The sequence below is a fragment of the Oncorhynchus kisutch genome, linkage group LG18, assembly GCF_002021735.2.
Source record: "Oncorhynchus kisutch isolate 150728-3 linkage group LG18, Okis_V2, whole genome shotgun sequence".
In the NCBI taxonomy this organism is placed as follows: Eukaryota; Metazoa; Chordata; class Actinopteri; order Salmoniformes; family Salmonidae; genus Oncorhynchus; species Oncorhynchus kisutch.
The window spans coordinates 218,569-362,747 of record NC_034191.2 but is presented as its reverse complement, the minus strand read 5'-3'; positions in this window follow the sequence as shown (position 1 = coordinate 362,747).

Below are 144,179 nucleotides of genomic sequence, written 5' to 3'. Positions count from 1 at the left end.
ATATGATTATCTTAGTGTGCTTCAATTGGGAGAGGTGAGTCTAGTGGTGAACAGAACCTAACATTTAAACTACTGGTACTTTTATGATAATCCAGACAATCCCAATTGATTGGATATCATTGTCTCATTCAATTTAATAAATTAAATAGTTGAACATACTTTTTTAGGTTCTTCCAATTAAATGAGACATTTTAAACTTTGCAATGGTAACCTAGATGAACCAACTTCCTAGGTTAAGTCAAGTTTAATTCCCAGATAGCCTATCCAGGTATGATTAATCATTATCATTGATTAATTAATAAAATTTGCTTTTGCAAATTCATTCACGTCCAACTCCCACAGTACTGGTACAGTACTGATGGCTCATTAACGTCTATAAATAGATGAAAATTGTCTTTGCAGCTTCCAACATATCCCGAAACCAAACTTTGGAAAATTAGGGGGAAAATGTTTTCTAATAATGTGCAAGCTATCAGACGGGGTTAGTCCCCACTCGCCGCTAATTAGTGAACCTCCACCCATAAATGGATTGATCTCTGACCTCAGCAGCGATACCAACCCTAATTATGCCATTAGCAGAAAAACAGCAGACATGGTGAACAACGCTCTCCAATATCAACCATCGGGCACCTCTGATGTCCTCTTCATAACAAAAAAACATTTAAACCTGACCTACAGTATATAACATCATAGCTAACATCCAATGCTGAATCCTGAACCTTTACAACATCAAAACATAAACCGCAAAAAAGAATCACTGGAGGTCAATGACAGGCCAATTGAGGCATGTAGTGTGCCATTAAGGCCTACAGTCACCTCCTATTAATTCTAGAGTGCTGCTGCGTTACAGCATCACCTGGGGCAGATCATGACAACACAGAGATCTAACTAAAGTTTGGCGTGAAACACTACTGTAGGCTTCAGAGTGTGTGTGTGTGTGTGTGTGTGTGTGTGTCTGCGTGCATGTGTGCTACCTACAGGGGAATGTTAATGGCTTCCAGCTTAGTGTTCGTGTCTCTAGTAATTAGCTTGATGCTTGTATTGCCGAGGCCACATGTAAACAAGGTGCTGAATACAACGGGTGTAGACTTAATCGTGAAATGCTTGCTTAGGAGCCCTTCTCAACGATGCAGAGTTAAAAAATAAGAAAAAAGAAAAAATAAGAAAAAGTTAAATAGTAACACAAGGACAAGAATGAAGCTATATAGAGAGAGTACCAGAGGTATTTGACACATGTAAATGAAGGCAGGGTAAAGTGACTAGGCAATCAGGATAGATAATAATAAGGTATGAGGTAGATATGTACATGAAGGCAGGCTAAAGTGATTAGGATATCAGGATAGATAATTGTAAGAGTAACATTAAGAACAGAGTAGCAGCAGCAAATGATGAGTGTAAAAGTGTGTGTACAGTGCATTTGGAAAGTATTCAGACCCCTTGATCTTTTTCCACATTTTGTTATGTTACAGCCTTATTCTAAAATGTATTAAATTGCTTTTTGCTTCATCAATGTACCAACAATACCGATAATGACAAAACAAAAGCAGGTTGAGACATTTTTGCTCATTTATAAATAAATAAAAAATCACATTTACATAAGTATTCAGACCCTTTACTCAGTACTTTGGTAAGTGATTACAGCCTAGAGTCTTCTTGGGTAGGACGCTACAAGCTTGGCACACCTGTATTTGGGGAATTTATCCCATTCTTCTCTGCAGTTCCTCTCAAGCTCTATCAGGTTGGATGGGGAGCATCGCTGCAGGGCTATTTTCAGGTCTCTTCAGATATGTTAGATTGGGTTCAAGTCCGGGCTCTGGTTGGGCCACTCAAGGACATTCAGAGACTTGTCCCGAAGCCACTCCTGCGTTGTCTTGGCTGTGTGATTAGGGTCATTGTCCTGTTGGAACGTGAACCTTCACCCCAGTCTGAGGTCCTGAGAGCTCTGGAGCTTTTACTGAGGAGTGGCTTCCATCTGGCCTGATTGGTAGAGTGCTGCAGAGGTGGTTGTCCTTCTGGAAGGTTCTTCCATCTCCACAGAGGAACACTGGAGCTCTGTCAGAGTGACGATCGGGTTCTTGGTCACTTGTCAGAGTGACGATCAGGGACCAAGGCCCTTCTCCCCAGATTACTAAGTTTGGCCGGGCTGCCAGCTCTAGAAAGAGTCTTGGTGGTTCCAAAGTTCTTCCATTTAAGAATGATGGAGGCCACTGTGTTCTTGGGGCCCTTCAATGCTGCAGACATTTTTTGGTACCCTTTTTCCATATCCATGCCTCGACAAAATCCTCTCTCGGAGCTCTACGGACAATTTTTGACATCATGGCTTAGTTTTCGCTCTGACATGCACTATCAACTCTGGGACCTTATATAGACAGCCTTTCCAAATCATGTCCAGTCAATTGAATTTACGACAGGTTGACTCCAATCAAGATGTAGAATAATCTCAAGGATGATCAATGGAAACAGGATGCACCTGAGCTCAATTTTGAGTCTCATAGCAAAGGGTCTGAATACCTATTTAAATAAGGGATCTGTGTTTTTTAATTTTAAGAAATTTGTCAAAAGTTTTAAAAGCCTGTTTTTGCTTTGTCTATATGGGGTACTGTGTGTGCATTGATGAGGGAAAAAAAGATTGAATCGATTTTAATATTAATCAAATCAAATGTATTTATAAAAGAGACAGTAGATCAAATCAAATCAAATGTATTTATAAAGCCCTTCGTACATCAGCTGATACTACTGCCTACTACTGATACTACTGTCAACTACTGATACTACTGATACTACCGTCTAAATCAAATCAAATGTATTTATAAAGCCCTTCGTACATCAGCTGATATCTCAAAGTGCTGTACAGTACAATGCAGGTGTAGAAGCACGGTGGCTAGGAAAAACTCCCTAGAAAGGCCAAAACCTAGGAAGAAACCTAGAGAGGAACCAGGCTGTGGGGTGGCCAGTCCTCTTCTGGCTGTGCCGGGTGGAGATTATAATAGAACATGGCCAAGATGTTCAAATGTTAGAAATATTAGAAAGTAACATAATAAAATGTGGAAAAAGGTAATGGGTCTGAATACATTCTGAATGCGTGTGTGCCTTTTAAATTATTTTTTATTTAACCTTAATTTAACTGTGTCCCAAATGGCAACCTATTCCCTATGGGCCGTGGTCAAAAGTAGTGCCCTACAGTCCTATGGGCCCTGGTCAAAAGTAGTGCACTAGAGTCCAATGGGCAGTGGTCAAAAGTAGTGCACTACATAGGGTTGGGGCTCCCTTGGGAATTATCCCTGGCAGCTTGTAGAGACAACTATTCATTTTCTTATTCTAAGAAATTTTAATTTTTTTTACCAAACCACCCCTTTGTCATGGTTTTAGCCTGCTGATGTGCTTCTGCTAGTCTTAAAGGATAATATATTAACGGTGTGAAAATCAAAACAGCGGAACAGAATGATGTAAAACAAGACCCTGAAATCAAGTCAGAAGTAAACATAAATGGCTTCAGTACTGTAGATCGAGACGTTACTGCGACATGAATCATTCAAAGACCTGTCTTTGGAATACATACAGAACAAAAAATATAAACCAACATGTAAAGTGTTGGTCCCTTGTTTTATGAGCTGAAATAAAAAGTTCCATAAATGTTCCATACACACAAAAAGCTTATTTCTGTCAAATGTTGTGAACAATGAGCATTTCTACTTTGCCAAGATAATCCATCTACCTGACATCTGTGGCATATCAAAAAGCTGATTAAACAGAATTATCATTACACAGGTGTACCTTGTGCTGGGGGCAATAAAAGGCCATTCTAAAATGTGCAGTTTCGTCACACAACACAATGCCAAAGATGTCTCAAGTTTTGAGAGAACATGCATTTGGCATGCTGACAACAAGAATGTCCAGTAGCGCTGCTATCCAAGAATTTAATGTGAATTTCTCTACCATAAGCTGCCTCCAACTTTGTTTTAGATAATTTGGCAGTACGTCCAATCCGCCTCACAACCGTAGACAACGTGTAACCACGCCAGCCAAGCACCTCCACATCCGCTTCTTCACATGTGGGACCGTCTGAGACCAGCCACCCAGACAGCTGATGAAACTGAGGAGTTTTTCTGTCTGTAATATAGTAATTTTGTGGGGAAAAAACATATTTTGATTGGCTGGGCCTGGCTCCCAAGTGGGTGGGCCTATGCCCTCCCAGGCGCTCCCAAAGCCTGCGCACCTGCCCAGTCGTGAAAATCATAGATTAGGGCCTACTGACATTATATAAATTGACTGATTTCCGTATATTTCCTATTACTGTAACTCATTGACATTTTTTGAAATTGTTGCATGTTGGGTTCATATTTTTGTTCAGTATAGAATTCCTAAAGATACCCAAATGTGGTTTTCACTGAATATCAAGCCAAGGGACAGATTCCCTGAAAACTGGCAAGTGTCACTAAGTGGACTATCCTGGCTAAATAAACTAAATTAAATGAAAACAGTGATATATAGTCACGCCCTGACCTTAGAGATCCTTTTACAAATAATAACAAATAATCTGCTCAGACCCCAACCAAGGAACATCAAAAGTCGTGCTATAAATTCACAGACTACACAAAGATTCCTTGATGTCCTTCCAGATTCCCTCTGTCTACCCAAGGACGTCAGAGGACAAAAATCTGTTAACCACCTAACTGAGGAACTCAATTTAACCTTGCGCAATACCCTAGATGCAGTCGCACCACTAAAAAACATTTCTCATAAGAAACTAGCTCCCTGGTACACAGAAAATACCCGAGCTCTGAAGCAAGCTTCCAGAAAATTGGAACGGAAATGGCGCCACACCAAACTGGAAGTCTTCCAACTAGCTTGGAAAGACAGTACCGTGCAGTACCGAAGAGCCCTTACTGCTGCTCGATCATCCTATTTTTCTAACTTAATTGAGGAAAATAAGAACAATCCGACATTCCTTTTTGATACTGTCGCAAAGCTAACTAAAAAGCAGCATTCCCCAAGAGAGGATGACTTTCACTTTAGCAGTGATAAATTCATGAACTTCTTTGAGGAAAAGATTATGATTATTAGAAAGCAAATTACGGACTCCTCTTTAAATCTGCGTATTCCTTCAAAGCTCAGTTGTCCTGAGTCTGCACAACTCTCCCAGGACCTAGGATCAAGAGAGACGCTCAATTGTTTTAGTAATATATCTCTTGACACAATGATGAAAATAATCATGGCCTCTAAACCTTCAAGCTGCATACTGGACCCTATTCCAACAAAACTACTGAAAGAGCTGCTTCCTGTGCTTGGCCCTCCTATGTTGAACATAATAAATGGCTCTCTATCCACCGGATGTGTACCAAACTCACTAAAAGTGGCAGTAATAGCCCAGAAAAAGCCCAACCTTGATCCAGAAAATATAAAAAACTATCGGCCTATATCGAATCTTCCATTCCTCTCCAAAATTTTTAGAAAAGGCTGTTGCGCAGCAACTTACTGCCTTCCTGAAGACAAAGAATGTATACGAAATGCTTCAGTCTGGTTGTAGACCCCATCATAGCTCTGAGACGGCACTTGTGAAGGTGGTAAATGACATTTTAATGGCATCGGACCGAGGCTCTGCATCCGTCCTCGTGCTCCTAGACCTTAGTGTTGCTTTTGATACCATCGATCACCGCATTCTTTTGGAGAGATTGGAAAACCAAATTGGTCTACACAGACAAGTTCTGGCCTGGTTTAGATCTTATCTGTCAGAAAGATATCAGTTTGTCTCTGTGAATGGTTTGTCCTCTGACAAATCAACTGTAAATTTCGGTGTTCCTCAAGGTTCCGTTTTAGGACCACTATTGTTTTCACTATATATTTTAACTCTTGGGGATGTTATTCGAAAACATAATGTTAACTTTCACTGCTATGCGGTTGACACACAGCTGTACATTTCAATGAAACATGGTGAAGCCCCAAAATTGCCCTTGCAAGAAGCATGTGTTTCAGACATAAGGAAGTGGATGGCTGCAAACTTTCTACTTTTAAACTCGGACAAAACAGAGATGCTTGTTCTACGTCCCAAGAAACAAAGAGATCTTCTGTTGAACCTGACAATTAATCTTAAAGGTTGAACAGTCGTCTCAAATAAAACTGTGAAGGACCTCAGCGTTACTATGGACCCTGATCTCTCTTTTGAAGAACATATCACATTTTTTTTCCCATCTACGTAACATTGCAAAAATCAGAAACTTTGTCCAAAAATGATGCAGAAAAATTAATCCATGCTTTTGTCACTTCTAGGTTAGACTACTGCAATGCTCTACTTTCCGGCTACCCGGATAAAGCACTAAATAAACTTCAGTTGGTTCTAAATACGGCTGCTAGAATCCTGACTAGAACCAAAACATTTGATCATATTACTCCAGTGCTAGCCTCTCTACACTGGCTTCCTGTCAAAGCAAGGGCTGATTTCAAGGTTTTACTGCTAACCTACAAAGCATTACATGGGCTTGCTCCTACCTATCTCTCTGATTTGGTCCTGCCGTACATACCTACACGTACGCTACGGTCACAAGACGCAGGCCTCCTAATTGTCCCTAGAATTTCTAAGCAAACAGCTGGAGGCAGTGCTTTCTCCTATAGAGCTCCATTTTTATGGAACGGTCTGCCTACCCATGTCAGAGACGCAAACTCGGTCTCAACCTTTAAGTCTTTACTGAAGACTCATCTCTTCAGTGGGTCATATGATTGAGTGTAGTCTGGCCCAGGAGTGGGAAGGTGAACGGAAAGGCTCTGGAGCAACGAACCGCCCTTGCTGTCTCTGCCTGGCCGGTTCCCCTCTTTCCACTGGGATTCTCTGCCTCTAACCCTATTACAGGGGCTGAGTCACTGGCTTGCTGGGGCTCTCTCATGCCGTCCCTGGAGGGGGTGCGTCACCTGAGTGGGTTGATTCACTGTTGTGGTCATCCTGTCTGGGTTGGCGCCCCCCCCCCTTGGGTTGTGCCGTGGCGGAGATCTTTGTGGGCTATACTCAGCCTTGTCTCAGGATGGTAAGTTGGTGGTTGAAGATATCCCTCTAGTGGTGTGGGGGCTGTGCTTTGGCAAAGTGGGTGGGGTTATATCCTTCCTGTTTGGCCCTGTCCGGGGGTGTCCTCAGATGGGGCCACAGTGTCTCCTGACCCCTCCTGTCTCAGCCTCCAGTATTTATGCTGCAGTAGTTTATGTGTCGGGGGGCTAGGGTCAGTCTTCTCCTTGTATGAGCTGAAAGTTTAGAGGGACGGCCAGGTCGTGGTAGATTTGCAGTGGTCTGATACTCCTTCCATTTCAATATTATCGCTTGCACAGTGCTCCTTGGGATGTTTAAAGCTTGGGAAATCTTTTTGTATCCAAATCCGGCTTTAAACTTCTTCACAACAGTATCTCGGACCTGCCTGGTGTGTTCCTTGTTCTTCATGATGTTCTCTGCGCTTTTAACGGACCTCTGAGACTATCACAGTGCAGGTGCATTTATACGGAGACTTGATTACACACAGGTGGATTGTATTTATCATCATTAGTCATTTAGGTCAACACTGGATCATTCAGAGATCCTCACTGAACTTCTGGAGAGAGTTTGCTGCACTGAAAGTAAAGGGGTTAAATAATTTTGCACGCCCAATCTTTCAGTTTTTTTTTGTTAAAAAAGTTTGAAATATCCAATAAATGTCGTTCCACTTCATGATTGTGTCCCACTTGTTGTTGATTCTTCACAAAAAAAATACAGTTTTATATCTTTATGTTTGAAGCCTGAAATGTGGTAAAAGGTCAAAGTTCAAGGGGGCCGAATACTTTCGCAAGGCACTGTATATACTGCACTCAATACCATCTACTGTATCTTGCCTATGCCGCTCTGTACCATCACTCATTCATATATCTTATGTACATATTCTTTATCCCCTTAGACTTGTGTCTATAAGGTAGTAGTTTTGGAATTGTTAGCTAGATTACTTGTTGGTTATTACTGCATTGTCGGAACTAGAAGCACAACATTTCGCTACACTCGCACTAACATCTGCTAACCATGTGTATGTGACAAATAAAATTAGATTTGATTTGAACTTTGTAGCAGGGCAGGGGAGAAAAAGGGAGAAGCATCGGGACTAGTCACATTTGAAGGGGTGGGAGATGAGGAAATGTTGGACGAACAAGGAGGCATGGCCGAGTCAAATAGGAATCCTGACTTAATGAAGTGGTTTTTAAAGAGTTCAGCCATATGCTTCTTGTCAGTAACAACCACATCATCAACATTAACGGACATGGGCAGCTGTGAGGAGGGTTTAATCTCCAGGTCTTTAACCGTTTACCAGAACCTTTTGGGGTTAGAACCAGAGGGAGAGATCTGCTCCTTAAAGTAACCAACTTTGGCCTCCTGGATAGCCTGAGTGCACTTAGTTCTCATTTGCCTAAACGAGAGCCAGTCAGCCTGAGTATGCGTGTCCCGAGCCTTTCGCCAAATGCAATTCTTGAGGTGGAGTAATTTACGGTCGAAATAGGGGCTGAACCTGTTTTTAATTCTCCTTTTCTTTATGGGGGCATGTTTGTTAACTATACCACTGAAAATATTTTCAATAAAAGGTCCAAGCATCTTCAACAAAGGGGATAAAGCTGATTCTATAACATTTTACAGAGGCCAGTTCATGAAGGAAGGCTTGGTCATGAAAGTTTTTTGCAAGCTTCTATGACAAATCAGGAGAGGTCGTTTCACTGAGCAGCCATTATGAACACAGGCTGTAAAACAGTGATCACTAAGGTCATACAGAAAACACCAGACTGATACCTATCAGGATTAGTTGTGAGGATAACATCGAGTAGAGTAGCCTTTTCAAGGTGAAGGGGAGTCATACCTTGTGTCCCATTGCCTTAGTTATTGGTCAGGTGGTTCAAGCATGTTCCCGTTTAGATCACCTAGCAGGACAAATTGATACTTAGTGTAACGGGCCAGGAGAGAGCTTAGGGCAGGTAGGGTACAGGCCGGTGCTGATGGAGGACGATAACACCCAGCAACAGTCAATAAAGTACTATTTGAAAGTTTAATGCTTAAAACCAGCAAATCAAATTGTTTGGGGACAGCACTGAAGGTGATCCTCGGTAAAGATAACCACTCTCGCACCTTTGGAAGATCTGTCTTTCCGAAAAAGGTTATATCCATAAAGGTTAACACTCTTCCTTAACCACGTCTCAGGAATGAACTTATTGGGCTCCCGAGTGGCGCAGTGGTCTAAAACACTGCATCTCAGTGCGTCACTGCAGTCCCTGGTTTGAATCCAGGCAGCATCACATCTGGTTGTGATTGGGAGTCCCATAGGGCGGCACACAATTGGCCCAGTGTCGTCCGGGTTTGGTCGAGGTAGGCCGTCATTGTAAATAATAATTTGTTATTAACTTCTTCGATATAGGGGGCGCTCTTTTAATTTTTGGATAAAAAAACGTTCCCGTTTTAAACAAGGTATTTTGTCACGAAAGATGCTCGACTATGCATATAATTGACAGCTTTGGAAAGAAAACACTGACGTTTCCAAAACTGCAAAGATATTGTCTGTGAGTGCCACAGAACTAATGCTACAGGCGAAACCAAGATGAAATTTCATACAGGAAGTGCCCCAGATTTTGAATGCACTGTGTTCCAATGTCTCCTTATATGGCTGTGAATGCGCCAGGAATGAGCCTACACTTTCTGTCGTTTCCCCAAGGTGTCTGCAGCATTGTGACGTATTTGTAGGCATATCATTGGAAGATTGACCATAAGAGACTACATTTACCAGGTGCCCGCTTGGTGTCCTCCGTCGAAATGATTGCGTAATCTCCAGCTGCGTGCATTTTTCCATTTGGTTCAGAGGAGAAACCAAACTGCCACGAATGATTTATCATCGAATAGATATGTGAAAAACACCCTGAGGATTGATTCTAAACAACGATTTCTCCTACACAAATAATATTTTTGGGAAAAATGAACATTTGCTATCTAACTGAGAGTCTCCTCAATGAAAACATCCGAAGTTCTTCAAAGGTAAATGATTTTATTTGAATGCTTTTCTTGTTTTTGCCTGCTGAATGCTAGGCTTAATGCTATGTTAGCTATCAATACTCTTACACAAATGCTTGTGTAGCTATGGTTGAAAAGCATATTTTGAACATCTGAGATGACAGTGTTGGCGATTGTTCCTACCCCCTACTTTTTCGAACATTCTGTTAAAAATCTCGCAACATTTCTGCGTCCTGCTACTCATGCCAGGAATATGCATATGATTAGTATGTGTGGATAGAAAACTCTCACGTTTCTAAAACTGGTTAAATCACGGCTGTGACTATAACAGAGCATCTTGTTTCATCGAAAAGCGCAAGAAAAACTGATCACTGAAAACTGGAAAAAATATCCATGCGCCACTTGCATGTATTGTTGAATGGAAACTAAATTAGATGGGGCCGAGATTGCAATTCCTACAGCTTCCACACGATGTCGCCAGTCTCGTCATTTCCGGTGCCTTTGTTTCTTGGTCAAACATACTAGAGAGATCACTTTCCATCCGGTCTCCGACAGGAAGGTTTGGAAGAGAGATTTTGGAAGATGATTTGAAATCGTGGAGCTATTGAATACACATCGCCCCGTGATCATTTTGATAGATTATTAACGTTTAGTGATACCTAAAGTTGGATTACAAAAGCATTTCGAAGTGTTTTGTGAAAGTTTATCATCGACTTTTTTAATTAAAAAAAATGACGTAGTGTTTTCAAACTGTGTTTTTTTCTGAATCACACAGTTTCCATAGATGGCTATTTTGGGTATATATGGACCGATTTAAATCGGAAAAAAAAGACCCAATAGTGATGTTTATGGGACATATAGGAGTGCCAACAAAGAAGCTCGTCAAAGGTAATGAAAGTTTTATATTTTATTTCTCGCATTCAGGTATTTCGGGGGTGTTGCATGCTATCAGATAATAGCTTCTCATGCTTTCGCCGAAAAGCATTTTAATAATCTGACTTCTTGGCTAGATTCACAACGAGTGTAGCTTTAATTCACTGCCCTGCATGTGTGTTTTAATGAACATTTGAGTTTTAACGAGTGCTATTAGCATTTGGCGTAGCGCATTTGCATTTGCTGATGGCTAGATGAGACGATTGCATCTCGGGTCGACGTAAGAGGTTAACAAAAGGCTAAGCTTGTGAGCCAATATATTTATTTCATTTCATTTGCTATTTTCATGAATAGTTAACGTTGCGTTATGGTAATGAGCTTGAGGCTATGATTACGCTCCCGGATACGGGATTGCTCGACGCAAGAAGTTAAATTACTTGTCTAGTTAAAAAAAGGTTAAATAAATAAATAAATAAATACGAAAAAAAATGACCAACACATCTGGATTGGAGCTATGAACCCACACTTTCAAATTATCCATTTTAGGTAATAAGCTTCTAGTGTTAACATGCAGAAAACCCAGGCTTTTACAAGAGCAGAAATCAGTGAAGCAGATATCAGAGCACAAGTCAGAATTAGGGCTAGCAACAGTAGATTGGCCAGGGTGTACATGCACAATTCCAGATATCATCAGTAGTAATACAATCAAGGCACAGCAGAAGACAGTGCTGATTTATGACATCTGAATGTGAATTAGATGGCAACAATATCATATTGTTTCATCAGGTAACATGAATTCAAAGCCTATGAGAGCTGGTTAGAATAGGATGGCAGGCCAACAGTCTGTGTAACCAATGGATGGTCAGAGTCCCGAGTGTGTGAACAAACATCGCTGTTCCACGGTTGGGTAAAGGGGGAAAAAAAATTCAATCAATTTTAATCAATTTTAGAATAATTTTAGTAACAAAATGTAAGCGTGTTAACCCTTGCTGGGGCTGCCGGCCCAGACGGCATCCCTAGCCATGTCCTCAGAGCATGCGCAGACCAGCTGGCTCGTGTGTTTCCTGACATATTCAATTGCTCCCTATCACAGTCTGCTGTCCCCACATGCTTCAAGATGGCCACCATTGTTCCTGTACCCAAGAAAGCAAAGGTAACTGAACTAAATGACTATCGCCTTGTAGCATTCACTTCTGTCATCATGGAGTGCTTTGACAGTTAGTTAAGGATCTACCTTACTGTCATACTAGACCCACTTTGCTTACCGCCCCAATAGATCTGCAAATGCTGCAATCGCCATCGCACTGCACACTGCCCTATCCCGTCTGGACAAGAGGAATACCTATGTAAGAATGCTGTTCTTTGACTACAGCTCAGTATAACACCATAGTACCCTCCAAACTCATCATTAAGCTTGGGGTCCTGAGTCTGTGCAACTGGGTCCTGGACTTCCTGAAGGGCTACCCCCAGATGGTGAAGGTAGGAAACAACATCTCCACTTCGCTGACCCTCAACCCTGGGGCCTCACAAGGGTGCATGCTCAGCCCTCTCCTGTACTCCCTGTTCACGCATGACTGTGTGGCCAAGCCTGCCTCCAACTCAGGTGTCAGGAAAATAACCTCTCACTCAACATCAACAAAACAAAGGAGATGATCGTGTACTTCAGGAAACAGCAGAGGGAGCACCCCCCTATCCACATCGACGGGACAGCATTGGAGAAGGTGGAAAGCTTCAAGTTCCCTCGACATACACATCACTGACAAACTGAAATGGTCCACCCACACAGACAGCGTGGTGAAGAAGGTTCAACAGTGCCTCTTCAACCTCAGGAGGCTGAAGAAATGTGGCTTGGCACCTAAAACCCTCACAACCTTAAACAGATGCACAATTGAGAGCATCCTGTTGGGCTGCATTACCGCCTGGTACGGCAACTGCACAGCCCGCAACCACAGGGCTCTCCAGAGGGTGGTGTGGTCTGCTCCATGCATCACTGGTGACAAACTACATGCCCTCCAGTACACCTACAGCACCTGATGTCACAGGAAGGCCAAAAAGATCATCAAAGACAACAAACAACCACCCGACCCACCGCCTGTTCACCCCGCTATCATCCAGAAGGCGAGGTCAGTACAGGTGCAACAAAGCTGGGACCGAGAGACTGAAAAACACCTTCTATCTCAAGGCCATCAGACTGTTAAACAGCCATCACTAGCACATTAGATGCTGCTACCTGTATACATAGACTATAAATCACTGGCTACTTTAATAAATGGAACACTAGTCACTTTAATAATGTTTACATATTTATATACTGTATTCTATTCTACTGTATCTCAGTCTATGCCACTGACGTTGCTCGTCCATATATTTCTATATTCTTAAATCCATTCCTTTACTTAGATGTGTGTGTTTTGGTTATATGTTGTGAAATTGTTAGATATTACTTGTTTGTAACGGTATTCGTCGTCGGAAGAAGAGGAATCATCGGACCAAAGCGCAGCAGGGTAAGTGTTCATGCTTGTTTTATTACAACTGAACACTATAACAAAAATAAACAAGAGAATACCCGAAACAATCATGTAAGGTGAAAACACTAAACAGAATGTAACTACCCACAAAAACCCTGTGGGAAAAAGCTATCTAAGTATGGTTCCCAATCAGAGACAACGATAGACAGCTTTCCCTGATTGAGAACCATACCTGGCCAAAACAAAGAAATGCAAAGACATAGAAAAAGGAACATAGAATGCCCACCCAAATCACACCCTGACCAAACCAAAATAGAGAAATAAAAAGCTCTAAGGTCAGGGCGTGACATTGTTAGATATTACTGCACTGTCGGAGCTAGAAACACAAGCATTTCGCTACACCCGCAATAACATCTGCTAAACACGTGAATGTGACCAATAAAATTTGATTTGAGAGACAGACAGAAAGCAAGGTTCATACAAATCTCTGCTGTTGAAAAGTACATGTTAGTCTTAAATGTGAGATGATGTCTATATGCTTTTTACAGTGGAGATCAAGTTTATAAATTGCCTGGCTGGGCTGATGAGAAAGTGGATTGCGCAGTCAGATGGAACAGAGTAAATAGGCATTTCAACATCATAGATTTAGCCGGTGGTAATTTGTGGAATAGACACTGGTTGAAATCTGTTTTAACCAATCAGGATTAGACCCACCCGTTGTATAATGTATGACAGAGAACATTTTCAGTCTTGTCTAATCGCAAGACAAAGTAGGGGCAGTGAAAAACTGCATGATATCCGAAGTAGACAGTATCCACCCTGGAAGGTGAAAACATCATGGTTTTGTTTTTACTTTTGTTATTACTTAAAAAGGCTCACATACAGAGACCATTACAGATCAATGTCAGCAGCGCCACAGCCAACTCAAAGGCTCTGACTCCTAACTTGAGAATCAAACTCAAGTTGAACTTTCACGTGAATCATGCATTGATGTCAATGGCAGACAGACTGAGATGCAGCAGGTTTCAGGGGATTTGGCCTTTCATTTCTTGAGTGGTTCCACTCATATCTGATGGTGAGGAAACAGACATCCTATCCATGCAAGCCCATACTAACTCTTTAGCCGGTCCATATCAGATGCTGAAAACCCCTATATGTGTGCATCTCTGTGCACGGTCCACAATAGTCTGATAAAATAGCTTCCTCTGACTCAGATGTAAAAAACATATTTGAGACCAACGCAAGCCAGACATCTGTCTTTTACCAGTGGGTATCAGTATAATCCAAAACCCAGTTTAGGAGGTCATAAGGAAACAATGGCATGCCAACAGCATTTCCCCAGACAGACTGTATCTGAAATAGATCCAGCGTTTCTCACTACAGAACAGCAGGCAACACTGAAGCAGAGGACTGCTCTGTTAGGCCCCATGACAGCTGCTGCAGGCAGGCAGGCAGGCAGGCCGAGACAGCGAGACATCCTCATGGGTATTAATTTACTGTGTTACTCATTAATTATTACCGTCAGGCCTGAGTATACAGGACAGGCTGGGAGAAACAGTTTTCAAGACCGTCTGTTCCTGGATGTACAAGTCTGCATGAGACAGGTTGGTCTGTTCCTGGTTGAAGTAGACAAGTCTGCATGAGACAGGTTGGTCTGTTCCTGGTTGAAGTAGACAAGTCTGTATGAGACAGAATATAGACTATATGAATGTTAAGACAAATAGGCCGCTGTTCCAGATAAATGGTAAGACAGAGAGAATAGACTAGAGGTCGACCGATTATGATTTTTCAACGCCGATACCGATTACTGGAGGACCAAAAAAAGCAGATACAGATTAAATCAGACGATTTTTTAAATTGTATTTATTTGTAATAATGACAATTACAACAATATTGAATGAACACTAATTTTAAATAAATATAATACATCAATAAAATCAATTTAGCCTCAAATAAATTATGAAACATGTTCAATTTGGTTTAACCTCTGCGCATGGAACACGGTAGCGGGCTGAAATTCCACAACATGCGGTGATCGCTACATAAATAGTCATATTAAACATTCATGAAAATACAAGTGTCTCACATGTATCGAAAGCCTAGAATCTTGCTAATCCAACTGCAGTCAGATTTAGTGCGAAAGAATACGATGCGATTATCTGAGGATAGAGCCCCATAAAAAAAAACTATTTCAACCAGCACAGGCTAACAAAAATCACAAACTGCATTAAATTAAATTGTTTACCTTTGACGATCTTCGTCTGTTTGCAATTCAAATGCTCGTTGTTACACAATGAATTATTTTTTGTTTGATAAAATCTGTTTTTTTATCACCTAACACAAAACATTTTGTGAACCGCTTGTGTCGTGAATTCCGTCTCATTCCATTTGACGACACATTCGAGGGTAAATATCCACACAGAACATGACTTTTCCAGTCATGTTTGGTTTCATTGCAATCAACTGGTTTGTTTGTAACACAACCAAACCTGATGGGCCATTTCGCAGGACGTATTGACTGAAAGAAACTGATTTGAAGACAACAAGTAATGACATCACTGTGCACCAATGATATGACCACTGTTTCGTTGATTGACTGTATTTTAATTCAATGACCACTGATCATCTTGAAATCTAGCTGGGTAGATAGCCAATGAGCTGAGGTAAATGGCAATATGCAATGGTTATGTGTTGGAAGACCAACCCATGTAGTAAACTCTGGCGCAAAGAGAGTCATTCGCTATTGAAGTTTTATACCGGAAGGAGCTACGCATATTACGCTGTTTATATATATCAATCAGTATGGCGACTAAGTCAGGGAAAGCTAAATCGAAGTCTAGATATACAGGTGTACACACAATTTTAGAAGAAAATGATCGGAAAAGTGAGACAGATTGTTGTAGGACGATTCATTTAGCAATTCCCAAGTGGATAAATATTTTTTGAACGGAGAGGACATGTTTTGGACTGGTAAGTTCTTCTCATGCTAATGCCCTTGTTTGAAATTAATAATATAAAATGTGATTTTTTTTTATTTTAGAAGCAATATATAAAAATGTAATGCAATGAAATGTGAGATGCGTGTGTCTGCCGCCCCACCCCAACCCACATGAAATAGCCTATTTGAGGCTGTTGAGGGGAGAGCAGGCCCACAACAATGGCCAAAGTGAAATGGAGACAGTAGATACAGCTGGTCTGTTGTAATATAATAAAGACAGTAGATCTAGCTGGTCTGTCATAATATAAAAGAGACAGTAGATCTAGCAGGTCAATAATAATATATTCAGCCTTATGTTCCCTGTACTCATATACATATATATCTGTTAATACTCACTTTTCAGCAGAAAGAGACTGCTATGGCACCTGGCATGAGCAGCACAATATTGTGTAGAGCTTTGGCAAAGTGGGTGGGGTTATATCCTTCCTGTTTGGCCTTGTCCGGGAGTCTCATGACTCCTTGCTGTCCCCTGGCCTTGCTGCTGTTCCAGTTTAAACTGTTCTGCCTTAACCCTAAACTGTGGTAAGACAGAATAGACAGCTGTTCCAGGTGAATGGTAAGACAGAGAATAGACAGCTGTTCCAGATGAATGGTAAGACAGAGAATAGACAGCTGTTCCAGATGAATGGTAAGACAGAGAATAGACAGCTGTTCCAGATGAATGGTAAGACAGAGAATAGACAGCTGTTCCAGATGAATGGTAAGACCGAATAGACAGCTGTTCCAAATGAATGGTAAGACAGAATAGACAGCTGTTTCAGGTGAATGGTAAGACAGAATAGACAGCTGTTTCAGGTGAATGGTAAGACAGAATAGACAGCTGTTTCAGATGAATGGTAAGACAGAATAGATAGCTGTTTCAGGTGAATGGTAAGACAGAATAGACAGCTGTTTCAGGTGAATGGTAAGACAGAATAGACAGCTGTTTCAGGTGAATGGTAAGACAGAATAGACAGCTGTTTCAGGTGAATGGTAAGACAGAATGTGACCATGATGGCGTAGCAGTAGGTCGTCCTGTCCCTGTATATATCGTTTTTTACATATTTTCTCCACATATTTCTTTGAAAACATTTTGCTAAACCCTAAGCTTCCAAATACTCTCCTGCAACCCGACTCACCCAATGTAGCTATTTTTCCTAAAGTATTTATATTTACTTCGGGACCCCTCAACTGAAGCTAGCCAGCTAACCAGCGGGTATGCTAGCGGTCTCCAGCTAACCGGTCATCAGCTAACCTGTAGTTCGGAAAGCTCTCGCCTGTTCGTACAACGCGACTTTAACCAGAGCACAACGGACCTATTTATTTTTCATCCCCGGATTCCCATCGCAAACGGAACATCTTTCAGTTGGATTTTTCAGCAACTAGCTATCTAGCTAAACCGCAACCTCGGATTACTCCTGGCTAGCGTTTCCACCCACTTAGCTTGAAGCTAGCCCGGCCGTAGCACTTGCGCTACCAACGTAGCATACTCCTGAGCTACAATACCCGGGCCCACGACCGGTCTACCGATGTCATCGCATGAAGAGGAATAAACAGACTCACCCCATCGCGACGTCCCCCAAAGGCTAACTCTCTAGCCCTCGCTATCTCCCTGCTTGCTAATTCGGCCTGCTAACTGCTAGCTTGTCCAGCTCCGGCCCGCTAACTGCTACCTTGTCTAGCCCGGGCCTACAAACTGTTAGCTTGTTAGCACAGGCCTGCTAACCGCGATACGGAATCGCTATTATTTATTTATTTATTTTTAGAACACACTCAAGAACCTCCAGAAGCTAACCAGCTAACTAGCTACAAGCTATTTAGTCATTGTTATTTTTTTAATATTTTTATTTTATTTTATTTTTTACCTGGATAACACTCGCCAGTCCAGCTTCCCTGCCCCATCCACCGCTGCCCCCTGGACACTGATCTCTTGGCTACATAGCTGATGCACGCTGGACTGTCCATGAATCACGGTACTCCATTCATTCTGCTTGTTTGTTCTATCTGTTGGCCCCGTTGCCTAGTCTACGCCATTTTACCTGCTGTTGTTGTGCTAGCTGATTAGCTGTTGTCTCACCTACTGTTTTAGCTAGCTTTCCCAATTCAACACCTGTGATTACTGTATGCCTCGCTGTATGTCTCCCTCAAATGTCAACATGCCTTGTATACTGTTGTTCAGGTTAGTTATCATTGTTTTAGTTCACAATGGAGCCCCTAGTTCCACTCTTCATACCCCTGATAACTCCTTTGTCCCACCTCCCACACATGCGGTGACCTCACCCATTACTACCAGCATGTCCAGAGATACAACCTCCCTCATCATCACCCAGTGCCTGGGCTTACCTCCGCTGTACCCGCACCCCACCATACCCCTGTCTGCGCATTATGCCCTGAATATATTCTACCATGCCCAGAAACCTGCTCCTCTTATTCTCTGTCCCCAACGCTCTAGGCGACCAGTTTTGATAGCCTTTAGCCGCACCCTCATACTACTCCTTCTCTGTTCCGCGGGTGATGTGGAGGTAAACCCAGGCCCTGCATGTCCCCAGGCACCCTCATTTGTTGACTTCTGTGATCGAAAAAGCCTTGGTTTCATGCATGTCAACATCAGAAGCCTCCTCCCTAAGTTTGTTTTACTCACTGCTTTAGCACACTCTGCTAACCCTGATGTCCTTGCTGTGTCTGAATCCTGGCTCAGGAAGGCCACCAAAAATTCAGAGATTTCCATACCCAACTATAACATCTTCCGTCAAGATAGAACTGCCAAAGGGGGCGGAGTTGCAGTTTACTGCAGAGATAGCCTGCAAAGTAATGTCATACTTTCCAGGTCCATACCCAAACAGTTCGAACTACTAATTTTGAAAATTACTCTCTCCAGAAATAAGTCTCTCACGGTTGCCGCCTGCTACCGACCCCCCTCAGCTCCCAGCTGTGCCCTGGACACCATTTGTGAATTGATCGCCCCCCATCTAGCTTCAGAGTTTGTTCTGTTAGGTGACCTAAACTGGGATATGCTTAACACCTCGCCAGTCCTACAATCTAAGCTAGATGCCCTCAATCTCACACAAATCATCAAGGAACCCACCAGGTACAACCCTAACTCTGTAAACAAGGGCACCCTCATAGACGTCATCCTGACCAACTGGCCCTCCAAATACACCTCCGCTGTCTTCAACCAGGATCTTAGCGATCACTGCCTCATTGCCTGTATCCGCTACGGAGCCGCAGTCAAACGACCACCCCTCATCACTGTCAAACGCTCCCTAAAACACTTCTGTGAGCAGGCCTTTCTAATCGACCTGGCCCGGGTATCCTGGAAGGACATTGACCTCATCCCGTCAGTTGAGGATGCCTGGTCATTCTTCAAAAGTAACTTCCTCACCATTTTAGATAAGCATGCTCCGTTCAAAAAATGCAGAACTAAGAACAGATACAGCCCTTGGTTCACCCCAGACCTGACTGCCCTCGACCAGCACAAAAACATCCTGTGGCGGACTGCAATAGCATCGAATAGTCCCCGTGATATGCAACTGTTCAGGGAAGTCCGGAACCAATACACGCAGTCAGTCAGGAAAGCTAAGGCCAGCTTCTTCAGGCAGAAGTTTGCATCCTGTAGCTCCAACTCCAAAAAGTTCTGGGACACAGTGAAGTCCATGGAGAACAAGAGCACCTCCTCCCAGCTGCCCACTGCACTGAGGCTAGGTAACACGGTCACCACTGATAAATCCATGATTATCGAAAACTTCAATAAGCATTTCTCAACGGCTGGCCATGCCTTCCGCCTGGCTACTTCAACCTCGGCCAACAGCTCCGCCCCCCCCGCAGCTCCTCGCCCAAGCCTCTCCAGGTTCTCCTTTAACCAAATCCAGATAGCAGATGTTCTGAAAGAGCTGCAAAACCTGGACCCGTACAAATCAGCTGGGCTTGACAATCTGGACCCTCTATTTCTGAAACTATCTGCCACCATTGTCGCAACCCCTATTACCAGCCTGTTCAACCTCTCTTTCATATCGTCTGAGATCCCCAAGGATTGGAAAGCTGCCGCAGTCATCCCCCTCTTCAAAGGGGGAGGCACCCTGGACCCAAACTGTTACAGACCTATATCCATCCTGCCCTGCCTATCTAAGGTCTTCGAAAGCCATGTCAACAAACAGGTCACTGACCATCTCGAATCCCACCGCACCTTCTCCGCTGTGCAATCTGGTTTCCGAGCCGGTCATGGGTGCACCTCAGCCACACTCAAGGTACTCAACGATATCATAACCGCCATCGATAAAAGACAGTACTGTGCAGCCGTCTTCATCGACCTTGCCAAGGCTTTCGACTCTGTCAATCACCATATTCTTATCGGCAGACTCAGGAGCCTCGGTTTTTCGGATGACTGCCTTGCCTGGTTCACCAATTACTTTGCAGACAGAATACAGTGCGTCAAATCGGAGGGCATGCTGTCTGGTCCTCTGGCAGTCTCTATGGGGGTGCCACAGGGTTCAATTCTCGGGCCGACTCTTTTCTCTGTGTATATCAATGATGTTGCTCTTGCTGCGGGCGATTCCCTGATCCACCTCTACGCAGACGACACCATTCTATATACCTTCGGCACGTCTTTGGACACTGTGCTATCTAACCTCCAAACAAGCTTCAATGCCATACAACACTCCTTCCGTGGCCTCCAACTGCTCTTAAACGCTAGTAAAACCAAATGCATGCTTTTCAACCGGTCGCTGCCTGCACCCGCATGCCCGACTAGCATCACCACCCTGGATGGTTCCGACCTAGAATATGTGGACGTCTATAAGTACCTAGGTGTCTGGCTAGACTGCAAACTCTCCTTCCAGACTCATATCAAACATCTCCAATCGAAAATCAAATCAAGAGTCGGCTTTCTATTCCGCAACAAAGCCTCCTTCACTCACGCCGCCAAGCTTACCCTAGTAAAACTGACTATCCTACCGATCCTAGACTTCGGCGATGTCATCTACAAAATGGCTTCCAACACTCTACTCAGCAAACTGGATGCAGTCTATCACAGTGCCATCCGTTTCGTCACTAAAGCACCTTATACCACCCACCACTGCGACTTGTATGCTCTAGTCGGCTGGCCCTCGCTACATATTCGTCGCCAGACCCACTGGCTCCAGGTCATCTACAAGTCCATGCTAGGTAAAGCTCCGCCTTATCTCAGCTCACTGGTCACGATGGCAACACCCATCCGTAGCACGCGCTCCAGCAGGTGTATCTCACTGATCATCCCTAAAGCCAACACCTCATTTGGCCGCCTTTCGTTCCAGTACTCTGCTGCCTGTGACTGGAACGAATTGCAAAAATCGCTGAAGTTGGAGACTTTTATCTCCCTCACCAACTTCAAACATCAGCTATCTGAGCAGCTAACCGATCGCTGCAGCTGTACATAGTCTATTGGTAAATAGCCCACCCTTTTTCACCTACCTCATCCCCATACTGTTTTTATTTATTTACTTTTCTGCTCTTTTGCACACCAATATCTCTACCTGTACATGACCATCTGATCATTCATCACTCCAGTGTTAATCTGCAAAATTGTAATTATTTGCCTACCTCCTCATGCCTTTTGCACACATTGTATATAGACTCCCCCTTGGTTTCTACTGTGTTATTGACTTGTTAATTGTTTACTCCATGTGTAACTCTTTGTTGTCTGCTCACACTGCTATGCTTTATCTTGGCCAGGTCGCAGTTGCAAATGAGAACTTGTTCTCAACTAGCCTACCTGGTTAAATAAAGGTGAAATAAAATGAAATTAAAAAAATTAAAAAAAGAATAGACAGCTGTTTCAGGTGAATGGTAAGACAGAATAGACAGCTGTTCTCTATTATTCATACAGTTTAGCTTGGCAGACTGCTGGCCAAGATGCTATGTTCTTGATCACTGAATTGCTTCTCAGTTGTATGTACAGTAACAGCTCAGGGACTTGTGTTCTGTACCATGCCAATAATTATATCCAACCAGTGTTACTCGTTTAAATGTTTTACATTGCTGTTATCATTTGTATTTCTCAGAGCAATTAAATAACAAAAACAGATGTTACTTTGACGGTTGTTTGTCTGTCTGCTTTAAGGGGATGAGTTTAGTTATTGTATATCTAACAACAAACTAACGAATCATGAAGAGATGAAACAACCCTCAGTCCTGACAAACAGATCAAACAAGAACGTTACGGAGAACTAATGCTGTTGTAGTAACAGACACGAGTGACGGAGGTGTTGTTGGAGTGACAGGGGTGTTGTTGTAGTAACAGACAGGCGTGAGAGAGGTGTTGTTGTAGTAACAGACAGGAGTGATGGAGGTGTTTCTGTAGTAACAGACAGGAGTGACGGAGGTGTTGTTGTAGTAACAGACAGGAGTGACAGAGGTGTTGTAGTAACAGACAGGAGTGACGGAGTTGTTGTAGTAACAGACAGGAGTGACGGAGGTGTTGTAGTAACAGACAGGAGTGATGGAGGTGGTGTAGTGACAGAGAGGAGTTTATTTATTTTGTATTTTTATTTCACCTTTATTTAACCAGGTAGGCAAGTTGAGAACAAATTCTCATTTACAATTGCGACCTGGCCAAGATAAAGCAAAGCAGTTCGACAGATACAACGACACAGAGTTACACATGGAGTAAAACAAACATACAGTCAATAATACAGTATAAACAAGTCTATATACAATGTGAGCAAAAAAGGTGAGGTGCAAAAAAGGTGAGAAGGGAGGTAAAGGCAAAAAAGGCCATGGTGGACTGGAATGGTAGTTTTGCAATGGAAGAATGTGCAAAGTAGAAATAAAAATAATGGGGTGCAAAGGGGCAAAATAAATAAATTAAAATTAAATACAGCTGGGAAAGAGGTAGTTGTTTGGGCTAAATTATAGGTGGGCTATGTACAGGTGCAGTAATCTGTGAGCTGCTCTGACAGTTGGTGCTTAAAGCTAGTGAGGGAGATAAGTGTTTCCAGTTTCAGAGATTTTTGTAGTTCGTTCCAGTCATTGGCAGCAGAGAACTGGAAGGAGAGGCGGCCAAAGAAAGAATTGGTTTTGGGGGTGACTAGAGAGATATACCTGCTGGAGCGTGTGCTACAGGTGGGAGATGCTATGGTGACCAGCGAGCTGAGATAAGGGGGGACTTTACCTATCAGGGTCTTGTAGATGACATGGAGCCAGTGGGTTTGGCGACGAGTATGAAGCGAGGGCCAGCCAACGAGAGCGTACAGGTCGCAATGGTGGGTAGTATATGGGGCTTTGGTGACAAAACGGATTGCACTGTGATAGACTGCATCCAATTTGTTGAGTAGGGTATTGGAGGCTATTTTGTAAATGACATCGCCAAAGTCGAGGATTGGTAGGATGGTCAGTTTTACAAGGGTATGTTTGGCAGCATGAGTGAAGGATGCTTTGTTGCGAAATAGGAAGCCAATTCTAGATTTAACTTTGGATTGGAGATGTTTGATATGGGTCTGGAAGGAGAGTTTACAGTCTAACCAGACACCTAAGTATTTGTAGTTGTCCACGTATTCTAAGTCAGAGCCGTCCAGAGTAGTGATGTTGGACAGGAGGGTAGGAGTGATGAGGTGGTGTTGTAGTAACAGACAGGAGTGATGAGGTGTTGTTGTAGTAACAGACAGGAGTCCTTAGCTAAGTGATGAGCTTTGAGGGCACTATGCTGTTGAACGTTGAGCTGGAGTCAATGAAAAGCATTCTCATATAGGTGGTATTTTTGCCCAGGTGGGAAATGGAAAGGGCAATGTGGAGTGCAATAGAGATTACATCATCTGTGTATCTGTTGGGGCGGTATGCAAATTGGAGTGGATCTAGGGTATCTGGGATAATGTGTTGATGTGTGTCATGACCTGCCTTTTGAAGCACTTCATGGCTACAGACGTGAGTGCTACGGATCGGTAGTCATTTAGGCAGGTTACCTTCTTGTTCTTGAGCACATGGACTATTGTGTTCTGCTTGAAATGTGGGTATTACAGACTCAGTGAGGGACAGGTTGAAAATGTCAGTGTAGACACTTGCCAGTTTGTCAGCGCATGCTTGGAGTACACGTCCTGGTAATCCATCTGGCCCTGCAGCCTTGGTAACATTCACAAGGTGGCATAGCAGTTCAGACGTCTTTTGTCCTCGTCTTGTCGTGTCCTGTATATATATTTACAACTTTTTCACATACATTTTATTTTTATTTTCCATCAACTCATCTTCAAAACACTCTCCTGCAACCCGCCTCACCAATGTATATTTATAAAAAAGTATTATTTACCTCAGATCTGTAATCCTCCAAGAAGCTAGCCAGAAACTCCAAGAAGCTAGCCTGAAACTAGCCAGAAGCTAATCCAGAAGCTAGTTTAGAAGCTAGTTAGCTCCTTTACTGGCAAATCGTTAGTATTCAGCTAACCACGGTTTGTGGTCATCAGCTATCCTTTAGCTCGAAAATCTATCGCCAGTTCTGTACGGCGAAGCGCGGCTCGGAACGGAACATACCGGACCAATTTTTCTCTCCATGTCCCTGGATTTCGACTGCTCTCTGGACATTCATACCCGGATCTCACAGCTAGCTAGCTGCTATCCGTGTGACTATCGGCCTTCGTCGATTCCGGAGCAAACATCAATTATTCCAGAGCTAGCAAGCTCCGTCAATCACTCCTGGGTTCCATCAATCACACCTGCCCCCAGCTGTGCTCTGGACACCATATGTGAACTGATTGCCCCCCATCTATCTTCAGAGTTCGTGCTGCTAGGCGACCTAAACTGGAACATGCTTAACACCCCAGCCATCCTACAATCTAAACTTGATGCCCTCAATCTCACACAAATGATCAATGAACCTACCAGGTACCTCCCCAAAGCCTTAAACACGGGCACCCTCATAGATATCATCCTAACCAACTTCCCCTCTAAATACACCTCTGCTGTCTTCAACCAAGATCTCAGCGATCACTGCCTCATTGCCTGCATCCGTAATGGGTCAGCGGTCAAACGACCTCCACTCATCACTGTAAAACGCTCCCTGAAACACTTCTGCGAGCAGGCCTTTCTAATCGACCTGGCCGGGGTATCCTGGAAGGATATTGATCTCATCCCGTCAGTAGAGGATGCCTGGATATTTTTTTTAAATGCCTTCCTAACCATCTTAAATAAACATGCCCCATTCAAGAAATTTGGAACCAGGAACAGATATAGCCCTTGGTTCTCCCCAGACCTGACTGCCCTTAACCAACACAAAAACATCCTATGGCGTTCTGCATTAGCATCGAACAGCCCCCGTGATATGCAGCTGTTCAGGGAAGCTAGAAACCATTATACACAGGCAGTTAGAAAATCCAAGGCTAGCTTTTTCAAGCAGAAATTTGCTTCCTGCAACACCAACTCAAAAAAGTTCTGGGACACTGTAAAGTCCATGGAGAATAAGAACACCTCCTCCCAGCTGACCACTGCACTGAAGATAGGAAACACTGTCACCACTGATAAATCCACCATAATTGAGAATTTCAATAAGCATTTTTCTACGGCTGGCCATGCTTTCCACCTGGCTACTCCTACCCCGGACAACAGCACTGCACCCCCAACAGCAACTCGCCCAAGCCTTCCCCATTTCTCCTTCTCCCAAATCCATTCAGCTGATGTTCTGAAAGAGCTGCAAAATCTGGACCCCTACAAATCAGCCGGGCTAGACAATCTGGACCCTTTCTTTCTAAAATTATCTGCCAAAATTGTTGCCACCCCTATTACTAGCCTGTTCAACCTCTTTCGTGTCGTCTGAGATTCCCAAAGATTGGAAAGCAGCTGCGGTCATCCCCCTCTTCAAAGGGGGGGACACTCTTGACCCAAACTGCTACAGACCTAGATCTATCCTACCGTGCCTTTCTAAGGTCTTCGAAAGCCAAGTCAACAAACAGATTACCGACCATTTCGAATCTCACCATACCTTCTCTGCTATGCAATCCGGTTTCAGAGCTGGTCATGGGTGCACCTCAGCCACGCTCAAGGTCCTAAACGATATCTTAACCGCCATCGATAAGAAACATTACTGTGCAGCCGTATTCATTGATCTGGCCAAGGCTTTCGACTCTGTCAATCACCATATCCCCATCGGCAGACTCGACAGCCTTGGTTTCTCAAATGATTGCCTCGCCTGGTTCACCAACTACTTCTCAGATAGAGTTCAGTGTGTCAAATCGGAGGGTCTGCTGTCCGGACCTCTGGCAGTCTATGGGGGTGCCACAGGGTTCAATTCTTGGACCGACTCTCTTCTCTGTATACATCAATGAGGTCGCTCTTGCTGCTGGTGAGTCCCTGATCCACCTCTACGCAGACACCATTCTGTATAATTCCGGCCCTTCTTTGGACACTGTGTTAACAACCCTCCAGGAAAGCTTCAATGCCATACAACTCTCCTTCCGTGGCCTCCAATTGCTCTTAAATACAAGTAAAACTAAATGCATGCTCTTCAACCGATCGCTACCTGCACCTACCCGCCTGTCCAACATCACTACTCTGGACGGCTCCGACTTAGAATACGTGGACAACTACAAATACTTAGGTGTCTGGTTAGACTAAACTCTCCTTCCAGACCCATATCAAACATCTCCAATCCAAAGTTAAATCTAGAATTGGCTTCCTATTTCGCAACAAAGCATCCTTCACTCATGCTGCCAAACATACCCTTGTAAAACTGACCATCCTACCAATCCTCGACTTTGGCGATGTCATTTACAAAATAGCCTCCAATACCCTACTCAACAAATTGGATGCAGTCTATCACAGTGCAATCCGTTTTGTCACCAAAGCCCCATATACTACCCACCATTGCGACCTGTACGCTCTCGTTGGCTGGCCCTCGCTTCATACTCGTCGCCAAACCCACTGGCTCCATGTCATCTACAAGACCCTGCTAGGTAAAGTCCCCCCTTATCTCAGCTCGCTGGTCACCATAGCATCTCCCACCTGTAGCACACGCTCCAGCAGGTATATCTCTAGTCACCCCCAAAACCAATTCTTTCTTTGGCCGCCTCTCCTTCCAGTTCTCTGCTGCCAATGACTGGAACGAACTACAAAAATCTCTGAAACTGGAAACACTTATCTCCCTCACTAGCTTTAAGCACCAACTGTCAGAGCAGCTCACAGATTACTGCACCTGTACATAGCCCACCTATAATTTAGCCCAAACAACTACCTCTTTCCCAGCTGTATTTAATTTTTATTTATTTATTTAGCTCCTTTGCACCCCATTATTTTTTTATTTCTACTTTGCACATTCTTCCATTGCAAAACTACCATTCCAGTATTTTACTTGCTATATTGTATTTACTTTGCCATCATGGCCTTTTTTGCCTTTACCTCCCTTCTCACCTCATTTGCTCACATTGTATATAGACTTGTTTATACTGCATTATTGACTGTATGTTTGTTTTTACTCCATGTGTAACTCTGTGTCGTTTTATCTGTCGAACTGCTTTGCTTTATCTTGGCCAGGTCGCAATTGTAAATGAGAACTTGTTCTCAACTTGCCTACCTGGTTAAATAAAGGTAAAATAAAATAAAAAAATAAAATGTTGACCTGTTTAAAGGTCTTACTCACATCGGCTAAGGAGAGCATGATCAAACCGTCATCTGGAACAGCTGATGCTCTCATGAATGCTTCAGTGCTACTTGCCTCGAAGCGAGCATAGAAGTAATTTAGCTTGTCAGGTAGGCTTGTGTCATTGGGCAGCTCGCGGCTGTGCTTCCCTTTGTAGTCTGTACTGGTTTTCAAGCCGTGCCACGTCCGACGAGGATCGAAGCCTGTGTAGTACGATTCAATCTTAGTCCTGTATTGATGCTTTGCCTGTTTGATGGTTCATCGTGGGGCATAGCAGGATTTTTAAGAGTCCGGGTTAGAGTCCTGCTCCTTGAAAACGGCAGCTCTAACCTTTAGCTCAGTGCGGATGTTGCCTATAATCCATGGCTTCTGGTTGGGATATGTATGTCCGGTCACTGAGGACGACGTCATCAATGCACTTATTGATGGAGTTGGAGACTTATCTCCCTCACCAACTTTAAACATCTGCTATCTGAGCAGCTAACCGATCGCTGCAGCTGTACATAGTCCATCGGTATATAGCCCACCCAATTTACCTACCTCACCCCAATACTGTTTTTATTTAGTTACTTTTCTGCTCTTTTGCACACCTGTATCTCTACCTGCACATGACCATCTGATCATTTATCACTCCAGTTGTAGAAAAGGCCCATGCAGTTGGTAGAATAATCCTTTAATTCATTGCCATTTACTCATCTGGGCCAGGGGCTCTTTAATTAGGTCAGGTGGAAATGTCTGACAGATCTCAACTCCATAAAAGGAGGAAATTGCCATCGCCTGATCTCGCTGCTTTCTCTTCCTTAACTCCATCTGATCCAGAAGTTCTGTGCGTCCATGAATCCACCACAGACTACTCAGTAAATACACAACTTTATGGTTAAAGGAATTCCTGCCTCAGTCTCATCCATTCCTTTGACACCTGAAACGTGACCACCTGTTCACCTTCACTGTCAGTCATCCTACCTGTCCAGCTACACACAGATTCCACTAATCTTTCACCAGTGTTAATCTGCTAAATTGTAATTATTCACTCCTATGGCCTATTTATTGCCCACCTCCTCATGCCTTTTGCACACAATGTATATAGATTATTTTTTTCTACAATGTTATTGACTTGTTAATTGTTTACTCCATGTGTAACTGTGTTGCTGTCTGTTCACACTGCTATGCTTTATATTGGCCAGGTCGCAGTTGCAAATGAGAACTTGTTCTCAACTAGCCTACCTGGTTAAATAAAGGTGAAATAAATAAAAAATTGATGTTTCCAGTGACTGAAGTGGTATACTCCTCAATGCCATCAGAAGAACATATTCCAGTCTGTGATAGCAAAACAGTCCTGTAGCTTAGCATCTGCTTCATCTGACCACTTTTTTATTGACCGAGTCACTGGTGCTTCCTGCTTTAGTTTTTGCTTGTAAGCAGGAATCAGGAGGATAGAATTATGGTCAGATTTGCCAAATGGAGGGTGATGGAGAGCTTTGTATGCATCTCTGTGTGTGGAGTAAAGGTGGTCTAGAGTTTTTTTCCCCCTCTGGTTGAGCATTTAACATGCTGGTAGAAATGAGGTATAACGGATATAAGTTTCCCTCCATTAAAGTCCCCGGCCACTAGGATGAGTGTTTCTCTGTTTGCTTTTGGTCGTATACAGCTCATTGAGTGCAGTCTTAGTGCCAGCAGCGGATTGTGGTGGTAAATAGACAGCTACGAAGAATATAGATGAAAAGTCTCTTGGTAAATAGTGTGGTCTACAGCTTATCATGAGATACTCTATCTTGGGCAAAAAAAAACTTGACTTCCTTAGATTTTGTGCACCAGCTGTTGTTTACAAATCTACATAGAGCCCTACCCCTTGTCTTACCAGAGGCCGCTGTTCTATCCTGCCGAAAAAGCGTAAAACCCGCCAGCTGTATGTTATTCATGTCGTCGTTCAGCCACGACTTGGTGAAACATAAGATATTACAGTTTTTAATGTCCCATTTGGTAGGATATATGTGCTCGTAGTTCATCTATTTTATTATCTAATTATTATACATTGGCTAATAGGACCGATGGTAAAGGAAGATTACCCACTCGCTGAAGATTACCCACAAGGCACCCAGACCTACGTTCCCGATATCTTCGTCCCTTTCTGCTGCGAATAATGGGAATAAGGGCCTTGTCGGGTGTCTCATTGAAGAAAAAGTTTTCCTCCAGTATGGGGTGAGTAATCGCTGTCCTGATATCAAGAAGCTCTTTTCAGTCATAAGAGACGGTGGCAGAAACATTCTGTAGAAAATAAGTAGCACAAAAACAATAGCACAACTGGTTAATCAGCCATCTCCTCTGGTGCCATTATCATACTGTGGTATTTATTTATGTATTTTTCCCCGTTATTTTACCAGGTAAGTTGACTGAGGACACGTTCTCATTTGCAGCAACGACCTGGGGAATAGTTACAGGGGAGAGGAGGGAGATGAATGAGTCAATTGTAAACTGGGGATTATTAGGTGACCGTTTGAGGGCCAGATTGGGAATTTAGCCAGGACAGCGGGGTTAACACCCCTACTCTTACGATAAGTGCCATGGGATCTTTAATGACCTCAGAGTCAGGACACCCTGACTACTGTGATAGTTATGGGTGGTATATACAGTGGTAGTTATGGGTGGTATATACAGTGGTAGTTATGGGTGGTAATTACAGTGGTAGTTATGGGTGGTTTTTACAGTGATGGTTATGGGTGGTATATACTGTGATGGTTATGGGTGGTATATACAGTGGTGATTATGGGTGGTATTTACAGTGGTAGTTATGGGTGGTATTTACAGTGGTAGTTATGGGTGGTATTTACAGTGGTAGTTATGGGTGGTATTTACAGTGGTAGTTATGGGTGGTATTTACAGCGGTATTATAAAAGCTCGGCCAAGTTGGTTGTTGGTCCTTGCTTTTCAAGTCGTGCCATAGATTTTCAAACTGTTTTAAGTTAAAGCTGTAACTTGGCCACTCAGGAATATTCAATGTTGTCTTGGTAAACAACTCCAGGGTAGATTTGGCCTTATGTTTTAGGTTATTGTCCTGCTGAAAGGTGAATTAATCTCCCAGTGTCATGTATCTAGCTAGCAGATGTTTAATGATGACGAGAGACAAGAACTCCGGTAAATAATGATTTAAGAAGTAATTCATAAATAGGCAACAAGAACTTCTGCAAATGGCCTCCCGAGTGTCGAAGCAGTCTAAGGCACAGCATCGCAGTGTTACAGCGTCACTATAGCCCGGGGAGTCCCGTAGGGCAGTGCACAAATGGCCCAGCGTCATCCAGGTTAAGGGAGGGTTAGGACGGAAAGGGGGGGCGCTTTGGGCCGGCCGCCTGCAGGCTGACTTCAGTCATCAGTTGAACAGTGTTTCCTCCATCACATTGGTGCAGCTGGCTTCTGGGTTAAGCAAGAAAGTGTTCTGGGTTAAGCAAGAAAGAAGCGCCATTTGGCAGGTCATGTGTCGGATGATTCGACCTTCGCCTCTCCTGAGCCTGTTGGGTAGTTACACCAATGAGACAAGATCGTAATCACGAAATTGTGGAGAAAAAGCGGGTAGAAAATTAAATAAAAATAAGAACTTTTGCAAATAATGATTTTATGCCTCCCGAGTGGCGATGTGTTCTATCGCAGTGCTAGCTGTGCCACTAGAGATTCTAGGTTCAAGTCCAGGCTCTGCCACAGCCGGCAGCAACCGGGAGACCCATAGTTAGGGGAGGGTTTGGCCGGCAGGGATGTCCTTTTCCCATCGCACACTAGCAACTCCTGTAGCGGGCCGGGTGCAGTGCACGCTGACACGGTCGCCAGGTATAAGGTGTTTTCTCCAACACATTGGTGCCGCTGGCTTCTGGGTTAGGTGGGCATTGTGTCAAGAAGCAGTGCGGCTTGGTTGGGTTGTGTTTCGGAAGATGCACAGCTCTTGACCTTCGCCTCTCCCGAGTCCATACTGGAGTTGCAGCGATGAGACAAGACTAACTACCAATTGGATACCACAAAATTGGGGAGGAAAAAAGGGTAAAAAGATAAATAAATGAACAACTATTTTATAAATAACTGACAAATAAGCAACAACTAGCTGAATGTTGAGTCAATAAGATGGAGGATAGCTAGTCTAACGTTACTTATCCTTTGTTAACTAACATTAGCTATCCAACTTTAGCTAAAACACTATCACATCAAGCAGCTCAAATGACAGCAAACGATGTGCATTTGTTTATTTTCATTTCTATAGCCTATTCCTTGGATATATCCATTATAATGATCCTGATAAATGCATTTTCCTGGATCAGAGAAGCTGTCAGACTCGTCACGTTCATATGCATGGCATGGTGTAGATTGCTCTCATAAAAAAACTGCAAAATGTTGCACAAGCCAGATCGATACACAGCGAGGCTTATATTAACCCCCGTTGTACCAGGGCAAGAAGCATGGATAAATCATGTCTAGGTGCTTTTTTACGGTAGAGATTACATTTATGAATGCCTGGCTGGGATGCAGAACAGTAGAGATTACATTGATGAAAGCCTGGCTGGGCTGCAGAACAGTAGAGATTATGTTTATGACAGTAGAAAAGTATAGATATTTGAAATGTAATTATGGCATTTTGCGTTAATTGACATTTTGCGTCAACAAATTTTTTCCAGGATCCAAACTCACGGTTTTAGAATTACAGTTATATCCATATTAATAATGCTGCTGCATTTGATTATTTTTTACCTTTAACTTATCAGTTAAGAACAAATTCTTATTTACAATGATGGCCTACCAAAAGGGGGCTGGGATAAAAAAATATATTTAAAAAGTAGGACAAAAACACACATCACTACACAGGAGACACCACAACACTACATAAAGAAAGACCTAAGACGACAACATAGCATGGCAGCAACACAACATGGTAGCAAAACAACATGGCAGCATCACAACATGGCACTAACAATAATGGGCATAGACAACAGCAAAGGTCAAGAAGGTCAATACATCAAGCAAAGCAGCCAGAACTATCAGTAAGAGTGTCCATGATTGAGTCTTTGAAAGAAGAGATGGAGACAAAACGGTCCAGTTTGAGTGTTTTTTTGCAGCTCATTCCAGGCTCTAGCTGCAGCGAACTGAAAAGAGGAGCGACCCAGTGATGTCTGTGCTTGGGGGAACCTTTAACAGAATGTGACTGGCAATAAGCCAGTCACATTCTGTAAATAAGCATTTTTGTAAATAAGCATCAACCAGTGGGTCTTGTGGCAGGTATACAGAGATGACCAGTTTACAGAGGAGTATAGAGTGCAGTGATGTGTCCTATAAGGAGCATTGTGCCATATCTGATGGCCAAATGGTAAAGAGCATCTAGCCGCTCAAGAGCACCCTTACCTGTCGATCTATAAATTACGTCTCCGTAAGCTAGCATGGGTAGGACGGTCATCTGAATCAGGGTTAATGTGGCAGCTGGGGTGAAAGAGGAGCGAATTCAATAGAGGAAACCAAGTCTAGATTGAACTTTAGCCTGCAGCTTTGATATGTAGATGAGAGAGCTTCCTACTGCCTGAGCTGTTATTGATGTAAATTGAGAAGAGTGTGGGGCCTAGGATCGAGCCTTGGGATACTCCCTTGGCGACAGGCAGCGGCTGAGACAGCAGATGTTCTGACTTCATACACTGCACACTTTGAGAGAGGTAGTTAGCAAACCATCCCAATGACCCCTTTAGAGACATCAATACTCCTTATCCGGCCCACAAGAATAGAATGGCCTACCATATCAAATAGCAGCACAACATTGTTTAGAATCAAGGGCAATGGTGCCATCATTGAGGACCTTTTAAGGTTGCAGTGACACATCCATAACCTGAGCGGAAACCAGATTGCATACCAGAGAGAATACTACAGACATCAAGAAAGCGAGTCAGTTGATTATTGACATGTTTTTCCCACACTTTTGATAAACAGGGCAAAATAGAAACAGGCCTATAACAGTTAGGATCCGCTTGATCTCACCCTTTAAATAAAGGACGAACCGTGGCTGCCTTCCAAGCAATGCGAACCTCCCCAGAGTGGAGAGACAGGTTAAACAGTTCAGAGATCGGCTTGGCGATGATAGGGGCAGCAACCTTAACCTCCCCTGCGGAGAGAAACTTTGTATCGGGGCAGGGGAAAAGAGGGAGAAGCATCAGGATAGTTGCATTAGAAGGGGTGGGAGATGAGAAAATGTTGTACGGGCAAGGAGGCATGGCTGAGTCAAATAGGAATCCTAACATTATGAAGTGGTGATCCAATACCTTGTTGGATTGGTAATAATCTGAGAAAGACGGTGTCCCAGTTTAAGTCACCTAACAGGACAAATTCAGACTTAGTGTAAGGGGCCAGGAGAGAGCTTAGGGCAGGTAGGGTACAGGCCGGTGCCGATTGAGGACGATAGCACCCAGCAACAGTCAACAAAGAGTTATTTGAAAGTTTTAATGCTTAAAACCAGCAAATCAAATTATTTGGGGACAGACTCAGGTGGGACAACTGAACACTGAAAGTGATCTTTGTTAAAGATCGCCACTCCCCCACCTTTGGAAGATCTGTCTTGCCGAAAAAGGTTATAACCAGAAAGGTTAACATCAGTATTCAAATCACTCGTCCTTAACTACATCTCAGTAATGACCAATACATCTGGATTGGAGCTGTGAACCCATATTTTCAATTGATCCATTTTAGGTAATAAGCTTCTAGTGTTAACATGCAGAAAACCCAGGCTTTTACAAGAGCAGAAATCAGTGAAGCAGATATCAGACCACAAGTCAGAATGTCGGCTAGCAACAGTAGATGGGCAAGGGTGTACATGCACATTTCCAGATATCATCAGCAGTCATACAATCAAGGCATGACAGTGGACAAGCAGAGCTCTGCAGTGTTGATTTATGACATGTGAATGTGCATTAGATGGCCACAAGATGATATTGTACAGCAATTTCATCAGGTAACATGAAACCAAAGCCGGGGAGAGGTGGTAAAATAGTATGGGTGGCCAAAAGTCAGTGTAACCAATAGCGAGTCAGAGTCCCAAGTGTGGGAACAAACATAGTCTGTAACACGTTTGGGTACACAAGAAGGTTCCTAGTCAACAAAACATGCAAGAGTCATAAGGCAAATACCAAAATGCACAAGAAAAAAAAATATATATATAATGACTTGGAGCTAGCCATTTGTAAGTTCAGAGTCACTCGCCCCAACAGTGCGTGTGTGCAGGACACACAGCAAGTGTCAAACAGCAAGTGTCATGACGTTGGCCTGGGGATAGGTTTATGAGTCATAAATACCTCTTCCCCCCTTTTTCCTCGCTCTAACCCACTGATGTTACATTTGCAAACCCCTTTGGTTAACATAGAGATTCTGGGAACATCAGAAGGTGGGAGGAAATGAACTATATTCTGGTAATCTGACCAATTGAACATATGCGGTGGTACTTAATGAATATGATGTCAGTTCGGTTGTCATCTGAGACACTCATCAATGATAAGATAAACTCTACAGTGGAAAGTCTACAGATCAGATTCACATGGAATTGTTGTTCAATATAAATGTTTGAATATTAAATTATTCGTGATGGGATGAAATGTGATTTTAGCTTCTAAAATGTGAGATTTGGGTTTTCATAAGGTTAGGGCTCTGCTCAATCAGTGGCCCGCCCCTGTGAAGTGACATGGGCTATAAAACTTTTCAAACACGCCCTTTTCTCCCTTCCTATATAAAGCCTTGACGACAATATAACCTCCGGTTCCGAGGATGTGAGGACGACGGTCCTATGTCAGAATGGTTCAGATAATAACTACAGAACAAAGCCAACATCAGCGTGAGCTTTGGTTGCGATTGGTATGAACTTTGAACTCTTATTCACTACAGAAGTGATACCTCCTCGCTCTCACTCACTCACTCGCTCTCACTCAAACCCAGACCCTTTTCCTTTTGTGGAACAAGCTGTCATATCTGTTCCGCCCGCTAGGGACATTTTCCTTTATGATGTAATTTGTAATCAAGTTATGATTAATTATGTGTATGTGTAATTCTGTGTGATTAGTCAGGTATTTAGTAAATAAATGAACCCAATTTTGTGTTGCTGATTCAACTTGTTTGGTTTGTGAAGATAACCAAGAATTTACCAAGAATTTACATCCTTCAGATGAGACTGAATTAAGGTGACGATTAATATTGACTGCTATTGATGTAAAATATTACTAGGTCTTTAAGAGTTTATTCGGAAGATAACAGCACTATAAATATTACTTTGTGGTGCCCCGACTCTCTAGTTCATAACATTTACATGATTAGCTCAATCAGGTAATATTAATTACGGATAAATTATTTTATAGAATAGCATGTCATATCACTTAATCCGGCATAGCCAAAGACACGACACAAGGTTCATACAAACCTGTGCTGTTCCAAACTAATTGCTATCTAGAAGCTAGAGGAAATCGTGTGTTAATAAGGGAATTAAACCCTATACTCTTAGATTTAAAAAAGGGGTTCTATATTGAACATCTTGGTCCATTCAAATTTTAACCAACGCCTACCAATAAGCACATTTTGTATCAATTTATTAAAGGTATGCAAGTTGATTATTTAATTAAAATAAGAAGCCAAAGTCATATGATAAACTATAAGCTGGATAAATAAAGTTGTATTATAATTGGTTAAATCGATATTAAGCTAGCTAGCCTAGCTTTTTCCTGCCTGCTTTAAATTAGCCACTTAGCCACTACAAGCTAACTAGCTCTTACAAATACAAATTATTATTGTTTACCTTGGCAAGTCAGTTAAGAACAAATTCTTATTTACAATGTCTGCCTACTCAGGCCAAACCCGGACGACGCTGGGCCAATTGTGCGCCGCCCTATGGGACTCCCATTCACAGCTTTATTGATGCCTCAAGTACTGAGATGCAGTGCCGTAGGCCGCTGCACCACTCGGGAGCCCATTTGGAATATGCCAAATAGAACTACAGACACAGCCTGACATTGACAATTAGCTAATTGTTCCTTTTATTTCAGTATTTCATTGTGGAGTCAGATGAGGGGACTACGTTTCATGACGCTATTAGAAGACTGTTGCTGACCTCTGTTGAATGCATGTGATGGGAAGTGGGCTGACAGAGGTAGCCATGTATCTCAATGATTTATCATAAATTATGTATACTGTAATAAGTATTGGTGATTCAATAGCCTAGTTAATCATTACATTACTTTTAAGACTGTTTTGCTCAGTCCTACAGTAACCCAGCTATCAGAGGCTCTTGTGCTGCTACTGCTGACAACTGCATGTAAGTTGTTCTTTCTAGCTACTGTACATAATAATACTTACAGTATATCTGTTATGTTCCCCAGTTTATGTGTTATTGTGGGTTTGTATGTGTGTAATTCAGGAAATGGCTTCCTGGATTCTAAGCAGCTGATTGGTCGGCCCCATCACTGATTGGAGCTCTGACCCCTCCCTCTCGTTAGGGGATACAGCTGTCTCTTCATTACCAACTTCTTCTCCAGCTTGATAAAAGCCTGTGTTCATTAGTCAGGGAGAAAAAGCTTATTTTTATGTTCTGTGTTGTTGTTGGTCAGTGAAAGTTTTGCTGATATTATTTTGTAGCCGCTCCTTCAGAGATATGTGTATGCCAATAGAACTTACTGTTTTTGGTTAATTGAAATTGTTCACATAAATTATTGGTAAATTATTCTGTTTCATTTGTTCTCAGGGGGGGATAGGAACGCACCTTGGGAGTGTTTAGGCAAGAGGCCTGCGGGCATACATAACCCATAGTATTGAATGTCTCTGCACACTAGGTAAGACCTGGGCGGACCACCCCCTGTATGTTGGTTAGCGCACCAGGTGGTGCTTAAAGTTAGGTCAGTAGTGGGAAGGCAGGTAATGTAGGAGAGGCGACTAACTTTTACTTTATTTTCTTTGGTTCCATCCAGCCCCTTTTCACCACATTACCGTGTTAAGGAATAATTTTATTCCATGTAAACGGTATTTCTCTCTGCCTTTGTCATCCTTCCCGCACCTACGATCACATACCTTTTCACTCCACGGGGAGATGATGTAGCTGGCTATTGGGTTCCCTCCTCTAAGAGGCATACGTAACAATATGGCTGCATAGCATTTTGTGTTAATTTTGGCAGATAAGCATTAGTTAATCTCCTCTTCTCAGGAACCAGCCAGGCAACAACCCACTCCGTACTGTTCCATAAAGAAATCAGTTGGTACCAAGATTGACCTGGGTCATCATTCAAACAGATGCCTCCCGGGCCACCAGTGCATATTTCCGAACTGTATGCATATAACAATACAATTTTAAAACTATGCTGGTAATCTTTTGTCCATTATTTAATTGTTTATTATATTCTTAGCTAGAAATATGATTATTAGTAGTAGCGATAATTCAGAAATGGCAACAGAAAGGGTTGAAAGGGTTCTAACATTGATCAAATAGTTTTTTTCCTCATCAATATACACACACAATACCCCATAATGACAAAGCCAAAACAGGTTTAGAAATGTTTCAAATGTATACAATTTAAACCTAAAATATCACATTAACATGTATTCAGACCATTTACGCAGTACTCTGTTGAAGCACATTTGGCAGCGATTACAGCCTCAAATCTTCTTGGGTTTGACGCTAGAAGCTTGGCACACCAGTGACTTGGTCAAAAAAGAAGTGGTCAGATGAAGCAGATGCTAAGCTACAGGACTGTTTTGCTAGCACAGACTGGAATATGTTCTGGGATTCTTCCAATGGCATTAAGGCATACACCACATCAGTCACTGGCTTCATCAATAAGTGCATTGTTGAGGTACAGTGACTGTACGTACCCCAACTAGAAGCCATGGATTACAGACAACATCTGCAATGAGCTAAAGGTGCCGCTTTCAAGGAGCGAGACTCTAACCCGTACGCTTATAAGAAATCCTGCTATGCCCTCTGACGAACCATCAAACAGGCTGCAGATCACTATGGATGATATACAGAAAGTAAAGCACAATAAACGGAGTGGCAAAGGGATAGAGGAGATCAAGTCATAATCCTAGAGACCTACTGTATGGAAAACATGCCATCTACTTGCAAGATTTGCAAAAACAAAATGTTTCCATTGCCAGAGGCAAAGATAAATTCACGCTTTTTTGAAAGTCATTTAGCTCTTAACCAGAGCGACTAACAACAGTGATAAGGGATAATTTAGTTCCCTGTGGGAATCAAGCCCACAACCCTGGCGTTGCAAGTGCCATTCTCTACCAACTGAGCCATACAGGACCATCAGGAGTCAGGAGGTGTGATGGTTAATAAATTAGTACTAGTTTAGCAATTCATGGTAAAACTCAACTTTTCATAATGACATTTTAGTTTTCATGTTGCATTCAGGAACTATAGCATACTAGTATAAAGCATCATAATGAAATATATTTAAAAAATACTTTCCACTCATCATACAAGTTGAAAAGAATGTTGGCACTGTTATACAAGCAGGGAGCAACACTAGAATCGAAAAGACCAGCTTCTCCACAAACAGAGTGCAAAGATGAAGACATGTTGTACTTACTGTGACATGACAACATTTTCCACGACTTAGTTAACAGTCAGTGTTTGGTTCACTGTGCATCAAATCCAAAATCACACACTACACTGATAAGAGGGGGATGGTGAATTAAGTCCATTTTGCAGACTGCAGACAGTGACAAGTAATTAAATGAATGAACTTGTCAGTTAATCCCAGAGGGGGGTAAATCATCCCGCACAGCCTCATGGCACTCCCTCTCGCTTCTGCTCTCCAAACCCACAACAGTAAGAGAGGCCCTGGGAGGGTGGACATGGCACATTGGCTGGGTGGCCAAGGGAGGGTGTTTTACTGCATTGTCAAGCACACACCATGTCTACAAAATAACGTGTTTAATCAGACAGAACAACAAGAAGAACAAATCTACCAATTAAAGAATATACTGAATGGTCACAGCTAGGGTTGCAATATTCCGGGGAACTTTCAAAAAATTCCCACGGTTTTCCCAAAATCCAGGAAATCCGTAATCCTCCAACCAGGATTTCTGGAAAACCAAGGAATTTATTGAAAGTTTTTGGAATTTGCCAACCATAGTCACAGCACACCAAGCAGAATTCCGCTCATATGCAAAGTTCAATTAACGGTCTATTCTCATTGATGAAAATCAAGAGATTCGAGAGACATTACTGTAATGTAAACTTGCATATATCTCGTCTCGAACACAACTTCTGGAGGTCGCACGTGACACTCACTCGACAGCTGCCCCTCTGAGCGAAGCAGTGTAAACAGAATTGTCGCACATTCATACAGTAAAACTACTAACAGCAGAACAATGTTTTTGAAACAGCTGAGAAGTATAGACATACATTTGTGATTTTTTTCACCTGAAATTGCAGTAACAGCCTGTTACATGCTGATATGTCAGTGTAGCTTTAAGGGTGTTTTTCCCCCTGCCCGCTCTGAATCACAGCAAGAAGTGTGCAGCAAGAAGTTGATCAACTCAGGAATTCACAATGTTTTCAGTTGCAATTTTGTGTTTACCTCATAATGACTTCCATGTTATTGATAAAATGAAACCTAGTTTGTTCCACGGTACCTTTAATAGTCAAAGGCGTTGTATTGGTTGTATTATTCAAGAGTTAAAATATTTTACAAGTAAAGATGCTCTCGTTTAACAATTTACATGCTAACTGGCTAGTGGCCCCTGTCATATTGATGTAGACAGTAAATTCGGAGCAGCAGCGCAACAATGTCATGTTGCCAGCCACAATGAAATGCAAGGATATAATGTAAACTTAAAAGTTGATATATGTGAATCACCACCTGGATTCGGTATGTAGCAACATTTGAAGTTGTGTTTTTTTTTACATTGGATAAAAGTAGAGACTACAAAACGGTATACGATACACTGCATTTGAGGAACAATGGGAAAGTAATTCTGCTTCGAAAGTTGTAAACTCACTTTTGAGAAAATGGCCTTTTGGTATCGAGTGAAGAGCTCTTCTTTGTTCTTTTTACAGATGGCATACAAGTTACTTATTCAGGAACATGAAAGTTCACATGTTCCAGAAGGCATTTCTGCTAAAAAAAAACATTTTTCCAAAAAAATAACAAGTTAAAACAGCTCTCCTGTGAACGCCTAGATTCCTGAAATGGGTCATATTCTATCCACATACTGTATATACACACATATGTCAAGCGTAACCTCCTCCCAAGATGGCGTAGGAGTAGGTTGTCCTGTCCTGTATATATCGTTTATTTTTCGTTTTTTACATATTTTCTCCACATATCTCTTTGAAAACATTTTGCTAAACCCTAAGCTTCCAAATACTCTCCTGCAACCAGACTCACCCAATGTAGCTATTTTTCCTAAAGTATTTATATTTACTTCGGGACCCCTCAACTGAAGCTAGCCAGCGGGTATGCTAGCGGTCTCCAGCTAACCGGTCATCAGCTAACCTGTAGTTCGGAAAGCTCTCGCCTGTTCGTACAACGCGACTTTAACCAGAGCACAACGGACCTATTTATTTTTCATCCCCAGATTCCCACCGCAAACGGAACATCTTTCAGCTGGATTTTTCAGCAACTAGCTATCTAGCTAAACCGCAACCTCGGATTACTCCTGTCTAGCGTTTCCACCCACTTAGCTTGAAGCTAGCCCGGCCGTAGCACCTGTGCTACCACCGTAGCATACTCCTGAGCTACAATACCCGGGCCCACGACCGGTCTACCGATGTCATCGCATGAGGAGGAATAAACAGACTCACCCCATCGCGACGTCCCCCAAAGGCTAACTCTCTAGCCCTCGCTATCTCCCTGCTTGCTAATTCGGCCTGCTAACTGCTAGCTTGTCCAGCTCCGGCCCGCTAACTGCTACCTTGTCTAGCCCGGGCCTACAAACTGTTAGCTTGTTAGCACAGGCCTGCTAACCGCCTGAATCGCCGCGTCTCAAACGCTCACCGGACCCATATTTACTTTCTAACTCTTTTGACTTTTAATTTGTTTATACCTTCCGGAAACCTGCCTCACCCAATGTGATACGGAATCGCTATTATTTTTTATTTATTTTTAGAACACACTCAAGAACCTCCAGAAGCTAACCAGCTAACTAGCTACAAGCTATTTAGTCATTGTTATTTTTTTTTTTTACCTGGAAAACACTCGCCAGGCCAGCTTCCCTGCCCCATCCACCGCTGCCCCCTGGACACTGATCTCTTGGCTACATAGCTGATGCACGCTGGACTGTCCATTAATCACGGTACTCCATTCTGCTTGTTTGTTCTATCTGTTGGCCCCGTTGCCTAGTCTACGCCATTTTACCTGCTGTTGTTGTGCTAGCTGATTAGCTGTTGTCTCACCTACTGTTTTAGCTAGCTTTCCCAATTCAACACCTGTGATTACTGTATGCCTCGCTGTATGTCTCTCTCAAATGTCAATATGCCTTGTATACTGTTGTTCAGGTTAGTTATCATTGTTTTAGTTCACAATGGAGCCCCTAGTTCCACTCTTCACGCCCCTGATAACTCCTTTGTCCCACCTCCCACACATGCGGTGACCTCACCCATTACTACCAGCATGTCCAGAGATACAACCTCCCTCATCATCACCCAGTGCCTGGGCTTACCTCCGCTGTACCCGCACCCCACCATACCCCTGTCTGCGCATTATGCCCTGAATATATTCTACCATGCCCAGAAACCTGCTCCTCTTATTCTCTGTCCCCAACGCTCTAGGCGACCAGTTTTGATAGCCTTTAGCCGCACCCTCATACTACTCCTTCTCTGTTCCGCGGGTGATGTGGAGGTAAACCCAGGCCCTGCATGTCCCCAGGCACCCTCATTTGTTGACTTCTGTGATCGAAAAAGCCTTGGTTTCATGCATGTCAACATCAGAAGCCTCCTCCCTAAGTTTGTTTTACTCACTGCTTTAGCACACTCTGCTAACCCTGATGTCCTTGCTGTGTCTGAATCCTGGCTCAGGAAGGCCACCAAAAATTCAGAGATTTCCATGCCCAACTATAACATCTTCCGTCAAGATAGAACTGCCAAAGGGGGAGGAGTTGCAGTCTACTGCAGAGATAGCCTGCAAAGCATAGCCTGCATACCCAAACAGTTCGAACTACTAATTTTGAAAATTACTCTCTCCAGAAATAAGTCTCTCACTGTTGCCGCCTGCTACCGACCCCCCTCAGCTCCCAGCTGTGCCCTGGACACCATTTGTGAATTGATCGCCCCCCATCTAGCTTCAGAGTTTGTTCTGTTAGGTGACCTAAACTGGGATATGCTTAACACCCCGGCAGTCCTACAATCTAAGCTAGATGCCCTCAATCTCACACAAATCATCAAGGAACCCACCAGGTACAACCCTAACTCTGTAAACAAGGGCACCCTCATAGACGTCATCCTGACCAACTGGCCCTCCAAATACACCTCCGCTGTCTTCAACCAGGATCTCAGCGATCACTGCCTCATTGCCTGTATCCGCTACGGAGCCGCAGTCAAACGACCACCCCTCATCACTGTCAAACGCTCCCTAAAACACTTCTGTGAGCAGGCCTTTCTAATCGACCTGGCCCGGGTATCCTGGAAGGACATTGACCTCATCCCGTCAGTTGAGGATGCCTGGTCATTCTTTAAAAGTAACTTCCTCACCATTTTAGATAGGCATGCTCCGTTCAAAAAATGCAGAACTAAGAACAGATACAGCCCTTGGTTCACTCCAGACCTGACTGCCCTCGACCAGCACAAAAACATCCTGTGGCGGACTGCAATAGCATCGAATAGTCCCCGCGATATGCAACTGTTCAGGGAAGTCAGGAACCAATACACGCAGTCAGTCAGGAAAGCTAAGGCCAGCTTCTTCAGGCAGAAGTTTGCATCCTGTAGCTCCAACTCCAAAAAGTTCTGGGACACTGTGAAGTCCATGGAGAACAAGAGCACCTCCTCCCAGCTGCCCACTGCACTGAGGTTAGGTAACACAGTCACCACTGATAAATCCATGATTATCGAAAACTTCAATAAGCATTTCTCAACGGCTGGCCATGCCTTCCACCTGGCTACTTCAACCTCGGCCAACAGCTCCGCCCCCCCCCGCAGCTCCTCGCCCAAGCCTCTCCAGGTTCTCCTTTAACCAAATCCAGATAGCAGATGTTCTGAAAGAGCTGCAAAACCTGGACCCGTACAAATCAGCTGGGCTTGACAATCTGGACCCTCTATTTCTGAAACTATCTGCCACCATTGTCGCAACCCCTATTACCAGCCTGTTCAACCTCTCTTTCATATCGTCTGAGATCCCCAAGGATTGGAAAGCTGCCGCAGTCATCCCCCTCTTCAAAGGGGGAGGCACCCTGGACCCAAACTGTTACAGACCTATATCCATCCTGCCCTGCCTATCTAAGGTCTTCGAAAGCCATGTCAACAAACAGGTCACTGACCATCTCGAATCCCACCGCACCTTCTCCGCTGTGCAATCTGGTTTCCGAGCCGGTCATGGGTGCACCTCAGCCACACTCAAGGTACTCAACGATATCATAACCGCCATCGATAAAAGACAGTACTGTGCAGCCGTCTTCATCGACCTTGCCAAGGCTTTCGACTCTGTCAATCACCATATTCTTATCGGCAGACTCAGGAGCCTCGGTTTTTCGGATGACTGCCTTGCCTGGTTCACCAATTACTTTGCAGACAGAATACAGTGCGTCAAATCGGAGGGCATGCTGTCTGGTCCTCTGGCAGTCTCTATGGGGGTGCCACAGGGTTCAATTCTCGGGCCGACTCTTTTCTCTGTGTTTATCAATGATGTTGCTCTTGCTGCGGGCGATTCCCTGATCCACCTCTACTATATACCTTCGGCCCGTCTTTGGACACTGTGCTATCTAACCTCCAAACAAGCTTCAATGCCATACAACACTCCTTCCGTGGCCTCCAACTGCTCTTAAAACGCTAGTAAAACCAAATGCATGCTTTTCAACCGGTCGCTGCCTGCACCCGCATGCCCGACTAGCATCACCACCCTGGATGGTTCCGACCTAGAATATGTGGACGTCTATAAGTACCTAGGTGTCTGGCTAGACTGCAAACTCTCCTTCCAGACTCATATCAAACATCTCCAATCGAAAATCAAATCAAGAGTCGGCTTTCTATTCCGCAACAAAGCCTCCTTCACTCACGCCGCCAAGCTTACCCTAGTAAAACTGACTATCCTACCGATCCTCGACTTCGGCGATGTCATCTACAAAATGGCTTCCAACACTCTACTCAGCAAACTGGATGCAGTCTATCACAGTGCCATCCGTTTCGTCACTAAAGCACCTTATACCACCCACCACTGCGACTTGTATGCTCTAGTCGGCTGGCCCTCGCTACATATTCGTCGCCAGACCCACTGGCTCCAGGTCATCTACAAGTCCATGCTAGGTAAAGCTCCGCCTTATCTCAGCTCACTGGTCACGATGGCAACACCCATCCGTAGCACGCGCTCCAGCAGGTGTATCTCACTGATCATCCCTAAAGCCAACACCTCATTTGGCCGCCTTTCGTTCCAGTACTCTGCTGCCTGTGACTGGAACGAATTGCAAAAATCGCTGAAGTTGGAGACTTTTATCTCCCTCACAAACTTCAAACATCAGCTATCTGAGCAGCTAACCGATCGCTGTACATAGTCTATTGGTAAATAGCCCACCCTTTTTCACCTACCTCATCCCCATACTGTTTTTATTTATTTACTTTTCTGCTCTTTTGCACACCAATATCTCTACCTGTACATGACCATCTGATCATTCATCACTCCAGTGTTAATCTGCAAAATTGTAATTATTTGCCTACCTCCTCATGCCTTTTGCACACATTGTATATAGACTCCCCCTTGGTTTCTACTGTGTTATTGACTTGTTAATTGTTTACTCCATGTGTAACTCTTTGTTGTCTGCTCACACTGCTATGCTTTATCTTGGCCAGGTCAATGAGAACTTGTTCTCAACTAGCCTACCTGGTTAAATAAAGGTGAAATAAAAAAATAAATAAAAAATAAAAGTAATCTTGATTGACATCCTGAAATGTTTGACAATGAGAATAGGCTTTAAGTTCGTTTGGGAGTGTGAAACAGTGATTGCAACAAATCCACTAGTTTGTGAAACAAGGTAGACTAGAGATTGTGATCTTAAAAACGTTTTGGCAGGAACCAGATTGGACGTCACTAACTGTAGTCAATTCACATGGGACTGACATTTCAAGAACTACTAGCGCAAATGAAATGGTCTTCACAAATAACCAAGGTAGTTGCAGTTGCCATGCTTTACCAAAAATTCCTAAACGATTGGAACGCCATCAGGGAGACCTACAATGGCTCATTGACTGTCATCTGCAAACTTGATGATTGAGTTGGAGGTGTGCATGGCCACACAGTCATGAGTTAACAGGGAGTACAGGAGGAGGCTGAGAACGCACCCTTGTGGGGCCCCAGTGTTGAGGATCAGCAGAGTGTAAGTGATGTCTCCTACCTTCACCACCTGAGGGTGGCCCGACAGAAAGTCCAGGACCCAGTTGCACAGGGCGGGGTTCAGATGAAGGGCCTCATGCTTAATGAAGAGTTGAGGGTACGATGCTGTTAAATGCTGAGCTGTAGTCGATGAACAGCATTCTTACATAGGTATTCCTCTTGTCCAGATGGGTTAGGGCAGTGTGATTGCGATTGCGCTGTCTGTGGACCTATTAGGGCGGGAAGCAAATTGGAGTGGGTCTAGGGTGTCAGGTAGGGTGGAGGTGATATGATCCTTGACTAGTCTCTCAAAGCACTTCATGATGACGGAAGTGAGTGCTATGGAGCGGTAGTCGTTTAGCTCAGTTACGTTAGCTTTCTTGGGAACAGGAACAATGGTGGCCCTCTTGAAGCATGTGGGAACGGCAGACTGATGGGGATTGATTCAATATGTCCGTAAACACACCAGCCAGCTGGTCTCCGCATGCTCTGAGGGCGCGGCTGGAGATGCCGTCTGGGCCTGCAGCCTTGCGAGGGTTAACACGTTTAAATGTTTTACTCATGTTGGCAGTGGTGAATGAGAGTCTCCACAGGTTTCAGTAGCGGGCCGTGTCAGTGGCACTGTATTGTCCTCAAAGCGAGCGAAGAAGTTTAGTCTGTCTGGGAGCAAGACATCTTGGTCTGCGACTGGGCTGGTTTTCTTTTTGTATTCCGTGCTTGACTGTAGACCCTGCCACATTCCTCTCGTGTCTGAGCCGTTGGATTGCGACTCTACTTTGTCTCTATACTGACAATTAGCTTGTTTGATTGCCTTGCGGAGGGAATAGCCACACTGTTTTCGGTCATGTTTCCGGTCGCCTTGCCCTGATTAAAAGCAGTGGTTCGCGCTTTCAGTTTTGCATGAATGTTGCCATCAATCCACGGTTTCTGGTTGGGGAAGGTTAATAGTCACTGTGGGTACAACATCACCGATGCACTTGCTAATAAACTCGCTCACCGAATCAGTGTATAGTTCAATGTTGTTGTCTGATGCGATCTGGACCATATCCCAGTCCACGTGATCGAAGCAATATTGAAGCATGGAATATGGGGGGGGGGGGGGGGGGGGGGGTGTACACGACTGTGATTATAAGATAATGCGGTCGGCATTTGATTATAAGGAATTCTAGGTCAGGAGAACAAAACAACTGGAATTCCTCTATGTTGATCACACCACGACTCGTTAATCATAAGGCATACACTCACGCCCTTCTTACCAGAGAGATGTTTGTTTCAGTCAAAGCGATGTGTGAAAAAACCAGGTGGCTATACCGACTCTGATAACGTATCCCGAGTGAGCAATGTTTCCGTGAAGCAGAGAATGTTACAATCTCTGATGTCTCTCTGGAAGGCAACCCTTGCTCGGATTTCGTCTACCTTGTTGTCAAGAGACTGGACATTGGCTAGTAGTATACTCGGGAGCAGTGGGCGATGTGCCCGTCTACGGAGCCTGACTAGAAGACCACCCCATCTGCGGCGCGGTTGTTTTGAGTCGCCTGCTGGGATCTGATCCATTGTCCTGTGTGATGGACCGAACAGAGGATCCGCTTCGGAAAAGTCTTATTCCTGGTCGTAATGTTGGTAAATTGACGTAGCTCTTATATCCAATAGTTCCTCCCGGCTGTATATAATGAGACTTAAGATTTCCTGGGGTAACAGTGTAAGAAATAATACATAACAAAACAAAATACTGCATAGTTTCCTAAGAACGCGAAGCGAGGCGGCCGCCTGTCGGCGCCGTAAGAAGATTTTTTTTAAAATTACTTTTCTAATCTCACAGCACCTTCTCCGCTGTGCAATCCGGTTTTCGAGCTGGTCACGGGTGCACCTCAGCCACACGCTCAAGGCACTCAACGATATCATAACCGCCATCGATAAAAGACCGTAGAGTGTAGCCAAGGCTTTCGACTCTGTCAGTCACCGTATTCTTATCCGCACATTCAACAGCCTTGGTTTGTCAAATGACTGCCTCGCCTGGTTCACCAACAACTTCTCTGACAGAGTTCAGTGTGTAAAATCGGAGGGCATGTTGTCTGGAAATCTGGCAGTCTCTATGGGGGTACCACAGGGTTTAAATCTTGGGGCGACTCTTTTTTCTGTATATATCAACGATGTCGCTCTTGCTGCGGGTGATTCCCTGTTCCACCTCTACGCAGACGACACCATTCTGTATACTTCTGGCCCTCCTTGAACACGGTGTTAACTAACCTGCAGACGAGCTTCAATGCCATACAACTCTCCTTCCAACTGCTCTTAAAAACGCTAGTAAAACCCAATGCATGCTTTTCAAACAAACATTCGCTGCCCTCACCCGACTAGCATCACTATTCTGGATGGTTCTGACTTGGTATTTGTAGTTGTCCACATATTCTTAGGTGTCTGGCGAGACTGTAAACTCTCCTCCCAGACTAATATTAAACATCTCCAATTAAATCTAGAATCGGCTTCCAATTTTGCAACAAAGCATCCTTCACTCACGGCGCCCAAATATATCCATGTAAAACTGACCATCCCACCGATCCTTGAGGATATAATTTACAAAATTGCTCCAATACTCTACTCAGCAAACTGGATGCAGTCTATCACAGTGCCATCTGTTTTGTCACCAAAGCCCCTTATACCACCCACCACTGCGACCTTTATGCTCTAGTCGGCTGGCCCTCGCTACATATTCGTCCCTGACCCACTGGCTCCAGGTCATCTATAAGTCTTTGCTAGGTAAAGCTCCGCCTTATCTCAGCTCACGATAACAACACCCATCCGTAGCATGCGCCCCAGCAGGTATATTTCACTGGTCTTCCCCAAAGCCAGTACCTCCTTTGGCAGCCTTTCCGTCCACTTCTCTGCTGCCAATGACTGGAACGAATTGCAAAAAATAAAACTTAAAAAAATATTTTATCGCTGAAGCTGGAGACATATTTCCCTCACTAACTTTAAACATCAGCTATCTGAGCAGCTAACCGATCGCTGCAGCTGTACATAGCCCATCTACCTTCCTCATCCTCATATTATTTTTATTTATTTTTCTGCTCTTTTGCACACCAGTATTTTAACTTGCACATCACCATCACTTCATCTCTCATTCCAGTGTTAAAACCTCTAGCGACTCCCAAACCCGCATGCGGGAGCGTAATCATCACCTGAAACTAATTAGCATAACGCAGCGGACATAAATATCCCTAGAAAATATTCCTATTCATGAAAATCACAAGTGAAATATATTGAGACACATCTTAGCCTTCTGTTAATCACCCTGTCATCTCAGATTTTCAAAATATGCTTTACAGCCAACGGGAGACAAGCATTTGTGTAAGTTTATAATAGCCTAGCATAGCATTATGCCTTGCTAGCAGCAGACAACCTTGTCACGGAAATCAGAAAAGCAATCAAATTAAATCGTTTACCTTTGATGAGCTTCGAATGTTTTCACTCACGAGACTCCCAGGTAGATAGCCAAAGTTCATTTTTTCCCAAAATATTATTTTTGTAAGCGAAACAGCTCCGGTTCTTCACGTTTGGCTGAGAAATCGCCCGGAAATTGCGGTCACCACAACGCCGAAAAATATTCCAAATTAGCTCCATAATATCGACAGAAACATGGCAAACGTTGTTTAGAATCCATCCTCAAGGTGTTTTTCTAATATCTATTCGATAATATATCCGTCGGGACAATTCCTTTTTCTCTAGGACCGATTGGAGTAATGGCTACCTCTGTACTTTACGCGAGAATCTCTCTCGGAGCCACCATGTGAACACTTACGCAATGTGCCCGCATACGGCTATTCTTCAACAGAAATGAGTAAAACTACGTCGCAATGCTGTAAACACCTTGGGGAATATGTAGAAAGCGTAAGCTCGTTGATGGTACATTCACAGCCAAATAGGGAGTCATTGGAACGCAGCGCTTTCAAAACCTGGGGCACTTCCGGATTGGATTTTTCTCAGGCTTTCGCTTGCAACATCAGTTCTGTTATACACAGACAATATCTTTACAGTTTTGGAAACGTTAGTGTTTTCTATCGAAAGCTGTCAATTATATGCATATTCTAGCATCTTTTGCTGACAAAATATCCCGTTTAAAACGTGAACGTTTTATTTATTGCCGTACCTCACGCCATTTGCGTAGACTTAATTTTTTTCCCATTGTGTTAATGTTAACTGTACGCTTGTTTATTCCATCTGTAACTATGTTGTTGTTTGTGTCACACTGCTTTGCTTTATCTTGGCCATGTCGCAGTTGTAAATGAGAACTTGTTCTCAACTAGCCTACCTGGTTAAATATTTTTTAATAAAACGTGTTGGCAACATAACAATGTGTGTGTCTATTAGTCAAAATGGCATCCTTCACCGTCATGCAATCCTAGGCCCATACAACACTGCCCAAATTTTAACATTTCTGGACTCCAAAAACAGACTAATCACTAATGACCAGGGGCCAGAGCAGCCGAGGTACGTTATCATCTGGGACAATGTTAGTTTCCACCGGGCTGCTGTGGTCCGCAATTGGTTCACAGGTCACCCACTTTTCATCACACTCAACCTCCCCCATACTGTTCTTGAATCCTATTGAAGAATTCTTCTCTGCATGGCGTTGGAAGGTGTATGATCACCAGCCCCACCAACGCATACCACTTCTACAGGCAATGGAGGAGGATTATGGAGACATCGATCAGGGGTTATGCCAGGCCTGGATACGGCACCCCAGCCGATACTTTCCATGCTGCCTAGCTCAAGACAACATCACATGTAATGTGGATGAAGTCTTATGGCCAGACACACAGAGGCAGCGAAATGTAGCCTAATTTTGTTCCTTTCTGTTATTTCCCCTAGCACAAATGTTTGTTTTCTTTCTATAACCAAAAATTCCCCTTATTTGTATTCACAGTGTGCTTTGGTCAGGAATAGACATCCATACTTGACACATTTGGATACCTGAGTGTATGTGTGTTTACTACATTAACAAAACTATTGCAAACTGCTATGCCCTATACACAGAAAAGGAAAAAGCCACAAGTGTTTCATTTATGCTATCAGTCCCTATTGTGCTTATTGAAATGGTTTGTGTGTACTGTAATGACGCAAAAGACAATTTAATGTGTCGAGTTGTGCAAGAGATGTATAATGTTTTGTTGGTTGGTGTAAGGTTGTGGTTAGTGTGTCGAGTTGTGCAAGAGATGTATAATGTTTTGTTGGTTGATGTAAGGTTGTGGTTAGTGTGTCGAGTTGTGCAAGAGATGTATAATGTTTTGTTGGTTGGTGTAAGGTTGTGGTTAGTGTGTCGAGTTGTGCAAGAGATGTATAATGTTTTGTTGGTTGGTGTAAGGTTGTGGTTAGTGTGTCGAGTTGTGCAAGAGATGTATAATGTTTTGTTGGTTGGTGTAAGGTTGTGGTTAGTGTGTCGAGTTGTGCAAGAGATGTATAATGTTTTGTTGGTTGGTGTAAGGTTGTGGTTAGTGTGTCGAGTTGTGCAAGAGATGTATAATGTTTTGTTGGTTGGTGTAAGGTTGTGGTTAGTGTGTCGAGTTGTGCAAGAGATGTATAATGTTTTGTTGGTTGGTGTAAGGTTGTGGTTAGTGTGTCGAGTTGTGCAAAAATAGCCTATAGTTTAAAAGATAGTGCCTAAGCATTCAGAAAAAACTAACCAGAGATACTTATGCCTGACTTTGATGTTGAATCCCTGTATACAAAACATCCCCCACCAGGGAGGCCTAGAAGCCATGGTACACTTAGTCAATGACCCACTGGTACACTCCCTAGCACTGTTGAACTGGCTGAGATTGTTGTGACTAAATACATTTTTCATCTTTGAAAATGTCATGTTCATTCAAAGGAAGGGAACTGCTATGGGTAGTAAAATAGCACCGAATGAGTAGTAAAATAGCACCGAATGATGCCAATCTGTATGTGGGGTTGTTTGAGAAGGTGATTTTCAATCCATTCATGCGCCATATCATGCTCTGGAAATGCTTCATTGATGAAGTAATCCTATTCCAGGGGACAGGAAATGCCTCAATTCCAATCTATCAAAAGTAGTGAACATCTGTTCACCTTCGATGCGCATGAAGCAAGCTCTTGACATTTTGATAAAGCAGGGGGTGGGGGGGGGGATTCCCTGTTATGTGGAGACAAATTCTACCCTACACCCCTGAAAAAGAATCTTCATCAGCCAATACAATTGCATATTCAGGTTTGGTAGTTCAAAGTGACAATGACAAACAAGCCAAATGTCTGGATGAGCTTTTTGGACAGCGGGGTTACCCATAGCAATGATGCAGGGGATCGTTACAAAAAATATGACCCAAGATGACACCCTCACTCCCAAACCCCCTGACCAACTAATTCCATGCTTCCTCCAATACTCCCCACTTGGCTTCAGTCTATCAGGCCTAAACCAGCTTCCTTCAATACTCCCCACTTCACCATATCATTAAAAAAACTGCCACATCTTGAGCACTGAACCACAACTGGAAAAGACGTTTAAAGAACCCCTGTGGGTAGTCTAACGGGCCCCCAACATCAGTCAAATGGTGGAGCGGTCTGACTTTCCACCGGTACCACATAGCAACTGCCTAGACAATGTGCCGGACGGTAATTACAGATGTGGCCGAAGTACGCAGAGCAATTTTACAAACATATGCACAAATATTCAATCACTCTACTACAGGTCAGGCCATTAAAGATGAAGGGCATCATTATATATTCCACAAACAATGTGGTATACCTGATCAAGTGTATTTGTGGTCTATGCTATGTAGGAAAACTGAAACGAGCTCTGAAAACAAGGCTAGCAGGAGTAATATCAGGACCCTTGACCAGAGAAACACTGTGGCTGCACATTTCATGGCGGCTCGTCACAACATCAAGCTCTCTGAGATACATTGGTATGGAACATGTTCAGACTCCTAGGAGGGGTGGAGAAATTGATAATATATTACTGAGGAGAGAATTGTACTGGATTCACTGTTTGTCGACCATGTCCCCTACAGGTCTGAACCAAGAGTTGGATGTCAGACCATTTCTTACATGAATATGTCATGTTGATTTGTCCTGCCTTCCATGTCTCCACTTAGCAGTAGAATAACACATGTACAAAATAACTATGTGCCCATCTCATGGTATCAAATTAGAGGTACACTGGTTGTTTTAGAAATAGATATTACCAATGACCACTGAGTGTCCTGCCCCTAACGGTCATGTGGGTATTCCAATGCAATCATTTTTTTTTACTGTTGCCTAGGTTTTAACTTGGACCCATTTGGATGTACATAATTCTCATTATGCGCAAGTCATTTATTTCCACCCTGTGTCTTGTGCCTAATGGTCAAGTGAAGTATGTATATTTTGGGATGTGAGCACTCAGTCTATTTGACCTGACAATAGATCCGAGTCAAAGCGGTCAATATAGAGCATGAACTGTCATGTCCTTCACATCATTGTCATGCCATGGTAGTTAGGTTGCTGTGGTGATGGCAACCCCAAAAATAACTTCAGGTTAGTCGGGCCCTGGGGAGGAAGAGAGCTGTTCTGGACTGCAGGTGCTGAATGGTTGGTGATATATTTGGAGGTAGTACAGGCGTACAGTAGAGATGCCGATGGAGTGACCCAAACGTTCCCCCCCCCCAACAAAATCCCTTGAGGTAAATAAACCCTTCAGGAACCAGGCTCAGCTGGGGAAACCATCCTCTTTTGGCTGGTTGGGTAGGATTTGTTGTGAGAAGTAGAACGGTCCGTGAAATGATGGGACTGGAAGACTGAGTTATACGGTGTCTGAAATGCAGTGTCGAGTTGGCATGGATGCAGCTCTGATGCTGAAGTAGTGTCCGGAGAACAGCAGGATAACCGTATAGTGATAGTTTGTCTCAGATGGGATTGGAAACATTTGTGAGGAGAAGGAACCAGAGACGGTGATGAATGAATAGTGGACCAACTGGTGTTGGGGCAGACAGGATGGGATGGACAACTGGCATGCGATGACACCCTGCAGGCAAAGAGTCTACATTACAGCTGTCAAGACTGCCCCAGTAAATGCAGATATTCCACTACAAGAGCCTGGAGGCAGTGAAAGACAGATTGTTTCGCCATGGCCAGATCCATAGCGATGGAGTGGTAGTCTTCCAATGCCTAGCGGCAAGAAGGCCAAAGACAGAGCCGGAGTGACCGGAGGTAGGGAGAAGTTGTCACTGGCAGAGAGAGGCTAGCAGGACCTTGTAGGATCTGCTGGCGAAGCAAGGAAGAGACAGGATGCAAATTGAAGTGGAGTCTGTTTGGTGGAGGAAGAGCCAGAGGCAGCCGTCAAGAGGGAATGGTGAGCCGGAAGGCAGGGCAGAGGCCAGCGGGGAAAATTAAGATTTATTTAACTTCTTGGATATAGGGGGCGCTCTTTTAATTTTTGGATAAAAAAACGTTCCCGTTTTAAACAAGATATTTTGTCACGAAAAGATGCTCGACTATGCATATAATTGACAGCTTTGGAAAGAAAACACTGCAAAGATATTGTCTGTGAGTGCCACAGAACTAATGCTACAGGCGAAACCAAGATGAAATTTCATACAGGAAGTGCCCCAGATTTTGAAGGCGCTGTGTTCCAATGTCTCCTTATATGGCTGTGAATGGGCCAGGAATGAGCTTACACTTTCTGTCGTTTCCCCAAGGTGTCTGCAGCATTGTGACGTATTTGTAGGCATATCATTGGAAGATTGACCATTTTACACTACATCTACCAGGTGCTCGCTTGGTGTCCTCCGTCGCAATTATTGCGTAATCTCCAGCTGCATGTATTTTTCCATTTGCTTCCGAGGAGAAACCCAACTGCCACGAATGATTTATCATCGAATAGATATGTGAAAAACACCTTGAGGATTGATTCTAAACAACGTTTGCCATGTTTCTGTAGATATTATGTTAATTTGGAAAAAAGTTTGGCGTTGTAATGACTGAATTTTCAGATTTTTTTCTTAGCCAAACGTGATTAACAAAACGGAGCGATTTCTCCTACACAAATAATATTTTTGGAAAAAATGAACATTTGCTATCTAACAGAGTCTCCTCATTGAAAACACAAAGTTCTTCAAAGGTAAATGATTTTATTTGAATGCTTTTCTTGTTTTTGTGAAAATGTTGCCTGCTGAATGCTAGGCTTAATGCTATGCTAGCTATCAACACTCTTACACAAATGCTTGTGAAGCTATGGTTGAAAAGCATATTTTGACATTCTGAGAAGACAGTGTTGTTAACAAAAGGCTAAGCTTGTGAGTGAATATATTTCTTTCATTTCATTTGCGATTTTCATGAATAGTTAACGTTGCGTTATGGTAATGAGCTTGAGGCTATGATTACGCTCCCGGATAAGGGATTGCTCAACGCAAGAAGTTAACTAGGCAGTCAGTTAAGAACAAATGCTTATTTACAATGATGGCCTATTGGTGAACAGTGGGTTAACTGCCATGTTCAGGGGCAGAATGACAGATTTTTTTTACCTTGTCAGCTCGGGGACTCGATCCAGCAACCATTTTGTAACTGGCCCAACGCTCTAACCGCTAAGCTACTTGCCGCCCGGTAGCCTAGTGGTTAGAGCTCAAGGCAGTAGGCTCACTGAAGTGGGTTTAGGTCACAGCTGTGAAGAACAGGGTCTGAGCCACAGCTGGAAAAGAGAGGCACGTATAGCTGGCTTAGAAATCTTTGCTTGCAGAGAAGGTGAGGCACTGCATTGGTGGCGGTCATAAGGCCAGTGGGACCAGAGGTGGAGAGGGGGAGGATGTGTCACCATGGGAGCAGCGGCCTTGGACTAGTGGGGCCTGAGGGTGTCACTAGCAAAGAGAAGGGGTGAGCCACTGCATGGGGCCAGAGGGACCTGAGAAGGGGAATGCTGCTAGGTAGCCAGGAAGCCAGAGGTGAAGACTGGAACAGAGGCAGTAGGTTCACTGAATTGGGACAGTACCAGGGGTTGGACCATTGCGGGCACTTAAGAGTCAGTGGAAAAGATTGAGATAATTGCTGGAAGAGAGAAGGGGGAGACTGCAGTGGTGGCAGCGGTACCTGTGATGGTGACGACAGAGATGGTGGCATCGCTTCGCGTTCTTAGGAAACTATGCAGTATGCTTTTTATGTATTATGTTTTACACTGTTACCCCAGGAAATCTTAAGTGTCATTATATTCAGCAGGGAGGAAATATTGGATATAAGAGCAACGTCAACTTACCAACATTACGACCAGGAATATAACTTCCCCTTAGCAGATCCTCTGTTTGGACCACCACCCAGGACAATGGATCGGATCCCAGCAGGCAACCCAAAACAATGGCGCTGCAGAAGGGGCAGACGGAGTGGTCTTCTAGTTAGGCTCCATAGACGGGCACATCGCGCACCGCTCCCGAGTATACTACTCGCCAATTTCCAGTCTCTTGACAACAAGGTAGACGAAATCCGAGCAAGGGTTGCCTTCCAGAGAGACATCAGAGATTGTAACATTCTCTGCTTCATGGAAACATGGCTCACTCAGGATACGTCAGAGTCGGTACAGCCATCTGGTTTCTTCACAAATCGCACCGACAGAAACAAACATCTCTCTGGTAAGAAGGGCGGCGGTGTATGCCTTATGATTAACGAGTCATGGTGTGATCATAACATACAGGAACTCAAGTCCTTTTGTTCACCTGAGCTAGAATTCCTTACAATCAAATGCCAAGACTATCTACCAATTATCTACCAATAGTGATTCTAATCACAACCGTGTACATCCACCCCAAGCAGACACATACGGCCCTGAAATGACTTCATTGGCCTCTATGTAAACTGGAAACATATCCTGAGGCTGCATTTATTGTAGCTGGGGATTTTAACACGGCTAATCTGAAAACCAGACTCCCTAAATTTTAATCAGCATAGCGAATGAGCAACGCGGGCTTGCAAAATTCTGGATCATTGCTACTCTAACTTCCGCGACGCATACAAAAACTCCCGCGCCCTCCTTTCGGCAAATCTGACCACGACTCCATTTTGTTTCTCCCAGGATATAGACAGAAACTAATAACTGGAAACGCCCATTCTCAGGTCTGTTCAATGCTGGTCCGACCAATCGGATTCCACGCTTCAATATTTCACGCTTCAAGATTGCTTTGATCACGCGAACTGGGATATGTTCCGGATAGCATCGGACAACAACATTGATGTATACGCTGATTTGGTGAGCGAGTTTATTAGCAAGTGCATCGGTGATGTTGTACCCACAGTGACTATTAAAATCTTCCCCAACCCGAAACCGTGGATTGCTGGCAACATTCATGCAAAACTGAAAGCGCAAACCACTGCATTTAATCAGGGCAAGGCGACCGGAAACATGACCGAAGACAAACAACCAGTGTAGCTATGACACGGCCCGTAGAAAAACCTGTGGGCTCTCCATCACCGCAGCCAACGTGAGTAAAACATTTCAACGTGTTGCAAGGCTGCTGGCCCAGACGGCATCCCTAGCCCCGTCCTCAGCGCATGAGCAGACCAGCTGGCCTGTGCGTTTACGGACATATTGAATCAATCCCTATCCCAGTCTGCTGTTTCCACATGCTTCAAGACGGCCACCATTGTTCCTGTTCCCAAGAAAGCAAAGGTAACTGAGCTAAACGACTTCTGTCATCATGAAATGCTTTGAGAGACTAGTCAAGGATCATATCACCTCCACACTACCTGACACCCTAGACCCACTTCAATTTGCTTACCGCCCCAATAGGTCCACAGACGATGCAATCACAATTACACTGCACACTGCCCTAACCCATCTGGACAAGAGGAGTACCTACATAAGAATGCTGTCCATCGATTACAGCTCAGCATTTAACAGCATAGTACCCTCCAAACTCGTCATTAAGCTCCAGACCCTGGGTCTCGACCCCGCCCAAATGGGTCCTGGTCTTTGACGGGTCGCCCCCAGGTGGTGAGGGTAGGAAACAACACCTTCCCCCCGCTGATCATCAACACTACTCCCTGTTCACCAATGACTGTGTGGCCATGTACGCCTCCAACTCAAATCATCAAGTTTGCAGATGACAGTGGTAGGCTTGATTACCAACAACGACGAGACAGGGAGGATGTGAGGGCCCTCGGAGTGTGGTGTCAGGAAAATAACCTCACACTCAATGTCAACAAAGCAAAGGAGATGATTGTGGACTTCAGGAAACAGCAGAGGGAGCACTCCCCCTATCCACATCGACAGGACAGTAGTGGAGAAGGTAGAAAGTTAAGTTCCTCGGCGTACACATCACGGACAAACTGAAATGGTCCACCCACAGACAGTGGTGAAGAAGGCGCAAAAGCGGCTCTTCATCATCAGGAGGCTGAAGAAATTTGTCTTGTCACCGAAAACAAACTTTTACAGATGCACAAATGAGAGTAGAGGTCGACCGATTATGATTTTTCAACGCCGATACCGATTATTGGAGGATCAAAAAATCCGATAGATTAAAATCTGCCAATTTTTATTTTATTTGTAATAATGACAATTACAACAACACTGAATGAACACTCATTTTAACTTAATATAATATATCAATAAAATCAATTTAGCCTCAAGTAGATAATGAAACATGTTACATTTGGTTTAAATCATGTAAAAAGAAAGTGTTGGAGAAGTAAAAGTGCAATATGTGATATGTTAGAAAGCTAACGTTTCAGTTCCTTGCTCAGAACATGGCACCATATGAAAGCTGGTGGTTCCTTTTTCCTTCAATATTCCCAGGTAAGAAGATTTAGGTTGTAGTTTTTATAGGAATATTTCCCTCTATACCATTTGTATTTCATTAACCTTTGACTATTGGATGTTCTTATAGGCACTAGTATTGCCAGTGTAACAGTATAGTTCCGTCCCTCTCCTCGCTCCTCCCTGGGTTCGAACCAGCAACACAACGACAACAGCCACAATCGAAGCAGCGTTACTCATGCAGAGCAAGGGGAACAACTACTAGAAGGCTCAGACCGAGTGACGTTTGAAACGCTATTAGCTCGCGCTAACTAGCCAGCCATTTCACTTCAGTTACACCAGCCTCATCTCGGGAGTTGATAAGCTTGAAGTCATAAACAGCGCAATGCTTGACGCACAACAAAGAGCTGCTGGCAAAACGCACAAAAGTGCTGTTTGAAACAATGTTTACGTGCCTGCTTCTGCCTACCACCGCTCAGTCAGATACTTGTATGCTCAGTCAGATTATATGCAACACAGGACACGCTAGACAATATCTAGTAATATGATCAACCATGTGTAGTTATGATTGATTTTTATAAGATAAGTTTAATGCTAGCTAGCAACTTACTGCATTTGCGTAACAGGCATTCTCCTTGTGGAGTGCAATGAGAGAGAGGCAGGCCGTTATTGCGTTGGACTAGTTAACTGTAAAGTTGCAAGATTGGATCCCCTGAGCTGACAAGGTGAAAATCTATCGTTCTGCCCCTGAACAAGGCAGTTAACCCACCATTCCTAGGCCATCATTGAAAATAAGAATGTGTTCTTAATTGACTTGCCTAGTTAAATAAAGGTATAAAAAAAAAAGCAAATTGGCGCCCAAAAATACCCATTTCCGATTGTTATGAAAACGGCCCTAATTAATCGGCCATTCCGATTAATCGGTCGACCTCTAATTGAGCGCATCCTCTATCAGCGCCTGGTACGGCAACTGCTCTGCCCACAACCGTAAGGCTCTCAAGAGGGTAGTGAGGTCTGCACAACGCATCACCGGGGGCAAACTACCTGCTCTCCAGGACACCTACACCACCCGATGTCACAGGAAGGCTAAAAAGATCATCAAGGACAACAACCACCCGAGCCACTGCCTATTCACCCCACTATCATCCAGAAGGTGAGGTCAGTACAGGTGCATCAAAGATGGGACCGAGAGACTGAAAATCATCTATCTATATAGCTTCTAACAAACTCAAATCTCGAGACTTTAATAATTAAAATTGGATGTAATAAATGTATCACTAGTCACTTGAAACAATGCCACTTTATATAATATTTACATACCCTACATTACTCTTCTTGTAACGCTCGTCTGAAGAAAAGGACCAAAGCGCAGCACGTGTTCATGATAATTTATTCAAACTGAACACTGACACAAAATAACAAAGTGGAACAAAACGAAACAGTTCTGTCTGGTGCCGACACAAAACAGAAAACAACTACCCACAAACCTAGGTGGGAAAAGGCTACCTTAGTATGATTCTCAATCAGAGACAATGATAGACAGCTGCCTCTGATTGAGAACCACACCCGGCAAAACACAAAAAAATAGAAAACATAGAAATAAAGAAACTAGAATGCCCACCCTAGTCACACCCTGGCCTAACCAAAATAGAGAATAAAAGCCTCTATGGCCAGGGCGTGACACTTCTCATATGTATATACTGTACTCTATACCTTCTACTGCATCTTGCCAATGCCGTTCGACCATCGCTCATCCATATATTTATATGTACATATTCTTATTCATCCCTTTACACTTGTGTGTATAAGGTAGTTGTTGTGAAATTGTTAGATATTACTGCACGGTTAGAACTAGAAGCACAAGCATTTCGCGACACTCGCATTAATATCTGCTAGCCATGTGTATGTGACCAATAAAATTTGATTTGAAAGAGAAATGTTACTTTGCAGAGCAGTGTCACATGATGGGGAAAGAGCCAAAGGCTGTAAGGATGGAGCAGGCAACCAGAAAACCAGTTTCACCACCAGCAGAGAGCATGAGACTAGAGGAAGTAGTACGCTAAGAGAGATCGGTCATTGCTGTGAGTGAGTGAGTGAGTGAGTGAGTGAGTGAGTGAGTGAGTGAGTGAGTGAGTGAGTGAGTGAGTGAGTGAGTGAGTGAGTGAGTGAGTGAGTGAGAGAGAGAGAGTGTTACTGCTGGGGAGCAGAAGGGGACATGTCCCAAAGACTGGGGCAGTGAGAGAGCAGAAGGGGACATGTCCCAGAGACTGGGGCAGTGAGAGAGCAGAAGGGGACATGTCCCAGAGACTGGGGCAGTGAGAGAGCAGAAGGGGACAAGTCCCAGAGACTGGGGCAGTGAGAGATCAGAAGGGGACAGCCGGCCTGCTGGACATCTGGCAGTCTCTATGGGGGTCTCACAGGGTTCAGTTCTCGGGCCGACTCTCTTCTCTGTATACATCAATGATGTTGCTCTTGCTGCTGGTGATTCTCTAATCCACCTCTACGCAGACGACACCATTCTTTATACTTCTGGCCCTTCTTTGGACACTGTGTTAATAACTAACCTCCAGATGAGCTTCAATGCCATACAACTCTCCTTCCGTGGCCTCCAACAATTCTTAAATGCAAGTCAAATTAAGTGCATGCTCTTCAACCGATCAATGCCGCACCTGCCCGCTCGTCCAGCATCACTACTCTGGACGGTTCCGACCTAGGTATTTGTAGTTGTCCACGTATTCTAGGTGTCTGGTTAGACTGTTAACTCTCCTTCCAGACTCAAATTAAATATCTTCAATCCAAAATTAAATAAAGAATTGGCTTCCTATTTCACAACAAAGCATCCTTCACTCATGCTGCCAAACATACCCATGTAAAACTGACCATCCTACCGATCCTCGACGATGTCATTTACAAAATAGCCTCCAACACTCTACTCAGCAAATTGGATGCAGTTTATCACAGTGCCATCCGTTTTGTCACCAAAGCCCCATATACTACCCACCATTGCGACCTGTACCCTCTCGTTGGCTGGCCCTCACTTCATACTCGTCGCCAAACCCACTGGCTCCAGGTCATCTTCAAGTCTCTGCTAGGCAAAGCCCCGCCTTATCTCAGCTCTCTGGTAACCACAGCAGCAACCACCCGTAGCACGCGCTCCAGCAGGTATTTCTCACTGGTCACCCCCAAATCCAATTCTTCCTTTGGCTGCCTCTCCTTACAGTTCTCTGCTGCCAATGACTGGAACGAAATCACTGAAGCTGGAGACTCATCTCCCTCACTAAGTTCAAGCACCAGCTGTCAGAGCAGTTCACAGATCACTGCACCTGTACATAGCCCATCAGTAGATCGCCCATCCAACTACCTCATCCCCATACTGTATTTATTTATTTATTGCTCCTTTGCACTCCAGTATCTCTACTTGCACATTCATCTTCTGCACATTCTACCATTCCAGTGTTTAATTGCTATATTGTAATTACTTTGCCACCATGGCCTATTTATTGCCTTATACCTCTCTTATCCTACCTCATTTGCACATGCTGTATATAGATCTTTTTACTGCATTATTGACTGTATGTTTGTTTATTCCATGTGTAACTCTGTTTTGTTATGTGTCGAACTGCATTGCTTCATCTTGGCCAGGTCACAGTTACAAATGAGAACTTGTTCTCAACTAGCCTACCTGGTTAAAAAAAGGTGAAATAAAAAAAATGTAAAAATTAATCAGGGGAGAGTTGTAGCTGCAAGGACTTAGGTTGTGTTGGATGCCAAGTTGTAATCGGAGGCTGGGAGAGAAGCCCGGTCTGGAGCTGTTTTGGGACCTGGGTCTTAATCTTTGAGGCCCAATTTGAGTCTGAGTTGGTGGTGCTGGGAATGAATATGCCACAGTGGAGGAAGCAGGGGATGTTGTCATGGTTGCATACTGTTATCATGCAGTACGATACATGGGTGGAGGTGGATAAGGTCCCGGGAGGAGGGGCAGCCATAGTCAACCGACTGGAGAGAGGTTGAAGTAGTTTATTTGAAGATTAGGGGGGGGAAGAGAGCAAAATACCAAGAGAGAACAATCATGGCTGGACGACACCATGCAAGGACATCTCTAGAGTGAGAAGGCTGGTCTACAGGATGCCAGGATGTGGCCAACTTGCAACAAGCTGATACCGCGTCTTGGCCAGGTCACAATTGTAAATGAGAACTTGTACTCAACTTGCCTACCTGGTTAAATAAAAAATTAAAGCACCAAGCTGCTTTATATCAATTACTCTTAACATGAATGGAAATGAATATGGAGTGTATTGAAAATAAATGACTGTACAGGCGATGTTTGAATAGCCGAGTGTTTGGCTGCACAACCTCAACGCCACAAGACTTCCCATGGTGCAGTAGGTGAAGAAGGCCCGTGGACAGTCGGTGAAGTAGGCCCGTGGACAGTCGGTGAAGTAGGCCCGTGGACAGTCGGGAGATACACCAAGAAGAGCTCGCTGGGAATAGGCAGCAAAACTAGCCAGGTTGGCAGGGAGGAAATGTCATGAAAGCTGGCAGCATGCTGGTCCGTGATATGAGGGGAACAAGGGATACAGAGAGCCTGAAGACAGCAATTGAAAACAATGAAACTAAAGCATGCAACACCAAGAGACAAATTATTTCAACACCCAGGTTGTGAGATGAATAGAGTAGAGGTTAGTGAAGAAGACCTGAACGGAAGCAGATGCAACAAAACATTACAATTAACTTGCTAAGTGGCTAAACTTGCTCAGCAAACCTTGATAAGGCTAGTGACACACAGCGTCCTGTGACATGCAGTGCAGAACAAACAGACTTAAAGTTTGGTTGGTCAGGTTTAAGTAGGGTGGCAGTGCTGATTAAGGAGAGTGAGGACAGGTGTGGAAGCTGATTACCAATGAGTTGCAGCTGATGCTTGTTGAGGAACTGCGGTCAAGGCAACTAGTTAAAGTGTTGAAAACCAGCTTGGAGGCTGATTGGCAATTAGTAGCAACTGGTGCTTCATGAGCTCCCAGGGAGCTGTGTTCAAGGCAACAAGTTAAAGCGGTTGCATTCAAGCCTGGTATTCTCTCCTGAATTTTTGTTCATTCTTAACACAATCAAATGAATCAGAACTCCAGACTTAAAAGAGTTGTGAGAAGAAGCCTGGAAATTGATTCTACCTTTTCAAGAACCGTTGTTTTAACCATGGCTTGGATTAGTCTAAACACTAAGCTATGTGTGGGTTGTATTAGTATATACACTAGGCTATGTGTGGGTTGTATTAGTATAAACAGTGGGCTATGTGTGGTTTGTATTAGTATATAGACTGGGCTATGTGTGGGTTGTATTAGTATATACACTGGGCTGTGTGTGGGTTGCATTAGTATATACACTGGGCTTGGTGTGGGTTGTATTAGTATAAACACTGCACTATGTGTGGGTTGTATTAGTATAAACACTGTGCTATGTGTGGTTTGTATTAGTATATACACTGTGCTATGTGTGGGTTGTATTAGTATATACACTGGGCTGTGTGTGGGTTGTATTAGTATATACACTGGGCTGTGTGTGGGTTGTATTAGTATATACACTGGGCTATGTGTGGGTTGTATTAGTATATACACTGTGCTATGTGTGGGTTGTATTAGTATATACACTGTGCTATGTGTGGGTTGTATTAGTATAAACACTGGGCTGTGTGTGGGTTGTATTAGTATATACACTGGGCTGTGTGTGGGTTGTATTAGTATATACACTGGGCTATGTGTGGGTTGTATTAGTATATACACTGGGCTATATGTGGGTTGTATTAGTATATACACTGGGCTATGTGTGGGTTGTATTAGTATATACACTGGGCTGTATTAGTATAAATACTGGGCTGTGTGAGTTGTGTTAGTATAAACACTGGCCTATGTGTGGGTTGTATTAGTATATACACTGGGCTATGTGTGGGTTGTATTAGTATATACACTGGGCTATATGTGGGTTGTATTAGTATAAACACTGGGCTATGTGTGGGTTGTATTAGTATATACACTGGGCTATGTGTGGGTTGTATTAATATATACACTTTATACACTAGTATATACATTTTAGTCACTTAGCAGATGCTCTTACCAAGACCAACGTACAGTGATGAGTGCATACATTTTCATACATGTCCCCTGTGGGAATCGAACCCACAACCTTGATGTTTCAATAAAGTGCATTAAACATGAATATACTAACTACAAGTAACATTGAGGGAGGGTTTTGTGAGTCGATACACTTGGATGATGGTAGTCAGTGAAACTTTTCTAAAATTTTTTTTTTTTTTTTTTTTTTTTACCTTTATTTTACTAGGCAAGTCAGTTAAGAACAAATTCTTATTTTCAATGACGGCCTAGGAACAGTGGGTTAACTGCCTGTTCAAGGGCAGAACGACAGATTTTGTACCTTGTCAGCTCGGGGATTTGAACTTGCAACCTTTCGGTTACTAGTCCAATGCTCTAACCACTAGGCTACACTGCCGCCCCAATGACATATTGCAAATGCTTTTATGCTAAAATGAACTTTTGACAACAAAGGTACTTTCAAAGGCACATAAAAAACATTCTGTTTTTAGACCACGTGCACAACATGGATCCCTCAAAAGGTTTTCAAAAAAACTCTCTGCTTGAGCAACGTTAAGCACCCAACAGTTTTAATGTGAAGTGTATGAGATCAGGTATGTTACCAATGAATATATGAGTTCCAGGGAGCCATCTCAGCCTAACTTTGATGAAGGGGTGTTGTGCCAAATATATAGGAAGGAGCAGCAGGCTTGGGATAGAGCAGTAGTACAGGCTCTGTCACAAATAGAAACGGCACCATGCTTCACTGGACTCAATTGTACATTGATCAAGTCTTCAATGCAACCTACACTACAGAGGGAAAAGTGTGCATTATAATCTACCTGCCCTGTAGGGAAATGGCCACTCTAAACTGGCTCTGACTGGAGCACTTAACAGCAAGAAGTCCTCTGAAGGGACTGAAACCAGCTGTCAGTGAATGGTCATGCTCTCTTTCGCTCTCGTAGTGAACGCTGGAAGCAAGCAATGAATAACAAAAGCCAAGCGACTCTGTTGTGGCCAGTCTTACTACTGCTCACATATATATGGGTTTAGGCTGTAATTTTTTTTATTGATATTGCAGCAACTACACATTGAGGAGAATCTGAAACAATGGTGTTCATTATTGTTTGGGCTAAGTAAGTGTTTTCCTGAAAGAGCAGACAAACATAGTGAAGACAAAAGGCTCAAACTCATCTGAAAGTAGGCTGAATGGGTCTGTACCTATCAACTTTCAACAATTAACGTTAACTGTAGTGTAGTCATTGTACCACAGTCTACTGTAGCTAAAACGAAATACAGCAAGAAGTAATATCTTGTTGTTGTGAATCTTATAGTAATGTACGTATTTCTTATTTAGAAAATAAACTAGACGTATTCTATTCTCATTATTATGACAGTATTGTTATGTAACAGGCTACCTGAAGACTTGAGTATGATTTTAACGATGAACTTGTCTCTCCCATAGGAGCGCATGTCTTGCCTTGAAGCTCACCGCTCCTATAACATCACAGCTCTTAACTCCACTCTCATCCATCCCATAAAAAAACACCATAAACCATTACAATAAAGTATCACTACTCACCACTAAAAGCAGGGAACAGGCAGGTTTTTCCTTCGCAATGTCACGTTGTTTTCACTCCCAGTGTCAGAGAATCTAACAGTCTCTGTCGCCCCCCGAACGGTAGAGAGAGGAGCTTGATACCAAAGGGGTCCTTTTCTCTGTCTAGCTACAGAATGAGACGACGGCGTGAATAGAACATCCTTCTCGCCCTTCGTTGTAGTCTCGTGCCAATTTATAAACTGTCCGTTGCTTTCCGGAGGAGATCACCTTTGTCTCCACTTCGGGAACCTTTCAGTCCGTCACCGAATTCGGTCTGAAAGGGATAAACACAGCGTTGATGACAATTTAGCGATTGAGTCCGTGCGTCAGGTGGCCTGTTTGACTCAGCAGCTTATTTTTTTCCGTTGTAGAGCTAGAAGAGAACTCCCACTCCTAGCGCTCCTAATCATTTACACCTGATCCATAAAACAGCTTGTGTCTGTCAAGTTCCTGCTGGATAGACTGCCCTGAATGTGATGTTTCCAACATCTATTCTCTAGAGTAGAGTGCACAAATTGTTTGTAGACTATTGTAGTTTAATACAAGGTGTTGAGGATGAGATAAACTAATATATTAAATTATATGTAAAAATCCAGCAGCGTGTACCATGCAAGGTAAAGGATATGTGGATTGATCCCTTCTAAAATTGATACCACTCAAATGATAGGCAACTGCCTCATGGCCAAGGCAGGTGATAGGTATGCAGTAGCCAGTGATTTCAAGGGAGGTGACAGGTTCAGTATGCAGTAGCCAGTGATTTCAAGGGAGGTGACAGGTTCAGTATGCAGTAGCCAGTGATTTCAAGGGAGGTGACAGGTTCAGTATGCAGTAGCCAGTGATTTCAAGGGAGGTGACAGGTTCAGTATGCAGTAGCCAGTGATTTCAAGGGAGGTGACAGGTTCAGTATGCAGTAGCCAGTGATTTCAAGGGAGGTGACAGGTTCAGTATGCAGTAGCCAGTGATTTCAAGGGAGGTGACAGGTTCAGTATGCAGTAGCCAGTGATTTCAAGGGAGGTGACAGGTTCAGTATGCAGTAGCCAGTGATTTCAAGGGAGGTGACAGGTTCAGTATGCAGTAGCCAGTGATTTCAAGGGAGGTGACAGGTTCAGTATGCAGTAGCCAGTGATTTCAAGGGAGGTGACAGGTTCAGTATGCAGTAGCCAGTGATTTCAAGGGAGGTGACAGGTTCAGTATGCAGTAGCCAGTGATTTCAAGGGAGGTGACAGGTTCAGTATGCAGTAGCCAGTGATTTCAAGGGAGGTGACAGGTTCAGTATGCAGTAGCCAGTGATTTCAAGGGAGGTGACAGGTTCAGTATGCAGTAGCCAGTGATTTCAAGGGAGGTGATAGGTTCAGTATGCAGTAGCCAGTGATTTCAAGGGAGGTGATAGGTTCAGTATGCAGTAGCCAGTGATTTCAAGGGAGGTGACAGGTTCAGTATGCAGTAGCCAGTGATTTCAAGGGAGGTGATAGGTTCAGTATGCGGTAGCCAGTGAATACAAGGAAGGTGACAGGTTCAGTATGCAGTAGCCAGTGATTTCAAGGGAGGTGACAGGTTCAGTATGCGGTAGCCAGTGAATACAAGGAAGGTGACAGGTTCAGTATGCAGTAGCCAGTGATTTCAAGGGAGGTGATAGGTACAGGTGCAGTAGCCTATGATTATATTTAATATATATTATATATATTATATATTATATCATAGGTATATTACATCATAGAGTTAAAGGTGTATTATATAATAGAGTTAAAGGTGTACTATACCGTAAGGTTAAATGTGTGTTATAGCATAGCGTTTTTTAAATAGATTTTTTTCACCTTTATTTAACCAGGTTGGCCAGTTGAGAACAAGATAAAGCAAAGCAGTGCAACAAAAACAACAACAATCACATAAACAAACATACAGTCCATAACACAATAGAAAAAAATCTATGTACAGTGTGTGCAAATGTAGAATATTAGGGAGGTAAGGCAATAAATAGGCCATTACAATTTAGCATTAACACGGAAAGTAGGCTGAATGGGTCTGTACATCCATGAGCTACAGGTGGATGTTGCTATGGTGACCAGTGAGCTGAGATTAGGCGGGGCTTTACCTAGCAAAGACTTATAGATGACCTGGAGTCAGTGGGTTTGGGGACGATTATGTCGTGAGGGCCAGCCAATGAGAGCATACAGGTCGCAGTGGTGGGCAGTTTTTCGGGCTTTGGTGAAAAAATGGATGGCACTGTGCTAGACTACATCCAGTTTGCTGATTAGAGTGTTGGAGGCTATTTTGTAAATGACATCGCCCAAGTCGAGGATCGGTAGGATAGTCCGTTTTACAAGGGTATGTTTGGCAGCATGAGTGAAGGAGGCTTTGTTGCAAAATAGGAAGCCAAATCTATATTTCATTTTGGATTGGAGATGCTTAATGTGAGTCTGGAAAGAGATTTTACAGTCTAACCGGACACCTAGGTATTTGTAGTTTCCCACATATTCTAAGTCAGAACCATCCAGAGTAGTGATGCTAGTCGGGCGGGCGGTTGAGGTAGGCAATCGGTTGAAAAGCAGGCATTTAGTTTTACTAGCATTTAAAAGCAGCCGGAGGCCATAGATGCCACAGTTGCTGTGGGGGGTGCAGAGCTGTTGGCCGGGGTAGGAGTAGCCAGGTGGAAAGCAAATACACCAAGCAAATACACCAAATATAAGCAAATACACCAAATACACCTCCACAGTCTTCAACCAGGATCTCAGCGATCACTGCCTCATTGCCTGTATCCGCTACGGATCCGCAGTCAAACGACCACCCCTCATCACTGTCAAACGCTCCCTAAAACACTTCTGCGAGCAGGCCTTTCTAATTGACCTGGCCCGGGTATCCTGGAAGGATATTGACCTCATCCCGTCAGTTGAGGATGCCTGGTCATTCTTTAAAAGTAACTTCCTCACCATTTTAGATAAGCATGCTCCGTTCAAAAAATGCAGAACTAAGAACAGATATAGCCCTTGGTTCACTCCAGACCTGACTGCCCTCGACCAGCACGGTTGCTGAGGTCCTGGTTGTAGACGGCAGAGGTGTATTTAGAGGGCAAATTTGTCAGGATTATACCTAAGAGGGTGCCCATGGTTACGGATTTAGGGTTGTACCTGGTAGGTTCCTTGATATTTTGTGTGAGATTGAGGGCATCTAGCTGAGATTGTAGGGTGGACGGGGTGTTATGCATATCCCAGTTTAGGTCACCTAACAGTATTAACTCTGAAGATATATGGGGGGCAATCAATTCACATATGGTGTCCAGGGCACAGCTGGGGGCTGAGGTGGGTCTATAACAAGCGGTAACGGTGAGAGACTTGTTTCTGGAAAGGTGAAGCTCGAATTTTGAAAGTAGAAGCTCGAATTGTTTGGGCACAGACCTGGATAGTATGACAGAACTCTGCAGGCTATCTCTCCAGTAGATTGCAACTCCGCCCCTTTGGCAGTCCTATCTTGTCGGAAAATGTTGTAGTTGGGGATGGAAAAAAAGGTTAAACCTGCGGTTTGTGACCTTAGCATACATGTACAGTTGAAGTCGGAAGTTTACATACATCTTAGCCAAATAGATTTAAACTAAGTTTTTCACAATTTCTGACATTTAATCCTCGTAAAAAATTCCCTGTCTTAGGTCAGGTAGGATCACCACTTTATTTTAAGAATGTGAAATGTCAGAATAATAGTAGAGAGAATTATTTATTTCAGGTTCTATTTCTTTCATCACATTCCCAGTGGGTCAGACGTTTACATACCCTCAATTAGTATTTGGTAGCATTGCCTTTAAATTGTATAAATTGGGTCAAATGTTTCAGGTAGCCTTTCACAAGCTTCCCACAATAAGTTGGGTGAATTTTGGCCCATTCCTCCTGACAAAGCTGTTGTAACTGAGTCAGGTATCTAGGCCTCCTTGCTCGCACATCCTTTTTCACTTCTGCCCACACACTTTCTATAGGATTGACGTCGGCTTTGTGATGGCCACTCCAGTACCTTGACTTTGTTGTCCTTAAGCCATTTTTCCACAACTCTGGAAGTATGATTGGGGTCATTGTCCATTTGGAAAACCCATATGCGACCAAGCTTTAACTTCCTGACGGATGTCTTGAGATGTTGCTTAAATTATGTTGATTTATTGTCCATCCTCATAATGCCATCTATTTTGTGAAGTGCACCAGTCCCTCCTGCAGCAAAGCACCCCCACAACACTATGCTGCCACCCCTGTGCTTCATGGTTGTGATGGTGTTCTTCGGCTTGCAAGCCTCCCCCTTTTCCTCCAAACATATCGATGGTCATCATGGCCAGACAGTTCTATTTTTGTTCCACCAGACCAGGGAACATTTCTCCAAAAAGTACGATATTTGTCCCCATGTGCATTTTCAAACTGTAGTCTGGCATTTTTATGGCGGTTTTGGAGCAGTGACTTCTTCCTTGCTGGGCGGCCTTTCAGCTTATGTCAACATAGGACTTGTTTTACTGTGGATATAGATACTTTTGTACCTGTTTTCTCCAGCACCTTCACAAGGTCCTTTTTTATTTGATGTCCAATCATCAAGATTAATTGTCAGATCAAACAGCAGATATCTTTGTTCTTCAGACCTAGAACTAGCATCTCTGTTTCATCTGAGTTTAACAAAACAACAACACAGGCTTTCAGTGTCATGATTCCTCTTGTCAACAGATGGCGGCAGTGACCGTCCTAGAGACATTAACGACACTCAGACTGTCAAGGTTCCACCTGTCATCAGAGGGCAGCAGAGACGGTCCTAGAGACATTAACAACACTCAGGTGTGTCCGATTTACTCATTATGAGACTTGTGTTTCTTGGTTGCCCAGTGTTACTGTGATCCTTCCGTTATCGTTTCTCAGTAAATTATTATGTTTATCCTTAACCACTGATTCCTCATCTGGTCTTTTCTATGCACCTGGGTCCAACCTCACCATGTCATATCCCAGGTAGGCTGTTTTTGTTCTTCATCATGTTTCATCAAAATGTACAGCTGTGTATTGTCCGCATAGCAGTGAATGTTGACATTGTGTTTCTGAATGACATCACCAAGAGTTAGAATATATCGTGAAAACAATAGTGGTCCTAAAACAGAACCTTGAGGAACACCAAAACGTACAATTATTTTGGCAGAGGACAAACCAAAAATTGGAGAGTCTATATTGGCCAATAGTTTTTTTTTTACATATCCCGGCTGGCTTTTTCAGGAGAAGGTTTATTACTGCCACTTTTAGTGAGTTTACACATCCGGGAGATAGGGAGCCATTTATGTTCAACATAGGAGGGCCAAGCAAAGGAAGTAGCACTTGTAGCAGTTGTTTAGTTTACTTTAAAATTGATACTTTGGACAGGCTGTGTACAGAAACAGAATAGTTTTCTTTCCTTGGTAAACTAGAAAGGTATCTTTTAACCAGATGCTGTATTAAAGAACATAAAAGATTTACATATTAGAGATGATTCTATATGGTTTTTGTACTTCTACATCTGCATTGCTTGCTGTTTGGGGTTTTAGGCTGGGTTTCTGTACCGCACTTTGTGACATCAGCTGATGTAAAAAGGGCTTTATAAATACATTTGATTGAATAGGTTCCAGTAGGCAGCTGTAAGGTTTAGAGGCCATTACTATTTTCGTGAACATGTCGAGAGATACTTGTGTTTTTTAATCCTGTATCTCCATTCCCAAGTCACCCACTGTTTTCTTTGCTACCACACGGCAAGCGGTACTGGAGCGCCAAGTCTAGAACCAAAAGGCTCCTCAAAAGCTTCTAACCCCCAAGCCATGAGACTGCTGAACAATTGATAAAATCGCCACCAGACAATTTACATTGACCACCCCCCACATGTTGTACACTGCTGCGAATCGCTGTTTGTCTATGCATCGTCACTATCATGACACTAGGTGAGACCCAAATGCAGACACAGGAGGCAGATGGTTGGAGTTTAAGATGTTTAATAAATCCAGAGGGAATAGGCAAGAAAATGGTCATGGACAGGCAAAAGGTCATAACCAGATCAGAGTCCAGGAGGTACAGAGTGGCAGGCAGGCTCGAGGTCAGGGCAGGCAGAATGGTCAGGCAGGTGGGTGGGTACAGAATCCAGAACAAGCAAGGGTCAAAACCGGGAGGACTAGCAAAAGGAGAAAAGGAAAAGCAGGAAAACAGGAAAAACGCCTGGAAGGCTTGGACATACAAGACGAACTGGCACAGAGAGAAACGAAACACAGGAATAAATACACTGGGGAAAACATGTGCCACTTGGAGGGGGTGGAGACAATAACGAGGACAGGTGAAACAGATCAGGGTGTGACAGTCACTTCACCCCCACCTACATGTACAAATGACCTAAACTGACCCCGCACACTGACTCGGTACCGGTGCCCCCTGTATATAGCCACGTTATTCTTATTGTGTTACTTTTTATAATTACTTCTTATTTTAGACTACTTGATAAATGTTTTCCTAACTCTTCTTGAACTGCATTATTTGTTAAGGACTTGTAAGTAAGCATTTCACAGTAAAGTCTACACTTATTGTTGGATTTGATCCTAGGTCCTGGCAGTTCTGTGCAGACTCAGGACAACTGAGTTTTGGGTACATTTGAATATTATCTGCCATGACTACAAGGTCCAATAGGAATTCAATGAACTCACTGAGGAATGCTGTTTTTGTAAATGAAAATGTTCTGTCATAAATATTAGCAACACCTCAGCATTTGCAGGATGTGTGGGGGATATGGTAACTAGTGTAGCTAGGAGGAGAGGCCTCATTTAACACAGTAAATTCATCAGGCTTGAGCCATGTTTCAGTCTGGCCAATCACATCAAGGTTACGATCACAGATGAGTTAATTGACTATGACTGCCTTTGAAGTGAGGGATCTAACTCTCCTGTTGGAAGGTGAACCTCCGTCCCAGTCTCAAATTTCTGGAAGACTGAAACGGGTAACCCTCAAGAATTTCCCTCTATTTAGCACCATCCATCATTCCTTCAATTCTGACCAGTTTCCCATGAAAAACAACCCCACTGCATGATGCTGCCACCACCATACTTCACTGTGGGAAAGATGTTCTTTGGGGTGATGAGAGTGTTGGGTTTGCGCCAGACATAGCGTTTTATTTGATGGCCAAAAATCTCAATTTTAGTCTCATCTGACCAGTGTTCCTTCTTCCATATGTTTGGGGAGTCACTCACATGCCTTTTGGCAATGTAGGCTTATTATTTTCTGGCCACTCTTCCATAAAGCCCAACTCTGTGGAGTGTACGGCTTAAAGTGGTCCTATGCATAGATACTCCAATCTCCGCTATGGAGCTTTGCAGCTCCTTCTGGGTTATCTTTGGTCTCTTTGTTGCCTCTCTCATCAATGCCCTCCTTGCCTGCTCAGTGAGTATTGTTGTGGTGCCATATTCTTTTTTAAATTTTTATAATGGATTTAATGGTGCTCCGTGGGATGTTCAAAGTTTCTGATTTTTTATAACCCAACACTGACATCAACACTACTTCTCCACAATTTTGTCCCTGACCTTTGGAGAGCTCCTTGGTCTTCATAGTGCTGCTTGCTTTGTGGTGCCCCTTGCTTAGTGGTGTTGCAGACTCTGGGGCCTTTCAGAACAGGTGTATATAAACTAAGATCATGTGACAGATCATGTGACACATAGATAGCACACAGGTGGACTTTAGTTAACTAATTATGTGACTTCTGGAGGTAATTGGTTGCTCCAGGTCTTATTTTGGGGCTTCATAGCAAACGGGGTGAATACATATGCACGCACCACTTTTCCATATTTGTATTTTTTATAATTGTTACGCTTGTTGTTTGAATGAGGAGACCAAGGTGCAGCGTGGTAGGCGAACATCTTACTTTTATTACAATGAACACCGAAAAACAACAAAATACAAAACTAACGTAAAGTTCTGCAGGCTACACAGCAACTATACAAAATCAAGATCCCACAAACTAAGGTGGGATAAAAGGCTGCCTAAGTATGAGCCCCAATCAGAGACAATGATAGACAGCTGCCTCTGATTGGGAACCATACCAGGCCAAACAAAGAAATAGGAAAACTAGATTGCCCACCCTAGTCACACCCTGACCTAACCAAATAGAGAATTAAAAGGATCTCTAAGGTCAGGACGTGACAATTTTTTTCATTTCACTTCACCAATTTGGACTATTTTGTGTATGTCCATTACATGAAATGAAAATATAAATAATAATAAATAATACAAATTTAAATTTTTATTTTATTTATTTTATTATTTATTTTACCTTTATTTAACCAGGAAGGCAAGTTGAGAACAAGTTCTCATTTACAACTGCGACCTGGCCAAGATAAAGCAAAGCAGTTCGACAGATAAAACGACACAGAGTTACACATGGAGTAAAAACAAACATACAGTCAATAATGCAGTATAAACAAGTCTATATACAATGTGAGCAAATGAGGTGAGAAGGGAGGTAAAGGCAAAAAAGGCCATGATGGCAAAGTAAGTACAATATAGCAAGTAAAATACTGGAATGGTAGTTTTGCAATGGAAGAATGTGCAAAGTAATAATAATGGGGTGCAAAGCAGCAAAATAAATAAATAAATAAAAATTAAATACAGTTGGGAAAGAGGTAGTTGTTTGGGCTAAATTATAGGTGGGCTATGTACAGGTGCAGTAATCTGTGAGCTGCTCTGACAGTTGGTGCTTAAAGCTAGTGAGGGAGATAAGTGTTTCCAGTTTCAGAGATTTTTGTAGTTCGTTCCAGTCATTGGCAGCAGAGAACTGGAAGGAGAGGCGGCCAAAGAAAGAATTGGTTTTGGGGGTGACTAGAGAGATATACCTGCTGGAGCGTGTGCTACAGGTGGGAGATGCTATGGTGACCAGCGAGCTGAGATAAGGGGGGACTTTACCTAGCAGGGTCTTGTAGATGACATGGAGCCAGTGGGTTTGGCGACGAGTATGAAGCGAGGGCCAGCCAACGAGAGCGTACAGGTCGCAATGGTGGGTAGTATATGGGGCTTTGGTGATAAAACGGATTGCACTGTGATAGACTGCATCCAATTTGTTGAGTAGGGTATTGGAGGCTATTTTGTAAATGACATCGCCAAAGTCGAGGATTGGTAGGATGGTCAGTTTTACAAGGGTATGTTTGGCAGCATGAGTGAAGGATGCTTTGTTGCGAAATAGGAAGCCAATTCTAGATTTAACTTTGGATTGGAGATGTTTGATATGGGTCTGGAAGGAGAGTTTACAGTCTAACCAGACACCTAAGTATTTGTAGTTGTCCACGTATTCTAAGTCAGAGCCGTCCAGAGTAGTGATGTTGGACAGGCGGGTAGGTGCAGGTAGCGATCGGTTGAAGAGCATGCATTTAGTTTTACTTGTATTTAAGAGCAATTGGAGGCCACGGAAGGAGAGTTGTATGGCATTGAAGCTGTATGGCATTGAAGCTTTACAGGTTTACAGGTTTAAATTACAGGTTGTAATGCACCAAAATAGGAAAAATGCCAAGGGGGTGAATACTTTTGCAAGGCACTGTAGTAGTCCTATTTTCAGATATTATCATATTATCTTTCAATAATGACAGGAGTGGAGGAGGTCTTTAGTCCAGTGAGATTGCCAAAAATGAACACCACCATGTTTAGTTTTGCCCAACCTAGGTCGAGGCACAGACACGGTCTCAGAGGGGATAGCTGAGCTGACTACACTGACTGTGCTAGTGTCAGACTCCACTAAGCTGTCAGGATGGCTAACAGCCTGCTGCCTGGCCTGCACCGTATCTCATTTTGGAGCCAGAGGAGTTAGAGCCCTGTCTATGTTAATAGATCAGATGAGAGCACCCCTCCAGCTAGGATGGAGTCCGTCACTCCTCAGCAGGCCTGGTCCTGTTTGTGGGTGCATTCCAGAAAGAAGACCAGTTATCTACAAATGCTATCTTTTGGGCAGAAAACAGTTTTCAACCAGCAATTGAGTCTACTGTGGAGCTCATCGCTCCCCCTAACTGGGAGTGGGCCACAGACAATTACTCAATGGCAACACATCTTTCTAGCTAATTTCCATGCTGTTACTATGTTGCACTTGGTGACCTCTGACTGTTTCTTCCTAGCATTGTTGGTGCCGACATGGATAACAATATCCCTATACCATCTACACTCGCCAGTTTAAGCCTCAGCCAGGACCATCTTCAGATTAGCCTTTATGTCGGTAGCCCTGCCCCCTGGTAAACAGTGTATGATTGCTGGATGATAATTGTTAATATAATATAATAAAAATGAAAATAAATAAAAAATGAAAGTGCTAGCCTCTCTACACTGGCTTCCTGTCAAAGCAAGGGCTGATTTCAAGGTTTTACTGCTAACCTACAAAGCATTACATGGGCTTGCTCCTACCTATCTCTCTGATTTGGTCCTGCCGTACATACCTACACGTACGCTACGGTCACAAGACGCAGGCCTCCTAATTGTCCCTAGAATTTCTAAGCAAACAGCTGGAGGCAGGGCTTTCTCCTATAGAGCTCCATTTTTATGGAACGGTCTGCCTACCCATGTCAGAGATGCAAACTTGGTCTCAACCTTTAAGTCTTTACTGAAGACTCATCTCGTCAGTGGGTCATATGATTGAGTGAAGTCTGGCCCAGGAGTGGGAAGGTGAACGGAAAGGCTCTGGAGCAACGAACCGCCCTTGCTGTCTCTGCCTGGCCGGTTCCCCTCTTTCCACTGGGATTCTCTGCCTCTAACCCTATTACAGGGGCTGAGTCACTGGCTTACTGGGGCTCTCTCATGCCGTCCCTGGAAGGGGTGCGTAACCTGAGTGGGTTGATTCACTGATGTGGTCATCCTGTCTGGGTTGGCGCCCCCCCTTGGGTTGTGCCATGGCGGAGATCTTTGTGGGCTATACTCGGCCCTGTCTCAGGATGGTAAGTTGGTGGTTGAAGATATCCCTCTAGTGGTGTGGGGGCTGTGCTTTGGCAAAGTGGGTGGGGTTATATCCTTCCTGTTTGGCCCTGTCTGGGGGTGTCCTCGGATGGGTCCACAGTGTCTCCTGACCCCTCCTGTCTCAGCCTCCAGTATTTATGCTGCAGTAGTTTATGTGTCGGGGGGCTGGGGTCAGTTTGTTATATCTGGAGTACTTCTTCTGTCCTATTCGGTGTCCTGTGTGAATCTAAGTGTGCGTTCTCTAATTCTCTCCTTCTCTCTCTCGGAGGACCTGAGCCCTAGGACCATGCCCCAGGATTACCTGACATGATGACTCCTTGCTGTCCCCAGTCCACCTGGCCGTGCTGCTGCTCCAGTTTCAACTGTTCTGCCATCTTATTATTCGAACATGCTGATCATTTATGAACATTTGAACATCTTGGCCATGTTCTGTTATAATCTCCACCCGGCCCAGCCAGAAGAGGACTGGCCACCCACATATGCTCTCTCTAATTCTCTCTTTTTTTCTCTCTCTCGGAGGACCTGAGCCCTAGGACCATGCCTCAGGACTACCTGACATGATGACTCCTTGCTGTCCCCAGTCCATCTGACCGTGCTGCTGCTCCAGTTTCAATGGTTCTGCCTTATTATTATACGACCATGCTGATCATTTATGAACATTTGAACATCTTGGCCATGTTCTGTTATAATCTCCACCCGGCACAGCCAAAAGAGGACTGGCCACCCCACATAGCCTGGTTCCTCTCTAGGTTTCTTCCTAGGTTTTGGCCTTTCTAGGGAGTTTTTCCTAGCCACCGTGCTTCTACACCTGCATTGCTTGCTGTTTGGGGTTTTAGGCTGGGTTTCTGTACAGCACTTTGAGATATCAGCTGATGTATGAAGGGCTATATAAATACATTTGATTTGATTTGATTTGTTTTAGTCTAATATTGCAGGTAATAGTCACTTATGACTAGGGTATTCAATTTGTCAGAGCTAAGGATGGGAGGCTTCTGCAGCTCATACGTCGTAATGGGAGACCTGAGAAGACTTGGGCTTGAACAAGGACTGGTTGCTTAGTGAGTTTTAGATTAACTAACTTCAAAGTAATGACTCGGGACGTCGGGTTTGATACGAAAGCTTCTTTTAGTAAGAATACTTGTTCACGTTACATTTAACAACAATTGTGTTGTTTGGAGCCAATATGAGACTGCTATTCACAACAATGATTCACAGTGTAATAAGGAGAAGTTTATCTATCTGAAAACATATCTCACTGGACCAGCTGCAAAGGCAGTAGCAGGACTGATGTTAACAGACAGTAACTATGATAATGCAATCACTCTACTCGAGCAGATTTGGAAGGAAAGATCTTGTGATTAGTGCTCATTTGTCAAAGCTGCTGAATCCCACACCTGTGAAGAAATCCTCTGATCTAAATGCATTGAGGCAGCTATATGATGAATGTGAAATTCAGATTAGGAGCTTGGAATCACTGGGTGTAGTGTCAGAAACCTATGGAAGCCTACTATGCCCAATCTTACTACAGATGATTCCAGAGGACATAGCTCTTGACTATAGTCGTCAGAGGGGAGTAGATGATGAATAGAAAGTGTCTGAGATTATCAGTTTCCTACAGAAAGAGGTTCAGAGCAGGGAGAGAGCGCTACAAATGACAAGATCATGCAACCAACAGAAAGAGAGCAAACCATGGAACAAGTCATGCTTCTCCATTGAAATGAAAACAAAAAGACCCAACGTGTCTATTTTGTGACAGTGCAGACCACAAATCAGAAAACTGCCCTGACTACAATATTGCTACACGCAAAGAGACACTAAAGAACATGGGAAGATGCTTTGTATGTTTAGGACAGAGACACATAGCACAATTCTGTAAAGTCAAAGATGTGTCATGTGCAACATGTGGAAGCAGACATCACATTGCGGTGTGTACCAGTAAGAGGAGTGAGGTGCAACCCCCTACTGTTTCTGTAGATGCTGTTGTTTCCTCAGTTATTCCCCATTCAGTGAAGATGAAACCAGATGGACAGAACACTGTGTTGCTACAAACAGCAAAGGCATGGGTAGAAGGCCCATCGGGCAGGAAGATAGCTCGTTGCTTACTAGATGGAGGCAGTCAGAGAAGCTTCATACATGAAAACCTTGTGAAGGGCTTGAAGCTACCAGTAATCAGACAAGAGGCACTCACTCTTCACACGTTTGGCTACTCTGCCCCAGAAACATCCCAACGCAACACAGTGAAAGTAATCTTGGAGAATGTCTGGGACAAACAGAAGAGAATAGAGATAGAGGCAATTGAAACCCCACAAGTGTGCACAGCTGGGATGAAGGTTACTGGTGAACGGATTCAGTATGAGCTCAGTAAAAGGGGACTGCAGCTCACAGACTTTCCAGGAGATGACAATGATCCTGAACTCTCTGTCCTGATAGGAGCAGACTACTACTGGCAGATAGTATCAGGCAGAGTGGAGCGACTGACGGAGACGCTAGTTGCTTTAGAGAGCACCTTTGGATGGTCGGTGTAGGGACCCGTGTCCATGTCAAGTGTCGCAGAGGCAACCTGCATGTTCATCCCACTTGATGAAGACACATTAGTCTCCAATCAACTGCATGCATTCTGGGAGCTTGAGTCTCTGGGTATTCTAAGCAAGAACAACAGAACCCAGAGGAAAACGAGGCCCTACAAAGGTTTGAGGAAACAACCACCTTCAAAGATGGGTGATACCATGTGGAGTTGCCATGGAAACGAGAAATGCCAGAACTCCAAGACAACTATAGAATCGCCAAGAAACGGTTTGAAGGTCTGAAGAAAAGACTGAAGAAGGATGTGACGTTGTACAGCAGATACAATGAAGTAGTAGAAGACTACTTACAACGAGATATGGCAGAGGACGTGCCCAAGGACAACGCATCAAGTGCAGACAACGTAAAATACTACTTACCTCACCATGCAGTACTCCGAGAAGATAAGGTGACAACAAAACTGAGAGTGGTGTTTGATGCCTCGTCCCATGAAGATGGCTGTCCATCTCTCAATGACTGTCTACTCACAGGACCAAACCTGAATCCGGATCTGCTCAGCGTTCTGATAAAGTTCAGACTACATGAGATCGCAATCATGGCAGACATCAAGAAAGCTTTCCTGCAAATATACCTAGCAGAGAGAGACAGAGACGCCGTGAGTTTTCTATGGCTCACTGGCCCACCAAGGGGAGAAAATGAAGAGGAGCTGTGTGTGCTGAGGATGAAAAGAGTGGTATTTGGAGCTTCCCCAAGTCCATTTTTGCTGGCAGCTACAATCAGGAAACACCTGAAACAATATGAAACAGAACAACCAGAAGTTGTAGAGATACTGAGAGAGTCACTCTACGTAGATGACTTCATTGCAAGTTCACAGCAATGTTGAAGAGGCTTACCTTGTGACAACAACTGCAAAGCGAATGCTGTCGATTGCAGTCATGGACCTCTGCAAATGGATGACCAATTCTTCTGAATTGAAAACAAAATGGGAGGAGAGTACGACAACTGACCACCCGTTGACGTTACAAACACAAGGATTAGTGCTGAAGATTTTAGGTTTAGTATGGAGGCCGGAAACGGATGACTTTGTGTTTGACCTCAGGCCGTTACTGAGCATTCTAAGGCAAAAGGAAAAAACAAAGAGAAGTGTTCTGCAGTCTTCTGCACGTATCTTCGACCCTCTTGGTTTCTTAACTCCCTTCACCATCAGGATCAAGTGCATGTTCCAGGAAATGTGGGAGAGGGGACTCAGCTGGGACGAAGAATTACCACCTGATCTGACACGAGAATGGCAACAGTGGTGTTCAGAACTACCCAGTTACACCAGCTCATCATACCAAGGTGGTACCGAACAGACATGCGGCCACAGAATAACCACACCCTGAAACTACATGTGTTCTGTGATGCAAGTGAAAGGGCTTACAGTGCAGTAGCTTACTTGCAAGGTGAGTCACAATACAGGGAAACAACAAGTCTAGTTGCATCCAAGTCCAGGGTAGCCCCACTTAAGAAAATGACGCTGCCACGCCTGGAGCTCATGGGAGCTGTGATTGGAGCGAGACTAGCAAACAACTTGATGACCACACTGAAAATGGAAGAAAAACAGATCAAAATGTGGACAGACTCGATGATCGTGCTGCATTGGATTTGCAGCTCAGCTCAGAAATGGAAACAGTTTGTTGCGAACAGAGTGACGGAGATCCAGTCCTTGACCAATCCAGAGTCATGGTCACATATTGAAGGGAAAACGAATCCAGCTGACCTCCCTACCAGAGGACAAACTGTTCGAAACTTGACACAGAGCGAGCTATGGTGGAATGGACCCAGAATTCGGACATCACCCAATCAGTCCGAAGAGACTGATGATAACAAGGTTCCGGAAGAGGTGAATATAGAACTCAAGTCCAGTTGCCAGGTTACTGTACAACTCGCAGCAAACAGCACAGACAGCACTGAACCTGTGTTGGAGCTTGAAAGGTACAGCAAACTGAAAAGAGTGTTCAGAGTCACCGCCTGGATAAAGAGATTCATAGCCAATGCTCGTACAACCATAAAGATGCAAGGTGAACTGACTGCTGACGAACTGTTCGATGCAGAAAAGTACTGGATTAAGGTAACACAACAACAGAGTTTTGGACAGGAGATCAAACTACTGAAGGCAGGAAAAAGACTAAACAATGACTGTAAAATCAGAGAACTGAAACCTTTCCTGGACGAACACGAACTACTCAGTGTAGGAGGAAGACTGCAACAGTCCAACTTCACATTCAGAGAGCAGCACCCATGGGTTCTGCCCAATAAGTACAGATACTCAGAAATGCTGATACAGTACCATCATGAGAAGGTGATGCATTCTGGAGCAAGAGACACTCTAGTACAAATCAGAGAGCGATACTGGATCTTGAGTGCTAGGCAGCTAGTCAAGAGCACAGTGGCAAGATGTATAGTGTGCAAGAGATTCAAGGCAAGGGCCAGACAGCAGGTCAATGCCTGCGAAAGGTTCTTGGGAGAGCTTCACTTAATTTTGAAGAGATGTGCACAGTCCTGACAGAGGTTGAAGCTATCCTAAATTCTAGGCATCTGACCTTCGTGCACAATGAGGTGGATGAACCACAACCCCTGACCCCAGCACACTTCCTGGTGGGTAAAAGACTAACCTCTTTGCCTCCAAAGCCATTTCCAGCTGACACTCAGCACCCAATGTTAAACAAGGGGGAATTGACACGCAGATGGAAGTACAGGCAGAGACTTGTGACCAGTTTCTGGAACAGTTGGCGAAGAGACTACTTGCTGGATCTAAAGTCAGCACACCGCTGTGACACACCACAGCCCACCCCACTGAAGGCGGGTGACGTTGTGCTCATTGGAGAAGATAACACACCCAGACAAACCTGGAAACTAGGAAAGATTGAGGAACTGTTTCCAGGCCGAGATGGCTTAGTTAGATCATGTTCAGTTCGTACTGCTTCAGGGACTTTGTTGAGGAGACCTATTCAGTTGATATACTGCCTAGAGATCTAGATGAACACAATTGTTCATCGGGGGGGAGGATGTTGTAACTTTAATGTGTTTGAGTTAATGTTTAAGTTTATTCTTTGAGCTATATCTAAAGATATTTCTTTAGATTTATTTGCAAATGTAATTGTATTGGGTTGTGTTGAATTACGCTTTTTGACTGCAAGTCCCAGAATGCCTTGCGAGAGGAATGAGTGATAACACGGCAATTATGTGCAGGTGCGAGGTGATTGTGGCTGACTTTCCGACAGCATCTTACCTGCATTGCTCTGTACCAAAACAATTGTTGTTAAATGTAACGTGAACAAGTATTGTTTTGGTACAGAGCAATGCAGGTAAGATGCTGTCGGAAAGTCAGCCAAAACTATGAAATAACACACACGGAATCATGTAGTAACCAAAAAAGTGTTAAAACAAAATGTTTATATTTTAGATTCTTCAAAGTAGTTTAATTGGACCGCAGAGTGAAGGAAAAGCAACAAGTGCCAACAAGTGCTCAGCATATTTGGTAACTCCTTCAAGACTGTAGGAAAAGCAGGGAATATGATGATAGCAACATCCACTGTCCTTAGTGTACCTCTGTCTCACTCAGCTACCGTGGATTATATTGTTCCCTTCACTGTGCTTTACTGTTCCAGCACACTTCAGCCCTTATTTGATATTAAATCAGACATTTTTATGTGCTGTTCAGTCCAGTCAGCAGGTCAACAGTTCCACCTTACACCTCAGAATACTAATGGGAACTATCAGACCTTGTCCCAAATGGAAACATATACCTATGTAGTGCACTACTTTTGACAAGGGCCCATAAGGATTTGGGTAAAAGTACTGCATAAGGAATAGGGTTCTGGCCAAACTAGTGCACTAAATAGGAAATAGGGTGCCATTTGCAATGCAAACCTGTCTCTTTGTATTGGGTGAATTACAGTATGAAGAGTACGCTGAGTACTATCTATCAATATAACTAGCTACTTCATTATGGAACATCAGGTACTATATATTAATATAGCTAGGTACCTCATTATGAAACAACAAGGACATATCTATTAATATAGCTAGCTATCGGATTATGAAACATCAGGTACTGTCTATTAATATAGCCAGCTACCTCATTATGGAACCTCAGGTTAATGTACTTATTATTTTGTCTGGCTAAAACAATTGTGAATGCAGACCAAGAGTGGATTGACAGGTGGGTAGAGCTGATCTGGCAGGTACAGCTAGACAGAGAAAGACGCTCACAATACCAAAGTTATCATTCGACTGTGACTATAGGGCTGTGTCCCAAATGACACCCAATTCCCTACATAGTGTAATAGTAATTTCCTGTATTACTAAACATTGAGAGAGCAAACCACACACAAGTCAGAGTTATATTATAAAAGTCCATCTTTAATTATATATGAGCTTCACCATAGCCCTGTTTGACTCTCCGATCAATTCAGTGTCTATAAATGAATTCTGAGAGTGCTCACAAAACAATTCTTAGTATCATTTATAGCCAAGGCACACCCCTCTCAACTCACATGACGAATAACAGATCTTAGGAACATAACAAAGGAAGACTTTTAATTGAGAGAGGAGTATCCCATAGCCAGACAGCATTAGCTTTCAATTATTGTTCAGTTTGGTCTCTTTAGACGAGATTCTAAATCTGATTATTGGTACCACTTAGGACCAAAACATTAACTCATCCAATGGCATATATCAATTGTCAATTCTAGATATTCCCACCTCAAATACAATTCCTCCTGGACAAGCTCACGGAGACAGTGAGCCTCGTAGGTCATATACTAGGTCAAGATAAGGGCAACCTCAGAGGGGACATACAATAGTTAGACACATTCCCATAAGAAGACAAGCCTCCATTCTGTCCTCCTCCCCTTCTAATATTATTCATAGCATCACATGGTTTAACAGATACATTGACATATGATGACAAGCCTGACCTCTCCCCTCTCTGGGCCCCAAGTGACTAAGCCCTAGCTGAGAAGGGATAACTGCAACTGCCAACAGTATAGTCCAAGAATAAGATAAATAAGATGTTTTATCTATGTTACCTAACTAATTCTGTTTCAGCCACGACAATAGTGGATTACTTTTAATTAAACCAGGGCCCTTTAGGCCTTAGTCAAAAGTGGTGCACTACATAGGGAATAGGGTGCCATTTGGGAAAAAGCCAGGGATGTAAGCTCCATTCATTGGCCAGTGTCAGAGAACATTGATGTAAGTACATCCTTTCAGAATATGGAATGATATCACTCGCAGTTCCAACGACAGAATAAATGAACCCTTAGCTCATATGGAACCGTTTGCTCATATGTTTATTCCTCTAGAGACCAACTTGCGTTCACCATTTCCATTGACTCATATAATACTATACTCTTCATGTTCTCTGATTGTTTCATTAGGGCATCTGCTGAGGAGGAAGACACTATGATAATTGTCTTACTACACACCTTCATTTCAAACATATTATGCTAAATGTGTATTAAACAGCCTACAGGGAGGAGGGGAGAGCCCTGGCAGAATGTTGCCAGGAAAATAACCTTTCTCTCAACGTCAACAAAATGAAGTATCTGATCTACAGGAGGCAGCAGAGAGAGCTCGCCCCAATGAAATGGTCCCTCCACACCGACAGTGTGGTGAAAAAGCAGGGTCTTAGACATATTGGGCAGCAGGATTAAGGGTCAGAGTGGGAGTTGAGGGCTAAGTGGACACAATCTCTTATACAGGATCAGGTGCAGGATGTGCTTATTACAGCACGGATGAGATGATTGTGGACTACAGGAAAAGGAGGACCGAGCACTCCCCCATTCTCATCGACAGGGAGCAGGATGAGAGCTTAGTGCGTACGGCCCAGTACATCACTGGGGCCAAGCTTGCTGCCATCCAGGACTTCTATACCAGGTAGTGTCAGAGGAAGGGCCTAAAAATTGCCAAAGGCTCCAGCCACAACAGTCATAACCTGTTCTCTCTGCTACTGCACGGCAAGTGATACCGGAGCGCCATGTCAAGGTCAAAAAAGGCTTCACCTGTTATGGCTGCAACCCTTTGGTCTCAATTTCCGCCTGAAGACATACCCAAATCTAACTGCCTGTAGCTCAGCCCCAGAGGCAAGGATATGCATATTCTTGGTATCATTTGAATGGAAACATTCTGAAGTTTGTGGAAATGTTAATTGAATGTAGGAGAATATAACACAGTAGATCTTTTGGAATAAAAGAGAAAGAGAGAGCATATACGTTTTCTGGTTTTTATTTGTAGTATCATCTTTCACATGTACTAGAATAGCCACACAGTCAGATAGGATGCTGGAGATCATTTTGATGGATGACACAAGAGGGCAACTGTAGGTGTGCAAAGTTAGAGACTGATAACTTCAGGAATGGGTGAGCTACATGACATTTAGCATGAAGTCACCCAGGTGTCCCACACAAGTTGCCCAAATGTACCCAAGTGGCCGAATTGGTGAAATGACCTATTACTATATACAGCAGTGCAAATAACTATATACATCATATCAAAAAGCAATTCTAACACACACACACACACACAATTGTTTTATTTTTATATATTTGAAAATAAATATAAAATAAAAAAAACAGTACACACCCCTTGGAAGTCCTCGTCATAATAGTTTGCTGCCTGTGCCATGTCCCATAGCAGTCTCTTTCTGATGTAAAGCAGAGGCAAACTGAACAAGTGGTGCATTTCATGCGACACAGAACACAACGACGCCTCCATGCTGTGCCCTTTTGGCTCTGAGCCACAGTCATGCCTGCAGTAATGAACTGTGGCATATGAACACCACTGGGGGCACAGGTAGAGAGGGCAGCTTGGCACCGGGGCCTCCCAGTCAGAGTCGCTATCACTGTGAAGGAAAACATAAAACAAATATTTGTATTGTATGAGCCTTTTATCATAACATAAAATTAACAGATACAGTGCCTTGCGAAAGTATTCGGCCCCCTTGAACTTTGCGACCTTTTGCCACATTTCAGGCTTCAAACATAAAGATATAAAACTGTATTTTTTTTGTGAAGAATCAACAACAAGTGGGACACAATCATGAAGTGGAACGACATTTATTGGATATTTCAAACTTTTTTAACAAATAAAAAACTGAAAAATTGGGCGTGCAAAATTATTCAGCCCCCTTAAGTTAATACTTTGTAGCGCCACCTTTTGCTGCGATTACAGGTGTAAGTCGCTTGGGGTATGTCTCTATCAGTTTTGCACATCGAGAGACTGAACATTTTTCCCATTCCTCCTTGCAAAACAGCTCGAGCTCAGTGAGGTTGGATGGAGAGCATTTGTGAACAGCAGTTTTCAGTTCTTTCCACAGATTCTCGATTGGATTCAGGTCTGGACATTGACTTGGCCATTCTAATACCTGGATATGTTTATTTTTGAACCATTCCATTGTAGATTTTGCTTTATGTTTTGGATCATTGTCTTGTTGGAAGACAAATCTCCATCCCAGTCTCAGGTCTTTTGCAGACTCCATCAGGTTTTCTTCCAGAATGGTCCTGTATTTGGCTCCATCCATCTTCCCATCAATTTTAACCATCTTCCCTGTCCCTGCTGAAGAAAAGCAGGTCCAAACCAGGATGCTGCCACCACCATGTTTGACAGTGGGGATGGTGTGTTCAGGGTGATGAGCTGTGTTGCTTTTACGCCAAACATAACGTTTTGCATCGTTGCCAAAAAGTTCAATTTTGGTTTCATCTGACCAGAGCACCTTCTTCCACATGTTTGGTGTGTCTCCCAGGTGGCTTGTGGCAATCTTTAAACAACACTTTTTATGGATATCTTTAAGAAATGGCTTTCTTCTTGCCACTCTTCCATAAAGGCCAGATTTGTGCAACATACGACTGATTGTTGTCCTATGGACAGAGTCTCCCACCTCAGCTGTAGATCTCTGCAGTTCATCCAGAGTGATCATGGGCCTCTTGGCTGCATCTCTGATCAGTCTTCTCCTTGTATGAGCTGAAGGTTTAGAGGGACGGCCAGGTCTTGGTAGATTTGCAGTGGTCTGATACTCCTTCCATTTCAATATTATCGCTTGCACAGTGCTCCTTGGGATGTTTAAAGCTTGGGAAATCTTTTTGTATCCATATCCGGCTTTAAACTTCTTCACAACAGTATCTCGGACCTGCCTGGTGTGTTCCTTGTTCTTCATGATGCTCTCTGCGCTTTTAACGGACCTCTGAGACTATCACAGTGCAGGTGCATTTATACGGAGACTTGATTACACACAGGTGGATTGTATTTATCATCATTAGTCATTTAGGTCAACATTGGATCATTCAGAGATCCTCACTGAACTTCTGGAGAGAGTTTGCTGCACTGAAAGTAAAGGGGCTGAATAATTTTGCACGCCCAATTTTTCAGTTTTTGTTTTGTAAAAAAAGTTTGAAATATCCAATAAATGTCGTTCCACTTCATGATTGTATCCCACTTGTTTTTGATTCTTCACAAAAAAATACAGTTTTTTATCTTTATGTTTGAAGCCTGAAATGTGGCAAAACGTTGCAAAGTTCAAGGGGGCCGAATACTTTCGCAAGGCACTGTAAGTATTGATTGTATAGAGCAGAGGGAACAGTCACTAAGGTGTTCCATTCAACTCCGGCCATTGTTGTGTGTGTATATATTTATATATTTATATTTATTTTAATATATATATATTTATATTTATTTATATATATTTATATATTTATATTTATTTATATATATTTATATATTTATATTTATTTTAATATTTATATATTTATATTTATTTATATATATTTATATATTTATATTTATTTATATATATTTATATATTTATTTTAATATTTATATATTTATATTTATTTATATATATTTATATATTTATATTTATTTATATATATTTATATATTTATATTTATTTTAATATTTATATATTTATATTTATTTATATATATTTATATATTTATATATATATTTATATATATTTATATATATATTTATATTTATATATATATTTATATTTATTTATATATATTTATATATTTATATATATATATTTATATATTTATATTTATTTATATATTTATATTTATTTATATATATTTATATATTTATATATATATTTAGAATTATATATATTTATATTTATTTATATATATATATTTATATATATTTATATATTTATATATATTTATATATTTTTATATTTATATTTATATATATATTTATATATATTTATATATATTTATATATATATTTATATATATTTATATTTATATATATTTATATATATATTTATATTTATATATATTTATATATATTTATATATATTTATATATATATTTATATATATTTATATATATTTATATATATATTTATATTTATATATATTTATATTTATATATATTTATATATATTTATATATATATTTATATTTATATATATTTATATTTATATATATTTATATATATATTTATATTTATATATATTTATATATTTATATATATTTATATATTTATATATATATTTATATTTATATTTATATATATTTATATATATATTTATATTTATATATTTATATATATATATATATACACACACAAAAACAAACTACACATTTCATTGCAAAAAATATATATATATATATATGGGGGCACAGGTAGAGATATATATATATTTTATATTTCATAAAACGGCATTAGCACTTACCCGTCCAGAAGTACGTCCTGTCCTTGCAGAAACAGCTCCTCAGTTCGTTTGAATCATAACACTCCAAGATTCCTCAAACAAAAAATCTGTCTAACTTTTACTTTAGAGTTTGACTTCGCTTTACATGAAGTATTCGCCAGGATATCTTCAATGAAATCGTTGAAACTACAACTTTCCGAAATAGAGCTGCATGTAAAAAGCCTTACAGCAACCCCTCTGATCGTCAAGGCGAAAATGGCGTTCCCTGCGCGTGCGATTACAACCAAGGAATTGTTGTCCAACCCCAAACCATTACATACTGGCGTTTACCTCAGCTCATTGGCTATCTACCCAGCTAGATTTCAAGAAGATCAGTGGTCATTGGACAGAAATATAGTCAATCAATGAAGCTTCGCTAAAATTATTGGTGTGTCAGGTAGTCATTTATCGTTGTCTTCAAATCAGCTCACTTCGGTCAATTCTCCCCGCAAAAAAAACAACGGGGTTTGACTGTGTTGCAAACATCCAGAGGAATGTACTGAAACCATGACAAAATAAACGATTGTTTACAGGGGCGAATCACGCCGAATGCTCCGTAAAAAATTGATAGAGATGGAATTCACTGCACAAATAGTTTAAAAAAATGTTTAGATTTAGGCTATAAAAATGGATTTTATCAAAGAAAACGGCACTTCATTTGATCAATGAGATACTCAGGAAGAGAAATAAGAGCAAGATATCAGAATGTAAGTCATAATTTTACCTTCAGATGTAAATGTGTAAACTGTCATGGCGGAAAATGTTTATGTTCTTGATTGCTCTTCTCAAACAAAAGCATGGGATTTGTTCTCTGTAATAGCTATTTTAAATTGGAAAACAGTTTGATTACCAAGATTCTAATCTTTTGAAGGGTGTAAGACACTTGCATTTTCAAGAATGTTTAATGTTACAAAATTGTATTTTTAGTTGTCACTCTGAAATTTCCCCTGATGTTGGTCCTTGTACGGGGACAGCAGCCATATTAAAAGAGTCCATATAAAGCACTAAATTAACTTCAGTTAGTGCTAAATACGGCTGCTAGAATCCTGACTAGAACCAAAATGTTTTATAATATTACTCCATTGCTTGCCTACCTACACTGGCTTCCTGTTAATTAAGGCAAGGGCTGATTTCAAGTTTTTACTGCTAACCTACAAAGCATTACATGGGCTTGCTCCTCCCTATCTTTACGATGCTCTTTCATTCCACCTGCTGTTCATACCTACACGTACGCTGCTGTCACAAGACGCAGGCCTCCTAATTGTCCCTAGAATTTCTAAGCAAACAGCTGGAGGCAGGGCTTTCTCCTATAGAACTCCATTTTTATGGAATGGTCTGCCTACCCATGTGAGAGACGCAGACTCAGTCTCAACCTTTAAGTCTTTACTGAAGACTCATCTCTTCAGTAGGTCATATGATTGAGTGTAGTCTGGCCCAGGAGTGTGAAGGTGAACGGAAAGGCTCTGGAGCAACGAACCGCCCTTGCTGTCTCTGCCTGGCCTGTTCCCTCTCTCCACTGGGATTCTTTGCCTCTAACCCTATTACAGGGGCTGAGTTACTGGCTTACTGGTGCTCTTCCATGCCGTCCCATGCCGTTGTCAGACGGGGCCACAATGTCTCCTGACCCCTCCTGTCTCAGCCTCCAGTATTTATGCTGCAGTAGTTTATGTGTCGGGGGGCTAGTGTCAGTCTGTTATATCTGGAGTATTTCTCCTGTCTTATCCAGTGTCCTGTGTGAATTTAAGTATACTCTCTCTAATTCTCATTTTTTCTATCTTTCTTTCTCTTCGTTCTTTCTTTTGGAGGACCTGAGCCCTAGGACCATGCCTCAGGACTACCTGGCATGATGACTCCTTGCTGTCCCCAGTCCACCTGGTCGTGCTGCTGCTCCCGTTTCAACTGTCCTGCCTGCGGCTATGGAACCCTGACCTGTTCACTGGACGTGTTACCTTGTCCCAGACCTGCTGTTTTTAACTCTCTAGAGACAGCAAAAGCCACTCTACCTCAGGGGGGCAACACCTTGAGACTGCCTTTATATTAGATTTCATGCACCAGTTGTTGTTTACAAATATACAGAGACCGCCAGCCTTTATCTTACCGGAGGAAGCTCTTCTATCTTGCCGATGCATCATGAAACTCGCAGCTGTATTTTATCCATGTCGTTGTTCAGCCACAACTCGATGAAACATAAGATACTATAGTTGATGTAGCCCTCCAGGAATACTAGAATATCCTGCTCTGGCCCACTGTAGCCCTCCAGTAATACTAGAATATCCTGCTCTAGCCCACTGTAGCCCTCCAGGAATACTAGGCGATCCTGCTCTAGCCCACTGTAACCCCCCAGGAAGACTAGGAGATCCTGCTCTAGCCCACTGTAGCCCTCCAGAAATACTAGGATATCCTTCTCTGGCCCACTGTAGCCCCCCAGGAAGACTAGGAGATCCTGCTCTGGCCCACTGTAGCCCTCCAGGAAGACTAGGAGATCCTGCTCTAGCCCACTGTAGCCCTCCAGGAATACTAGGAGATCCTGCTCTGGCCCAATGTAGCCCCCCAGGAATACTAGGAGATCCTGCTCTAGCCCACTGTAGCCCCCCAGGAATACTAGGAGATCCTGCTCTGGTCCACTGTAGCCCTCCAGGAATACTAGGAGATCCTGCTCTAGCCCACTGTAGCCACCCAGGAATACTAGGAGATCCTGCTCTGGCCCACTGTAGCCCCTCAGGAATACTAGGAGATCCTGCTCTAGCCCACCGTAGCCCTCCAGGAATACTAGGATATCCTGCTCTAGCCCACTGTAGCCCACTGTTGCTTACTTACAAGCCCTTTAACCTGTTGCGTCGAGCCATCGGGGTCGTGAATACAGCCTCAAGCTCATTACCATAACACAACGTTAACTATTCATGAAAATCGCAAATGAAATGAAATGAATATGCTACCTCTCAAGCTTAGCCTTTTGTTAACAACACTGTCATCTCAGATTTTCAAAATATGCTTCTCAACCATAGGAAAACAATCATTTGTGTAACAGTAGCTAGCTAGCGTAGCATTTAGCGTTATCATTAGCGTTAGCATTAGCAGGCAACATTCTCACAAAAACCAGAAAATCATTCAAATAAAATCATTAACTTTGAAGAACTTCAGATGTTTTCAATGAGGAGACACGTTTGGCTACCAAAAAACCCCGAAAATTCAGTCTTCAAAACGCCAAACTTTTTTCCAAATTAACTCCATAATATCGACTGAAACATGGCAAACGTTGTTTAGAACCAATCCTCAAGGTGTTTTTCACATATCTCTTGGATGATATATCGTTCGTGGAAGTGTGCTTTCCCCTCTGAATCCCAGGAGAAAATGCCTGCAGCTGAAGATTACGCACCAATTTACACAAAGGCCACCGGGCGGACCCGTGGTAAATGTAGTCTCTTATGGCCAATCTTCCAATGATATGCCTACAAATACGTCACAATGCTGCAGACACAATAGAAAACAGAGCTTCGAAAATTCTGCTCATTTCCTGGTTAAAGTATCATCTTGGTTTCACCTGTAGCATGAGTTCTGTGGCACTCACAGATAATATCTTTGCAGTTTTGGAAACCTTAGTGTTTTCTTTCCAAAGCTGCCAATTATATGCATAGGCGAGCATCTTTTCGTGACAAAATATTGCGCTTAAAACGGGCACGTTTTTTAATCCATAAATTAAAAGAGCGCCCCCTATATCCAAGAAGTTAACAGAGAAAATAAGTGCTAAGAAAATAAACTGAAGTAAAAAATAAATGAATAATCAAATCAAATCATTTTTTTAAATATAGCCCTTCTCACATCAGCTGATATATCAAAGTGCTGTACAGAAACCCAGCCTAAAACCCAAACAGCAAGCAATGCAGGCTTAGAAGCACGGTGGCTTGGAAAAACTCCCTAGAGAGGCCAAAACCTAGGAAGAAACCAAGAGAGGAACCAGGCTATGAGGGGTGGCCAGTCCTCTTCTGGCTGTGCCGGGTGGAGATTACAACAGAACATGGTCAAGATGTTCAAATGTTCATAAATGACCAGCATGGTCAAATAATAATCATCACATTAGTTGTCGAGGGTGCAACAAGTCAGCACCTCAGGGTAAATGTCAGTTGGCTTTTCATAGCTGATCATTGAGAGTATCTCTACTGCTCCTGCTGTCTTTAGAGAGTTGAAAACAGAAGGTCTGGGACAAGGTAGCACGTCCGGTGAACAGGTCAGGGTTCTATAGCGGCAGGCAGAACAGTTTAAACTGGAGCAGCAGTACGGCCAGGTGGACAGGGGACAGCAAGTAGTCATCATGCCAGGTAGTCCTGAGGTATGGTCCTAGGGCTCAGGTCCTCTGAGAGAGAAAGAAAGAGAGAATTTGCCCACAAATATCTCCCCCACGGCACGAACCAAAGGGGGAGCGCCAACCTGGACAGGAAGATCACATCAATGACTCAACCCACTCAGGTGACGCACCCCTCCTAAGGACGGCATGGAAGAGCACCAGTAAGCCATTGACACAGCCCCTGTAATAGGGTTTGAGACAGATAATCCCAGTGGAGATAGGGGAACTAGCCAGGCAGAGACAGCAAGCGCAGTTCGTTGCTTCAATGCCTTTCGGTTCACCCTCACGCTCCTGTTTGTTCCCAAAATGGCGTATCAGTCAGACCGGTGTTTTTGTCTTGTCCCTTCCTGTCCCGTGTAAACAGTTTTTCCTTGTTTCTTTTTCTCGTGTATATATATTTCATACTTTAATATCACTTTCCATCTACGGACTGAATATACTCTCCTGCAACCCGCCTCACCCAATGTGGTACGGATCTGCTATTTTTATACTCATCAAAAGCTAGCCAGCTAACTGGCTACAGGTTAACTGGCTACTAGTTAGCCGCGGCCCACTAGGTGTCTAAAGTACATTGGGAAGTTAGCTTAAGAGGCCCATCAGACAAATTCTTTGGCCACTATACCCACCATACAGAGCCCTGCTGATCCGCTGTCTGAACCGGAACCCCAACAGAAGCTAGCCAGCTAACTAGCTAGTAGTCAGCTAGGCACTGCTAGCAGTCATCAGCCACATCTAGCACGGACAACTCTTGCCAGTCTGCACAGCGCGGCTCAAACCAGAGCAAATCAGACGTATTTTTCTCCATATCTCCGAATTCCTACCGCAAGTTCTGAACCGTTTTTCTTCTTCACCTGGATCATCGTAGCTAGCTCGCTGCTATTCGAGTGGTTACTCCTGGCTAACGTCACTGTCCCGAAGCAATAACCAATTAGCCTGGATCTAGCCTTGCGAGGCCCATCTCCCGCCTAGCCAAAGAGGTCTATCAGCCACTCCCTGGGTTACAATATCTTTTTAGCCAACTTGCTTGGACCCCCGCCGATCCATCACGACTGGACCACCGACGTGATTCGCCCGATGGGGTTTTTCTCAACCGGCTCCACCGTCGTGTCGTCCCCCAAATGCCCATCCGCTAGCATGCTAGCCGTGGCCTGCTAGCTGTCCAGAGCACATCGGACCGTTAGCTTAAGAGGCCCACTGGACAAATTCTTTGGCCACTATACCTATTTTGCCGATTGGCCTAGTTTACCACACGGAGCCCTGCTGATCCGTCTGCCGACGTAATAGCACGAGGGGGCCACAACAGACTTTGTTCCATCGCGACGTCACTCCAAGGCTCTCCTGTTAGCTTACTAGCCCCGGCCCGCAAGCTGCCTGAAGCCATTCACTGGACTCCAATGATCACTCATGCCTCTCACAAACGTCAATATGCCTTGTCAATTGCTGTTTTGGTTAGTATTTATTGCCTTATTTCACTGTAGAGCCTCTAGCCCAGCTCAATACGCATTATTTAACACTTTAGTTCCACCTACCACACATGCGGTGACATCACCTGGTTTAAATGATATTTCTAGAGACAATATCTCTTTAATCCTCACTCTATGCACAGGTTTACCCCCACTGTATTCACATCCTACCATACCTTTGTCTGTACATTATGCCTTGAATCGATTCTACCATGAACAGAAATCTGCTCCTTTTACTTTCTGTTCTGAACGTACTAGACGCCCAGTTATTTTAGCCTTTAGCCGTACCCTTATCCTACTCCTCCTCTGTTCCTCTGGTTATGTGGAGGTTAATCCAGGCCCTGCAGTGCCAAACTCCCATTACCCAGGAGCTATCATTTGTTGACTTCTGTAACTGTAAAAGCCTTGGTTTCATGCATGTTAACATTGGAAGCCTCCTCCCTAAGTTTGTTTTATTCACTGCCCTAGCACACTCTGCCAAGCCGGATTTCCTAGCCGTTTCTGAATCCTGGCTCAGGAAGACCACCAAAATCCCGGAAATTTCCATCCCTTACTATAAAATTTTCTGACAAGATAGAACTGCCAAAAGGGGCGGTGTTACAATCTACTGCAGAGATATCCTGCAGAATTCTGTTTTACTTTCCAGGTCTGTACCAAAAACAATTTGAGATTCTACTTCTAAATATCCACCTTTCCAGAAACAAGTCTCTTACCATTGCCTTTTGCTATAGACCACCCTCTGCCACCAGCTGTGCCCTGGACACCATTTGTGAACTGATTGCCCCCCCCCATCTATCTTCAGAGCTTGTGCTGCTAGGTGACCTAAACTGGAACATGCTTAACATCCCGGCCATCCTGCAATCTAAGCTTGATGCCCTCAATCACTCACAAATTATCAATGAACCCACCAGGTACAACCCCAAATCCGTAAACACGGGCACCCTCATAGATATCATCCTAACCAACTTGCCCTCTAAATACACCTCTGCTGTTTTAAAACATCTCAGCGATCCCTGCCTCATTGCTTGCATCCGTAATGGGTCAGCGGTCAAACGACCACCCCTCATCACTATCAAACGCTCCCGAAAACACTTCAATGAGCAGGCCTTCCTAATCGAACTGGCCCAGGTATCCAGGAACGATATTGACCTCATCCCGTCAGTAGAGGATGCCTGGTCATTCTTTAAAAGTGCCTTCCTCACCATCTTAAATAAGCATGCTCCTTTCAAAGAATGTAGAACCAGGAACAGATATGGCCCTTGGTTCTCTCCAGACCTGACTGCCTTTGACCAGCACAAAAACATCCTGTGGCATTCTGCATTAGCATTGAATATCCCCGGCGATATGCAACTTTTCAGGGAAGTTAGGAACAAATATACTGTATATACACAGGCAGTTAAAGCTTAGGCTAGCTTTTTCAAGCAGAAATGTGCATCTTGTAGCACAAACAAAAAAATATTCTGGCACATTGTAAAGTCCATAGAGAATAAGAGCACCTCCTCCCAGCTGCCCTCTGCACTGAGGCTAGAAAACACTGTCACCACCGATAAATCCACTATAATTGTGAATTTCAAGAAGCATTTTTTCTACGGCTGGCCATGCTTTCCACCTGGCTACCCCTACCCCTGTCAACAGCCATGCAATCCCCACAGCAACCCGCCCAACCCTCCCCCATTTCTCCTTCGCCCAAATCCAGATAGTTGATGTTCTGAAAGAACTGCAAAACCTGGACCCCTACAAATCAGCCGGGGTAGACAATCTGGACCCTCTCTTTTTAAAATGATCTGACGAAACTCTTTCGTGTCATCTGAGATTCCCAAAGATTGTAAAGTTGCTGTGGTCATCCCCCTCTTCAAAGGGGGAGACACTCTAGACCAAACTTGCTACAGACCTATATCTATCCTACCTTGCCTTTCTAAGGTCTTCGAAAGCCAAGTTAACAAACAGATCACCGACCATTTCGAATCCCACCGTACCTTCTCCGCTATGCAATCTGGTTTCAGAGCTGGTGTAATGAAGTGCTATTTCCTATGCAAATGACCAGCTTACTGCTATTGCATTGCTATAACTGAGACAACACATAGCAACGTATTTTCACAGTAAAACATGGTAGGGCCCATACAGGATATCTCTCACACACACACTCACTGAAAAGACACACAGACTTGCCAAGACAGGAACGCACACACTTACACACACGCAGCCCCTCCCCTTCTGGATGGGCTCCAAAGACAAAGAACTCTGTCGAGAACCAATGGGATACTGACACCAGGCTGGAGGAGACTGTCTATCATCTACGAACAACCTACCAGAAGCCAGGACTACCAGAATCTACCTACGTTATTTCAATGTATAAAATGAACTGTACGATATGTGTCCGCTCTCTTTTTTTTCCAATGGTTCGCATGAGAACTTGACGAAACGGAGCCGTGCACGTTTTGCCAGATATCATTACTCTTGAATAAACGGCCTTTACTATACCGTATCCGCCTTGTCCAGCGTCTCGACTTGGTCTCGTTTCTCATATACCTATTCATCAACAAATTGGTAGCAGATGGATGGTTTAAACCCATGAATTCGGTCCATAGAGAGTTGATGAGAGAAAAGACAAGTTGACGACTGATTCAAAGGACGGGCGACCTGTTTACTAGGAGCCATCGGGGATTCAACTCGCCTTAGGAAACTGATCAAAGAGCTCGACACTATAAGGTAGGCAGAAACCTGTTAAATCAAAATCTGCATATTATATCATAGGCATTATCCAAATTATTGATCAGAAGTACTAAAGGCGTAGGTATGAATTCCTGTTAAATTTATGGGAAAAATTATCCGATAACAAAAGGCATTCCGTAATGATATCTGAGTGATATATTGTCATTTCATATTCAAATAGTCTGACAGTAGTTGATATGAATCAACTAGGTGTACAGTGAGGAATTTGATGACTCAGTGATATATTGTAAAATCTTATCCATATAGCCTGGCACTAGATGATGTGGCAATCTACTAAGTGTGACAGTGAGGGATTTGATGACTCTGTAAAATGAAATTATGAATGTGATTATGAAATGTGGTGTTAAATTGATCGAGACGCATAGCCAAGAATGGGACTAGAGCAGTTCCCATCCCACTAGGGAGCATCAGTTAATAAGTAAAACAATTGGACTAGGAGTGAAGGAATTAAACCTGATCTCTCCAGATTAATGTCACTGATTGACCGTTTCATGAGACCGAGTGATACTGACCACCGACTCTAAAATTGACCGCCGAGTCAAAAGTGGGGCGGGGTTGTGAGGCCGCCGTGCTGTGTAACGAGTTGATTTTTGTCCCATTTGTGCTGTTGGTGTTGCCTAGAATTAATTCGACCAATATTATAGAAGGCAGATGAATACATTGTCATTGACCCAAAAGTAGGCGTTAGGGACACTAACATTTGGCCAGGCAGTAGAAATGTGTGTAGTTGTAGAATTACTCAAAAAAAAAAAATACCTTAGACGCATAATTATCTCGCGAATATCCCTTTTCAATATTTTAGTACAGTCTACTCCAATAAACTATCCTAGACGCATAATTATCTCGCGAATATCCCTGTTCGATATTATAGTATAGTAATTCTACAAAACTCTTTGTGCACGAGGGTGGGGCAAAAGAGATAAGTCTGTGTCAGCACCGTGAATACATCGCTGGTTGTGACCAAGTGACGGGCTAAGTGCATCAAGATAGTCATAAAACCCAGACATAGTTAAACGACAGAATGGCTACAACTACCATTCCCAAACTCTAATTCAATGAATACTTAGATCAAAGAATACAGGAAAGGGCAGGAGGAAAACAGGAGTATAAATCAATAAAAAAGATATGGGGGGGAATTAGGCTGAAATGGACACAGGCAGGTTACATTAGTGGAGTCGCCCCGTCAAGGGAACAGCTCAGCGCTATGGAGAGAGAATTAGAGGAAGCAGTGAAACACAGTAAAAACAGTGAAGCAGAAATAAATAAGAGCCATTTTTTCAAAAATAAAGGGACAAAGAATAGGGAGAGCGCGGAGGCTGAACTAAAAATAGGAACATGGGCAATAGAAGAGACAAAAAGGACACGCCCACACAAAAAACCTTATATGATGGGCGTGTTTGCCGGGGCCTCAGATGACGACAGCGAAGGCACAATCAACAACCACAACACACCACCGCCCACCGTGACCACCCCATCAGCCCCGCCCTCTCTATACCCACCACTGCCACAGGAAGAGAAGACTGCAGTGCCACCTCCCTATTCACAAAATCCATTCACACACCTCCCACACAACCCGTTTAAAACCCACACCACCCCAGCCGCCGTACAGGCCCCGGTCTTTATGGTGCAGGGAGGACAGCTAAAAGGGAACATGACTGTGGGTATTCAAGATGGCCTCCTAGTCTGTGAAGAAAGGCCCGATTGCTCAAGCCCCACAGCACTACAAGGCCCAGTTGGGTCCCTGCCAAACTACCCACAACCAAGGGAAGGTGGATCTCAACCGGGCCTCCTAAGGAAAGAGGGCCACGATCTTATTCAGCTCTCCTCTACTCCGAACACTGACTGGTACGGACGCAGAGATAAAGAAGATGATCAAGGGTCATGGGTGTCACAAGGAAAATGTTCCGTCGGGGCTTCGTCAAGAGATCACCCCAGTAAAGACGAGGAAAACGAAAGTAGACCTGGACGTGATGAGGAGGAAATGGGACGGGACATCCGGAACTCTGTAGCTCAAGCCAGAACTATGATAAACGAAGCTGAACGTGGAGGGAGCACATTCCATGTGGAAGGGGTAATGGTAGGAACAGTGACAGACCTGATCGAACCTGTCAGACAGTCCGTAAGGCTCTCAGAACTAAGAAGCAGGGGGGTCGCGTCCAGAGCAGACTGGGATCCCCAACATGGAGAGACAGGAAGGACAGGCTTCCAAATGCCATTGAGGCCCACTCCTGATGGAGAATACGAAGAGTACCAACCATGGAAAATGACAGACCTCACCACTTTAATGGAACAGTTGCCCAGTCTACATGGGGGTGCGTCTGCATGGCTCCTCCAACTACAGACACTTACCTCTGGCCTACGCCTCTGTCTGGGAGACATGAAAGCTCTGTTGGCTAGAGCTACAGACCATACCACCATGATGGCTCTCATAAGAGACGCAGATCTGGCCACGGCCCCAGCTGCACTAGGTCTAGGACGATTCCGAACTCAGTTATGGGCTGAGTTGAGAAGAGCATACCCTACCGAACGAAACCACTCAACCCTGTCATCATTCACCATCAATCCAGGGGAACAACCAGCAGCCTACCTGGATAGAGCAAAGACAACATGGAGAACCGTCCATGAAGACCCATATGATCACACTGCTACCACACTCAGCATGTGGAAGGAAATGGTGGTGAACGGGACCCAGAATGAAGTCCGTATAAAACTAAGGGGCACAGTGGGGTTGATGGCGCTACCTTTAGCTCAGTTTAACTCCCATGTACATCACCACATCACCCAATTCAACAAGGAAAAGGGTGGAGCGGATACACAAGTCCAGTCCCTACAGGTACAACTTCTGAAACTTCAGCTGAAAGAAGCCCAGGAGGGGGAGAAACCCAAGAAACAGATGATGTCGGAGGAACAACCCGATATCGCACAAATCATTGAGAAAACTGTTTCCCAAATGATACAGCAACAACACCCTCCCACGCAGGGAACTCCCCTGCCTCCTCAACACCAGGAGCCGCCCCATCCAATGGCGCCACCTCCACACTATCAACCACCTACACAAGGCTATCAGTTGCCGTGGGGACAGCAACCATGCCCACCTGCAACATGGGGGAGCTGTTACAACTGTAAGTAGGGTGGACATATGGCTCGACAGTGCCCATATCCAATGACAGCGGCCCAAAACCACTGGATGGCAAACAGGGGACGAGGATACACAACAAGAGAAAGAGGAGGAGTCCGACCAACGAGGTATCAACCACGAGCTCCCCCTCAACCTGCATACAACCACCCTACTCCAGACCCAAATCAGCAACCACCACCTCCTTTCCAGGGCATGTCGGACGAATATGCCCCGTGGCCCTGAAGATGCCCATCACCACCGGACGGAGAGAGGGGTCAGGTTTTTCCACTTCACACAGAACCCACCGTGCTGTGTGAGGTGGAGGGAGTGACCCACCAATTTCTGGTAGATACAGGATGTACGTACTCTGCTATAAGAACCCGTCAACCACTCTCTTCGGAATCAATACAGGTGGTGGGGGTATCAGGGGCACCCGAAGCACAAAACAAAACTGTTCCGTTGCTCTTCACATGGGGTCAATCAAACCTGAGGCATCAGTTCCTATACTGTCCAAATTGCCCAATCAACCTCCTTGGGAGAGATCTCTTGTGCAAGCTGAAATGTTCCATCTATCTGACTGAGAAGGGAGTAGAGGTTTCCATTGATCCCATTACCTCAACTCCTGCCCGTCCTGTCAGGTTATTAATGTTACCCCTCATCCCAACCCCTGTTCTGTTGGAAACACAAGAAATCTATTGGCTGAAATGCGTTGACACAGGCCCAGGGACTCCAGCGATCCAATTCCACTTCAACCAACTGAAACAACAGATCTATGCACTGCATCCATACAAGACCCCACAGGCTGAGATCCACTGCACACTCAATGTAACGGATGATGACGTCAACCCATACACCGAGGACTGGGATGAAAACATGATGCACCTCACTCCATCCATCAGATGTTGCACCATCGTCTGCGGTCAGGAAGGAGTCGATAGCACCTTATCTGAAATCATGGTTCCTTCTAGGGGAGGAGTCAGCACCCCATGTCACACTAGCTGTGGGTAATGGGTTCGAAGCCAGAAGCTTGGGCCCAATGATCAGGCGAGCATCAAAACTGGAGTTGGGAACCAACCCAAACACCAGGGATACACAAAGCCACCACGGAGAAAATGTGGAGGTTTATGGCAGTCGATACTGAAGAACACTGCCTACCTGAAAAACAGACACTGCCAAGACACCATGGCAAGCCATACACAGACCACCCATCTACTGAAGCATTGCTCTCTACTATAGATGAAAAGATATGGACTCACACCCCGTTCGATGTTGGTAAGCTAAAAGTGGCCCCAGTCTCCATTACACTAATGGATCCAAGCCAGATACCTATTTACCGAACTCAGTATCGTCTAAAGCCTGAACAAACCAATGGGATCAAGCCAACCATTAATGGGCTGTTAGGGGCTCAGGTGATTTATCGAACTGTCTCCCCATGGAACACACCCATTCTACCAGTACTGAAGGCAGGGGGAGAAACATACCGGATGGTGCAGGACTTCCGAGCAGTGAATGACATCACTGCACCTATAGGCCTGCCTGTCCCTGACCCTCACATCACTCTGAGCAACCTGTCACCGAGACACCAATATTTCACAGTCGTGGACTTGGCTAATGCATTTTTCAGCATTCCTTTGGATGAAGCATCCCAACCACTCTTGGCATTTACCTATGAAGGACAGCAATTTACTTACTCCGTCTTGCCAATGGGGTACAGGTGCTCCCCCGGAATTTTTAGCCATATCCTCAAGACTCACCTGGCTGAGCTGAGGGGGTGATTCTGATCCAGTATGTAGATGACCTGTTGTTGGGGGCTCCCACTTCGGATCTCTGTCTACAGATGACAAAATCAATACTGGACTTCCTTGCAGTCAAGGGATACAAGGTAAAGAAGAGTAAGGTCCAGTCCTGTCGCAGAACTTTCCTTTTCTTAGGCAGAGAAATCTCTGGAGAAGGTGCAGGGCTCTCCAAAAGCCACAGGGACTCGATACTCCATCATCCACGCCCCATCACAGTGTCAGGAATGTTGTCATTTCTTGGGCTGACTGGTTACAGCCGCACACACATCCCTGACTTCACTGGCAGAACTGAGCCTTTGAGGGAAATAGTGCGCGAGGCGGGGTCGAGAAACCTGCACGCACCACTGGTATGGACTCCTGAAGCATCATTGGCTTTTTCACTCTTGAAGACGGATCTCTCAGTGGCTGCAGCTTTAACCGCACCTGACTACAAAAACAAATTCCATCTTGATGTTTCTGAAAAGGAAGGATTCACGTCATCCATCCTTTTTCAGAAACAAGAGGGGGAGAGTAGAGTGCTGATGTATCACTCCTCCAAACTGGACCACATTGAAGTAGGACAAACCACATGTTCTAGGTATATGGCTGCAGTGGCAAAAGCCATTGAAAAAACCGCCCACCTGGTAATGTGCCATCCGTTGGAAATCCACACCCACCACGGAGTTGCGGCATATCTGATGAGCTGAGAATTCACATTCAGCGCCGAAAGAAAAACGAAAATTCAGAACAAATGTACACAATCACACATCACATTTGTTAACACTGACAAAAACATGGCTGACGCGCTCAACGCGGAAGAAGGACTGCCCCATTCCTGTGCGGAACGAGCGGCACAAGAATTAAAACTGAGACCTGACCTGGGGAATGAACCACTCTGCAACCCTGACCTATGGTTGTACACAGACGGATGCTGTTACAGAGGAGAAGATGGGAACATAGCAGCATATGCAGTGGTGCAGCAGCTTCCGGATGGATCACATGTGACCCTGGAGTCGGCTATCATTCCGCAACCTGCTTCAGCTCAATTAGCTGAAGTCATAGGCTTTTCTACCCGAAAAGGTGGCCATCATGAAGTGTAAAGGACATCAACAACTGAAAAACAGAGTCAGCGAGGGGAATGATGCAGCTGACAGAGCAGCCAAGAAAGCGGGTGGATACACTACAAGACAAATGGTGCTGCAGACCCCACCACCCCAGACTGAACTAACAGAACAACACATAAAAGAGCTCCAGATCTCGGCAGGACCATATGAACATTCAGTTTGGGGACAGAAGGGGGCTGCCAAAGGACCGGATGGACTGTGGAGATGCCATGACGGCAGACTGGTGGCTCCCGCAAATCTATGCCCAGAACTAATACGGGAAGCCCATGGGCCCACCCACGAAGGCAAACTAAGGACTTTACAGAAGGTGTCTCACATCTGGTGGCACCCTCACATGAAAGATATGACAGACTTATTCTGTGACAAGTGCAGCATTTGTGGTAGCTACAATCCTAAGAAACCCTATCAGACACCCATGGGCTCATACCCAGTACCCAACGCATGTTTTCAGGATATTAGCATAGATTACACAGACATGGGGGCGGATATTTTTTTATATTTTTTATTTATATACACTTAATGTGGTTAATGGGAAAAGGTACCTCTTGGTAATGGTAGACAGGTTTTCCAAGTGGGTTGAGGCAATACCAACGGCGAGAGAGGATGCGAAATCAGTCATTAAATGGCTACAAACTGAACTCATACCCAGGTATGGGGTTCCGCGTGAAATCCGTTCCGACAATGGCTCCCACTTCAGTAATCAGCACCTGAGAAAGGTGGAGGAGCGATTTGGCATCACACACAAGTTTGGGTCTGTTTTTAGGCCCCAATCCCAAGGTCTCGTGGAACGCTCAAATCTGAAATAGCTAAGGTATGTGCCGGGTCGAAGTTGAAATGGGTCGAAGCCCTGCCCCTGGCGTTGATGGCCATGAGAGCCTCACCAGGGTCAGGCACCCATCTCTCTCCTCATGAGATAATGACTGGTAGAGTCATACCTGGTCCACCAAGGGAGGGAGGTCATATGCCCGCCCTTGATGTACAACAAATTGTAATGTCTGATTATGTGAAAGAACTGACGGTTCTTTCTGCAGCCCTCTCTGTTCAGGTTCGCAAGGTCCAGGAGAGAGAACTGCCGGAAGCTCCAGCACCACTGAAGGTAAAGGTCGGAGACTGGGTAAGGGTAAAGGTCCACAAAAGAAAGTGGCTGGAACCCAGGTGGACTGGTCCGTACGAAGTGAAGGAGGTTACTTCACACTCAGTCCAGGTCAAAGGTAAATTGGGCGCACCTTGGCACCACCTCACACATTGTACACCAGCTCCAACCCCTTCCCGCACACTGACGGAAGTCAGAACTGACCTAAGTGGTCTACATTCGGTCCCAAATTCTACATCTATTTAGCCAAGGAAAATGGGAGGTACAGCCCCATACTCCCTGACTAAATCACACTTTTCCCCCTGGGAACGGTTGGGGATCTCGGGACCCCTGTTTGTTATTTTTCTTCTCATAGGAGGGGTCACTCTACTCTACACTCACATGGCTCATAGACAAACAGATGCACCCACTACCGATTCACACACTGAATTCTACTCTGCCAGGTGAAACTAACTCTCTCTCTCTTCCCTCTTATCTACCACAAGACCATACCGTTTCTAGGCGTGAGGTGAGGGTCACTAAGTGCACCCCCCAGGAGTTGAAGAGCACCACCTTGTGTTTGCCTTTCAATGCCACCACCACCGCTTACCTACCTTGGAGCCTTTTGGGTCATGCGCGAAATAGTCTGGGGCTACCTGCCTGGACCTATTCCAGTTTTAACTGGTATATAACCAAAGGGGGATATGGTGACAGAAACAGGATATGACTGGTCCAGCTATTCCAAGGGACGGGCTGTCCTTGCCTGGCGCAAACGGCTTACACTTTCACGCACTGGTTTTCAAATGAAGCTGATTGTACAGCCTGGGACCACTATGGGTTGCCAGGTTTTTACGTTGGCCCCATATGTAGATAGCAGCAGGGCCTGAAGTCTATTTCACACTATATATCTGCTTTACGCCACAACCACAGCCTACTTCTGTGACGGTTCGTGACGATATGGCAAAGCCACATACCCTACCCCAGCACAGGGATGGGTGGGGTTCTGCTGTTTTAGTGGCCACTACCCCTACCCCGGATGAGAACATTCGGGTTGCTACAGGTGTCTCAGGGTTGTCTAACAATTGGTTATTATTGACCGAACAAGCAGCCAATACAACCCCCACTAGTTGCGTAGTTTGCATGGGTGCAAGACCATTGCTCCGCATTGTCCCGGCCACTGTCAACATCGGATGTTTAATGCCCCTTATGGACAAAGACAATCCGACTGGTAATTGCTACTTGTGGGATACAGTTTACCCTGTGGTCTCCGCTACGGTCAGGGCACCAGTATTTTCCTCTGATGTTGCCAGGGCCAAATTCTCCTGTATTAACATGACAGGGGGTATACTACAGTTAGGGTTGCTCCCTTTGGGTTGGTGTACAAATACTATCATAGTAATGGGTGGTTTTAAGCCAGTGATCAGGGCTGACATCTGGTGGTGGTGTGGGGGACCTCGGCTTTTTGACAGAACTCCCAATAATGCCACGGGTACTTGTGCGCTTGTAACACTTCTGCTGCCTATCTCTGTTTACCCTATAGGTGTGGGTGATTTGGTGACCCGGATACAGGCTGTGGACCCACAGTTTCTGCCTACCAGAACCAAGCGGGAAGCAGCCCCGACTGGTGGGGATCCCACATATATTGATGCCATAGGTGTTCCTAGGGGGGTCCCTGATGAGTACAAGTTGGTGGACCAGGTCGCCGCAGGTTTTGAATCATCTCTCTGCTGGTGGTGCACTGTGAATAAAAATGTTGACCGCATTAACTATATACATTTCAATGTCCAAAAATTAGGTAACTGGACTCAACAAGGTTTTGAGGCCGTACATGGTCAACTGGCTGCCACCTCCCTTATGGCTTTTCAAAATCGCATTGCCGTTGACATGTTGCTGGCTGAGAAGGGTGGGATATGTTTTATATTTGGGGAGCAATGTTGCACATTTATCCCTAATAACACAGCCTCTGATGGCAGCCTCACTTTGGCGTTAGAAGGCCTGCGTACCCTTAATGGTAAAATGAAATCCCACTCTGGGGTTGATACCAGCATGTGGGACTCCTGGATGGATGCATTTGGTAAATATAAGGTCTTGGTCTCTTCTATTCTGGTCTCTATCTCTGTGTTTGTCGCTATATTAACCCTCTGTGGCTGTTGTTGCATCCCATGTGCCCGCTCCCTGCTTTTTCATGTTATTACTTCTGCTATTCCACCAAATAATGACCCTGCACTGATGTTCCCCCTCCTACGACAGGAGGATCCTCTGGTGGAGTTTGAAACATGCACATATGAGTAGTTGTCATGTCCCTTTCGAGACGTGAAGAGGGGGACTATAAATTTTACTTGCTTTTAATTCCTGTCACGTCTCTTAGGAAACGTGAAAAGGGGGATTTGTAATGAAGTGCTATTTCCTATGCAAATGACCAGCTTACTGCTATTGCATTGCTCCTGTGTCTCCTGACCCCTCCTGTCTCAGCCTCCAGTATTTATGCTGCAGTAGTTTATGTGTCGGGGGGCTGGGGTCAGTTTGTTATATCTGGAGTACTTCTCCTGTCCTATTCGGTGTCCTGTGTGAATCTAAGTGTGCGTTCTCTAATTCTCTCCTTCTCTCTTTCTTTCTCTCTCTCGGAGGACCTGAGCCCTAGGACCATGCCCCAGGACTACCTGACATGATGACTCCTTGCTGTCCCCAGTCCACCTGGCCATGCTGCTGCTCCAGTTTCAACTTCCACCTGACTGTGCTGCTGCTCTAGTTTCAACTGTTCTGCCTTATTATTCGACCATGCTGGTCATTTATGAACATTTGAACATCTTGGCCATGTTCTGTTATAATCTCCACCCGGCACAGCCAGAAGAGGACTGGCCACCCCACATAGCCTGGTTCCTCTCTAGGTTTCTTCCTAGGTATTGGCCTTTCTAGGGAGTTTTTCCCAGCCACCGTGCTTCTACACCTGCATTGCTTGCTGTTTGGGGTTTTAGGCTGGGTTTCTGTACAGCACTTTGAGATATCAGCTGATGTACGAAGGGCTATATAAATAAATTTGATTTGATTTGATTTGATTGCTATAACTGAGACAACACATAGCAACGTATTTTCACAGTAAAACATGGTAGGGCTCATACAGGATATCTCTCACACACACACTCACTGAAAAGACACACAGACTTGCCAAGACAGGAACGCACACACTTACACACACGCAGCCCCTCCCCTTCTGGATGGGCTCCAAAGACAAAGAACTCTGTCGAGAACCAATGGGATACTGACACCAGGCTGGAGGAGACTGTCTATCATCTACGAACAACCTACCAGAAGCCAGGACTACCAGAATCTACCTACGTCATTTCAATGTATAAAATGAACTGTACGATATGTGTCCGCTCTCTTTTTTTTCCAATGGTTCGCATGAGAACTTGACGAAACGGAGCCGTGCACGTTTTGCCAGATATCATTACTCTTGAATAAACGGCCTTTACTATACCGTATCTGCCTTGTCCAGCGTCTCGACTTGGTCTCGTTTCTCATATACCTATTCATCAACACTGGTCATGGGTGCATCTCAGCCACGCTCAAGGTCCTAAATGATATCATAACCACCATCGATAAGAGACAATACTGTGCAGCAGCATTCATTGACCTGGCCAAGGATTTTGACACTGTCAATCACCACAATCTTATTGACAGACTAAACAGCCTTGGTTTCTCAAATGATTGCCATGCCAGGTTCACCAACTACTTCTCTGATAGAGTTCAGTTTGTCAAATCGGAGGGCCTGTTGTCCAGACATCTGGCAGTCTCTATGGGGATGCCACAGGGTTCAAATCTCGGGGCGATTCTCTTTTCTGTATACATCAATGATGTCGCTCTCGCTGCTGGTGATTCTTTGATCCACCTCTACGCAGACGACACTATTCTGTATAACTCTGGCCCTTCTTTGGACACTGTGATAACTAACCTCCAAACGAGCATCAATGCCATACAACTCTCCTTCCTTGGCCTCCAACTGCTCTTAAATGCAAGTTAAACTAAATGCATGCTCTTCCATCGATCACTGCCCGCACCTGCCCGCCCGTCGAGCATCACAACTGTGGACGGTTCTGACTTAGAATCAAATCAAATCAAATTTATTTATATAGCCCTTCGTACATCAGCTGATATCTCAAAGTGCTGTACAGAAACCCAGCCTAAAACCCCAAACAGCAAGCAATGCAGGTGTAGAAGCACGGTGGCTAGGAAAAACTCCCTAGAAAGGCCAAAACCTAGGAAGAAACCTAGAGAGGAACCAGGCTATGTGGGGGGGCCAGTCCTCTTCTGGCTGTGCCGGGTGGAGATTATAACAAAACATGGCCAAGATGTTCAAATGTTCATAAATGACCAGCATGGTCGTATAATAATAAGGCAGAACCGTTGAAACTGGAGAAGCAGCACGGTCAGATGGACTGGGGACAGCAAGGAGTCATCATGTCAGGTAATCCTGGGGCATGGTCCTAGGGCTCAGGTCCTCCGAGAGAGAGAAAGAAAGAGAGAAGGAGATAATTAGAGAACGCACACTTAGATTCACACAGGACACCGAATAGGACAGGAGAAGTACTCCAGATATAACAAACTGACCCTAGCCCCCCGACACATAAACTAAAAGAATATGTGGACAACTACAAATATCTAGGTGTCTGGCTAGACAGTAAACTCTCTTTCAATATTCACATTAAGCATCTCCAATCCAAAATTAAATTAAGAATCGGGTTCCTTTTTCACAACAAACCCTCGTAAAACTGACCAGCCTACTGATCATTGACTTTGGTGATGTCATCTATAAAATAGCCTCCAACACTCTACTCAAAAAATTGGATGCAGTCTATCACAGTGCCATCCGTTTTGTCACCAAAGCCACATATATTACCCACCACTGCGACCTGTACGCTCTCGTTGGCTGGCCATCTCTTCATACTTGTTTCAAAACCCACAGGCTCCAGGTTGTCTTCGAGTCTCTGCTATGTAAAGCCCTGCCTTATCTCAGCTCACTGGTCACCATGGCATCACCCACCCGTAGCACTCGCTCCAGCAGGTATATCTCACTGGCCACCCTCAAAGCCAATTCTTACTTTGGCCGCCTTTCCTTCCAGTTCTCTGCTGCCAATGACTGGAACTAACTGCAAAAATCACTGAAGCTTTAAGCACCAGCTGTCAGAGCAGCTCACAGATCACTGCACCTGTACATAGCACATCTGTTCGCATCCCATCCAATTACCTCATCCCTACACTGTTTTTATTTATTTATCTTGCTCCTTTGCGCCCCAGTATCTCTACTTGCACATTCATCTTCTGCACATCTACCATTCCAGTGTTTGATTGCTATATTGTAATTACTTCACCACCATGGCCTCTTTATTGCCTTACCTTACCTCATTTGCACTCACTGTATATAGATTTTTATTTTTTCTACTGTATTATTGACTGTATGTCTGTTTATTCCATGTGTAATTCTGTGCTGTTATATGTGTCGAACTTTTGTGCTTTATCTTGGCCAGGTCGCAGTTGTAAATGAGAACTTGTTCTCAACTAGCATACCTGGTAAAAAAAAAGGTGAAATAAAATAATAATTTAAATTAAAAACACTCAATCATAGGACCTACTGAAGAGATGATTCTTCAATAAAGTCTTAAAGGTCGAGACCGAGTCTGTGTCTCTCACATGGATAGGCAGACCATTCCATACAAATGCAGCTCTAATTGAGAAAGCCCGGCTTCCAGCTGTTTGCTTAGAAATTTTAGGGACAGTAAGGAGGCCTGCATTTTGCGACCGTAGCGTGTCTGTAGGTATGTCGGCAGGACTAAATCGGAAAGATAGGTAGGAGCAAGCCCATGTAATGCTTTGTAGGTTATCAGTAAACCCTTGAAAACAACACTAGCCAGTGTAGAGAGGCACCAGAGTACTATGATCACATTTTTGGGAGATTCTAGCAGCTGAGGGTTTTTTTGTGCTTTATTCAGTAGTCTATTCACTTTATTCACTAGAAGTGACAAAAGCATGGATACATTTTTCAGCATAATTTTTGGACAGAACGTTTCTGATTTCTGCAATGTTTCAGAGATGGAAAAAAGCTGTCCTTGAAACAGTCTTGATATGTTCGTTAAAAGCAAGATAAGGGTCCGGAGTAACGCCGAGGTCCTATCAACCCTCAAGATTAATTGTCAGATTCAACAGAAGACCTCTTTATTTCTTGACCTAGAACTAGCATCTCAGTTTTTTCCGAGTTTAAAAGTAGAACATGTCCCGCCATCCACTTCCTTATCTCTGATACACAGGAACTCCTAGTGGCTGGGGACATATTCAACCAATCCCTATACCAGTCTGCTGTTCCCACATGCTTCAAGAGGGCCACCATTGTTCCTGTTCCCAAGAAAGCTAAGGTAACTGAGCTAAACGACTACCGCCCCGTAGCACTCACATCCGTCATCATGAAGTGCTTTGAGAGACTAGTCAAGGACCATATCACCTCCACCCTACCTGACACCCTTGACCCACTCCAATTTGCTTACCGCCCAAATAGGTCCACAGACGATGCAATCTCAAGCACACTGCACACTGCCCTAACCCATCTGGACAAGAGGAATACCTATGTGAGAATGCTGTTCATCGACTACAGCTCGGCATTCAACACCATAGTACCCTCCAAGCTCGTCATCAAGCTCGAGACCCTTGGTCTCGACCCCGCCCTGTGCAACTGGGTACTGGACTTCCTGACGGGCCGCCCCCAGGTGGTGAGGGTAGGCAACAACATCTCCTCCCCGCTGATCCTCAACACTGGGGCCCCACAAGGGTGCGTTCTGAGCCCTCTCCTGTACTCCCTGTTCACCCACGACTGCGTGGCCACGCACGCCTCCAACTCACAATCATCAAGTTTGCGGACGACACAACAGTGGTAGGCTTGATTTCCAACAACGACGAGACGGCCTACAGGGAGGAGGTGAGGGCCCTCGGAGTGTGGTGTCAGGAAAATAACCTCACACTCAACGTCAACAAAACTAAGGAGATGATTGTGGACTTCAGGAAACAGCAGAGGGAACACCCCCCCATCCACATCGATGGAACAGTAGTGGAGAGGGTAGCAAGTTTTAAGTTCCTCGGCATACACATCACAGACAAACTGAATTGGTCCACTCACACAGACAGCATCGTGAGGAAGGCGCAGCAGCGCCTCTTCAACCTCAGGAGGCTGAAGAAATTTGGCTTGTCACCAAAAGCACTCACAAACTTCTACAGATGCACAATCGAGAGCATCCTGGCGGGCTGTATCACCGCCTGGTATGGCAACTGCACCGCCCTCAACCGTAAGGCTCTCCAGAGGGTAGTGAGGTCTGCACAACGCATCACCGGGGGCAAACTACCTGCCCTCCAGGACACCTACACCACCCGATGCTACAGGAAGGCCATAAAGATCATCAAGGACATCAACCACCCGAGCCACTGCCTGTTCACCCCACTGTCATCCAGAAGGTGAGGTCAGTACAGGTGCATCAAAGCTGGGACCGAGAGACTGAAAAACAGCTTCTATCTCAAGGCCATCAGACTGTTAAACAGCCACCACTAACATTGAGTGGCTACTGCCAACACACTGTCAATGCCACTGACTCTACTCCAGCCACTTTAATCATGGGAATTGATGGGAAATGATGTAAATATATCACTAGCCACTTTAAACAATGCTACCTTATATAATGTTACTTACCCTACATTATTCATCTCATATGCATACGTAGATACTGTACTCTATATCATCGACTGCATCCTTATGTAATACATGTATCACTAGCCACTTTAACTATGCCACTTGGTTTACATACTCATCTCATATGTATATACTGTACTCGATATCATCTACTGTATCTTGCCTATGCTGCTCTGTACCATCACTCATTCATATATCCTTATGTACATATTCTTTATCCCCTTACATTGTGTATAAGACAGTAGTTTTTTTTGGAATTGTTAGTTAGATTACTTGTTCGTTATTACTGCATTGTCGGAACTAGAAGCACAAGCATTTCGCTACACTCGCATTAACATCTGCTAACCATGTGTATGTGACAAATACATTTGATTTGATTTGATTTGATTTGACTTTAATGCAGGAAACGTAGGTGAAACATATTTAATTTCTTCCAGCATGATAAATGTGAAACCAGAGGAAAAAGTTGAGACCACTTTTACTCCGCATACAGAGATGCTTACAAAGCTCACCCTCCATTTGGCAAATCTGACAATAATTCTATCCTCCTGATTGCTGCTTAATAACAAGCAAAAACTAAAGCAGGAAACACCAGTGACTCGGTCAATAAAGAAGTGGTCAGATGACACAGATGCTAAGCTACAGGACTGTTTTGCTAGCACAGACTAGAATATGTTCCGGGATTTGCCACATCAGTCACTAGCTTCATCAACAAGTGCATCGATGACGTAATCCCCACAGTGACCGTACATACATATCCCAACCAGAAGCCATAGATTACAGGCAACGTCCGCACTGAGCTAACATATAGAGCTGCCACTTTCAAGGAGCAGGACTCTAACCCGGACGCTTATAAGAAATCCTACTACAAAGGGAAGCACAGCCGTAAGCTTCCCAGTGACATGAGCCTACCACATGAGCTAAATAACTTCTATGCTCGCTTCGAGGCGAGCAACACTGAAGCATGCATGAGAGCATCAGCTGTTCCGAACGACTGTGTGATCACGCTCTCTGTAGCCAATGTAAGACCTTTAAACAGGTCAGACGGCTGGTCATGCCTGACATCAACACCATTATCCCAGAACCCTAGACCCACTCCAATTTGCACACCGCTCCAAAAGATCCACAGATGATGCAATCTCTATTGCACTCAACACGGCCCTTTCCCACCTGTTCAAAATCAACACCTATGTGAGAATGCAGCTCAGCGTTGACTACAGCTCAGCGTTCAACACCATGGTTCCCTCAAAGCTCATCACTAAGTTAAGGACCCTGGGACTAAACACCTCCTTCTGCAACTGGATCCTGGACTTCCTGACGGGCCGCCCCCAGGTGGTGAGGTTAGGTAACAACACATCCGCCATGCAGATCCTTAACACGGGCCCCTTCAGGGGTGCATGCTCAGTCCCCTCCTGTACTCCCTGTTCACCCATGACTGCATGGCCAGGCACAACTCCAACCCCATCAATAAGTTTGCCTACGACACAACAGTGTCAGGATTGATCACCGACAACGACAGGGCAGCCTATAGGGAGGAGGTAAGAGCCCTGTCCATGTGGTCTCAGGATAACAACCTCTCCCTCAATGTGATCAAGACAAAGAACATTGACTCTGTACCGGTACCCCCTGTATATAGCCTCACTACTGTTATTTCACTGCTGCTCTTTAATTCTTTGTTATTTTTTACTTAAGACCTATTTTTCTTAAAACTGCATTGTTGGTTAAGGGCCTGTAGGTAAGCATTTCACTGTAAGGTCTGTTGTATTTGGCGCATGTGACAAATACAATTTGAATTAATTTGAATAATGAGTGAGAAAGTTACTGACTCACAAATATCACATCATAATATCAACAATATCATATCATATCAACAATATCATATCCCAAGACCTCCGTAACTTTCTCCCTCATCATTATTAATGATTCATTCAGAATTTTCCGTAATCATGTTAGCATCCACATTAGTGTAGAAGTGTTTGAAACATAAAGCTGACTGACTGCACTTGAACTTTAACCTCATAGCAATTTTAAAATCCAATGTGCTGGTAACCTCAGAAATTTTCAAATCCAATGTGCTGGTACTTTTGGAGCTTACTGTATGTGAAGGGAACCATCTGGGGGATTTTGTAGGGGTTTGGTGCGTCAGAGGGGTTCTATGTACAGTGGACGATGGGTACTATGTACTAGGTCTGTTGAAGTGTACTTATTGGGACAAATGTCTCTCTCTCTCTTTTTATCTCTCTCTCTTTACTCTCTCTCTCCTCTCTCTCCCTACTATCTCTCAGTTAAATTTTAATTGAATGGTTTTATTGGGAAACATATGTTTACATTATTTACATTTCCTTATAGGACACATCACTGCGCTCTGTACGCCTCTGTAAACAGGTCATCTCTGTATCGCAAGACCCACTGGTTGATTCTTATTTATAAAAACCCTCTTAGGCCTCACTCCCCCCTATATGAGATATCTACTGCAGCCCTCATCCTCCACATACAACACCAGTTTTGTCAGTCACATTCTGTTGAAGTTCCCCAAAGCACACACATCCCTGCGTCACTCCTCTTTTCAGTTCGCTGCAGCTAGCGACTGGAACAAGCTGCAACAAACACTCAAACTGGACAGTGTTATCTCCATCTCTTCATTCAAAGACTCAATCATGGACACTCTTACTGACAGTCGTGGCTGCTTTGTGTGATATATTGTTGTCTCTACCTTCTTGCCCTTTGCTGTTGTCTGTGCCCAATAATGTTTGTACCCTGTTTTGTGCTGTTACCATGTTGTGTTGCTACCACGTTGTTGTTATGTTGTTGCAATGCTGTTTTGTCATGTGTTGCTGCTTGCTATGTTCTTGTCTTAGGTCTCTCTTTATGTTGTGTTGTCTCACCTGTTGTGATGTGTGTTTTGTCCTATATTTATATTGTATTTATTTTTGTATTTTTAAATCCCAGGCTCCTGTCTCTGCAGGAGGCCTTTTACCTTTTGGTAGGCCATCATTGTAAATAATAATTTGTTCTTAACTGACTTGCCTAGTTCAATAAATACAATAAACATTGCCAAAGCAAGTGAAATAGATAAAAATCTCTCTCTCTCTCCTAATAAACAAAAGTGAAATGAACAATAAAAATGAATAGTACACACTCACAAAAGTTCTAAAAGAATAAAGACATTTCAAATGCCATATGTCAATATACAATGTGCAAATAGTTAAAGTACAAAAGGGAAAATAAATAAACATAAATGTAAGTTGTGTTTACAATGGTGCTCTTCACTGGTTGCCCCTTTCTTGTGGCAACAGATCAAAAATATTGCTGCTATGATGGCACACTGGTATTTCAACCAGTAGATAAAGGAGTTAATCGAAATTGGGTTTGTTTTCGAATTCTTTGTGGATCTGTGCAATCTGAGGGAAATATGTGTCTCTAATATGGTCATAGAATGGCCAGGAGGTTAGGAAGTGCAGCTCAGTTTCCACCTTGTTTTGTGGGCACTGTGCACATAGCCTGTCTTCCCTTGAGAGCCAGGTCTGCCTACGGCAGCCTTTATCAATAGCAAGGCTACGCTCACTGAGTCTGTACATAGTCAAAGCTTTCCTTAAGTTTGGGTCAGTCACAGTAGTCAGGTATTCTACCAATCTGTATTCTGTACTCTCTGTTTAGGGCCAAACAGCATTCTAGTTTGCTCAGTTTTTTTGTTAATTATTTCCAATGTGTCAAGTAATTATCTTTTTGTTTTCTCATGATTTGGTTGGGTCTAATTGTGTTGCTGTCCTGGGGCTCTGGTGTGTGTTTGTGAACAGAGCCCCAGGACCAGCTTGCTTAGGGGACTCCTCTCCAGATTCATCTCTCTGTAGGTGATGGCTTTGTTATGGAAGGTTTGGGAATCGCTTCCTTTTAGGTGGTTGTAGAATTTAATGGCTCTTTCTGGATTTTGATAATAAGCAGGTTTTGGCCTAATTCTGCTCTGCATGCATTATTTGGTGTTTTTGTACACAGGGGATATTTTTGCAGAATTCTGCATGCTGAGTCCCATTTTTTAAAGAAGAAGTTACAGGTCTGTGAGATCCTGAAATCTTGCTTGTTTGTAAGTGACCAAATTCTTATTTTCCACCAAATTTGCTAATAAATTCATAAAAAATCCTACAATGTGATTTTCAGATTTTTTTTTCTCATTTTGTCTGTCATATTTGAAGTGTACCTATGATGGAATTTACAGGCCTCTCTCATCTTTTTAAGTGGGAGAACTTGCACAATTGGTGGCTGACTAAATACTTTTTTGCCCCACTTTATGAGTTAAAGAGTGCCGGGCTTAAGCTCCATCCCTGTCTCACCCAACGGAAGAAATGTGTTTTTTGCCAATTTTAACCGCGCACTTGTTTTTTGTGTACATGGACTTCATGCCGTGTTTCTCTCTCGCTTTCTCGTTCTCTCGCTGTCTCTCACTCGCTCTCTACACTCTCTCTACTCTCTCTCACTCCCTCTCTCTCTCCTCTCTCAATTAAATTTTCAATTTAAGGCCTTATTGGCTTGGGAACTGTATGTTTACATTGCCAAAGCAAGTGAAATAGATAATAAACAAAAGTGAAATAAACAATATTATTAATATAAACACTTCCAAAAGTTCAAAAAGAATAAAGACATTTCAAATGTCATTATGTATATATACTATGTTGTAATGATGTACAAAGAGTTAATGTACGAATGGGAAAATTAATATAAATATAGGTTGTATTTACATTTTGTGTCTGTCACTCACTTGCTCTCTCTCCTCTCTGGTGGTCTCTCTCTTTCTCTCTCTACTCTTCTGCATTTTATCCATTACAGTCACTAGGTCTCCTGTGCACTTATCGGAGCCTCACTGGGACGGATGCAGTCATTTGGAAGGAAGGAAGGCAGTCGTTTTAAGGTCTCTTTCATATCTGTGAGCCTGGGGAATCTATGACATTTCAAAAGGTTTTATTCTGGTTTCCACCTTGTGCAGTGAAATTATAGTAGCCCACACTGTAACTGCTGATATTTCTCTTGTAGCCTGCTCTTTCTTTCCTGTATGATTTATCCTGGCCTTCGATATCTCATGCACTCTAGCTTTGGAACCATTGTTCCAATGTATTCTTTATTGGAGAGGGTTTCCGCATGACCTTCAATAGCTCTTACTTTAATGTACGATTAATTTACAAAATCACTAGAGTTGCAAACAGCAACACATCCCTGCATTTACCTCACTGACCATGTCATATTCTGGATTAACTGCCCCTTCTCTAAACATGTTTTATTCCGGATTAACTGCCCCTTCACTAAACATGTTATATTCCGGATTAACTGCCCCTTTACTATGCATGTTATATTCTGGATTAACTGCCCCTTCACTAACCATGTTATATTCCAGATTAACTACCGCTTCACTAAACATGTTATATTCAGGATTAACTACTGCTTCACTAAACATGTTATATTCCGGATTAACTACAGCTTCACTAAACATGTTATATTCTGGATTAACTACTCCTTCACTAAACATGTTATATTCCGGATTAACTACTGCTTCACTAAACATGTTATATTCTGGATTAACTACTGCTTCACTAAACATGTTATATTCCGGATTAACTACTGCTTCACTAAACATGTTCTATTACGGATTAACTGCCCCTTCACTAAACATGTTATATTCCGGATTAACTACTGCTTCACTAAACATGTTATATTCTGGATTAACTACCCCTTCACTAAACATGTTATATTCCCGAATTAACTACTGTTTCACTAAACGTGTTATTTTTATATATATATTTTAACTTTTTTTTCAAGATAAAGCCAACCAGTTTGACAAAAACAACAATAGAGTTACACATAAACAAACGTACAGTCAATAACACAATAGAGATATCTATGTACAGTGTGTGCAAATATAGAAGAGTAGGGAGGTAAGGCAATAAATAGACCAGAGAGGCTAAATAAATTACAATTTAGCATTAACCCTGGAGTGATAGATGTGCAGATGACGATGTACAAGTAGAGATACTGGGGTGCAAAAGAGCAAGTAACAATTATGGGGATGAGGTAGTTGGGTGTGCTATTTTACAGATTGGCTGTGTACAGGTACAGTGATCGGTAAGCTGCTCTGACAGCTGATGCTTAAAGTTATAGAGGGAGATATAAGACTCCAGCTTCAGTGATTTTTGCAATCCGTTCTAGTCGTTGGCAGCAGAGACCTGGAAGGAAAGGCGGCCAAAGAAAGTGTTGGCTTTGGGAATTACCAGTGAAATACAGTATACCTGTTGGAGCGCGTGCTGCAAGTGCGTGTTGCTATGGTGGCCTATTCAACCTCGCTTTCGTATCGTCTGAGATACCCAAAGATTGGAAATCTGCTGCGGTCATCCACCTCTTCAAAGGGGAGACACTCTACACCCAAACTGTTATAGACCTATATCCATCCTGCCCTGCCTTTCTAAAATCTTCGAAAGGTCCTAAATTATATTATAACCGCCATCAATGTAAGACAGTACTGTGCAGCCATCTTCATCGACCTGGCCAAGGCTTTCGACTCTGTCAATAACCTCATTCATATCGGCAGACTCAATATCCTTGGCTTCTCAAGTGACTGCCTCACCTGGTTCACCAACTACTTCTCAGATAGAGTTCAGTGTGTCAAATCGGAGGACTCTTTTCAGGGGGACTCTTTTCTCTGTAGCAAATGCAGCTACTTGGACACTAGTATTGGACATTATCGAACAAAACAACGATTTATTGTGGAACTAGGACTCCTTGCACTACATTCTGATGAAAGATCGTCAAAGGTAAGGGAATATTTATGGCGGTTACGTCTGAGCGCCGTCTCAGATTATTGCAATGTTAGGCTTTTTCCGTAATGTTTTGAAAAAATCTGACACAGCGGTTGCATTAAGAACCAGTGTATCTTTAATTATATGTAGAACATGTATCTTTAGGCGAAGTTTATGATGAGTATTTCTGTTATCTGGCGTAGCTTTCTATAATTCCTCCGGATATTTTGGAGGAATTTTTGAACATGGCGTCAATGTAAACCGAGATTTGTGGATATAAAAATGCATATTATCGAAAAAAACATAAATGTACTGTTTAACATGTCATATGACTGTCATTTGATTAAGATTTTCAAGAGGTTAGTGATTCATTTTATTTCTAATCTTGCTTTTGTGATTTTATCTTTGGCTGGAAAAAATGGCTGCGTTTTTTCTTTGAATTGGTGGTGGTCTAACATAAATATATGTTGTGTTTTCGCTGTAAAACATTTAAAAAATCTGACATGATGGGTAGATGAACAAGGTGTTTATCTTTCATTTGAGGTATTGGACTTGTTAATGTATGAAAGTTAAATATTTCTAAAGAATATTTTTGAATTCCCTGTGCCACCTTTTCAGCTAAGGGGGGTGGAGTTCCCTGAGGGGAACTCCTTGCCCCAACAGGTTTTAAACAAGTCTGGAAAACCACAATGAGGGCATCTACCTACCAAGCACGTTTTCATAAAACATTGGGTACAGCGAAGAAAACCACAAGGGTAATTTGAAATAGGGGCGTAATTCATGTTCAAATTTATAGCATAACATACATAGGCATTTCATCATTAAGTCCTTTAGGATATAATGTCTGGAGGGTGAAAATCACAAAATATTATCTTTTACTCAGAGTATTATTAATATCACCTCCCCCTGGTCTGATATCTTAACTTTCTCTATGCCACAAAATCGAAAGGTAGAAATGTCATGTTTTAGATCATTAAAATGTTCTGTGACTGGATAATCCCTGTTTTTCCTAATTTAACCTTTATGTTCACTGATTCTCTGTTTGAGAGAATGAGAGGTTTTACCTACATAGCACAGCCCACATAGACATTTAATAAGGTAGTTGAATAAAATGGGTGGTGGAGCAGGTAATAATGTCATTTATTGGGAACTGTTTTCCCGAAATGCATAAGGGTGATAGTTTGTAGTGTGATTACACCTTTACGGTCCATTGAGGTAATTAAAACCATATTATCAAATCTCACCATAATAATATAGTATCTTATTGCTTGTAGGGTTGATAAATTCCTATATATATTTTCAGATAAGTGTGGATCATCATTATTTGGACCGTATAGATTAATGAGTCAAATTCCAATATTAATGAGTCAAAATCCAATATTAAAAAAAAAAAGATCCATCTACCTTGCGGATATGTTTGAACAACATCCCATTCCCAGAATACAGTGGGATATATCTGTTTCCTCCAGGGACAACATCCCATTCCCAGAATACAGTGGGATATATCTCTTTCCTCCAGGGACAACATCCCATTCCCAGAATACAGTGGGATATATCTGTTTCCTCCAGGGACAACATCCCATTCCCAGAATACAGTGGGATATATCTGTTTCCTCCAGGGACAACATCCCATTCCCAGAATACAGTGGGATATATCCGTTTCCTCCAGGGACAACATCCCATTCCCAGAATACAGTGGGATATAACTGTTTCCTCCAGGGACAACATCCCATTCCCAGAATACAGTGGGATATATCTGTTTCCTCCAGGGACAACATCCCATTCCCAGAATACAGTGGGATATATCCGTTTCCTCCAGGGACAACATCCCATTCCCAGAATACAGTGGGATATAACTGTTTCCTCCAGGGACAACATCCCATTCCCAGAATACAGTGGGATATATCTGTTTCCTCCAGGAACAACATCCCATTCCCAGAATACAGTGGGATATATCTGTTTCCTCCAGGGACAACATCCCATTCCCAGAGTACAGTGGGATATATCCGTTTCCTCCAGGGGCAACATCCCATTCCCAGAATACAGTGGGCTATATCTGTTTCCTCCAGGGACAACATCCCATTCCCAGAGTACAGTGGGATATATCCGTTTCCTCCAGGGACAACATCCCATTCCCAGAATACAGTGGGATATAACTGTTTCCTCCAGGGACAACATCCCATTCCCAGAATACAGTGGGATATATCTCTTTCCTCCAGGGACAACATCCCATTCCCACAATACAGTGGGGTATATCTCTTTCCTCCAGGGACAACATCCCATTCCCAGAATACAGTGGGATATATCTCTTTCCTCCAGGGACAACATCCCATTCCCAGAATACAGTGGGCTATATCTGTTTCCTCCAGGGACAACATCCCATTCCCAAAATACAGTGGGCTATATCTGTTTCCTCCAGGGACAACATCCCATTCCCACAACACAGTGGGATATATCTGTTTCCTCCAGGAACAACATCCCATTCCCAGAATACAGTGGGATATATCTGTTTCCTCCAGGGACAACATCCCATTCCCAGAATACAGTGGGATATATCCGTTTCCTCCAGGGGCAACATCCCATTCCCAGAATACAGTGGGCTATATCTGTTTCCTCCAGGGACAACATCCCATTCCCAGAGTACAGTGGGATATATCCGTTTCCTCCAGGGACAACATCCCATTCCCAGAATACAGTGGGATATAACTGTTTCCTCCAGGGACAACATCCCATTCCCAGAATACAGTGGGATATATCTCTTTCCTCCAGGGACAACATCCCATTCCCACAATACAGTGGGGTATATCTCTTTCCTCCAGGGACAACATCCCATTCCCAGAATACAGTGGGATATATCTCTTTCCTCCAGGGACAACATCCCATTCCCAGAATACAGTGGGCTATATCTGTTTCCTCCAGGGACAACATCCCATTCCCAAAATACAGTGGGCTATATCTGTTTCCTCCAGGGACAACATCCCATTCCCACAACACAGTGGAATATATCTGTTTTCTCCAGGGACAACATTCCATTCCCACAATACAGTGGGATTTATTTGTTCCCTACAGGGACAACCTCCAATTCCCAGATGGAGTCAAAGGTGTACAGGTGGTGTGATACATTGTAAAACACATTAATATCCTAATATTGAGTTGCACCCCCCCCCCCCCTCCTTTTTGCCCTCATAACAGCCTCAATTCGTCAGGGCATGGACTTTACAATATATCTAAATTGTTCCACAGGGATTCTGGTCCTTGCGGGCTCCCATGTTTCCCACAGTTGTGTCAAGTTAGCTGGATGTCCTTTGGGTGGTGGCCATTCTTGATACACACAGCAAACTGTTGAGCAGCATTACAGTTCTTGACACAAACCAGTGCCTGGCACTTACTACCTTATCCCGTTCAAAGACACATATTTTGTCTTGCCCATTCACCCTCTGATTGGAACACATACACAATCCATGTCTCAATTGTCTCAAGGCTTACAAATACTTCTTTAACTTGTCTCCTCCCTTTCATCTACACTGATTGAAGTGGATTTAAGAAGTGACATCAATAAGGGATCATAGCTTTCACCTGGAGTCACATGATCAGTCTTTGTCATGGAAAGAGCAGGTGTTCTTAATGTTTTGTATACTCAGTGTTCATCTCTTTAAAGAGCCTCTCAGATGGGCCCTGACGCGTGGATAATCAAATAGCAATCAATCATGGTGGCAGTTATAGATGTAACAGGTGGGTAAATATGTTTGGGACTGGCTGTCCTTATTATTTGGAGGGTAGGTAACGGAGGATCGGTTGAGGAAGCTAGCTGAACCCCCAGGGGATGCCGGGAGTCAGATGGCTCTGAGGTGTTGAGGTGTCACCGCTGACTTAACAGGTAATGAATTACATCTGGACAAATGGGCTCTGCTATGTGGGAGATGGCTGTCTTCCCACCAACACAGGAGAGGGAGCAGATGGGAGATTGAGGAGAGGAAACAAAATTGGAAACCCTCCACTAACCTGCTGAGTCTGAACTCCAGTGTTTATATCACTGTTCATCCTCACGTCAGTGTGTTTATATCACATTGTTCATGCAGGGTCGTTCACTTGGGTCAAGTCTTAATTGCATGCCCTCTAAACAGAGTGATATCATCCTTGTTTCATTGATCCAATCACAAGGCACTAACCTGACATAGCCCTTTCAAGTCCAGATGAAATGAGATGACACAGGACATGCAAACCTATGCAGCCATTAATCTTTCATGTCTGTACCACTTCTTGTTCTTGGGAAACAGCTGATTTGTTATGACACAGTCCAATGGTATCTCTCTGGTGATGGACAGAGAGGTCTGATATTTCCAATCACATCCAAATGGATTCACAGACTGTAGTAGCCATGTCATTTTAGTAACACGGACAGCCATGGTCTCTGTGCATTTTTGTTGAAGAATCACGATGGAGTTTATATGAAGAAAGGACAGCCATGGTCTCCGTGAGTTTATGTTGAAGCATCCCGCAGGCCTTGCTCGTAAGTGTGTGTACAGTATGTTTGTGTGTCTACTGTATCCACAGAAAACACGGTATCCACAGAAAACACAGAAAACAGTGAACGGATGATAGCTGTGCCCATCCGTTCCCTGTTTTCTGTGGATTTGTGAGGATGATAAGGCCAGTACAGTTAGGAGGAGAGAGTAAAACAACCTGCAGTGGTGCTGAACACTACAGGGCCTAAATGGACCTCGGGAAGGTATTAAACAGGACCAGTCAAAGTTTGGACACACCTACTTATTCAAGAGTTTTTCTTTATTTTTTACTATTTTCTAAATTGTCGAATAATAGTGAAGACATCACAACTATGAAATAACACACATGGAATCATGTAGTATCATGTAGTAACCAAAAAAAGTGTTAAATCAAAATATATATTACGTTTTAGATTCTTCAAAGTAGCCATCCTTTGCCTTGATGACAGCTTGAAATTCTCTCGACCAGCTTCATGAGGAATGCTTTTCCAACAGTCTTGAAGGAGTTCCCACATATGAGGAGAACTTGTTGGCTGGTTTTCCTTCACTCTGCAGTTCAACACATCCTCACACAGCCTGGAGGTGTGTTTTGGGTCATTGTCCTGTTGAAAAACAAATGATAGTCCCATTAAGCGCAAACCAGATGGGATGGCGTATCGCACAGAATACTGTGGTATCCATGCTGGTTAACCTCTCTTGGGTAGGGGGCAGTATTTCCACCTCGTGCCCAAAGTAAACTGCCTGTTACTCAGGCCCAGAAGCTAGGATATGCAAATAATTGGCAGATCTGGATAGAAAACACTAAAATTTCTAAAACTGTTAAAATAATATCTGTGAGTATAACAGAACTTGTATGGCAAGCAAAACCCAAGGACAAACCATCTAGGGAAAAAATTAATTGAGGTCATAGGATTTTTCAATGGTTTTCTATGGGATAAAATTATTAATAGGAACCTGGTTGCATTTCCTATGGCTTCTACTAGATGTCAACAGTCTTTAGAAATTGTTCGATGTCTTTCTTTTGAGAAATGAAGAAGTAGTCCTATTCATTTTAAGTGTCACTCCAGGTGGACTCTACTGTTTTGGTGCGTAGAAACAGTTTATTCCTTCTTAAATTTGATCGATTAGTTATGTTTTAGGGTACCCGAGGTTGGGATTAGGAAGGTTGTTTGAAATGTTTGGACCAAGTTTACAGATAACTTATTAGATACTTTGTAGGTGTCACGCCTTGGTCGTAGTATATTATGTTTGTCTTCATTTATTTGGTCAGGCCAGGGTGTGACATGGGTTTTTGTGGTGCGTTTTTGTCTTGGGGTTTTGTGGGGTGTCTAGCATAGTCTATGGCTGCCTGAGGCGGTTCTCAATCTGAGTCAGGTGATTCTCGTTGTCTCTGATTGGGAACCATATTTAGGTAGCCTGGGTTTCACTGTGTGTTTGTGGGTGATTGTTCCTGTCTCTGTGTTAGTTGTCACAAGATAGGCTGTATAGGTTTTCGCGTTACGTTTGTTGTTTTGTATTGTTCGTTTGTTTATTTTTCATTAAAGAACATGAGTAACCACCACACTGCATTTTGGTCCGCTCCTCTTTCAACAGACGAACGCCGTTACACAATCACCCACCACACCAGGACCAAGCAGCGTGGTGACAGGCAGCGACAGCAGAAGCAACAAAGAGAGGAATGGACATGGGAGGATGAATTGTTCGGAGAAGGACCCTGGGATCAGCCTGGAGAATATCGCCGCCCCAAAGAAGAACTGGAGGCGGAGAGAGCTGAGAGGCGCTGGTATGAGGAGAAGCAACAGTGGCAGCAGGAGCAACAATATCGGGACTACACTACTTGGGAGGAAATAGACAGGTGGGCGGTCGACCCAGGGAGAATGCCGGAGCCCGCCTGGGATTCGCTGGAGCAGTGCAAAGAGGGTTATAGGAGAATGGATTTGGAGAGACAAGCACGGCGGTGCGGAAGGAAGCCCGAGAGTCAGCCCCAAAAATGTATGGGGGGGGGGGGGGGGGCTCAGGGAGAGTGTGGCAGAGTCAGGAGTCAGACCTGAGCCAACTCCCCCTGTTTACCGTAAGGAGCCAGGGATGTTATCAGAGCTATCGGCGAAGCTGAGGGCTGAGTCTGAGAGGGTCGAGGAATTATTGGACAGAATGGAGGAGAGTGCACGGATGGGAGATGAGGAGACACTCGAGGAGGTGTTAATAGAATTGGAGGAGAGTGAAGAGAGAGAGCAGTTGATTTGGCGTAGTATGCAAGATATTCGCCCGACGGAGCGTGTCGGGGATTTGATGGCACCTGGGTCATTGCTCCATACTCGTCCTGAGGTGCGTGTTAGTCGGCTGGTGAAGATTGTGCCAGCCTCACGCACCAGGCCTCCTGTGCACCTCCCTAGCCTTGCACGTCCTGTGCCAGTCCTGCTCTCAGGCTCTCCAGTACGCCTTCACGGTCCGGTCCATCCTGTGCCACCTTCACACACCAGTCCTCCGGTGGCAGCTCCCCGCACCAGGCTTCCTGTGCGTGTCCTCGGCCCAGTACCACCAGTGCCAGCACCACGCACCAGTCCTTCAGTGCGCCTCGCCTGTTCAGCGCTGCCAGAGCCTTTCTCCTCTCCAGTGCAGTCGGAGTCTCCCGCCTGTTCAGCGCAGCCAGAGCCTTCCTCCTCTACAGCGTTGCTGGAGCGCAGCCAGAGCTGCCAGTCTGCATGGTGCAGCCAGATATGTCAGTCTGCATAGAGCAGCCAGAGCTGTCAGTCTGCATGGAGCAGCCAGAGCTGTCAGTCTGCATGGAGCAGCCAGAGATGTCAGTCTGCATGGAGCAGCCAGAGATGTCAGTCTGCATGGAGCAGCCAGAGCTGTCAGTCTGAATGGAGCAGCCAGAGCTGTCAGTCTGCATGGAGCAGCCAGAGCTGCCGGTCTACATGGAGCAGCCAGATCCGCCAGTCTGCCAAGATACGCCAGTCAGCCAGACTCTTCCTGATCTGCCAGTCAGCCAGACTCTTCCAGATCTGCCAGTCAGCCAGACTCTTCCAGATCTGCCAGTCAGCCAGACTCTTCCAGATCTGCCAGTCAGCCAGACTCTTCCAGATCTGCCAGTCAGCCAGACTCTTCCAGATCCGCCAGTCAACCAGACTCTTCTAGATCCGCCAGCCAGCCAGGATCTGCCGGATCCAACTACCTGCCTGAGCTTCCTCTCAGTGCTGAGCTTCCTCTCAGTGCCGGGCTTCCTCTCAGTGCCGAGCTTTCCCTCAGTGCCGAGCTTCCCCTCAGTGCCGAGCTTCCCCTCAGTGCCGAGCTTCCCCTCAGTGCCGAGCGTCCCCTCAGTGTCGAGCTTCCCCTCAGTGCCGAGCTTCCCCTCAGTGCCGAGCTTCCCCTCAGTGCCGAGCTTCCCCTCAGTGCCGAGCTTCCCCTCAGTGCCGAGCTGCCCCTCAGTCCCGAGCTGCCCCTCAGTCCCGAGCTGCCCCTCAGTCCAGTGGGTTTCTGGGTGAGGACTACTAGGCCATGGTCGGCGGCGAGGGTAGACTATCCTAGGACGCGAGGGGGAGGAACTAAGACATTGATAGAGTCCACGTCCCTCGCCGGAGCCGGAGCCGCCACTATGGACAGACGCCCACCCGGACCCTCCCTATTGTTTTGATGTGCGTCCGGGAGTCCGCACCTTAGGTGGGAGATTCTGTCACGCCTTGGTCGTAGTATATTATGTTTGTCTTCATTTATTTGGTCAGGCCAGGGTGTGACATGGGTTTTTGTGGTGCGTTTTTGTCTTGGGGTTTTGTGGGTGTCTAGCATAGTCTATGGCTGCCTGAGGCGGTTCTCAATCAGAGTCAGGTGATTCTCGTTGTCTCTGATTGGGAACCATATTTAGGTAGCTTGGGTTTCACTGTGTTTGTGGGTGATTGTTCCTGTCTCTGTGTTAGTTGTCACAATATAGGCTGTATAGGTTTTCGCGTTACGTTTGTTGTTTTGTATTGTTTGTTTGTTTATTTTTCATTAAAGAACATGAGTAACCACCACACTGCATTTTGGTCCGCTCCTCTTTCAACAGACGAACGCCGTTACAGTAGGCATGTTGGGCGAGTTGAAATCGGTGTATTTCTGAATCAAACACATCAACTAAACGGGCATTTGTGGGACATAGAGAAGGACATTATCGAACAAAAGGACCAATTGTGATGTTTCTGGGACATTTTGGAGCGCCAACAGAAGATCTTCAAAGGTAAGGCATTAACCTCTAGTAACTCCCCATCCTGGGTCCGGGAGCGTAATCATCGACTGACACTAATTAGCATAACGCAACGGACATAAATATTCCTAGAAAATATTCCTATTCATGAAAATCACAAGTGACATATATTGAGACACAGCTTAGCCTTTTGTTAATCACCCTGTCATCTCAGATTTAGACAAGCATTTGCGTAAGTTTATCGATAGCCTAGCATAGCATTTTGTCCAGCTAGCAGCAGGTAACTTGGTCACGGAAATCAGAAAAGCAATCAAATTAAATCGTTTACCTTTGATGAGCTTCGGATGTTTTCACTCACGAGACTCCCAGTTAGATAGCCAATGTTCCTTTTTTCCAAAAATATTATTTTTGTAGGTGAAATAGCTTGGTTTGTTCTTCACGTTTGGCTGAGAAATCGCCCGGAAATTGCAGTCACAAAAATGCCAAAAAATATTCAAAATTAGCTCCATAATATCGACAGAAACATGGCAAACGTTGTTTCTAATCAATCCTCAAGGTGTTTTTCAAATATGTATTCGATAATATATCCACCGGGACAATTGGTTTTTCAGTAGGACCGATTGGAATAATGGCTACCTCTGTATTTTACGCGAGAATCACTCTGAGAGCCATCAGGTGACCACCTGCGCAATCTAGCCGCTTACGGGTTTTCTTCAACATAAATGCGTAAAACTACGTCACAATGCTGTAGACTCCTTGGGGAATACGGAGAAAAAGTAATCTGGTTGATAGCCCATTCACTGCGCGTTGGAACGCAGAGCTTTCAAAAGATGAGTCACTTCCGGGTTGGATTTTTCTCAGGCTTTCGCCTGCAATATCAGTTCTGTTATACTCACAGACAATATTTTTACAGTTTTGGAAACTTTAGAGTGTTTTCTATCCCAAGCTTATATGCATATTCTAGCATCTTGACCTGCCAAAATATCCTGTTAACTACGGGAAGGTTATTTTTCCAAAAATGAAAATACTGCCCCCTAGTCACAAAAGGTTAATTATATCGCTATTTCTGACTTTTGTGATGCAACTGCCTGGTTGAAATATGATTTTCATGTGTTTGTATGTGGAGCTCTGTCCTCAGATAATCGCATGGTTTGCTTTCTCTGTAAAGCATTTTTGAAATCTGACACAGTGGCTGGATTAACAAGAAGTTAAGCTTTATTTTGATATATAACACATATTTTCAAGAATGTTAAATTTTTGAATTTGGTATTTTTGAATTTCACGCTCTGCAATTTCACCGGATGTTGCCCAGGTGGGATGCTCCTGTCCTACCTGCCCATACAAAGTTAAGTGTGCCTTGAATTCTAAATGAATCACTGACAATGTCACCAGCAAAGCACCCCCACAACATCGCGCCTCCTCCTCCATGCTTTACAGTGGGAACCACACATTAGGAGTTATTTCCGTTCACATACTCTGCGTCTCACAAAGGCACGGCAGTTGGAACCAAAAATCTTACATTTGGACTCATCAGACAAAAGGACAAATTCCCACCAGTCTAATGTCCATTGCTCATGTTTCTTGGCCCAAGCAAGTCTCTTCTTATTATTGGTGTCTTTTAGTAGTGGTTTCTTTGCAGCAATTCGACCATGAAGGCCTGATTCATGCTGTTTCTTGAACTCTGTGAAGCATTTATCAGAATTGTAATCTGATGTGCGGTTAATTGCTGATTTCTGAGGCTGGTAACTCAAATGAACTTATCCTCTGCAGCAGAGGTAACTCTGGGTCTTCCATTCCTCATGAGAGCCAGTTTCATCATAGCGCTTGATGTTTTTTGCGATTGCATTTGAAAAAACTTTCAAAGTTCTTGAAATGTTCTGGACTGACTGACCTTCATGTCTTAAAGTAATGATGGATGTCGTTTCTCTTTGCTTATTTGAGCTGCCAAAGTATGGATTTGTTTTTTTACCAAATAGGGCTATCTCCTGTATACCACCTCTACCATGTCACAACACAACTGATTGGCTCAAACGCATTAAGAACGAAAGAAATTCCACAAATTAACTTTTAACATGGCACACCTGTTAATTTAAATGCATTCCAGGTGACTACCTCATGAAGCTGGTTGAGAGAATGACAAGAGTATGCAAAGCTGTCATCAAGGCAAATGGTGGCTACTTTAAAGATTGTTAAATATATAACATATTTTGATGTGCTTCTACACCTGCATTGCTTGCTGTTTGGGGTTTTAGGCTGGGTTTCTGTACAGCACTTTGAGATATCAGCTGATGTACGAAGGGCTATATAAATAAATTTGATTTGATTTGATTTGATTTTGATTTTGATTTGTTTAACACTTTTTTTTGTTTTCCTACATGATTCCTGAAGCACGTATAGTGTAAAAATCATCTGACCTCGGTTGCAACACTCACTACCGAGAACCAAACTGCCTCTGGAAGAAACGTCGGCACAAGAAGTGTTCATCAGGAGCTTCAGGAAATGGCCGAGCAGCCGCACACAAGCCTAAGATCACCATGTACAATGTCAAGTGTTGGCTTTAGTGGTGTAAAGCTTGCAGCCATTGGACTCTGGAGCAGTGCCAACATTCTCTCTGGAGTGATGAATCACACTTCACTCTCTGGCAGTCTGACGGACTTATCTGGGTTTGGCGGATGCGAGGAGAATGCTACCTGTCCAAATACATAGTGCCAACTGTAAAGTTTGGTGGAGAAGGAATAATGCTGTTTTGACTCTGTACCGGTACCCCCTGTATATAGACTCACTACTGTTATTTTATTCTTGCTTTTTAATTATTTGTTATTTTTCTGTTTTCTTCGTTTTAATTATATTTATTTATGTTTTACTTTTATTTTAGTAAATGCTTTTATAACACTTATTTTTCTAAGAACTGCATTTTTGGTTAAGGGCTTGTAAGTAAGAATTTCACTGTTAGGTTTTCACCTGTTGTATTCGGTGCTTGTGCCAAATATCATTTGATTAGATTTTTCATGGTTCGGGCTAAGCCCCTTAGTTCCAGTGAAATGAACTATTAACACCACAGCAAACAATGACATTCTAGACGATTCTGTGCTTCCAACTTTGTGGCAACAGTTTAGTGAAGGCCCTTTCCTGTTTCAGCACGACAATGCCTCCATGCACAAAGGCCCTTTCCTGTTTCACAAAGCGAGGTCTGTACAGAAATGGTTTGTTGAGATCGGTGTGGCCTCAACCCCATCGAACACGTTTGAGAGGAATTGGAACGCCGATTGCGAGCCAGACATAATCACCCAACGTCAATGCACAACCTCACTAATGCTCTTGTGGAAGCAAGCCCCCGCAGAAACGTTCCAAGATTTAGTGGAAAGCCTTCCCATAAGAGTAGAATAGAAGCAAAGAGGGGACCAACTCCAAAAAAATGGGGTGGCAGGTAGCCTAGTGGTTAGAGCATTGGACTTGTAACCGGAAAAGTTGCAAGATCAAATCCCCGAGCTGACAAGGAAAAAATCTGTTATTCTACCCCTGAACAAGGCAGTTAACCCCCTGTTCCTAGGCCATCATTGAAAACATGAATTTGTTCTTAACTGACTTGCCTAGTTAAATAAAGGTAAAAAGAAATGCCTATGATTTTGGAATGAGATGTTTGACAAGCACAGTAAATTCGGAAAGTATTCAGACCACTTGACTTCTTTCCACATTTTGCTACGTTACAGCCTTATTCGATAATGTATTCAATTACTTTTTCCCTCATCAAGTTGCAGATATTTTGCATATGCTGCAGATATTTTTTGTCAGAGATCTGCAAACAATTCCTTCAACCTCATGACTTGGTTTTTGCACTGTCAACTGTGGTACCTTATCTAGACAGCTGTGTACCTTTCCAAATCATGTCCAATCAATGGAATTTACCACAGATGGATTCCAAACAAGTTTTTGAAACATCTCAAGGATAATCAACAGAAACAGGATGCATCTGAGCTCAATTTCAAGGCTCATAGCAAAGTGTCGGAATTCTTAGGTATGTAAATAATGTATTTATGTTTTTATTTTTAATAAATTAGTAAAAGTTCTAAACCTGTTTTCACTTCATCATTATGAGATATTGAGTGTAAATTGATGAGAAAAAACAAATGTTTTTATTTTAGAATAAGGCTGTAACATACCAAAATGTGATAAAAGTCAAGGAGTCTGAAAATGTTCCAAATGCACTGTATGTTCCAAATGCACTGTACTTTTGGTCGTGTAGTGTATTTAAATCTGAAATGTCAAACTACAAATTGTAATAACAGGTCACTTTGGGGTCATATGTTAACAGAATCTGTAATTTAACCTATAAAAACCCCAAGTTGATGTTTCAAGGTGAATTAGGCAGGTCTGATGCAGAAAAAGAAATGTCTGCCCTACTCCACCCATATTTTCTTTTTGCAAAAAACATTGTGTTCCAGTAGTTAGCTCCACCACTACGTAGCAAACAAATGAATTAACTCCTGAAAGCAATACCTACATTTACATTTAGTTTAACTACCACTAAGCTAATGCAAAATGTAGTTACATTACTAGTTAAACTCCATGTAGATCACTACTCCCCAACACTGTTAAATACTCCCCGCTGCTGTAGATGGTTGTGCCGTCATCAATGGAATGCAGCAATCTACCATTCATGACACTATACCACCTCAATCTAGTCAGTGTCTGCTAGGAAATAAAGAGAATTGGCTTCACTATTCCCATGATAATAATCCATGGTCGCCATCTTGTAAACATTCACATGCTACTTCCTCCGCACTACTGCTGGAGCATTGCTATGACAGAGGAGGATAGCAGACACACAATACACATACAACAGGATGGATCTGAACATGTCACTTCTCACCTCTGTCAGCATTATAAGACAATAACAGATTCCAACTGCAACCTTCAAGTTTTATTGTCACATGTACAAGTACAGTAAATTGCTTATACATGTAAACAAGGCTGAAACGTGACTAACAGCAGGAATACATAAATACTCATCTTAATATACTAATGGTAATATATATGTGACCGGTGTGAAATAGCTAGCTAGTTAGCGGGGTGCGCGCTAATAGTGTTTCAATCGGTGACGTCACTCGCTCTGAGACCTTGAAGTAGTTGTTTCCCTTGCTGGGCCGTGAGGGCCGTGGCTTTTGTGGAGCGATGGGTAACGATGCTTCGAGGGTGGCTGCTGCCGATGTGTGCAGAGGGTCCCTGGTTCGAGCCCAGGGTGAGGAGAGGGACGGAAGCCATTCTGTTACATTTACACATGTAAACAGAGCTGAAAAGTGACTAACAGCAGGAATATATAAATACTAATGGTAATATGCTAGCGGTAATATATACATGCAAACAGGAGTAATAGGGGAAGGGGGATACCTAGTCAATTGTACAGCGGAATGCATTCAACTGAAATGTGTCTTCTGCATTTAACCCAACCCCTCTGAATCAGATAGTGACCAGTAGCTGAATAAATAGAGACGTACTAATGGTATGGCAACCAATAATCAATCATCAGTATAACAGCAGTATATTGGTAGAGGAAGTCTAATCAATGATCAATATAACAGGTAGTCTAATCAATGATCGATATAACTGGTAGTCTAATTAATTATCATTATAACAGGTAGTCTAATCAATGATCAATATAACAGAAGCATAGGTGTGAGAGGGTGTGTGCTGTCACTAATGAGTGTGTGTGTGAGTGTGTTTATGAGTGTAGGTAGGTCTGAGTGGGTAGAGACGTGTGGATGGGCATAGAGTCATGTAGACAATGTGGATTGTCTATGGGAGACACCGGTAACGCCTGCCAGACTTTAGAACAGTCCATGGCTCAGGTGGCTGGATTATTTGGCCATTTTAATTGGCTTTTCTCAAACAGTGCCTGGCATGAATGATCTGGATGGCTGGGAGCTCGCCCCCAAGTGATGTGGTGGGCCATCCGCACCATCCTCTGTCGGGTCTTCTTGTCAAGGGCAGAGTCATTTCCATCCCGGTCGGTGATACAACCAGTGATACAACCAGGATACTCTCAATGGTGCATCTGTAAAAGATCCTGAGGAGCTGACGCACCATGCCAAATCCTTTCAGCCTCTTGAGGGAGAAGAGGCGCTGACGCGCTCTCTTCACGACTGAGGACCATGTTAAGTCCTCAGTGATGTGGACCCTGAGGAACTTGAAGCACTCAACCCTCTCCACTGTAGCACTGGCAATGTGGATGGGGGAATGCACCCCTTGTAGTTTACTGTTGTCCACAATCAACTCCTTGGTATTGCTGATGTTGAGTGAGAGGTTGTTGTTCTGGCAACACACTGATTGGTCTCTGACGTCCTCCCTTGAGGATGTCTCCTCGCCATCGGTGATCATGCCTAACACCGCCGTGTTGTGAACAAACTTGATTCAATTAAATCATTTTAATAAAACAATAACCATAAAAGCAATAACCCTTCCTAAAGATGAGATACAAAGCAATATTCCAGTTGAGAGAGTAGTAGCAGTTGTAGTAGAAATAATAATAATAGCATTAGTAGTTGTAGTAGTAGTAATAATATTAATAATAGCATTAGTAGTAGTAGTAGTAGTAGTGGTAATAGTAATAATAGCAGTAGTAGTAGTAGTAGTAATAGTAATAATAGCAGTAGTAGTAGTAGTAGTAGTAGTAGTAATAGTAATAATAGCAGTAGTAGTAGTAGTAGTAGTAGAAGTAGTAATAATTATAATTGCATTAGTAGTAGTAGTAGTAGTAGTAATAATAATAGCATAAGTAGTAGTAGTAATAATAATAATAGCATTAGTAGTAGCAGTAATAATAATAATAGCATTAGTAGTTGTAGTAGTAGTAGTAATAATAATAATATCATTAGTAGTAGTAGTATTAGTAGTAGAAGTAGTAGTAGTAGTAGTAGTAGTAGTATAAATAATAATAATAGCATTAGTAGTAGTAGTAGTAGTAGTAATAATAATACTAGCATTAGTAGTAGTAGTAGTAATAATAATACTAGCATTAGTAGTTGTAGTAGTAGTAGTAGTAGTAATAATAATAATAATAATAGCATTAGTAGTAGTAGTAATAATACTAATAGCATTAGTAGTTGTCGTAGTAGTAATAATAATAATAGCATTAGTAGTAGTAGTAATAATAATAATAATAATAATAATAATAATAGCATTAGTAGTTGTAGTAGTAGAAGTAGTAGTAGTAATAATAATAGCATTAGTAGTAGTAGTAATAATAATAATAATAATAATAGCATTAGTAGTTGTAGTAGTAGTAGTAGTAGTAGTAATACTAATAGCATTAGTAGTAGTAGTAATAATAATAATAATAATAGCAAATCAAATCAAATTTATTTATATAGCCCTTCGTACAGAAACCCAGCCTAAAACCCCAAACAGCAAGCAATGCAGGTGTAGAAGCACGGTGGCTAGGAAAAACTCCCTAGAACGCACCCCTTCCAGGGACGGCATGAGAGAGCCCCAGCAAGCCAGTGACTCAGCCCCTGTAATAGGGTTAGAGGCAGAGAATCCCAGTGGAAAGAGGGGAACCGGCCAGGCAGAGACAGCAAGGGCGGTTTGTTGCTCCAGAGCCTTTCCGTTCACCTTCCCACTCCTGGGCCAGACTACACTCAATCATATGACCCACTGAAGAGATGAGTCTTCAGTAAAGACTTAAAGGTTGAGACCGAGCTTGCGTCTCTGACATGGGTAGGCAGACCGTTCCATAAAAATGGAGCTCTATAGGAGAAAGCCCTGCCTCCAGCTGTTTGCTTAGAAATTCTAGGGACAATTAGGAGGCCTGCGTCTTGTGACCGTAGCGTACGTGTAGGTATGTACGGCAGGACCAAATCAGAGAGATAGGTAGGAGCAAGCCCATGTAATGCTTTGTAGGTTAGCAGTAAAACCTTGAAATCAGCCCTTGCTTTGACAGGAAGCCAGTGTAGAGAGGCTAGCACTGGAGTAATATGATCACATTTTTTGGTTCTAGTCAGGATTCTAGCAGCCGTATTTAGCACTAACTGAAGTTTATTTAGTGCTTTATCCGGGTAGCCGGAAAATAGAGCATTGCAGTAGTCTAACCTAGAAGTGACAAAAGCATGGATTAATTTTTCTGCATCATTTTTGGACAGAAAGTTTCTGATTTTTGCAACGTTACGTAGATGGGAAAAAAGCTGTCCTCGAAATGGTCTTGATATGTTCTTCAAAAGAGAGATCAGGGTCCAGAGTAACGCCGAGGTCCTTCACAGTTTTATTTGAGACGACTGTACAACCATTAAGATTAATTGTCAGATTCAACAGAAGATCTCTTTGTTTCTTGGGACCTAGAACAAGCATCTCTGTTTTGTCCGAGTTTAATAGTAGAAAGTTTGCAGCCATCCACTTCCTTATGTCTGAAACACATGCTTCTAGCGAGGGCAATTTTGGGGCTTCACCATGTTTCATTGAAATGTACAGCTGTGTGTCCTCCGCATAGCAGTGAAAGTTTACATTATGTTTTCGAATAACATCCCCAAGAGGTAAAATATATAGTGAAAACAATAGTGGTCCTAAAACGAAACCTTGAGGAACACCGAAATTTACAGTTGATTTGTCAGAGGACAAACCATTCACAGAGACAAACTGATATCTTTCCGACAGATAAGATCTAAACCAGGCCAGAACATGTCCGTGTAGACCAATCTCTCCAAAAGAATGTGGTGATCGATGGTATCAAAAGCAGCACTAAGGTCTAGGAGCACGAGGACAGATGCAGAGCCTCGGTCCGATGCCATTAAAATGTCATTTACCACCTTCACAAGTGCCGTCTCAGTGCTATGATGGGGTCTAAAACCAGACTGAAGCATTTCGTATACATTGTTTGTCTTCAGGAAGGCAGTGAGTTGCTGCGCAACAGCCTTCTCAAAGATTTTTGAGAGGAATGGAAGATTCGATATAGGCCGATAGTTTTTTATATTTTCTGGGTCAAGGTTTGGCTTTTTCAAGAGAGGCTTTATTACTGTCACTTTTAGTGAGTTTGGTACACATCCAGTGGATAGAGAGCCGTTTATTATGTTCAACATAGGAGGGCCAAGCACAGGAAGCAGCTCTTTCAGTAGTTTAGTTGGAATAGGGTCCAGTATGCAGCTTGAAGGTTTAGAGGCCATGATTATTTTCATCATTGTGTCAAGAGATATAGTACTAAAACACTTGAGCGTCTCTCTTGATCCTAGGTCCTGGCAGAGTTGTGCAGACTCAGGACAACTGAGGTTTGGAGGAATACGCAGGTTTAAAGAGGAGTCCGTAATTTGCTTTCTAATAATCATAATCTTTTCCTCAAAGAAGTTCATGAATTTATCACTGCTAAAGTGAAAGTCATCCTCTCTTGGGGAATGCTGCTTTTTAGTAAGCTTTGCGACAGTATTAAAAAGGAATTTCGGATTGTTCTTATTTTCCTCAATTAAGTTAGAAAAATAGGATGATCGAGCAGCAGTAAGGGCTCTACGGTACTGCACGGTACCGTCCTTCCAAGCTAGTCGGAAGACTTCCAGTTTGGTGTGGCGCCATTTCCGTTCCAATTTTCTGGAAGCTTGCTTCAGAGCTCGGGTATTTTCTGTGTACCAGGGAGCTAGTTTCTTATGAGACATTTTTTTAGTTTTTAGGGGTGCAACTGCATCTAGGGTATTGCACAAGGTTAGATTGAGATCCTCAGTTAGGTGGTTAACTGATTTTTGTCCTCTGGCGTCCTTGGGAAGGGCATCAAGGAATCTTTGTGTTGTCTGAATTTATAGCACGACTTTTGATGTTCCTTGGTTGGGGTCTAAGCAGATTATTTGTTGCAATTGCAAACGTAATAAAATGGTGGTCCGATTGTCCAGGATTATGAGGAAAAACATTAAGATCCACCACATTTATTCCATGGGACAAAACTAGGTCCAGCGTATGACTGTGACAGTGAGTGGGTCCAGAGACATGTTGGACAAAACCCACTGAGTCGATGATGGCTCCGAAAGCCTTTTGGAGTGGGTCTGTGGACTTTTCCATGTGAATATTAAAGTCACCAAAGATTAGAATATTATCTGCTATGACTACAAGGTCCGATAGGAATTCAGGGAACTCAGTGAGAAACGCTGTATATGGCCCAGGAGGCCTGTAAACAGTAGCTATAAAAAGTGATTGAGTAGGCTGCATAGATTTCATGACTAGAAGCTCAAAAGACGAATTTTTTATTTTTTTTTGTAAATTGAAATTTGCTATCGTAGATGTTAGCAACACCTCCGCCTTTGCGGGATGCACGGAGGATATGGTCACTAGTGTAGCCAGGAGGTGAGGCCTCATTTAAAACAGTAAATTCATCAGGCTTAAGCCATGTTTCAGTCAGGCCAATCACATCAAGATTATGATCAGTGATTAGTTCATTGACTATAATTGCCTTTGAAGTAAGGGATCTAACATTAAGTAGCCCTATTTTGAGATGTGAGGTATCATGATCTCTTTCAGTAATGACAGGAATGGAGGTGGTCTTTATCCTAGTGAGATTGCTAAGGCGAACACTAAACACGCCATGTTTAGTTTTGCCCAACCTAGGTCGAGGCACAGACACGGTCTCAATGGTGATAGCTGAGCTGACTACACTGACTGTGCTAATGGCAGACTCCACTATGCTGGCAGGCTGGCTAACAGCCTTCTGCCTGGCCTGCACCCTATTTCATTGTGGAGCTAGAGGAGTTAGAGCCCTGTCTATGTTGGTAGATAAGATGAGAGCACCCCTCCAGCTAGGATGGAGTCCGTCACTCCTCAGCAGGTCAGGCTTGGTCCTGTTTGTGGGTGAGTCCCAGAAAGAGGGCCAATTATCTACAAATTCTAACTTTTGGGAGGGGCAGAAAACAGTTTTCAACCAGCGATTGAGTTGTGAGACTCTGCTGTAGAGCTCATCACTCCCCCTAACTGGGAGGGGGCCAGAGACAATTACTCGATGCCGACACATCTTTCTAGCTGATATGCACGCAGAAGCTATGTTGCGCTTGGTGATTTCTGACTGTTTCATCCTAACATCGTTGGTGCCGACGTGGATAACAATATCTCTATACTCTCTACACTTGCCAGTTTTAGCTTTAGCCAGCACCATCTTCAGATTAGCCTTAACGTCGGTAGCCCTGCCCCCGGGTAAACAGTGTATGATCGCTGGATGATTCGCTTTAAGTCTAATACTGCGGGTAATGGAGTCGCCAATGACTAGAGTTTTCAATTTGTCAGAGCTAATGGTGGGAAGCTTCGGCGTCTCAGACCCCGTAACGGGAGGAGTAGAGACCAGAGAAGAATCGGCCTCTGACTCCGACCCGCTGCTTAATGGGGAAAACCGGTTGAAAGTTTCTGTCGGCTGAATGAGCGACACCGGTTGAGCGTTCCTACAGCATTTCCTTCCAGAAACCGTGAGAAAGTTGTCCGGCTGCGGGGACTGTGCCAGGGGATTTACACTACGATCTGTACTTACTGGTGCCACAGACGCTGTTTCATCCTTTCCTACACTGAAATTACCCTTGCCTAACGATTGCGTCTGAAGCTGGGCTTGCAGCACAGCTATCCTCGCCGTAAGGCGAGTACAGCGGCTGCAATTAGAAGGCATCATGTTAATGTTACTTCTTAGCTTCGGCTGTTGGAGGTCCTGACGAATCGTGTCCAGATAAAGCGTCCGGAGTGAAAAAGTTGAGGAAAAAATAAATAAATATATGAAAGCTAATTAAAAAGTGAAAACCGTGAAGTTGTCAGGTAGCAAAACAGGTTGGCAACAAAACGCACAGCAACTCGAAAACAAGCCTGCAAGTTGTGACCGGAAATGACGTCAGACGTTCACAGATCGAACTCTAAATGACGTTCCTGGTGGGTCATTACTCCTCCTCTGTTACTCGGGTGATGTGGAGGTAAACCCAGGCACCCTCATTTGTTGACTTCTGTGATCGAAAAAGCCTTGGTTTCATTCATGTTAACATCGGAAGCCTACTCCCTAAGTTTGTTTTACTCACTGCTTTAGCACACTCCGCAAACACTGATGTCCTTGCCGTGTCTGAATCCTGGCTTAGGAAGGCCACCAAAAATTGTGAGATTTCCATACCCACCCACAACATTTTCCATCAAGACAGAACAGCCAAAGGGGGAGGAGTTGCAATCTACTGCAGAGAGTTCTTTCATACTTTCCAGGTCTATACCCAAACAGTTCAAACTTCTAATTCTAAAAATGAATCTCCAGAAATAAGTCTCTGACTGTTGCCTCCTGCTATCGACCCTCCCTCCGCTCACAGCTGTGCCCTGGACACCATTTGTGAATTGATCGCCCCCCAAAAGCTTCAGAGTTTGTTCTGTTAGGTGACCTCAACTGGGATATGCTTAACACCTACAATCTAAGCTAGATGCCCTCAATCTCACACAAATCATCAAGGAACCCACCAGGTACAACCCTAAATCTGTAAACATGGGCACCCTCATAGACATTATCCTGACCAACTTGCCCGTCAAATACACATCTGTTGTTTTCAATCAGGATCTTAGCGATCACTGACTCATTGCCTGTATCCGCTATGGGTCCGCGGTCAAACGACCACCCCTCATCAATGTCAAACGCTCTCTAAAACACTTCTGCGAGCAGGCCTGTCTAATCGACCTGGCCCGGGTATCCTGGAAGGATATTGACCTCATCCTGTCAGTTGAGGATGCCTGGTTATTCTTTAAAAGTAATTTCCTCACCATCTTAGATATGCATGCCCCGTTAAAAAAAATGCAAAACTAAGAACAGATATAGCCCTTGGTTCACTCCAGACCTGACTGCCCTTGACCATCACAAAAACATACTGTGGCGGACTGCACAAGCATCGAATTGTCCCCGCGATATGCAACTGTTCATGGAAGTTAGGAACCAATACACGCAATCAGTTAGGAAAGCAAAGGCTAGCTTTTTAAAGCAGAAATCTTTCGAAAGCCAAGTTAATAAACAGATCACTGACCATTTTGAATCCCACCGTACCTTCTCCGCTGTGCAATCAGGTTTCCGAGCTGGTCACGGGTGAACCTCAGCATCAAGGTACTAAACGATATCATAACCGCCATCGATAAAAGACAGTACTGTGCAGCCGTCTTCATCGACCTGGCCAAGGCTTTCGACTCTGTCAATCACCAAATTCTTATCTGCAGACTCAGTAGCCTCGGTTTTTCTAATGACTGCCTCGCCTGGTTCACCAATTACTTTGCAGACAGAGTTCAGTGTGTCAAATCGGAGGGCATGTTATCCGGACCTCTGGCAGTCTCTATGGGGGTACCACAGGGTTCAATTCTCGGGCCGACTTTCTTCTCTGTATATATCAATGATGTCGCTCTTGCTGCGGGCGATTCCCTGATCCACCTCTAGGCAGACTACACCATTCTGTATACTTCTGGCCCTTCGTTGGACACTGTGCTAACTAACCTCCAAACGAGCTTCAATGCCATACAACACTCCTTCTGTGGCCTTCAACTGCTCTTAAATGCTAGTAAAACCAAATGCATGCTTTTCAACCGTTCGCTGCCCGCACCCACCCACCCGACTAGCATCACCACCCTGGATGGTTCCGACCTAGAATATGCGGACAACTATAAATACCTAGGTGTCTGGTTAGACTGTAAACTCTCCTTCCAGACTCATATTAAACATCTCAATTCTAATATCAAGTCTAGAAATGGCTTTCTATTTCACAACAAAGCCCCCTTCACTCACGCTGCTAAACTTACCCTAGTGAAACTGACTATCCTACCGATCCTCGACTTCGGCGATGTCACCTACAAAATAGCTTTCAATAATCTATTCAGAAAACTGGATGCAGTCTGTCACATTGTTATCCGTTTTGTTGCCAAATCACCTTTTACCACCCACCACTGTGACCTGTATGCTCTATTCGGCTGGCCCTCGCTACATATTCGTCCCCAGACCCACTGGCTCCAGGTCATCAATTTTTAATTTCACCTTTATTTAACCAGGAAGGCAAGTTGAGAACAAGTTCTCATTTACAATTGCGACATGGCCAAGATAAAGCAAAGCAGTTTGACACATTCAACAACACAGTTACACATGGAGTAAAACAAACATACAGTCAATAATACAGTAGAAGAAATAAGTCTATATACAATGTGAGCAACTGAGGTGAAATAAGGGAGGTAAAGGCAAAAAAAGGCCATGGTGGCGAAGTAAATACAATATAGCACGTAAAACACTGGAATGGTAGATTTGCAGTGGAAGAATGTGCACGGTAGAGAGAAATCATGGGGTGCAAATGAGCAAAATAAATAAATACAGTAGGGGGAGAGGTAGTTGTTTGTGCTAAATTATAGATGGGCTATGTACAGGTGCAGTAATCTGTGAGCTGCTCTGACAGCTGGTGCTTAAAGCTGGTGAGGGAGATAACCGTTTCCAGTTTCAGAGATTTTTGTAGTTCGTTCCAGTCATTGGCAGCAGAGAACTGGAAGGAGAGGCGGCCAAAGGAAGAATTGGTTTTGGGGGTGACCAGAGAGATCTACCTGCTGGAGCGCGTGCTACAGGTGGGTCCTGCTATGGTGACCAGCGAGCTGAGATAAGGGGGGACTTTACCTAGCAGGGTCTTGCAGATGACCTGGAGCCAGTGGGTTTGGAGACGAGTAATGAAGCGAGGGCCAGCCAACAAGAGCGTACAGGTCGCAGTGGTGGGTAGTATATCTATAAGTCTACGCTAGGTAAAGCTCGGCCTTATCTCAGTTTACTGGGATAACACCCACCCATAGCACACGTTCCAGCAGCTATATCTCACTGATCATCCCCAAAGCCAACACCTAATTTGGCTTCCTTTCCTTCCAGTTCTCTGCTGCCAGTGACTGGTACGAATTGCAAAAATCGCTGAAGTTGGAGACTTTTATTTCCCTCACCAACTTTAAACATGAGTTATCTGAGCAGCTAACTGATCGCTGCAACTGAACATAGTCCATCTGTAAATAGCCCACCAAATCTACCTACCTCATCCCCATACTGTTTTTATTAACTTTTCTGCTCTTTTGCACACCAGTATCTCTATTTGCACATCATCATCTGCTCATTCATCACTCCAGTGTTAATCTGCTAAATTGTCATTTTTCGCTCCTATGGCCTATTTATTGCCTACCTCCTCATGCCTTTTGCACACACTGTATATAGACTTTTTTTCTACTGTGTCATTGACTTGTTTATTGTGTTATTGGCTTGATTATTGTTTATTCTATGTGTAACTCTTTGTTGTTGTCTGTGCCACACTGCTTTGCTTTATCTTGGCCAGGTTGTAAATTAGAAATGCTTATGGTTTGATAGATGACATGCTTCTAAAGTTATACTTTGGTACTAATCTTCTTGATTTTA